A 121,896-nucleotide genomic window follows, 5' to 3' on the forward strand; every position below is an offset into this window, starting at 1 on the left:
GAAAAAAAAAAAAAAAAAAAGAACCTTGCATATCATGCATTGGGGGTAAATTTTCTGAGACTTTCCACATTTGAAAATGTCTGTAGGGAGTTCCTTTGTGGTGCAGCAGGTTAAGACTCTGGCGTTGCCACTTTGGCGGCTGGGGTCATCACTGCTGTGGCCCGGAATTCGATCCCCGGCCCCAGGGAACGAGCATGCTCCCACGCTGGAGTGAGCATGGTGGTTACGGCTTCTTGCTGACCAGTGTCCTTCCCCCTCCCTCTTTCTGCTAACAAACTCCATCTTGTGGCCGCACAGTGGCCCTGTGACCAGCCCGGACCAATTGTGGGACAGTTAATGTCCCTCCCAGGGATTGCTGGCACTGGATCGGGCAGAGCAGGAGCTCCAGCCCTCTCAGCAGGCATCCCTTGAGGAAGCTTCCAGATGTCCCTGGCTCCAGGAGTCATCTTGGAGACGGGAGAACACAGCCACCAGCAGAGGGCGGCAGAGCGTCCTGAGGGGAAGAAGGGAGGCCACCCGGCACCACCCTGGGGCCTGAAGCTCTTCCTTCAGCTGGAGCAGCACAGGAAGGTCCCACAAACACCTATTGTGTTCTGTGAGCCTCAGTTGGCTTCCTGTCACCTGCTTTTGTTTTGGTTTTTTTTTTGTTTTTTGTTTTTTTTTGGTCTTTTTGCCATTTTTTGGGTTGCTCCCGTGGCATATGGAGGTTCCCAGGCTAGGGATCGAATCGGAGCCACAGCCACTGGCCCAGGCCAGAGCCACAGCAACGCTGGATCCGAGCCGCGTCTGCAACCTACACCACAGCTCACAGCAACGCCAGATCCTTAACCCACTGAGCAAGGCCAGGGATCAAACCTGCAACCTCATGGTTCCTAGTCAGATTCGTTAATTACTGAGCCATGATGGGAATTCCCAGGAATGATTAGTTTAAAAAGCTGAAGCATAACCTGAAGAACTGATTTACGAAAGGGCTGTGCCAGTTACATGCCCACCAGTTGGCACATTTCCCCACAGCCTGGCTGGACAGCATCCACCAAGGCTGAGCCAGCGCCACACAGAAGAGCATCTCCTGGCTGTGGCTTTGATTTGCATGTCTTTAATTAGTGAGGCTGAACATTCCTCCTAAGTCTATTAACCAAATTGGTTTCCTCTTTCAAGACTGGTCTATGTGTAGCCTTTGCTCATTTCACCTTTAGGGGATCAGGGGTTTTCTCGTCAATTTCCTAAGCATTGCCAACAATAATGGTGCAGGCACTTTGCCGCATTTCCTGCAAATATTTATCCTATTGTTCGCCTTTGTACTTTGAAACCGATTATTTTTCTAGTGTATGGGCCATCTCCTTTGTGTTGCCTACTGTGACTATTTTTTGTTGTTCTTTGTTTGTTTTTGCCTTTTAGGGCCATTCTCTCTGCATGTGGAAGTTCCCAGGCTAGGGGTCAAATCAGAGCTACAGCTGCCAGCCTACGCCACAGCCACAAGCAACGCGGGATCTGAGCCATGTCTGCGACCTAAACCACAGCTCATGGCAATGCCAGATCCCTGACCCACTGAGTGAGGCCAGGGATCGAAACGGATTCCTCATGGATATTAGTTGGAGTCGTTTTCACTTCGCCACAACGGGAACTCCCTCTGCTGTGACTTCTAACATTAAAAAACCCTTCCCCTTCCAGAGGTGGTAAAAGCTCATTTCTGGCTTTGTTTTTTGGCTGCTCCAGGGCATATGGAGCTCCCGGGCAAGGGATCAGATTCCAGTCACAACCTTGAAGTAAACTGCAGCTGTGGCAACACCAGAAGGTCCTTAACCCACTGTGCCAGGCTGGGGACTGAACCCGCTCCCAAGACACTGCTGATCCCTTCGTGCCACAGTGGGAGCTCCCATTTGTGTTTTAGGAGGAAGTGACAAAACACACTTAGGGCTCTGAGTCCCTCTGGTCTCCAATCCACCCCTCTGTTTGGCAGGTGGAGTGAGGAAGGCACCTGGCTTCCAGCTCACCCTACACCCCCACCCAGCTCCCTGCACAGCGGGGGGTCTACAGCCTCAAGGGTGTCAGGAGTGACACGAGATGCTGTTTCTCTAGCCACCGGAGTCCCTGGTGTCCCCACTTTCTGATCACATCTTAACTTTTGTTACTTTCTTGATTTCAAGGCAGCACCTTCTTAGAAATGGCTTTGGGGGGGGGGGAAGGCAGAGGAAACCTAGAAAGACACCTGAGAGGAAGTATTTAGCCCCAAACAATCTTGAAGGCCTCTGAAATCCAGAGAACTGATCATCAGGTGCCTGGTGAAATGCGGTGACACAGACGTTTTGAAACACTTTCCAAAATTTCTGATTAGACATTTTCACCTCAATCCTCTCTCCTCCACTCGGCTCACCTCCAATTGCCCCATGCCTGGAACAGTGCTGGGTCTCAGTGGGCTCCAAGAATCCCTGGGAACGAGTCTGGAAGCCCTCTAGCCACGCGCTGCTCTCCCTCCCCGAGGGACTCCCGCTCACGCAGACAGGCCGCCCGGACTCCGGGACGCCGCGTGGAGGGGGCGCAGCGGAGGGACCCGGGAGGCAGGGGGGCGCAGGAGGAGGGCGCCAGCGCCCGGGCAGCCGTCCCCCGTCGAGGGTGGCGCCCCCTCTTCCCCCGAGGGCTGCGGGAGACGCGGAGACGGAGGGGAGGTCGGAGGGCAGGAGCGGAGGAGTGGAGGAGCAGGAAGGGCTGGGGCTGGGAGTTGTGCGAGGAAGACAGACAGCGCGGAGCCGAGCCTCCCGCCCCAGCGGCCCGGCGCTGCTGCCGGCGGCCCCTAGAGGGCAGTGGCGCGCTGACCGGGAGCGCCCGCCAAGGCCAAGGCCAAGGCCGGAGCGCGGAGATGGGGAGGGGGCGGAAAGTCGGCGACCTCGGCCGTCCCCGACTTCCGGGGCGCGCCGGCGCACCCCCAGGCCACGCACGCACCCACTGTGTGGGCGGGGAAACTGAGGCCGGGCTCTGCCGGTCATCCGGCGCTCCCCGCCCCAGCCCCCACCGGCTCTGCCCGACCTGGTCCTCGGCCGCCGGTCCCGGCCCGGCCTCGCCGCCGAGCCCCGGCTCCGGCTCTGACGTCAGCTCCGTGCCCCAAATAACTTCCTCCCAGAGCCGCTTCCGCGACGACTGCACGTCCTGGACCCGGCCAGCCGCTCCCAGGGCAGGGACACCTGGGGACGGTCCTCCTGGCACGGCCTTCCCAGAAGCAGCTTCCGCCCCGCCCACGCTGGCCTTCGCGTTCCGGGAACCCCACCCCCACCCCTGCGACGGCGGCGGGCAGGGGGCAGGGAGAGGCCGGTCAGGGTCACCCAGGGCCAGGCCTGGGACTGCTGGAACCCAGGTCTGGAGGGAGAGCCGGGGGGCGGGGAGGGGCGCTGGGGTCAGCGGCGGAGCCCGCCAGACGCTCCCGCTTAGGCTCAGGTGACCTGGCCCTTAGCCATCCTCCTTCCGGCAAAGCGCAAGCCCCAGTCCCGGACTGTTTGCGGCGCATGGCAGGTGCTCAGTAAATAAAAATAAATGAACGGATGAATGAAACAGAGAGGGTCGCGTGGTGGACCGCAGTCAGCTCAGGTGGGCCTGTGGTCAGCTGGAGAGTGTGGTCAGTCACCGTGGAGGCGGAACCCTTGCCACAAGCACTTAAATGGGGCACATGCGGAGTTCCCGTCGTGGCGCAGTGGTTAACGAATCCGACTAGGAACCATGAGGTTGCCAGTTCAATCCCTGGCCTTGCGCAGTGGGTTAAGGATCCGGCGTTGCCGTGAGCTGTGGTGTAAGCTGCAGATGCGGCTCGCATCCTGAGTTGCTGTGGCTGTAGTGTAGACCAGGGGCTACAGCTCCGATTGGACCCCTAGCCTGGGAACCTCCATATGCCGCGGGTGCGGCCCTAGAAAAGGTAAAATAAACAAACAAACAAATAAATAAATAAATGGGACACACGCACCCTGGCCCGCAAACCCTAAGGTGTTTTAGCATGAGAGGCCTGTCCCCTTGGGGTTCAGGGCCAGGCCATGGAGGAGTCGGGGTTCTGGGGTGCCTCCTTCCTGCCCAGAGGAACTGGGCGGGCCTGGCTGACAGGTCCAGCGGCATAGCCGAGCTGACACTCATCTCCAGCATAAAACCCCACTTCATGGAGCCCTACACATAGAGCTAGTGGTCACGGAGCTCCTGCCACAGCAGTCCCCTGCCCGGCAGGCACTCCAGCCAGGCTGAGACCATGGGGCAGGTGCCAGCTTTGGCCCTGCTCCTGCTGCTGCTGCTGCGGACTGGTGAGTCTTAGACATTGCAGGCATCTGTAAGGGCCTCTCTGTCCTACCCAAGCGGCAGCTAAGCCCCCACTCCCCGGCCAGGCCTCGGGCTGCAGCACCAGTCTCCCTTCCTGCCTCAGTGGGAAGATTCCGGAGGTTCCACAGGTGGAGTGAACTGGGGATGGGGGTGTGGGTGCAGGCGGGAGGACCAGGAGGCAGTGACACAGGCCGGATCCCATCCCTCCCCTTGCCTCAGGCAAATTACAGCCAAGCTGCTTCTGCCCCCTCTGGTCCTGGCCTCTCAAGATGAAAACGTGGTGCTGTAGGATCTGACCTCAAGACCGCTGGGCGCCAGCCAATCTCTGGGTCACTGACATCTGGGCCTGGGAAGGGTGGCTGGGTTGCCACCTGAGCCTGGTGAAGGCTCAGTGGGGGGCAGGGAGGACACACGGGGGTCCAGGTTCCTGCTCCGGCACAGAGGGAGGGAATTGGAGGAGCAGGCCCTGCACCTCCGGCCCTTCCCCCGCTCTCTTGGGTGAAGGTTGGCAAGGGCCAACAGGGGAGGTCGGGGGGGGGGGAATGCACCTGCCAGGCCCCTCCCAGCTGGGCGGGCTGCTCTCTGCCAGGGAAACTCTCCCGCATTCCTGGGCCAGCCTGGCCAGCCCAGCTGCCACCTTACTTCCCTGTCCTCAAGTCACCTCCCAGGGCCGGGCCAGGTCACCCCAGGCTGCAGCTTGGCCAGGGCTCCAGGCTTCCCACCAGGGAAGGAGGGTGCAGGCTTCCCACCAGGGAAGGAGGGTGCAGCCTCCCTGGGCTCCACCGGGCCTTGCCAGGCCTTGCTGCCCAGCTCCCTCCTCCCTCCCGGCCTCCTGGCACAGGGTCCTGTCCCACCCCTCCGGTCCCTTCACGTGGGCAGAGGTGCCCCGTCCAGCAGGGGTCCTGGGCTCCAGCTGCCAGCTGTATGAGAGGGGCTGCTCTGGGGAATCTGGGACGGAGCCAGGCTCTGCCCCCATCGCCCCCAGACTCAAGACAGAGCTGGAGACTTGCTCGGTCGGGAAGATAGTGTGAGAGGCCCTGGGCCTATGGCCAGCGGCCGGGGTGGAGAGTGGGAGACCCTGGCGCTCCAGAACCGGAGGCTGCGGTCCTGGGGGAGCTTCCAGACAAGGATGCGTGTGGGGTGAAGGGAAGGCCCTCGTGGGGCAAGGAGGAGCCATCCTGTCTCCAACAGGAGAGCCAGGCCATGACAGGGTGCCCTGGGTGGCCTCTCCTGCTGGTCCTCGGGAGACAGGCTGGAGGTGGAGCAGAGGCAGGGCTACACCAGGCAGATGCCAACCTCAGGGCCCACAAAGTTGGCTGATTACCTTCTTTGCTCACTTGCAGGGACTCAGGGGGCCGAAGCCTCAAGTGGTAAGCATCCAGGGCCCTTGCGGGGTAGACAGGAGTGGGCTTGTCTGAGAGCAGCAAGGCTGACCAGGAACGCACCCCCCCCCAACACCCACCCCAGGAGGCCAGGGTGAAACAGGCGGGGCACAGGGAATCCCGCAGGGCCAAAAGGAGCTGGAGCCCAGGTGGGTGGGCGGGCAGAAGGAGGGTCTGAGACGCGGTGCAGGTGGCACAAGAGGGCCATCGAGGCAAGAAGAACGGGGGAGGGTGGGAAGACGACAGGAAGGAAGTAAGGACAGACGCCGACACCATTCTGCTGTGACAATAACATACCCCCTCAGGGTCACCTACCCCATGTGGGATTGTCCCCTGTCTGTCAGGTCCTGGGACCAGATCTTTACCTGCGTCATCGTCATCCCAACATCCTCCCCCTACTCCCCACCGAGGTAGGTCTGATGTCACCATTTCACAGGTAAGGGGTGTGAGGCCCACGGGATGGGAGGCTTTCCCACAGCTGGGAAGGGTCTGCCCTGGTCCGAGGCGGACCTGACGCCGGGGCCTCTGACTTACCTAAGTTCTCCGAGCAGGTCGGGGGCAGGGAGGCTGGGAATAGAACCACCGAACAAGAAAGCCTGAGAGCGGGTCTGCGGGCGGGGGGTGGATCTGGCCCCCAGTGAGCAACACCCTGGCCGTGATCCCCTAGTGTGTGGGCGCCAGAGGACGCTGAACCGGTTGGTGGGCGGGCAGGATGCCTTGGAGGGCGAGTGGCCGTGGCAGGTCAGCATTCAGCGCAACGGAAGCCACTTCTGCGGGGGCAGCCTCATCACAGAGCAGTGGGTCCTCACCGCCGCGCACTGCTTCTCCAAGTGAGTTGGCTCAGCCCCCGGCTCCCCTCCCCACGTATTGCCAGCCTCGGAAACCCTCGCAGGCCCTGCTTCAGCACCAAGGACAGCGTCGGCCACAGGGAGGGGGTTGCTCAGGCGACCACCCACCCCAGGAGGGAAGCCGCTGGCCTCCGACCCCCTTCTCAGCCAGAGCTCCCTTTAGGACCAGCTTCCTGCAGCAATGGCTGCTCCCCAGGCCTTGCTCCCCTGGCCCAAGCGAGAGGGGTCCACTCCGCCACCGCTGGGCTGACCCGTTAGGAGCTTTGTTAGACCTGGGGACTGTCCCTACAAAGGCTGGCAGGCTCCTCCCCTGCCCTGGCCCCCTTCCCCCCCACCCCCAAATCCAGGACACTCCCTTCCTGGTGGGATTCTGGGCACAGGGGGACTGGAGCAGGATGTCCCTTCTTCCTCCTCACCCTAAGGTCATCTGTGCCATCCCTAAGCCAAGGCCAGGCCACCCAACACCTGCTACCATGCTATGACCCCCCCCTGGCTCCAGACCGTCAGGGTTTCTCATGCCCCTCGGCTCCTGCCCTCACAGCGAGCCTTTCAGGTGGGGACCGTTCCTGTCCCCAATTTACAGATGACAAAACTGAGTCACAGAGAACTTGCTGGGTGACTTGCCCAAGGTCGCGGGGATGGCCAGGGTGGAGCTTCAGGTCCCACACCCTGAACCACCTCATCTGTCCCCTGGATGTCACTTCTTTGAAGATAACGTGCAAAGAGGGGGGTGGTAAGGTGGGAGACAGTGCCTCCCACCAGCTCTCGGCTCTCCCACCAGCACCTCGCAAACATCCCTGTACCAAGTCCTGCTGGGGGCGCGGCAGCTGGTGAAGCCGGGGCCGCACGCCGTGTACGTGCAGGTGAAGCGGGTGGAGAGAAACCCCCTGTACCAGGGCATGGCCTCCAGTGCCGACGTGGCCCTGGTGGAGCTGGCGGCACCCGTGACCTTCACTGATTACATCCTCCCCGTGTGTGTGCCTGACCCTTCCGTCGCCTTTGAGACAGGCTTGCGCTGCTGGGTCACGGGCTGGGGCAGTCCCAGCGAACAAGGTAACGGGGCCAGGAGAAAACGGGGGAGGGGGCATGCCGGGGGAGGAAGCTTGGGGGCAACTCTGAACCAGCAGTCTTTTTCTGTTGGAAGGGGTGCACGAGCTCTCTACTCAAACGGGGGGGTGGGGGAGTGGGGGGGGTTACGGGTTACATAGGCAAAGGGCAGCCGACTCGGGAGGGGCCGTGTGGAGAGGGGAACAGAAAGTTCCCGAGACGGGGAGTGACAGAGCTGTGCTTCTCGAGAACCCGGGGCCCTGGGGTCCCCAGCCAGGCTGTCCACTGAGCTGCAGCCTGGGTGCCCCTCCCCAGAACGCCTGCCCAACCCCCGGGTCCTGCAGAAGCTCGCCGTGCCGGTCATCGACACGCCCATGTGCGACAGGCTCTACAGGACAGATGCCGAGGAGTCGGGCTTCCAGCCGAAAACCATCAAGGACGACATGCTGTGTGCCGGCTTCGCGGAGGGCAAGAAGGACGCCTGCAAGGTAGGCCCGGGTCGCGGGGTGGGGGTGGGGGCCCAGCTGGGTCAAGGGACAAGGCCCCAGGAGGTGGGCCCGCCGGGTCCAGACCCGGGCTGTGCATCCACCCAGGTGTGCACAGCAGACTCCTGGACCCCAGCAGGGAAGGGGTCAGTAGGTCTGTAGGGGGGCCCGGGAAACTGCACTGTCAGCAGTCTCCTCGGAGGTGAATGGGCTGGGTGGTCTGGGGATGCTAGAGAAATGGGCAGCCCAGTGAGGAAGGCCCGGCGGGGGTGGGGGTGGTCCCGCAGAGCCAGGTGGGGACCTGTGTGCCTGCAGGGGCTGGCTCTTGAGCCCTCGTGGGCTCTGATGATGCGTCCACTCCATCCGCAGGGAGACTCGGGCGGGCCCCTGGTGTGCCTTGTGGGCCAGTCCTGGCTGCAGGCCGGGGTGATCAGCTGGGGCGAGGGCTGCGCCCGCCGGAACCGCCCAGGTGTCTACATCCGGGTCACCTCCCACCACGACTGGATCCATCGGATCGTCCCGGAACTGCAGTTCCGGCAGGCGAGATCGGGTGGCCAAAAGCGGGGCCCCCGGGACCGGCAGATCGCGGGTCGAAACGCTGCGCCCTGCCTGGCAGCCCAGGCTGTCCTCCTGGTCCTCCCAGCCCTGCTCGCCTTCCTCTGAGCCTCAGGCTGGTGGGCAAGTGGAGCCCGGGGCCTACGGTGTACATTTGTAAATAATCCTCCTGCTCCCCCTCTCTCAGATGCCCACGTATTTTTATTTATGTTCATGCCAATAAAAACCCAACTTGCTCCGCTGCCTGGGCGTGGCCCCTCAGGGGAAGGAGCGGCGGGGGCGGGCCGTGGGGGAGGGGAGCTGCGCAGGCACCCCGGAGGCTGGCAGGCACCCTGGAGGCTGGATGTCGCTGAGTCCGGGGCCTCCTTGTCTCCTGAGACACCTGTCACCCGCCCCCCGTACAGGTGGCTTCCCTGCTCCCACTCTGGCCTCCATGTCTTTGCCCACGTGGTCCTCACCAGGCCTGTTGCCAAGGAAGCACTGGGGGCGGTGATGGGCGGAGCAGACCGCGGTGGTGGAAGGTTCCGGAGGAGGCGGGCTCCGCGGGTGGGGGGATCCCAGCCCCGCCCCCCACCGATGTCTGTTTTCCCCAAGGCTGCTTTGGGGATGTGCCCCGCCGCCAGGCTTTCCTGCCCCCGCTCCCCGGGAGGAGGTAGGGCTGCTCTGGGGCCCTTGAACCCTTGAATTCTTTTCCTCCACCCCCGTCCTTCAGCCTTGACTTCCCCACAGGTGAATCCATTGCTGCAGGGGGTGGGGAGGGGCTGGAGCTGGGGTCCCCTCTGAGCCTGTTTCTCCCTTGAAACCCAGGACAGTGTCCCCACCTGCCTCTCAGGGGTGACAGGGTGATGGTGAACTCATTGGAGGGTTCATCGGGCTCCTGTGTCTGCCCAGCTCCCTCGGTGCCACACCCACCTCCACGGCCAGGGACAGCTCCCCTGGGGCCCTGTGGACCCAACACCCCAACAGGCCGGACCCCCCCCCCAGACCTCAGGGTCACAAGGGCCAGCACACTGCAGTCACAGCTGTGGCAGCTGTTACACAGGGGAAGCAAGGCCCAGGCCGGCCCCCTGCCTTCCTCTTGCCACAATGTCCTGGGTTCAGGCCACACGTGCTGTGTCTTTAATGGTTTCTGGGGAGCCCTAGGGATTCAGAAACAAGCTAGAACCTGCACAGAGAGCCCGGGCTTGGTCTCTGCCCACAGCGCCCCCACCGCAGCTCGGCTGCCCCCTCTCGCCCCCTGTCCTGTCGTACCCTTCCTGGTTTCCCCACTGACAGCCTGAGGCCACGGGGAATCCACCAGGCACAGGTTGCCAGCCCAGGCCCCTGGCTCGACACGTACCTGCACGTACCGGCTGTGGTGGAGGCCGCCCAGATTCCCAGCCCGACCCCCACGCCGGTCTGAGAAGCCCCCTGCTCCCTGCTGCGCTGGGGCCAGGAATGGATGACACCCCTGGAAGGGCAGGGCCTGCACACCACACACCCACAGCCACGGGCTAGCACCCAACACGTGCACCCACGTGGACACAGGCCCCAATGCAAGCAGGCGTGTGCAGGCACACAGGTGCACACCCATGTAGGCGAGCGCACGCACAGGCCCGGCTGGCCTGGCAAATGCGGAAAGCAAGCAAGCCTGGGTATTTATGGAAAAAATCAGTAAGCACCCAGCGGGCACCTGCTAAGGCCCGGCCCCGAGAGGGGCGGGAGCGCGGGGAGCAAACACCACTCCCACCCGGCTGGAGGGAGGCCGGATGGCCCTCCGGGGACGGATCTGCCTGTGAGCTTCTTCCCCGGAGCAGACATGGACTCCGAGCTCCTGCGGGAGGTGGGGAGGCCTGTTGGGGGGACAGTCGGGCTGTGGGTGTCCTGAGGGTGACCCCAGGCACAAGCTCTGGGCCATCCCGGCTGGGAGCAGGGGATGGCCTGGGGCCTGCAGCCATCGGGAGAGGCCGCCCTGCTCCGGGAGCAGAAGAGCTCAGGTCCTGCCGTGGAGTGGGGGTTCGGGGCTCCTCTGCCACCTTGGGCTGAGGCCAGGATGGAGACAAGCTGAGGACCAGGCTCCCCTGAGGACCTGGCACCGCGTCTCTGCCCCTCTTGCCTGCGGTCCCAGCTTTCTTGGTGTCCTGAGTCCCCCATCACCCTAGCCACCCTCCTGTCTCTGCTAGGGGGCAGGGGTCTGGGCAGGATCCCAGGTGGGTCCCAGGCAGTGGCTGTGCAGCCTGCGACTCCAGGGCCCCCACCCTCAGCCCCACCCGGCCCCAGAGCAGACGCACGAATCCGGCTCTGGGAAAGGAAGGGAAACGTTCCCACAGAGACGGGACTTTAGGGGGAAGCGGGTTTATTCACAGCGCTTCCAGTTCACAGTGAGCCAAGGGTCGTGAAGGCTGAGAAGAACGCCCCCGGCTGTCACAGGTCCCCTCTCCCACCTGAGCGACACCACTTGCCACACTGCCACCAAGCAGTACCTCAGAGCCACCACCTGGTGGGTGGGTGGGTGAAGGCGCGGCCTGGCCAGATGCAGGGAGGACACTGCAGGACTCAGGCTGGCACAGACCTGGGGACTGTGTGCCAACCGGCGGGGGACAAGGGGAGAGGGCCTGGCCCAGGGTGGGCCCACCTTGGACAACCACGGCGGCCTACAGGTGCAGCAAGAGGGGGCCACACCAAGCCTGCAAGTCCACACGTGTGAACACACACCACCAACCACACGCGTTATGGGCTTAGGATCAGCCGACAGGAGCCCCAAGCAGGAAACCTGCCAGGCATCCTGGGCTCTGAGGTCACAGAACTGGTTCTGCACCCAGCCCCTGATGTGGCTACCCGAGCGCAAAGGCTCAGAGGGCCGGGCAGGCAGGCTGCAAATCCAAGCCTCCAAACCAGAGACACCCCCCGACCCAGGGTCGTGTGTGCATTGAGTGTGTCCAGATGTGAAGTGTCTGCGGGAAGCCGGCTCCAGTCAGAGGTGCCAGAGCAGTGCTGCCTGTGTTCGCGGGCACCGGCCATGCAGGCTCCGAGGGGCTCGGCGCACACGGCCCTGAGCGCACAGGCCGAGGGCGGGGAGCGACAGACACACGGCTGCACTCCAAGGTCAGCCCCTGCCTGCCTCGGCTGGCCTCAGTGATGCCAGGCGGCTGGGCACCAGCTAGCCACTGCCACCAGCCCTGGGGTGGGGGATGCCAGGCGCACGTGCTGGGTGGATACACCTAAATGCAAGGAGAGCGGGGCAGTGCCCACCCCAGAAGGTCCCGGGCATGTGCTCTGCCGGAGGCCCAGCAGCTGGGGACCCAGGCAGGGAGGCTGCACCCTCCAAGCACCCACCTCCCTCTTGTGTCCCGCCCACTGGCTTCCTGGAACCTCAGGGTCGGTGACACTGAGTGCTCTGCCCCTTGCCCCACCCTCCCCACCCCCCCCACCCCACCCCGTGTTCCTGGAGTGTGAGGTCCAAGGTGCAGGGCTCCCTCCCTGCCTGGAGGACCAGCATAAGGGCCCGACCGCAGGGCCAGACAGGAGACAAGCTCAGGGCCTCGGCTGGGACACCGGAGAGGCTCGGGGGCCTCTCTCAAGTACCTGCCTGCAGAGGGGCCTGGCAGATGCCTACAGGCTTTGCAGAGAGCAAACGCCTGGGAGCACCTGAGTACAGTGAGCACCCTAGAGTCCCCCGCTCCCCTGCCCCCGGGGCAGGTAATTCTCACCCTGCAGCCTGGAAACAGAAGGGACACTCCAAACGAAAAAGCTGCGAGTTTGGGTGGCAGGAGACTGTGGCATCTTGGGGTCAAAGACATCCTTCCTAGCCAACCGCAGGGAGCAGGGCGCTTCCCTCCGGGAACACGATAAAGCCGGGGAGTCCCGGCAGCTTTAGCGGAGCAGCCACCAGGGGGAGCCAGAGCGGCAGCACGGGGCGGGGGCGCCCGGGTTCGCCAGAGAAACTTGTCCGAGGCTGGTGCTCCAGCAGGGGCAAGAGACAAGGGAGGGGCACACGCTTAACTCCGCGAGGCATCAGTCCTTCCAAAAAGTCTCTTGGGGGTGATCTCCTCGGCCCCTGAGAGCGGAGGACAATACCAGCAAGAGGCAGGTAGGGTGGCCGGGGCTGGCCTGGCCGCAGGGGGCAGACGGCGTGTCCTGCTCTAACAGGCCCCAGCTGGACGGCCACACGCAGGCAGGTGGCCCGGGGCTGCTGCAAAAGCCAAGGCAGCGCTTCTGCGGCAGCAGCAGCGGCAGCGGCTCTTGCAAGTGTTTCAAGACACTAAGAGTTGACTGGCTCATTCATAAATACACAATTTTATTCGCTATTTTCAGGGGAAACTTAGGCATTAAACTGTAAGCTGATAAAATACGGATACCTAAAAAAGTACAAAAGTATAAATATCCCCTTAGAATAAATTTTAGTGAATTAAGTCTTAACATTTTTAAATTAAAAAAAAAACCCAAAAAACAAAAACACAAGCCTATCTATTAGGTCAAGGTCACAAATCAAACGACACTCGGTGGCCAGCAGCGCCCCACAGGTACACCCCGAGGCCGAGAAGTGGCCGCTGGGGAGGACGGGTCCCGGGCTATGTGCCCACAGAAAGGTGGCTACAAAGGGGTGGGAAGCCAAACGCTGAACAACGTATGACAGACCTCACAAGAACGAGGGTAAGTCCAGGCGCTGGAGAGCTGGGAACGTCAGGTGACATTGGCAAAGGAGAAGAGGGCACAGGCGCGCAGCCTCCAGAAGCGCCAGGAGCCAGACCTGCCGGTGGCCCTGCAGCGGGTGCAACAGGGCTCCCCTGGAAGCCGGATTCAGGACGTGGGGAGCCGCCCGTCCGGCCAGCCAGCCTCCCCCCCCCACCCCCCCAGAGAGTCCCCACACCCGGCGAGGAGGGTCTGCTCGCAAAGCGGACAGCGGTTTTCAAAGGAATCCCAGGCGCTCTGGCGTCGTGTCGGGGGCAGGGCTGTGCAGGCTGGGTCCCAGACGCCCCGAAACGTCAGAGAGAACTGCATAGTTATACAAGAGAACGAGAGCCGGCCAGAGGGAGACATCGCTGATACGCTGTAAACATCCGTTTCCAACACGACCCGGAGTTTCAGCTCCAGGAGCCGGAGGGCCAGGCCTCCCGCCCCGCCCTCCGTCCCAGGTGAGACCAGGGCAGTGCCAGGCACTGGCTGCCCCCGAGCCCACGGCTGGGTCGGACAAGGCACAACGTGCACCTCCCTTCGAATGACCTAACAGAGGAGCCCCAAAGGCAGCAGCACTTCCAGGCATCTCTACGAAGTGAAAGCACTGGGCGGTATCCACGCGGGGAAGAAAGGACGCAAAGGCCTCCAGCCTGGGAGTCGCGGATGGGGACGCGGGATGGGCCCAGGCTGCGTTGGGCCGGGGAGCCCAGCTCTGAGGAGGCCCGGGAAGGAGAACACGCAGAGGCGGGGGGAAACCACCACCTGGTCCCGCCCGGGTGGCAGAGCGGACCCCCGGCCCCAGGACCGGGGCCTGGTGTGCAGGGGGGTGGCCAGCAGGCCCTCAGGGCCCAGGGCCATGGCGCTGCAGCCGCTTCCCACCAGCGAGGCCCAGGCTCCGTTACAGACTGTTTATGTAGCACCAAGAACACTGTCCTTTAAATGGTCTCCGGTGAATAAAAGGGTCAGTCAGGAGCGCCCGCCTCGGGCCCGAGCGGCACCTGGGAAAACCTCGCGGAGGCCCCTGGGGGGGACGCCAGCCAGGCAGCAGGCCACCTCTGAGCAGAGACGCCCAGCCTCGGACAGCTGGTCCCGTCTCACACCACCCACCTCAGAGGCAAAAAAAGGATTCACACCCAGATCTCTAGAGAAATTGTCAAAAGCAGGTTTCTTCTCACGGCCAAGCTTCCTCGACACGGTGGATCACGGCATCTCGGGAAAAGGTAAAACGCTCTGTCTTCAGCTGTCAGCACTGTGTCTCTCACATCCTCGAACCCCGTTCTTGCAAGATCTGAAAATGCCAAATGCAGAAGGTGAGGACTCAGGCCGTGAATGGAAAGGGAGCGTGCAGCTGGGAACTCCCGAGGCCCTGAGGCCCGGTCCCTGGGCAGGGGGGTGGTGCCCGCCGAGAGCCAGGGTCCGGGAACAGAGGCCTCTCGGCGTAGGCCCAGCTGGCCCACCCCCAGCCCCATGTGCCTCCTGGCTCCCCGCCCTCCACAGCCTGGCACTGGCAGACACGGGAAGTAGAAACATAGGCTCCCTAAGTGCCAGCGCTCACCTGGGCCCTTTTGGTTGTTTTTTTAGGGCCACACCCACGGCATATGGAGGGTCCCAGGCTAGGGGTCTAATTGGAGCTGCAGCCACCGGCCTACCCCACAGCCACAGCCACGCCAGATCCGAGCCACATCTGCAACCTACACCACAGCTCAGGCAACACCAGATCCTTAACCCAATGAGTGAGGCCAGGGATCGAACCGGCATCCTTATGGATACGAGTTGAGTTCACTAACCGCTGAGCCACAATGGGAACTCCCCACCTGGGGTTTAACTGCCCACCTGATAGACACCGACTCTTAATTTTTCTCTCCAGCCCAGCTTGATCCCAGGCCCTAGATGCTTGGGTACAACCAGGGCCCCCCCCCCTCCCCGCCCCTCTCCTTTTTTCCCCCGCAAACCACGTCCCCTCCATGCTACACAGTCACAGAACCCAGAAGCCTGGGCCCTCGGGACTGCCCTGTCCCCCCACATACTGCCTGGCTGCGGTCACATCCTCTATAACCGGGTCGCCACCTCGAGGGTGCCAGCACCCTCCTTGCTATGGCCAGACGGGACTCTCGGGACTCCTGGTCCCGCTGGGGGACCCTGCCAGGCCGCCACACCAGACCCTCCCCGTCTGCCCTTGACAGCATCTCAGCCAGAGGAGCCCCGCCGCCCCCCGCCTTCCTCACTACTGGCATCTGTGTCTCCTCTCTTCGCCCCAGGCGGGCTGGGAGTGCCTCAGGGCCCAGAGCCCTGCCCTGAATGTCCCACATGGCTGCGGAGCACCAGGTAACCAGGCCTGACCAAACCCAGGCCGAGCCGGGTGACAGTCCTCCCCAGGATCCCCCTGGCGGCAGGCCTGGCCTCCTGGGGGCCTTTTCCACGTAATTTCCGCCCGAGAGACACGGCCCTGAGGGACGCTGTGTGTCGCTGAGCCCTGGACCTGAGCGCAATGTGGGGACATGCCCAGAAGGGGCCAGCCCTGCCCATGCCAGGCCAGGCCACACGGACGCTCGGGCAGAGGGAGGTTCAGCGCCTCCCAGCAAGGCCCTGTGGGCGGGCAGAGTCCTCAGGCTCATGGCAAGTGACCTCCTGCATGCCAACCAGGACAGCCGCCCGGAGCCCGCGGCCGGTCACTCGCGGTCCCCGAGGACTCGTTTTGCATGACTCAGGAGAAGCCCACGTTTTCCAGAGTTGCTCCAGCCCGTCCCCCAATGTCCCCCGACCTCTGCGGTCCCCAGGCCTGTCCCACTCCTGCCAGCTCCGGGGCTGCTCAGGCGGCACGTTTGGCAGGGCTCGCCAGCTCCCTGGGAAAGCCCGGGAGGCCCTGTCAGAGGGGCGGGGCTGAGGACGGGGCTGGAGTCTGGGTGCCCCTGAGGCCCGGAGCTGCTCACTCTGCGGGAGCCCAGCAGAGTGGCGGGAGCCCTGTGTTCACAGGACGAGAGGTGGGAACAGTGAGGCCCAGTGCGTAACCTGGGAGCGAGGTGACAACACGGGAGCGGCCGCTCCACCCCAACAACTGTCTCCCAAGGAGCAGGAGACCCCCTTCCCCCAGGACCTGTGACAGTCATGGCCCTGCCTGCCCCAGTAGGAGCTCTCGCCTGGGCCACTGCTTCCAAGGCCTGAGAGGGCGCAGGGGCACAGCAGGCGGCACTCCCGTGGCAGGCCTGGCGGCTGGTGCCACGTGCCACTTTGCCCTGTGGCGCCCAGGCCCCCAGGGCTGCCCTGTCATCAGCCCTTGCATGTCCCTCCCTGCCCAGACCCCCATGTTAGGGCCACCAAAGCAGCTCCTGCTGGCAGATGCCAAGTCTGTAAAGGGGTGGGGTAGGGGGGGCTGAAAGAAGCCCCTGCTCCCTCCTGGAGGCCGGTGCTTCAGTGCCCCCACACCGTGGCCCCCGGCTCCTATCACAGCAGGCAGGGCCACAGTCGAGCTGAGCCCCTAAAGTGCAGTCACTTCAAAGCAAGATGGGCCACAAACACCAGCCACACGCCTAATTTCAGAGACTTTTGAGAAGACACAAGCAAAAGACCTCGGTGATTTTTCAGGCTGAAGTGACAACATCGCGCGTGTGATGGGTCAGCAGGATGAGCATAAATCTCAGCGCTTTTTACTTTCTCAGCGAGGCTGTGAGCAGGTGTGAGGAGAGGCTCAGACCAGGTCCCTCCCTCGAACTGCTTCTTCAAGGGCCGGATAATAAATACTTGAGGATTTCTGGGTCAAGAGAGAAAACGTAATCACCCCAAACCACCACTAAAAACGTGGAAGCCCTTCTTGGTGTCCCTGGACTAGACCTTAGGGCTGGCTGCAGGCTGTTCCCGAGCTTCTCCGGGTGGGGGCTGAGGGTCCCCGCCTGCAGGCCTCGACGGGGAAGCCCCGGGTGACCCCGCGCCTGACCCTCTGAGCCGCCACGTCCCCGACGCCCCCTGGTGACATTCCTGGCTGGGCTCACAGGTCTCGGACAATGACAAGGACTGGGAGGGGTTCACAGGTCTCCAGGGCCGTGGAAAACAGGAGGCGCACAGACGCCTCTCCACCAGCACGGCTCACCTCCGGCGTGGGCAACAGGGGTGCCACGGGCTTTGGCGTCAGGCCCAGGGCTCATGGCCCTGAGCCTGTGGGTGGACTGGCGGCAGGATGGGGAGGCGGCTGGGCTGGGGGCTGCCTGTCCCCAGGAGGTGCAGGCCCGGGTCCTTGCAGCCGGCCTCCACGGCAAAGGCCCTGCCCAAGCCTGACACACACCGCGCTCAGGCACGCCAGCCCAGGTTCCAATCCACCCATGGGCACTCTCCAGGAGACAGACAGGCTCCACTGCAGATCTACGTGCTGGGCATCTAGCACAGAAAGCTCTCTGCCAACTACAGGCGTCAGAGGAGGGGCTGGGGTCAAGGAGGCTAAGATACGAGGTCAGTTTCGAGGGCGGCAGGCTCACCATGACGTTTACACTTAATCTGAGTCATTCCCATCGGGACCCGCGTCCTCGTTGTCACGCTGGCTCGGCACGCGGCACGTGGCACGCGGCAGGGAGGAGAAGAGAAGCTCCGTCAGGACGGGTGTGGCGGCACGGCGCTCAGGCCAGCCTCGTCCAGATGATGCCGCAGGGGGCACGGGCGCCGGCGTCTCCCGAGCCCCACCGCCGCTGGGCCCCGGCACTGCCCAAGTTCCAGAGTTGTCATTTCCTCCGTGTACTGAAGAATTGAACCTTGCCCCCAAAGAGGTTTGGCCTTTGCCCCCGGCTCCCAGGGTGGGGTCAGCCGGGCGGGAGGCTGGAGACGGCGATTGATCGATCGATCGGGCACACGGCGCTCAAGGGTCGCACATCATCGGTCAGTCAGGCCTCCCGGACTGAGCTAACAGGCCGTGGACGGGAGCTGCAGCATCCCTGGCGGGCAATGCCCCTCGCACGCGACACGCGTCCTGACTGCGTGGGGGGCACCTTCACGCCATGAGCTCCAGAGGCACGCGTCCCGGCCTCCGCCCGACCCTCTCCCGGGCAGGCCTGAGCTGCCCCCCAATCCCGCAACAGGCTGCATGGGGACCAGCGCAGCCTGGCGAGTCCTCCCAGCAGCTGGTGGAAGTCCTGAACTTGGGGCTGCGGCAGCAGCTCACAGGGACGGGTCCCCTCCCTACATCCACCTCGAGACAGGGTGGCTGGCCTGTGCCGTAGGCACCCCGGGAGCAGGTACCCAGGGGTGATACTCGCTGCGCTGCAGCACTGACACAGAACACGCAGCGCTGCTCCAAGCAGCCTGTGCACTCAGAGTGTCCCCAAATCACGGCCTCCAACAGGCCACCAGTCTTCCACGGCTTACGGGGCCCCAGCCCTGCCCGCCTCCTGGGGAGCTCCTGCCACCACCCATTCAGAAGCCACTGTGGCTGCCACTTCAGAGCCAGGTATTTTTGGAGAGAAACAAGGCCGCACTTCTAGGGGCAAAAGGATCCGGGGTCACGCCTGGAGCTCCCTCAACACAGACGCAGCCTCTGTAGCTGAAAAGCCACCTGAGGGAGAAGAGTTCAGGAGGCTGTCCTGGTGAGCTCGGCTGCGAGAATCTTCCGAGTCCAGAAATAAAAGCTTCTAAAAATAGACAACTTACAAAAAGAGCCCTGCAGACAGAGCTGTGGCTCCTCATGAGGCTGGGGGCTCTCGGGCGGGGGGGGCAGTGCCACCTCCCGCCCCGACTCAGCAAGAAGCATGTCCCCAGGTGCCATGCACCGGGACCCCTCTGCTCCCGGTGCCCCGCAGGGCCCCCCACACCCCCAGGACATCCTTCCCTGGCAGGGGCAAAACAGCTGGACCCCTGCCCCGCAGCTGCAGGCACCCACACAGGCCAAGGCTGGGGGCCGGGAAGGGGCGTCAGGACTCCGGAGGCCCCGGGCTGGACGGTCGCCTGGCTGTGTGGCAGTGAGAGCTGCCAAAAGCCCTGGTGGAAGACGGGGCCCTGAGGAGGATCGGCAGGCACCGTGACCCCCGTCCGCTCCAAGGCCACACCTCCAAGGACAACCCTGACCAGCTCACAGGGGCCGTTCCAGGCAGGGAGCGGCTGGGGCGACGCCCGGCTGAGAGGGCGAGGACGGCCCTGGGGCCCCTGCTTATCAGCTAAAACCTTCCTGGCTCCGGCCCTCCCCACCCTCGCTCTCAACTTCCTCCACAGCAGGCCCAAGCCCCTGCCCAGGCCGTCCAGGCCGATGCTGGAGCCTGGGGCACAGACACGTCCCTGACCTCAGGAAGGAGCCCGGAGGAGATGCCCCTAGCGCCTGTCGCCTCGGTCAAGGCCAGCAGCTGCTCCCTGCTGCGTGCCCATCACCCCGCCTGGACATGGGCTCTTCAGGAGACAGAAGGGCCAGATGCCTGGCAGGGAGGTGGACTGGGCTGGCCAGTGCCAGGCTGAGGCGGTGCCCCATGGAGTCCGAAAATCACACAATCTGTGGGATTTGCTCGGTTTTCAAACCAGGCCGACCCTCAAGCCCGGGCCAGACGTGTCAGGGGAAGGAGCGCTTGGAGGCCCCGCCCTGCGGCCTCCGTGTCCCCAGGCTCCACGAGAGCGGCCAGCAGCGGCACCACTGAAAAGCATACCCCCCACCCAGGGCTGCGAGATGTGAATGCTTCCAGGGCAGCCCTGAAGGTTAGAGAAGCGTGGGCAACCCTCGCCCCACTGCCCTCTGTGCCAGGCCCTGGCTTCGGATACGTCAGGCGAGAATTACGTGACAAGGACATGCAGCACGTGGTGGGCAAGCCGCCAGGAAGCCCCCCCGGGCTGGGAGAGCGAGAACAGTCGCAAAGGATGCGTCCGGGAGGGAGCCCAGGCCTGCAGAGGATGCTCCGGCCACAGCCGCGGCCTCACCCACCTTGGCCTTCTCGCTGGGCTCGCTGGCCGTGCCATACGGGGAGTTGTGCAGCTCCTTGGAGACCACGCAGAGGAACTCGGACTGGTCCTCGCTCCCGTAGTTGTAGGAGGAGCCGATGTTCACCAGCTGGGAGGAGAGAAGGCAGCGGGCTGTGGGCACAGGGCCGCGGCCCTGGCTCCAAACCAGCCCCCACCAGGAGGGAGACAGCGCGTGCGAACCCACGGCCATTCGGCCAGTGCTCGGGAGAGGAAGGCACAGGATTCGGCCAAGAGCTGTGTAGTTAACGCGTGGAAAATGAAGCCCCGGGACGGCCGTGCCCAGGCACCCGTGCGCCCACACCATGGGGTGTCCTGGGGTTAGGGACAGCCAGCGCTTCTCAGGGCTCCTGACTGGGCCCACAAGGGATGCCAGGGGGCCCCGGGAGGGAGCGCCACACTGGAGCAGGTGCAGAGGGACAGGTCACGGGCACACTGCCCAAAACCAGGCAGAGAGAGCAGGCAGAGAGCCGAGGCTGCCTCCCCGCACAGGCCCAGAGCACGCACGTGTGAGCACACACCCGTGCACGCGTGAGAGCGAGCTCCTTCCTGGGGCTGACTGAGAACAGCAGACACCGGTGAGGGAGGGGAGGCAGCAGAGGGCTCAGCCTGGGTCTCTGTGGCTCTGCTGTGACTGCCGGATATGCCCAAGGCCCTGCCTCTGGGTCAGCACCAGGCAGCCCAGGAGCAGATGGCCGGAGGGCCAGCCTGCCTGCTCCAGCCCATCCCAGAGCCGCCGAGGGTTCTTGGGTTTTAAAATGCAAACTCTGGAGCTCCTGTGGTAGCTCAGTAGTTAATGAATCTGACTAGGAACCATGAGGCTGCGGGTTCAATCCCTGGCCTCGCTTAGTGGGTTAAGGATCTGGCGTTGCTGTGGCTGTGGCATAGGCCGGCAGCAACAGCTCTGATTAGACCCCCTAACCCGGGAACCTCCATATGCCATGGGTGTGGCCCTGGAAAAGACAAAAAAATAAACAAACAAACAAAAATGTAAACTCTATCAGAGTTCCTGTCATGGCTCAGTGGTTAATGACCCTGACTAGTATCCATGAGGATGCGGGTTTGATCCCTGGCCTCGTTCAGTGGGTTAAGGATCCAGCGTTGCCGTGGCTGTGGTGTAGGCCAGTGGCTACAGCTCTGATGAGACCCCTAGCCTAGGAATCTCTATATGCTGCTAGTGTGGCCCTAAAAGACAAAAAGATAAAAAAAAAAAAAGAAGAAAATTCCATCAAAAGAAAAGCACCCAGGCTACTGTGGCATGACTGCCAAACCAGCGCCCAGAAGGGCCACAATCTCTAGCTTGCCTACTGGTGAATCTGCACATGGAAGAGGCCCTGGGGCGGGGCCAAGCTGATCAAGGGAAGGAGGGGACCCCTATCCTTCTAGCAGGAGAGCCGTGAGGGCGCAGGACCATGTCCCTGCCTCCCCGGGCCTCCCAAGGCAGCACACAGGACAAACCGAGGGGTGCTGAGAGGCCTGTTCCCACGAGTGCCCGGTGGGCTGTGACGGGGTCAGAGCGAGGGAGCTGCACCTGCAACCGCGGCCCTGCCTGGACGCCCTGTGCGAGGCCAGGGTGTCAGAGCAGCTCTGCAGCTGCGTCCCTGGGTGGGGGGGACACCAATGCCAACGGCACCTTTTGTGACATTTGAAGGGGACTCCGAAGATTCTACAGCATGATGCGTTATTTCAAAAGACCCCAAAAAGGGGCAGCCTTAATCAGGAGGGCTATCAGGTGGCCCCATGATTTCCCACCGTGGACAGAATCCTCCCCAGACGGAAGCCGGAACCAGGGGCCTCGCGACTGGGAGGGCGGCGACCTGGGCCATGAGCCTCACCCTCAGGGTCTCTGCCTAAGACATGGGAGCGGGGTTGGGGGGGGTGCCGCCCACTCGGAGGACACCCCCGCAGTGCTGAGGCCCACAGGTAATGGTCGCAATGCTGCAGGAGAGGCGCCAGGCCCCAGGCGCTGTGGCAGAGGGAGGGCGGGGGCTCACCGACAGCCCCCTCGGCCCCGGCAAGAGCGGGGCTGAGAAACGTTGGGGCACAGCTGGGCAGGGCCAGGGGCATCTTTCTAGTCAGGGGTGGGGGGCAGGGGCTGGGGGGCCACAGAGCAGTCCCACCGCAATGGCGTCTGAGCCAACGGCAGCATGAGCCGCCAGCTGTCTGGCCAGCATGGAAGGGGCTGGAAGGGGCCAGGGAGGCGGGGCCAGGCCAGGGAGTGCCCAGAATGTCCACCCGCCTTCCCCACGGACGCCAGAGAGAAGCAGAGAGAACAGTCTCCCTGACAAAGGAATGGGCGAGACAAGAACAGGAACAGCAGAGAGAAGACTGGGGAGGAGGGGCCCCAAGAATGATTCCCCTGCGCCGCCCGCCCCCGGCCCACGACCAACCCAGTCTGGGCTCCCACGGGCTGTGAGAGCTGCCGGGAGACCGTGGGGACGGCACCCACGCTTCCCAGAGCCGCCGGTGCCTCGTTCCTGTCCCGGGGGCCCCTCACCTGCTCGAACTTCCAGCCATCGGACATGGTGGAGACCATCTGCGTGAGCTCCTCCTCCTGACACTGCAGCACGCGGTACACGTGCTTCACCGGCACCTGTGGGGAGGCCGGTGGGGTGAGGAGGCCGTGCCGAGGCCAGCGGGCAGGGCCGCGAGGCCCACGGGAACCCCAGCGCCCCCACCAAAGCCAAACAAACCCGCCAGAGCAGCTGCCGTTTCCTGCTTCCCCACCCGCCTCCAAAAATATTTCTATGTCTCGATTCCAAAATAAAATGAGTCATGTTCTTGCAGTCCCAAGAGCACCTGTGGCTGTGTGCACAGAGGACGGCCACCCTGTGCCTCGGGGGGACCACGGGCAGCATCTGAACCAAGAGAGCGTAGCCATAGCCGCGCTCCTGGAGAAGGGCTCTCGGCCTCGCGCGGTGGCGGCTCAGCTGCGTCCTCTGACTTGCCTGCCACCTGCCCCTCGCTGAGCTGCGTTCCAAGCCGCAACACCTCGGGGAGCTGCCCGTCAAGAGGTCCACCATAATGCAGCTGCCACTCCAGCCAGACGCAGCAGCCGCGACCCACGATAGGTCAGCGACAGGGCCCTAGCTGCCAGTACAGAGCGGACACAGGCAGAGGGAGTCAAGGCTGGGGGTGGACAAAGGTGACTGGAGAGCTTGGGGCCCCGCCTCCGGTCCCCTCCCACTTTCCCGCAGGAGGAAAAGGGCCAGGGGCCATTGGTGGGCGGTCCAGCTCCCATGCCCTCACTGCAGTGTGCCAGGCCCAGCCCTGACCTCCGCCCCGAGCGGCCAGGCTGTCAGCGAGCCTCTTCAGCAGCGTGTGGCCTGCCAGGCGCCCAGCGGGAGCGCCCATGGGAGTGGGCGGCAGGAAAGGGTTTTCAGTGGACAGAGACACCCCTTGTGAGGCTAAGGGCAGCTCTGCAGGCACCTGCACCTCGCTGCTGCAGTCTCCTGGCCCAGGGAACTCGCTGGGCAAGGGTGTGGCACTCTGCTAGCAAGCGCAGAGCTGGCGTAGCAACAAGGACTAACACCTAGACCCTCCAGGGGCTCCCTTCACGTAAGGTGCTGGGCATGGCCCACTTGGAGCAGCAGCCCAGCGGGTGGCAGACTGGCTGCGCTGGTTCTGGCCCTGCTGACCAAGGCCAAGGGCAAACGGGTCCTGCTCCGGACTCTGCACCGTCGGGGACGTGGCCCGGCACGAGGAGCACTCGCTGAGCCCTTCTGCGCTGGTAAAAGCCAGTGCTCCTGGTGCCTACGCAGGCCCGCGGGACCCCCACCTCCACGCCAGCTCCCCCAAGCTCTCCCTCCAGCCACGCTGCCCCTGAATGGGTAGGCACCCCGCTGCCGCAGGCCCCTGCGCTCCCTGTGCCCTGCCCGCAATGCCTCCCTGAGACGGCCACATACCCAAGCCCCGCGGAGGCTTCCGGCTCTCCCTCTGCCCCTCCTCACCCTCCCTGGGCCTTCCTCCTCGGCAGCTGCTCATCCCCCTGCACTGGAGCGGGGTTCCCTGAAGAAGGCGCCCTGCGTGTCTGCCAGCACCACAGGAGGCGTCCAGAGGGCGGGCCCCGGGTGCCAGGGCAGCTCCAGCGGCACAGGGTCGCGAAGCAGAGGGAGTGAGCAGTGCCTTCACGCCAGGCCCTGGAAGCTTCCCGTGCATCAGTCCTGGGTCTCACCTGTGATGTTTTGCTGTCTCGTTCTCTAATTTTGTCCTTTACAAGTTTAATTAGTGAGGTGATATTGTAAAATTCCGCTTCCTCCAACACCCCTGGAAGAAAGAAAAACACACGCGCTCTCCACTGGGTCAAAGCGTACACACGGCGCCTCTGGCCACAGCAGCCCTGTGGCCTATGCTTGGCGCAGCCCCGTCCTAAAAGCCCACAAACTCTGCGGACACTGAGGGCTCGGGACCCCAGGACTGGGGCCAGTGGGCTCACAGGGCAAAGGGCATGGGTGACCCGCTGGGTGCAGAGCTCACGTGCCGCCTGGCTTGCGTGTGCTCTGAGCCCATGCTGGGCACGCCGACGTGCCCACGGCTGCCCGTCCTGGGCTGGCGGGACCCTGCCTCACTAGGTCAGGAGGTGCCGGTGGAAGGCTGCTCCCAGCGGAGACTCCTGCCGACTCAGGAGGCCTGTCCTCCCTAAGACTGCCTTCTGCAAGGCCCCTGCCCAGGGGCTCGCCCCCTCCAAGACACTCTGAACAGCCAGCGGGAGGGCCTCTGTTTTGGGGGATCCTCGTGGGTATTCTAGAAGGTTCAGCGCATGCCTCCTGCTGCCTGGGCCAGTCACCCTGACCAGGCCACAGTCCGCACAGTGGGGTCGCTGCACCAGCAGTACCAGGAGCTCAGAGCCCTGGACTCTGACCATCTGACCAGCTAGTGCAGCCTGACGAAGCCCCCAGGGACCCGGGGGAGGAGGGCGGAGGAGAAGGTGGCAGCAGCCGCCCAGGCAGCTGCCTTTCTTCAAGGCCCCAAAGGGAGGTATGCCTAGAATGTTCCTTCTCAGGATGACGCCTGACAATGTCCTATCAGCCCGTCCCTCTGAAGCCCCGGGTGGGGACTGCAGGGCTGCCGAGAAGCACCAGAAGCCTCAGGATAAGGGCTTGGGCCTGGAGGGCACAGCTTTCTCTTTCTGGACACCCCAGGCGCCACGCCCGAGGGCAGGCACAGAACGGCGCACGCCTGGCCCTTCTCCTGGTTGCTGGCCTGAGGCCCACGGGAGGCAGGTGAGCGGGGGCAGGGGCCTGGTCCGCGGTGAGGGAGCCCTTCTAAGCAATCACGGTGGGAAGAGTCCAGCCCAGAACCGCACAGCTGCATGCGGTTGGAGGCCCAGAGGGAAGTGGCATAAGACGGGCCGGCACGGCTCAATGCAGGCAGGGGTCCCAGGACTGGAGCCATGGAGAGCCAAGGAGCCCTGGGCTCTGACTGAGCCACTTGACACGAGCTGGCGTCCCCGCCCAACGTGACCAGAGGGCAACGTGGCGCAGCATCTGGGGACACAGGCAGAACTGGGACGGGGTGGCACAGGGCTGCCCTGGAAGGAGAGTAGACCTGGCGTGACTGAGACCCTGGGGACACCCCGGGCCGTGTGAGCCGAGGTCACCGAGGACACACCCGGAGGAGTGGCTTGCCCCGTCGGCCCTGGCTCCCTTCCCGGAGGAGGACGGGAAGCAGCAGTGCGGTGCAGCCCTGTCGCCTCGAGATCCGCGTCTGCTGCCTCACGGCACATGGGAGAGGGGCGACGTGGGCTCCCAGGGTGCCCGGGGGCGTCCCTCCCCATTCCCCACTCACCTTCCTCAGCAAGGTCTTTGTTAATGACCAGCTTTCCGTGTCTCAGGTAGTTCAGCACGGGCCCGAAATAGGTGGGGTCTCTGTCGATTAAATAGGCACCCGTTTCGTCCTACAAAGAACAACGCAGCAGTGTGAGGCCGGGAGAGCGCGGGGCCGCAGCCACAGGGGGTTTGGACCGGGTCAACCTCCCTAGGCGGCTGGCGAGGCGGCCTCTGGACCTGCAGCCATGATCCTGATCCGTCTCCACGGGAGGCGACGCGAAGTTTGAGCTCTGTGGGGTCAAGGCGACCTCCCTAGTTATCTCTGTGTGTTCAGCCTCCTTTCTCGCAGCTACAAACATTCACCCTTTCCTCATTTGGAAACTGTCCCCCTGGGATGCTCTGAAGGCAGGGCTGAGGCTGATGGACTGGAGTTCGAAGGACATCGTGACCCCGCCTCCCCTGCTCACTCAGGGACCACTGCCTGGGCCCCCGTGCAGGTCAGAGGCACGTCTTCCCCTGCAAGGGAACCCCAGAGCTCAGCCGTGACCGCTGACCCCCGGCCTCTGCCCACGGCGGCGGTTCCCGGAATCTGAGCTCTCTGCACAGGAGACTCTCACAAGGCTGGGTCTTCCGAGTCAGCTCAGTGGCCATCAGGGCAGTGGCCGGGGGAGGTGGACACGGTCCCCACATGATGCAATAGCCCGAGTGGAGCCCCAAGGAAGCCCGCAGAGGGCACGGGCGTGCCAGGGTCTGTGGTGAAGGACAGGACCACCTGGCCCAGCACGGGGACAGAGCCCTGGCGGCCACGGAAGGCTCCGGGCCCGCCTCTCCCAGGACACCATGCACATCGGCGGCATGTGTCACCTGGGTGAGAGTGCCATCTGGCCCAGGGCTGCCTCTGCGGGCAGCTGCCTCCACGACAGCGCACCTGCGCTCCGCAGGCAGATGCCTGTGCCCGGACTGATGGCCCGGAGGGTGGCGGGTGCTGGGGCCTCTGCTCCAAGACAAGAGGTGACTCCGTAAACCAATGAATAAACATGGCCTTCTTGTCCAGAGGGTGCCTCTCGGGCACGGGTGAGGTCCTGGGCAAGCGAGGGCCTCAGAGAACCAGGAGCAGCAGCTGACAGAGGCCCAGGACCACAGTGTCAGGCATCTTGGCAGGGAGGGGCTGTGGTGCAAACTCCTGCACCTCCTGGAGGCGGTGCCCACGGGCGCCAGAGTCCACACCCCAGGAAGCAAGACGCCATGGGAGGGCCCCATTTCTCATTGATAAGCATCAAATTCTGGAATTCTGTGTAGTGAAAACAAATGGTTTCAAGGGTTTCCTCCTGAGACCACAAGGCTGTAAACACCTGCTCTTCTTGGATCAAGTCTGGACATGGGGGCACTGGGAGCTGGTGCCTCGTTCCCCAGCAGGGAGGCCCTGGTGCTCAGCCCAGCCTCTGACCTCAGCAGGCGAGCGCCCGGCCCCCCAGGGACTTTCTGTCCCCCAGACCGTGTCCCATGCACACCCAGCCTCACCCTTGCACCCTCCCCATCGAAGGAACCACTGACCACTGTCGCGGGGGGCCCCTGACTCCTGGCCTGGCTCCCCAGACTCTGACTGTTCTCCAAGCAAGGCCAGAAGACCCCAGGGACCAGCTGCCAGAAGAATGGGGCTTCAGCAGCCCCACTGCTGCCACCATTTCCTGCCGAGGGGGGCCCGAGGTCTGGGAAGAAAGGGATGGAGCTGGGGCCACACGGAATCCAGGGGCTGGGCCGCCGCGTGTGTGGAAAGAGCCCAAGTGTGACATCTGCATGTCGCTCAGCTCAGGCATTATTCATCGGCTCATGGCTACCACGACAGACAGCTGGCAGAAGGTCACGGAGGAAAGATCAGATGGGGACGAGGCTCATCTCCGCCCTCGGACACCTCAGGCAGCCTCCCTGGTCGACGGGGCCGAGCCCAAGGCCAGGCCACCAACGAGTCAGGCATCTTGCTCAGCGCTGGGGCTGAGCAGGAGAGGAGAAGGAGGTGTGCCAGGCGCACGAGAGGCACCAAGGCTGCCCAGGCCTACAGAGCGTAGGGGAGGGCAAGTGAGCCCACAGCACTGGCGATGGCACGTGGGGGCTGCCGCCCAGAGGCACAGGGACAGTGGACAGGGCCCCAGAGAGCTGGTGCTGGGCCCCAGACACCAGGCTGACCAGGAGAGGGCAGGGGCCGGGAGGCGCGCAGGCAGCGGCTCTTTCACTAAGGCCGTCATCGGCGTCGTCGGCGGGCGAGAGGACTCCGGCCCTGGGAGGGCCTCTCAGCTCGGTGCACACGGGCAGAGGCGGGGCGCACCAGCCCGGTGCCCTTTCTCAGGGCACCTGAAGCGAGGGCCTGCTGGCGCTGAGGCCCTCCAAGCCAGGGGCCTGAGGACTCCCCAGGAGCACCCAGACTGGCAGGTGCAGAGGTGGCAGTGGGGGTCGGCATGCACCCACCAGCCTGCCTGACATGCTTCTGCTGGAGCCCCTGGCTCCTGCCTGTACCCCGTGCACCGAAGCTGCCTCACAGAGACTTCGAGAACAAGGCCAAAGAGCCCAAGGTATCTGCTGCTAACTGGGCCAGAGCCCAGGCCTGAGAGCAAGGAGGATCCCACGGCGTCTCAGGGTCTGGAAGCAGGCATGGCATCCACCACCAGATGCTCCTGGTGGCATGTGGGCCCTGGCCCAACCAGCAGCCCCATGGAGATGCCAGGAGCAGGACTTGAGAACAGGCAGGAGTGAGCTGGCACCGCAGAGAGGGGGTCACAGAGCCACAGCTTGGCGGGAGCACAGGGGTCCAGCCTCGACTGCTAAAAGGCATGTCCCCCCCACCCCAGGCCTCAGCTTCCCCATCTGCCAAGACACTGCAGGTCCTTCTGGCTCTAACAGTCTAGGTCCAGTCCAACACCTCAAGGCAACAGCTGGGGAGTCGGGGAAGCACAGAGCCAAAGCCCAGGAGTGAGGCACAGAGCCGGCCTGACCCTCGGAGGCCCGTGCCTCCCCCCAGCTGCCCGCCTCCCGGCACAAGAAGGGAGAGCAGTGCCTTGAATGACCCCTCGGCAGCTGAGACGGGTCTTACAAACCCCTGTGATTTGCACACTTGAACCCCTGCTCCGCCTTTTACACAAAAAGGTTTCCCCAGATACCCTAAGGCAGGGAGCCTGGACGCTCCGATACAGAGAGTGGGGGCTGAGCCCGCCGCAGAGAGAGAGGCTGTGGGCCTGGCACCTGCCCATCAGGGATGTTCCAGGTCCCATGGCCCGAGCCGGCCCCCATGAGGACCGGAGAAGCCACAGTGGCTCCAGATAGGCCCCTTGTCACACGGTGCTTCTCCTGTGTGGCCTCAGCCGCTGAGGGCAGTCGCTCGGTCCAGTGGCTGCCAGGCTGGCCTCGGCACACCTGCCCAGGAGGGGAGGCCCACCCACCTGGACCCGGAACTGCAGGCCCTCGGGGAGCCCCTGAGTTGCTAAAGGGCACAGGGCCTGGGGGGGGCATATCATGCCATCCCTACCAGTGACAAGCTTGCCGTCCACCCCCCACGGGCTACACAGAAACCGCTGACTCAGTTTCTTCTCAGGGATTCTTTTTTTTTTTAATGAGAGTTGCAGTATTTATTTTAGGTTCTCTCTTGTTTTGGCTTTTTTTCCTTTTTACCCACACAGGCAGTATGTGGAAGTTCCTAGGCTAGGGATCGATGCCACACAGCAGCAACCAGAGCCCCAGCAGTAAGAACACAGGAGCCTCAACCCACCGGGCCATCGGAGAACTCCCACAGGGATTTGTTTTGACTGGATGAGCTTCATTAAGAAATAAGGCCAAGGAGTTCCCGTCATGGTACAGTGGAAACGAATCCGACTAGGAACCACGAGGTTGCAGGTTCAATCCCTGGCCTCGCCCAGTGGGTTAAAGATCCAGCATCACTGTGAGCTGTGGTGTAGACCAGAAGCTGTAGCTCCAATTTGATCCCTAGCCTGGGAGCCTCCATATGCCATGGGTGTGGCCCTAAAAAAAATCAACAACCCCCCCCCCCAAAAAAAAAAGAAGAAGAAAGAAAAGAGAAGAAGAGAAATAACGCCAAGACTCAGGGTTAGGCCAGGCAGGCAGCGTGGGGGAGCAGTGCCCTCGGAAGGGAGACTTCAACGTCTGCCGGTGCCAGGGGCCACCAATGCCCCTGGGCTTTATCTGGGGCGACAGCCCAGAGCAGCACGGACTAACTCTCACTTAGGCGCACGCGGGCGAGAGCTCTGGAAAAAGCCCACCTCCCAGCAGCTGAGCACGAGCAGCGTCGGGAGCACTGGCCGGGGCTGGTGTGGACAGGCCTCTGCGGACACGGCCCCAGGGCAGAGCTGCCTGGGCTGCGACCATCGCAGGTGCCAGGGCCCTCAGCACCCCACGTGCCTGCATTCGTAACACAGCCTGGGGACCTCCAGTCTAAAGCAGAAGGAAAGAAAAATACCGAACACTAAAAAAGAGAAAACACCAAAAAGGCCCAGATTCAGAGGGCCCGGGCTGACGCAGGCCAAGGCACTGGGAGGTCGGTCTGTGAGAGCGCCACCAGCGGCGGGAGGGGCCCTGCGGTTTGGCCGCCGTCACTCTGGTCGCGGGCACGGAGGGGAGCCTGGGGACATGCACTGAGCACGGTCACTCACCACAGGCAGCGAGGCACGAGCATCTCTCTCCATCCACCCTCCCTGTCCTCACCTCCGTTTACGTAACGAGCCTGTGCCACATTTAAAGAGTGGCAGGGGGTGTTTTGTTTTGTTTTGGTAAAAGAGCCAGAATTAAGACCGCTTTCTCGACAAATCATTTTCATCCATTGACTTCCCCCACTCCACACTGAATTAGCGTTTGACCCACTTGTCAAGTGCTGGCTTTTAAAATATACATCTACCCTAAAGGCGTAAAAGAGAGAAATGCTGGACTTGGCTCTTGAATATTTAATGCAAGTCAGGCCATGTGCGGTTTGGTGGGAAGGCTCGCTGGTGCCCAGGTTGTCTGAATCCTACTCCAAGGGGGCACAGCCTCCAAGGCCGAGCTGCTGGCCTCCAGGGGAACGTGGAGCCTGGGCTGTGGGGCCTTTGGGTGTGAGCAGGGCAGCCACCAGGACCCAGAGCTGATGCCCTGCCCACAGTCATTTCTTAAGGAGAAGCCAGCAGGTAAAGTGGGGACGGAGGCTGCGCACAGGCTCTCCCAGGAGACCCCTGATCTGCGGTCCTGAAAGGGACAGAGGCAGGGGGACAATCTGGATGGGAAGCCCTGAGCAGGCCCCTACCTGAAGCCCGCATCCTCAGCCTGCCGTGCTCTGAGCACCACTCAACCAACGGCCCTGGGACCCAGGTTCTCCTGCCCGCTGCGCCCGGCCCAGCAAAGCATCACGGGTCAAGTGCGGGCCGCCTGCTCCAGCCGCTCCCTCGACAGAACTGAGCACATGGTCTTAGAAGCGGCCAGGAGGAACGAGTGGTGAGAAGGCCAGGCTCTCAAGCGAGGCTTAAACAGAAATTAACTCTGTTGTCACATCTCACCCCCGATCTATGAGTTCTTTTTTTAAAAAATTTCTGGCCGCACCCCCCGGCAGGCAGAAGTTCTCAGGCCAAGGATCAAGCCCACGCCACAGCAGTGACCAACGCCAGAGGCTTAACTGCTGGGCCACGAGGGAGCTCCTCCACGAGTTCCTTACAGAGCGTCTGCACGTGGCTCCTTGCAACCACCTTCCCAACCTCCATCAACACGCGAGGCAACGGAACACAGTCCCTATGCTGCGGCAAGAGACACGCACGGCCGCGGACACTTGGAATGACGAGGGCTGAGCGAGCGTCCTGAGCTCAACGGAGCATCGGTCTCCGCCAGGCGCGGGACATGTTCCAGCCAATTCCCCACCTAAAATCCAAACGCAAAAGCATGCAATTCCCTGTGCACTACATCTGCAATCGACCTCATGAGAAATACTCCTTTTTTTTTTGTTTTTTTTTGTCCTTTTAGGGCCGCACCCATGGCATATGGAGGTTCCCAGGCGAGGGGTTGAGTTGGAGCTGCAGCTGCTGGCCTCTACCACAGACACAGCCACGCCAAATCCGAGCCACATCTGTGACCTACACCACAGCTCATGGCAACACTGGATCTTCAGCCCACTGAGCGAGGCCAGGGATCGAACCTGCAACCTCACAGTTCCTAGTCGGATTCGTTCCCGTGCTGCCATGACGGGAACTCCGAGAAATACTCTTTGCTCCAAAATTATGCGTTTAGGTGACTCTGCTTCACTCAGAGCCTTCATCCCTGCCTCTCTTCTATTTTCTCCAGTTCGTCAAATCCTTGCTCTGGAAGTGGCCCGACATCACCAACTACAAACGGGGGAACGGAGGCAGAGACCAGAGGCCTGGCAGGCACTGGGTGCAGAACAGGCCCCGACCCCACGCAGGACCGTGTTTGGGGGGTGCTGGCTGCTTTGACCCAGCTTCCCCCACAGGCCCCCGCGCCACCCTGCGCCGCCACACGAGGGTGTGAAGGAGAAGCAGGGCTCTGGGTGGAGATGGGGGCCTGCGTCAGGGTTCCGGGGCTCATCCAGCACCCGGCTCTCAGGCCCTGACCCCCAGGGGCCTCCCCAGCCCCAGAATGTGACTTAGAAACGGGCTTAGGTTGACACCTGCAACTCACACGAGGCTCACCAAGAAGCAAACACAAGTGGGCGTGGGAAAGGAGCCCACGCCAGGCTAGCGGTTCTCCTCTTAGGACAAACGTGCTTCCAGTTCACCTGAGACAGGTCCCACCGAGCGCTGGGAACAAGCGGGGACGGCTCCCAGGGCCTGTTCGGCTGAGCAGGACCAGGGCCCACCTGCAGCAATGCGACATCCAAGTGCAGATGGCAAAGGCGCCAGGTCACCCCAGGGTGTGGGGCGGTCGGGGGCAGGATGCTGTGGGCGGACCTGCCAGCAGAGAGCCACCTGTCTAGGTCACAGACACTGCCTTTTATGTCACGAGGCAAGGGGACCTCCATCTGTCCAGGTTCCTCAGGTACCCACCCCCCCAGCCCCCAATTACAGCACGCCCGCGCATCAATCCCCTAGTGACGCCACAGCACTTAGCTCGGCAGCGCGTGTAACACAAAGCTGCTGGCATGAGAAAGTCAACTTGAGATGGAAAAAGGGAGAAGCCACGCGTGCCTGGCAGAGAAGATCCAGTGGGAAGCGCCTGGTCCTGGCGGCACACCCCCTACAGCGGCTCTGCCAGCCTGGAGGCGAGGCCCCCTCAGGCCCAGAGCCTCCAGTGCCCAGGCGCCAGCCCTGCAGTGCCCTCCCTGCCAGCAACACCCTGCCGCACTCCCCACCCTGCTGGCTCCAAGGGGCTGTTCTCTTCTGCGCTCAAGCCCGAAAGCAGCCCATGGCTCCTCTGCTCCTCACCCCATCCCCACCTCCCTACCTCATACCCGCGGCACATGGAGGTTCCCAGGCCAGGGGTCTGATCAGAGCTGTTGCTGCCGGCCTACCCCAGAGCCACAGCAACGCCAGATCCAAGCCACACCTGTGACCCACACCACAGGCCACAGCAACACCAGATCCCTAACCCCGTGAGCGAGGCCAGGAATCTAGCCCACAACCTCATGGTTCCTAGTCGGATTCATTAACCACTGAGCCACGACGGGAACTCCGGCCCACACCTGTTTTGAAAAGCCTACCTCGGCCTTCGGAGTGGCAGGGAGGGGCTGCCCCAGCTCCTCGTCTCCAGAATCAGCCCAATCGCCCAATCGAGCCAGACTTGCAAAACCAGGTCAAGCCCCTGGTAGCCCAGCTGCTGAGGAAACGAGAACCCAGAAGAAAGGGGAGAGATGCGGGGTACACAGCCCCACTCAGGCGCCCCCCGATGCCAGGAGCCCATCCCAGACACACACAGGGGGCTGGGACTTGAACCTGGGAGCTGTGTTCTCCAGGTTGGCTGCGCAGGGAGCCGGGCACAGGCTCCAGGGCCAAGAGTCAGGAACTCGTCCTCAGGGACCGTGCGGAGACCAGCATGAAGTGGCAGCCTGGCAGCAGGGGAGCCTGAGGGCCCAGCGCCCACACACCACCCCCCAGGCCGGCCCAGCGGCCAGAGCTCCCCGCCAGCACCATGAGGTTTGCAGTGACTGAGTGAGTACGTGGAAGCAACAAAGGGGAACAAAAACGAATTCTGAGAGGGAGGAAAAAAGCGTCTGTAGTACATTCTTCCTAAACACCAAGTACAAACATAAAATGAAGACTATTAAGGGCCAATTCTACGGCCTGCAACGACCCGGCACCAGGCACTGCACAGGGGAGGGTTACCTGCCTCATCCTCCCTAATTCGCACAGCTCCTCTGTGACTGTGGCTCAGAGAGGTGCATTAACTTACCCCAAGTCGCACAGCAGGTTGAGGTGTGGCAGAGTCAACGTCAGACCAGAGTCCAAAGTCTACCTCTGCCGCTAGGAAAAAGGCTCTGTATCCCCAACCCCCACCTCCCACCAACTCCGGACTGGAATGTGCTGGGCACTCTGCAGTCTGGGGAGAGCTGCCCAGTTAAGGCCTGCAAGTAGCCTGGCCAGGCAGACCCCGGGCCTCCCCGGACAGAGGCCAAGCTCACCCACTCCAGGGCAAAGCAGCCACAGACGACCCGCAGGGAGCAGGCATCTCTCTGTGCCCACAGAACTTGGTTTGGAAAACCAGGCAGATGGACCACAGTGTTCTGACCATTGCTCGAAACCGAGACCAGTCACTGTCCTGCTGGACAAGAGGCTGCCCATGAGGTTGGCAGAAGAGGAAGTGATTCTCAGCCGATGACTGCTTCCTCCTGGCCACCGCGGAGGGCTGACGGCGGGGCCACCTGATCCCGGAGCAGCCTTCTCGTGAAAGCCAAGTCGCAGGACACTCCTGCTGGGGTCCGAGGGGCCTTCCTACCAGGGCCTTGTGAAGAGGGGAAGGCAGCACCCACTGAGCCGGCACTACCCGCGCGGGTCCGAACAGGTGGTGACGGCCGAGAACCCAAGTGCAGGAGGAAAGGCGCCCACGTGCTGGGACCCCACCCCGGCCTCAGCCAGGACGCAGCCGACCGGCCTGACTTAGCCCCACAGAACATAAGCTGCCATTTCACTCTAAGTAATCCCCCACTTCTCCTGCCGAGCGGCTTAAAAGATAGTCCCCCGCCCCTTTCACTCTCACTAATCCTGAAACACGAGCCGACACCAAGCCGAGCAGACGCCAAGCACATGGGGCGAGCAGCGCAGAGGGCTGCAGGGGACAGGGATGGGACAGAAGCACCTTGATGGCCCCGCTGCTCAGAGACCCGCCTGGGGCCACAGCCTCTGGCCCCTGAATTCAGGACAACCGCCTGTCAAGAGGGTAAAAGCTCCTGGAAACGCAGCTTTCTCCAGGCCTGGCCGAGCCCCGGAGACCGCAGCCCCCGCCCCCTTTAACCTGAGGGGTTTCCAGCCCCCAAGCAGTAGTATTTCCTGTTTGCCCTTAATGTCCAAAGCCTCTCCACACTGAAGCAGGCACGGATTCAGCTCTGAACACACGCTGCCCTGTCTTCAGCAACGCCCGGGGCCAGGCGCTGCAGATACAAAGAGACAGACGTGGCCCAGGTGTTTACCGAGCACTTCCGGGAAGCAGCCCGACACCTGGCTTGCCCCCCCCGGGGGGGGGTGCTGGGAGAGAGGAGCAACCCAGGATGGCCGAGGAACAGATGCCAAAGTGAATAATGCAGACGCAGCCCTGCCGGGGGAAGCACCCGGGAAGAAGTGAGAATTCACACTCTTCACACTCGGACTAGCCCTAACGAGGGGGTCAGGGCAGCAACGGGCCCAGAGTCAGGACTTGAGACGAGAGGGCAAGGGTCGAGAGGCTTGGGGCTTGGCGGCCAGTGGGTCCCAGGTGCAGCCCAGCTCTGCACCTCCGCCCCCAGCAACCTGTCTGCGGGCTCTTCAAGGAAGCGCTCCTTCAGATAAATGTCCTGGGACCACCTCTCCTACACGGCTGCACGGCTGAGCTCCCCAGCAGACATTCTGCCCGGCAAGAGCAAGCTGCAGCCACACTCCCAGGGAACTCCCAACCCGGCAGGTTGCCGAGAGACTCCAGGGCTTCCGTTTCTTGGAACTCCTCCCCCTCAGATCCAACCCAACCCCTCACCCAAGCACTCGGCTGCAAGCCCAGGTGCTCAACCCTGAGTCAAAGGCCCAGCAGAAAATCTTCCACCAGGCCCTCCAGCCCCAGCATACCTGCCAGGTATGCGTTCATTAACCTTAACTACGAGGTCAGGGCCTGGACATTTTCCTCCGTGAATCAACATCCTGTTTCTCTTCCAGTCGCTTAATTACTAGTGTCCCACCCGTCCAAACACCCCTTCCCCTCCTCCACCCTCGTCCAGATTCCTCACTCAGGGTTTAATTATCGACAAGTGAATCTCTGGGACATTCTCTCATCAGAAACGAAGGGGGTAAAACCTAAGAAGGGGTCCCTTACACATTCGCTCATGGGTTGATGACCATGACTAATGGGAATTAGCCTTACGCCTTCCGGAAAATGCGCATCTGTGGCTAAAGCTAAAAACTTATCTTCCAGCAACTATTCTGAGACAGATGCTGTATCTGCTGCACTACCTTCACATTGTGAAGTGTGATTTCATAATGTGTAAATCAAATGTAGTTAAGTGGATGATGATGAAAGGGAGCAACTATAATATCGATATATTCTGAGATTAACTAATTACTTGCCCCAAAGGACTCCTATACAGTACATGATAATTGTTTTTAAATAGTCTCGAGACAGTAAAATAAAGAGATGAATTGCCTGAACTGTGCAAACTCTGAATCCGTCTAGTGCATTGACAGCCAGTGCCTCAAAACAACCCCGTGAACAAGAGCAATGTAAAATCGGACTCCATATGCACAACTGGAAAACGCTCAAGTAGAAATGCAAGGGAATGACCACTAAGACCCACTGTTTAAAAAGAAAAACAGAACAGTAAAACATACAGCCACGCTATAAAAGGAAAATCACAGCTAACAAAAGCCTGTTTCTATCCTGGAGATGCCTGTCATTTTCTGGGAGGCCAGTTCTCCGAGAGCGGAGCTTGGTCAAACGATCAGTGGACACAGCTGAGGCTTGGGGGAGGTGCGGGTGGGCGGCAGGAGCGCTGGCATCTCAACCCTAGTTCTACCCAGGACTGGTGGTTCTGTGGTCACTCGAGGTCTCATTTCCCGATCCTAAGGTCAGGCCACTCTGAGGATGATCTCGGTCGGGCTTCTGGATCTGGACAAGGGATCACACTCTTTCTGGGAAGCCTATGCCTGGCAAATGCTGGGCTGGCAAGGCACAAGGCCAAGGGCAATTACGTAGGCCCAAGCCAAAGGCAGGAAAGTTAGGATAAGGCCTGTGAACCGCCTAGGATACGTACAGGGAATAACTCTTCTTCCAGCACAGCCTTTTTTTGAGTTTCGATGCCATACAGCTGCCGAGACAATTCTTTAAGTAATAATCGAAACAGCTTCTATTATCACCTGCACAACAGTCTGATGAAACACAAGCAGCAAACCAACCTAGAAACTCCTATCCTTTTGAGAGAGCAGCAGGAAAACTAGGTTAATGAGAAAGTAGATTGAAAAAGATTTCCTATCTGGCCCTTCCTTGACACCCCTGAGCCACGCCTCAATATGAGCCACATTCCCTTCGAAAATCACTCTATGGACGGCACTTTTTGAGACTGTTGTGTGGGTGCGTGTTGTGGCTGAAAACGATGGAGCGCCAACTCCCTAAATGCAAGTCACTGAGAAAGGCAGGCCACTAGTATCAAACCCCACGCTAACGTTAAGTAAAACGTCTGGAATGTGAGAAAATGAGGGGAACATGGGGATTCGGGATTCCAGAGCCAGTCAGTACACCGGGACGGAGAAGAGAAGGTGCTCCCGGCGGGGGCAAAAGAACCTAGGAGAGAAAAGAAAGTAGATCCCAGCAGAGTCCGGGGTCTGGGAAACCTCCTCCGCGGAAGAGCAGAGGAGGGCGAGACAGACACCCCGAGGGGGAGTGGCTGGGGCTCTCGGAGGGCGGTGGGAGCCAGGGCGCCATCCTGTTCATCCTCGGCCCAGGACAGGGAGTCGGGGGCTCCGGTCGGGCTGGTGAGCAGGGGGCAGCGAGACCCGGAGCCGGGGCGGTTCTCTCAGAGTGGGTCAGGGGGTGTGTGTGGGGCCGCCGACGGGGGCGGCCCGAATCCTCCTGGCTGGCCCGCGCGGCCCTCACCTTGTCCGAGTCCAGGTCGGGGTCGGCCTGGCACAAACGGTACAGGAAGGATTTCGGATCCCGGCACAGCGTCTGCCGAGTGGTGAGGAAGTAGGTGCCGCCGACGTTGAGCCGGACCCATTTGGACACGTTGCCGGGGCGCTGGGCCAAGGTGCCGAGCCCCGCGCTGCAGCGGCGGCACAGGCTGCCCCCCAGCCCCGCCCCGAGGCCGCCCGGGGCCGGCGGCAGCAGCTCGCAGTGACTCTCCGCCATGATCCCAGCAAGCCCGGCCACAGCTCCCCTCTGCCGGAAGCGTCCGGCCTTTAATACAGTCCTCCGGGCTCTGTCCCGCCCACGGGTCCGCCCTCGTAAGGCGCCCACCCCGGCGTCACGCGGGAGGCGGAAGTTCCGGTCCGGAAAAGCGGCCGGCCGTGCCCCCTTCCGGCCAAGTCCGGCGCGGCGTGGTCCGGCATCGCCCTTGTGGGCAGGCGGCGGTGGAGCCCGGCGTCGCGCTTGAGAGGGGCTGGCCGGTCTTCGCCGGGCGCGCGCTGTGCCCGAACACCCTGTTCCTGGCCCCGAATTCAGGTCGCCCTGCGACGCCCGACCCGCGCCCCGGCCAAAGAAAGCTACATCAGTGAGCGTCTACATTCTACATGCTTTTTTATTACAAGGCTACCGAGCATACGTGGAAAATTCATCATCCGGTAACTACACCTAAAGCACAAATATTTGAAAAAAAAGAATAAACAGATTCATTAAATTATGATATGATTAAATCATCGACCAAATAGAAAATTTATATAATAAAGCCAGAAAAAAAGTTGTAAAATATAGTTTACAATAATTATTCACATTCAAGGCTGTACATCAATACATACAACAACGTGGCCCGAACATGAATTCAACCCAAATAATTCATATATTAGATTTTAAATAACACAGACTGAACTAGAGGCCAACAATAGCCAGCAAATAACCTTATATAAGAATAAAAATACAAAAGTGTATATCCTAATATCATTGCATTATTTGTTTCCGTAAGTTTTTTTTTTTTTTAATATTTGCTTTGCCTGTACATCACAGTTACAGCTACAGACCAGGTAGAGAATATTACACATGTTCTGACTGCCACCAACCTGAAAGACAGCTAGCATACTACTGATTCATCCTATTTTGTGTTGTTAATAGCTACAGCAGCTCTAAATATTGCGAAACTTTGATTTTGTCAGTGTCCAATCAAACGTAGGATCATGGCAGAGGCTTTTCACCAGCAAAATGGCCCCTACTTATAGTCAGGCAGCCAGAAGGGTTAGACGAGGGTGGACCCCACAGCTAAAAAAGGTGCGCCTTTTGTAAAAAGTTCTCTGTACATAAAGTTTGGTCGTTCTTCATACTGAAGAAATGAGTTCTGGGTAAATTCTGGTACACATGAGGCCTGTTTAGTTGCCCACCATGGCTGTCTGAACTACAGGTAAAACTGCCCTTTGCCGGAAGAGCTTCCTCCCCAGACCAGTTCTCCACAGGCAGCCTAATTTACAACCCTGCACTCTTGGGCCAGCAGCCTGCACCCTCAGAGGCTCTGGGAGTGACACCTGCCCTGATTTAAGGCACTTGCCATGGAGTCTGCCTAAGGGGCAAGGGCCACACCCACCTGAGTCACCATCAGTTCATGTTAAGTTTGGATATGAAAAGAAACAGTATGGCAAACCGCATATATACAGCACTATCTCCAAGAATAGTACCTGCACACACTCTCCATGCTCTCCCAGTGGCTGCTGCCTCTGCCTCAGTCTGTGGACTGTCCCCGGGAGAAGGGAATTTGGGGTGTCAGAGGAAGGTAGGAGACCTAATTCCACACAATCCAGCCGGCGTCTCTGGCATAGTCAAGTGGCACTAAGCGTGGCACCTCGAAAAATCTCATGCATGTTTCCCCTCAGAATTGACAGACCCCAAACTAAACAGGAGAAAGGAAGAAAACCCAATTTGGGGGGTCTGGACTTTAAAGACAACTAGACGACCTGCAACACTGGGGCCGGGGCCGGGGGCGGGGGGACAGGGGAGGAAAACCCTTAAGTCCTTCTCAGCCGGGTCCATCATGTTCTACCATGAAGAGGCCTGGCCAGGGTGCTCTGCTGAGCCGCTGGGCCTTGGACGCTCCGAGTCCTACGATGGGAAGAACAAGGGGGCAAACACTCTTCTGTAAAATCCAATTGTCTACATGGTTTCTTCTTCAAGTAGAGCCTTTGCTCTTTGATTCCAAATGGCCTGATGTACTGAGTCTATAAGCTTAATTACAAATCATCCACTAAGTATGTGGCAAGGTCAGTTCAACACTTTTTATCTCTGCTGACTGTGCAGATGCAAATTCAGTACCATTGTGGACACAAAGTACAAGATTCTGTAAATATCACCAAGCACTTGAAAGCTGTAGAAGCAGGGATGGGAAGTTAACATGCAAGCAAAACCAGGTTCTTTCAATGAAAATAAGGAATTGGCTTTTGGAAAAACATGTCACTAATGGCCAGCGGTAATGACATTACTTTAGCATTAAAAAAAAAAAAAAAAGCAGTCTTATTCAAACATTTTTGGGAACACACGGCTTGCCAGAAATTGATTTGTTCAGTATCTACAGGACACAACTAAGGAAGTTCTGTACGGGAACTCTGAGCATCTAGGCAACAGATCCTGACAGAGGAGGAGACTATACTGACTGTAAAATGAACAAACTCTTTAACCCAAAAATACCACTTCTAGGAATCTGAGGCGGGGGGGGGGAGATCAGAGTCAACAATCGAAAGATTTATAAGGATATTCATCACAGCATTATTTAAATAGTGAAAAACCAGAAATAATCTAAATGTGTTCTAGCAGTGAAATGGTCAGATAAATTATGATAAAAAATATTAACCATTAAACTCTAAAATCATTAGAAACAAGGTTTTTGAATCATTTTGTTCATGACATGACAGGAAGATAAATACCAAGTGAAAAAAAGCTGGATGCCAAACGGTGTATGTTTCATGTTCCCACTTCAGGTGCAGAAGCAAACACGTGTGCTGCGGGGAGGCGGGCGGCAGGCTACACTCGGTATGCTCACAGTGGTCTCTCCTGGGTGCTGAGCCTACAGTTGATTTTTTTTAGGAGACACATGTTTTCAGAAAGTACAAAGTCACCCAGAGCCCCCTGCGCTGGCACCCTGTCCTAAGGAGTCTGTGCCACAGGCTGTTCCCTGCAATTCCTGCAGGCCTGCACCACACATAGAAGAGAGGAGCCCCCAAGAGGGCTGGAGTAGGCGCAGTGCCCGTCCGCTTTGGCATGACCCCCAGAGCCATCTTTCTCAGAGCAAGCATGTGACCAGCCTCCCGAGTCAAGTTCAGAACGGCAGGCAGGCAGCGGTGCCACTCATGGGTGGGGCTTCATGGTCCCACAGGGCTGCCCACTGCCCTGGTCAGGTCACAGGAAAAGGTAAGGAAGCCACCCCATCCAAGTGCAGCTCCCCTGTGTTCCCAGAGGGCAAGGCACGGCGGCCGTCTAGCAGAGGGGGAGCAGGGGAGACCGCGGCCTTCCGGCTGCCCCTCCCCACCTCTGGGCCAAGAGAGGCCACGCGCTGTGGGACCGTCTCTGCTTGACAGGTGCTGTCTCTGGCACTTGCCCTCATCTCTGCCCTCTGAGACAAATGGCACAGAGAGAGGGCAGGGATGAGGGCACAGAAGGGTGTTTCCTTCTCACCCTGGACAGACCCGCACTCGTATGTTTCCAGGTGGGTCTGTGTGCGTGCAGACCGACCCCCAAATCCACGACTTAGAACGTAAGGCACCTGCCTGCCAGGGCAATGGCTCAACGGGTACGCTGGATAGAACCAAAGGCGACAAAAGCACAGGGGAAGAAAGGAGGACACAGGGGCTTAAAGAAGAAAAAAGACGGAGGAATCTGAGTGCCCCGAGAAAAGTGACCTACAGAGAAGGGCTCAGCTGTCACCGGCTCAGGCAAGGGCAGTCACTTCAGCTCTGCCGGGTGCAAGCTCAACCCTGAACCCTCCTTCTCTGCTTCTGGAGGTTAGGATGGAGCTTGTCGGTTAAGGCCAGGAGGTAGTGGCGCCATCCAGAGGGAAGCAGGCAACGAAGATTTGCCTTTCCCCAAGCAGCCCAGCTGAGCGCTCTTTTTAAAGCCACGCTTCAGCTCTGCTTGCTTCCCTGCAACCACACACCGGAAAGATGCTGTGCAGGAGCAGGCTGCCCCCACTGCCAGCTACACACGCGGGTGCGGCTGCTTGGACAAGGGCAGAGGGAACCGGGAGTCCCCTGAAATCGAGGTCCTGAAAGAAGGGGTCAAGAAAGACTCACTTTTTGAAAAGCAAGTGAACCCAGGCCAGCGAGGAGGAAGGGGGCTCAGTTCAGGAGCACGTGCCCAAGGCAGTGCCCTGTTCCCTGGACACCCCACGGGCAGGCACATCCCCAACACCTTGGCATCCTCCACATACACCCCCCTCCCTTCCTCCCTCTCTCTCTCTCTCGGAGGCCTGAGCAGAAACCACGGGCAAGCCTGGCTCCCGCCCACACCCCTCTCCCTGCCCAGGCCCAGCGGGACTCTCCACTTCTGCACTCCCCCTGGTTGAAGCATCCTTCCTCTCCTCTGGACCACTGGTCACACTGCGTGGTGGAGGGGGGATGGGACAGGGAAGTAGTCGGGAGACCCTTTCGTTGGTGCTTTTGTGAAGGACCAAAGGCAAGACTACAGGAGGACAGAGACGTGTCTGCGAGCAGCAGCCTGCGGGCAGCAGGGCCAGCTCCTCACCCTCCAGGACTGCCCGCCCGGGCACCCTGGGCAGGGCGAGAAACAGCCAGGCCCCACCAGGCTGACAGGAATTCTCTCTGTCCAGGGACCAGCAGCAAAGAAAATCAAAGGACTGGGAGGTCCTGGACCAGCCTCAGTACACAGCAGCGCGCTGCCTCTAGAAAGCGAGAGGAAGGGAGCCTGCAGCTGGAGGCAGGCAGGCCAGGTTCAAGGGGCGTTCCTGCCCCGTGCAAGGCGAGTAACACCTTCGCCCAGGCAAAGTCCACTTGAGGGGAACCAGATGACCTGGCAACATGACAAGGTTTTCAGGTTTTCACTGTGGGCATGGAGGAACGCTCTTAAGTTAGACTCTGCGAATGGTCACCCTTCGTAGGACAAGGGTGTGTGTGACACTGGGAGCCTGCCCTCCTCCGTGTGGCCAGGGTGTGACAGAGCCCTGACCAGTGTGCTGACAGCAGGCACCCTTGCCCGACCTAATCTGCACACGCTGCCTTTCACACCAACGCTCAGGGCGGGGGGCCCTCAGCTCTCACTCCGCCACGGGCCAGTCTGCCCGCCACCCTGGCCGCACATGGGGGCAGGGGGAGGGCAGCGCCCGCCTCCTGGAGCGCCTGGCACTCGGCGGGCCCACTGCTGACGGGGCTCCTTCCAGGGAGGTGCTCAGTTTCTGGCCCGGAGGCCAGGCTGCTCAGCGGGATGACACGGGAACGGGCGGCTGGCGCCCCCACCTTGGGCAGTGGCTCCATGGTCCAGCTGGACAACCTGTGCTATTCCTCCCGCCTGCAGTGGACCAGCCGTCACGACACACGGAGCACTCGCAGACAGACAGTGAGACCGCGGGAATCTTGCAGCCAGGGCTGCGTGGGGAGGCAAGCGCGGCCCGCGGGGCACGGGCCATAAACCAGGGCCGGACGCGAAGAAAGGAGCACACGAAGCCCAGGCCCCCCACCCCGCAGCGGCCGGCATAGCTCCCTGCGAAGCGGTGCGCCACGGCGACCCAGGCAGAGGGAGCCTGGGGACAGGCCCGGTGCCCTCAGCCTCAAAAGGACTGGCAGGCGATGGGCATGCAGTGGAGAGCTGGTGACACGACTCTGGCCACAGTCCAGGCGGGAGTCAGGTGGCCGTGCACAGCGCTGGGGTCCCAGGCGAGGAGAGGGCAGGGAGCTCCACGGAGCACAGAGAGCAAGCAAAGCGACCCTGAATTCCTTTTCGTGACTGGTTTTGTTCCTTGTGTGGGTGGGTATTTTTTTCTTCTTTTCTTTTAAATAAAAAAGCTGCAAGCTTCTGCCGTCTGTGTCCCCCTTGAGATGGCTGGCGGGTGGTCTGGAAGCGTCCGGATGGCTGCGAGCCATGCTGGGCACATGTCCTGCAGCAAGGGCAGTGGCCGCAGGCGTCACTGCACAGCGGCATCTGGGTGGCTCTGGTATCTGTGCCTCCACACCTCCTGGATCTTTTTGCACCATTTGTGAGCATTCCCGCTCGGGTCCATCAGGTAATACGTCCTATTCGGCTGCAGAGACAGAAACATTCACTCTTCTCCAGGGCGTCCTACGAGACCAGCCCCCACCCGTCCGTGAGAAACTGTAAAAAGCAATGGCCGCCCCATGGCAGCCACCCAAGAATCTTCTGGAAGCATGTGAGCAAGTGGACTTTCTCCTTCCACTTAGGTGCAGAGATGAAACATGCAGGGGATGACCTCAGCTCCCTTAGGTCACCCCCAAACTTTAAAAAGCAAGCACATCTCTCCCGGCCCAATACAGGACTGAGCCACAAACACTGGGGCCCCTGGAACAGGGGAAAGGGGGCGACCACTGCCCAATGCCACCCACACCCTCGGGCTACAGTATCTGGTTGCCCTGAATGGAGGCACAAAGGCCTCCAGGTGCCCTGGAACCCAGAGGGGCAAACTCACCGTGTGGACAAAGAAGGTTTTAAAATTCTTGGCCTCTGGTCGGAGTTCTTGTGACCACGGAATTTCACCTTTCAAGACTTTGTTGACAGGATCCACGTAATATAAGTGTGGCCCTTCCGTGAGCAGTAACTGTCGTCGCCGCGCAAACAAACCCTGATGCAAACGGAAACAGAGAGAAAGATGCGGCCTGCTGAGACTCAGATGTGGACGCTGAGCACACTTCCTGCTGTCTGGGAAGCAGGACCGTCAGAGGAGCTCCAGGCGGCGGACCCCCAAGGGCCACAGCCCGCTGCCATGGGACAGAGGGGCACACACCTCCCTGACCGGGACCTAGCCCCCAGGGTCAGAGAGAAGCAGGAAGCGCTCACCGCCTGGCTGGCCTGCCCTGGGTAAGCCCGATCCCACATGCCACCAAGGGGCAGCGGCGGCCCTGGCGGTGCCCCAGCACGGGTCCCCACCATGCCCGAGCACCCCCCTCTACCCCGAGGCACAGGGCTGCGTGAGCCGCGGTCACGCCACAGCCTGCCTTCACAGCGGGCCGCAGGGCTAAGGGGGCGCCGGGCTGCAAGGCTGCTCAGGGCCGGCAAAGGAGGCCGGGAGCCCCGACTCCTTGGCGTCTGCAGACAGCACTTGTGGAGTCTGACATTTTCTACACATCAATCCATTTAACTCATCCATATAACATAGTAAGTAAGATTTTCAAAAGCAACGCTAATGAAGTAATAAACCTGCGGGGATTCAAACAGAGCCTCCCCAACTGGGAAGAAACCCTGACCTCATGAGCCCAGCCTCGGGCAGAGATCAGAGCCCGGGCTCCCAGTCAGAAGGAAGAGGCCGCACTTGTTTGCTGAGGCCTCCCGGGTGCTCCCCACGGTCCCTGGGGGCTGCTGCCGTCCTCGGCCATCACACCCGGACACTGCCGCGTACGGGACCCACGACGAAGGTGCCGTGTGTGATGAGCGGCAGCCAGATGCAGGCGTGCAGCAGGGAGCGGCATGTAGCGGGCTTACCTTTCGCTTGTCTACTGGACCCATTTTCAGTATTAAATTATTTTCTACAAACTGGTGCCTACGAAAAAAAGCAAACAAGAACAAGACACTCAATGCTCCTCACTCCTCTCGCAAAGCAACTTTCCTGACAGCTCCGTGGGCTCCGCTCTCATCAGAGCTCTCCCTTCAGAAATCCCAACCTACTTCCCGGGGGAACTCTGGCGCAAGCCCTACTGCTTTAAGGTCTGCCACCTGTGTTCAGATCCTAGAAACACGACCCATCCCAGCGCTCGCGCAGTGGGGACAGGCAGGGGGAGGCGGTGGGGACACGCGGCCGCCTTTAGCAAAGCTGCGGGTGGAGGCCGCTGCGAGTGGAGGCCGCTGCGAGTCCAGCTCAGCACACAGACTGTCGCTCTCAAGTCACCCACCCCAACGATGGGACCCTGCCCTCAGTGCTCAGAGACCACTGAGCTGCTCAGAATCACAAATCCCTAAAAGAGCCAAGTTGGAAACCTGGTTTAAAAACATCTTTTCTGGTGTCTCTACTATAGTAATAAAGACACATGTATCTAAAATATGGTAGGCACTTGAAGGAAAAAGCTTCAAATATAGGATCTGACTTAATACACATCACTAATAAGTATAGTCTACTTTGATTTCTAGGAGTTTAAGAGAGATGATTTTAATGTCTGTAGGTTCTCTCTTCTCTCTTTTTCCCCTTTTTGGGCCTGTGCTCGAAGCAAGTGGAAATTCCCAGGCCAGTGACCTGAGCTGCAGCAGTAACGACACCGGATCCTTACCTGACTGAGGCACAAGGAGACTCCAATTGGTTCTCTCTTTTGAGTAAAGGTAACAGGTACTGCTTTATGTTCTGTCTGAATAAATGTTACTGAAATTCCTGATCTAAGACAACTGTCACCTCGGAATGTATCCGAGCATGTCCCGCCGCTTCCCTGGCTCTTCCTGGGACCCAGCGCACCTGCCAGAAGACCAGCCCAGCTGGTGGAGCCATGTTCTCCCACCAAGCGTAACTGCCCCCAGGTCTGCCCAGCCTAACAACCCACCCAGCTCGGATTTGATCCCTGGCCCAGAAACTTCCCATATGCTGTAGGCGTGGTCAAAAAAGAAAGAAAGAAAAAAAAAAAGGAAATCAAACAAGACCCAGAAAGGAGTTCCTATTGTGGCTCAGTGGTAACCAACCTGACTACTATCCTTGAGGGTTTGATCCCTGGCCCTGCTCAGTGGGTTAAGGATCTGACAGTTGCTATAAGCGATGGTGTAGGTGGCAGACTCAGCTCACATCCGGAGTTGCTGTGGCTGTAGTATCGGCTGGCAGCTACAGTTCCGATTCCATCCCTAGCCTGAGAACTTCCCTATGTTTCAGGTGCAGCCCTAAAAAGACAAACAAACAACAACAACAAAAAACAAGAACCAGACGAAAAATTTGAGAAAGGGATACTTGGCAAGCCTAATAATTGGGAGGAATTATTTTCCAAGCTGAAAACAAAACAAGTCACCAAAAACAGAGTAACAGACACGACTACATAGGAACAAAAGGAACATTTAACTACAAAAAGAACCAATTTTTTTTCCTTTTAAGGGCCACTCTTGTGGCATATGGAAGTTCCCAGGCTAGGGGTCAAATCAGAGGGGTGGCTGCCGGCCTACACCAGTCACAGCAACATCTAAATCTGAGCTGCATCTGCGACCTACACTGCAACTGAAGGCAACGGTGGATCTTTAGCCCACTGAGTGAGGCCAGGGATCGAACCCGCAACTTTGTGGATGCTATTTGGGTTCTTAACCCATCGAGCCACAACAGGAATTCGAAAACAATTAGCAAATTTATCAGAAAATAGGCTGGAGAAGATGTTCAGTGAACATGAGCTACAAAGAGTCAACACCTGTAGTGCACAGAGCATACGTAAAGCAACATAACCATGACAGAAAGCGGAACAACGGACACCTTCTGGAACGTTCCAAAAGGAATCGAACTGCAGAATTCCTGATGAGGCGCAGCGGAAACGAATCCGACTAGGAACCATGAGGTTGCCAGTTCGATCCCTGGCCTCGCTCAGTGGGTTAAGGATCCGGCGTTGCCGAGAGCTGAGGTGTAGGTCGTAGACTCGGCTCAAATCCCGAGTTGCCATGGCTGTGGTGTAGGCCAGCAGCTGCAGCTTCAATTCAACCCCTAGCCGGGGAATCTCCATATGCCGCAGGTGAGGCCCTAAAAAGCAAAAGCAAAGAAACCAACAAAAGGAACTGTACTGGGACGTAGCGTGCTCACTGGGCCTGGGCACCGGCACCCGAAGCCTCACTCAACACTGAGGTCCCCACACGCCCGGGAATTTATTCTAAAGAAAAGAAAACCGACGAGGGGAGCGTAAATGTTCACGCAGCACTGTTCACACGGGCGGGGGAGAGGACGCACAGCACAGGGAAGCAGCCCCGTCCAGCCCCTGCAGAGCAAGGCGCTGGCTGACAGGCACCGGCCCCTCTGCACAAGCACCCAGGCAGCGCCCGAGGAGGATGCCGTGACCCCAGGAGGCAGGACGCACAGCGGGCGGACAGAGTGGTCAGAAGCTCCATGACTAGCCCAGCGCCACCATCCAATCACTCAGGTAATTAACCAACTAGCCTAGGATAGGCTACTGATGAATCATCTACATTACTTGGTTTTATTTTATTTATTTTTGCCTTTTTTTTTTGTAGGGCCACACCCACAGCATATGGTGGTTCCCAGGCTAGGGGCTGAATTGGAGCTGTAGTCGCTGGCCTACACCACCGTTTACGGCAACGCCAGATCCTTAACCTACCGAGCGAGACCAGGGATCAAACCTGCGTCCTCATGGATGCTAGTCAGTCATTTCTGCTGAGCCACGACGGGAACTCCCTACTCACCTACTTTGTTTTTTAATTGTTTTTGTCTTTTTAGGGCCACACCCGTGGCATATGGAGGTTCCCAGGCTAGGGGTCCAGTCGGAGCTGTAGTTGCCGGCCTACACCACAGCCACAGCAATGTGGGACTCAAGCTGAGTCTTCGACCTACACCACAGCTCGTGGCAATGCCAGATCCTTAACCCACTGAGCGAGGCCAGGGATAGAACCTGCCTCCTCATGGATGCTAGTCAGATTCGTTTCCACTGAGCCATGAGAGGAACTCCCCTACCGGCCTACTTAAAATGACAGCTCCCACCCTCCTAAAGAAGCCCCGGGGCCCCACCCAGCACCAGGCACTCTTTCCTCTCTGCAGGTGGCCAAACCGACACAGGACCTGAGTCTAAGAGTCAGCGTGAAGCCAGCATGTGGCCAGGGCTTGCGCTCGGCCTTGCCTTCTCACACAGCCTCTGGCTCCCATCGTCTCTGTAGAGACGTCCTTGCAGGGCCGAGGGCCTCCCAACTTGCCCACAGCCTTTCCACTGCGGGTGACAATGTTAAGACCCCCCTTTTCCCGATTCCAAAGCCAGTTCTCTCCCATCCCACCCAGACCCCAAGAAGACCAACCTTAAGGATATAAGCCTGAGGCCACCAGCAAGCCTGGACACTCACGGCAGGGCAAGGCCACCCCCAGGAGAGCCAAGCGAGTCCGTCAGGACCTGACATGGCTGTCCTGACCACCTGTCCACACTTGCTTCTATGCAGGAGAGGGCAGAGCAAGGGGGCCACAGCCAGCAGGCTCGAAAGCGTCACCTCTCAAACCCTCAGGTCTCAAGATCTAACTCTTAAACTTTATAAGACCTTAAAAAGCTATCCTTTATGTGGGTTCCATCCATTGATATGCATGAGAAATCAGGAAACACTTTTGAGTATTTAATTTGTTAAAGATCAGTGATACGGAGTTGTGGCTCAGCGGGATAAAAACCTGACTGGTACCCATGAGGATTCCGATTCAATCCCCAGCCTCACTCAGTGGGTTAAGGATCCGGCATTGCCACAAGCTGTGGTAGGTCTCAAGCCGTAGGTCACAGATGAGGCTTAATTTCGTGTTACCGTGGCTGTGGTGTAGGGCAGCAGCTGCAGCTCCGATTCAACCACTAGCCTGGGAACTTCTATATGTCGCAGGTAGGGCCCTAAAAAGCAAAATAAACAAACAAATAAAATATTAATAATAAATCAATTCCATATTAATATAGATAATTTTTTAATTAAAAAATAATAATTTCTTGGAGTTCCCATTGTGGTACAGTGGAAATGAATCCAACTAGGAACTGTGAGGTTGTGGGTTTGATCCCTGGCCCCACTCAGTGGGTTAAGGATCCGGCATTGCCATGAGTGGCGGTGTAGGTCTCAGACTTGGCTCAGATCCCTCGTTGCTGTGGCTGTGGTGTACGCCGGCAGGTGCAGCTCCGATTCAACTCCTAGCCTGGGAATTTCCAAATGCCGCAAGTGCAGCCCCCCCCCCAAAAAAAACAAAACTCTGTTCGAAACAGATAATTAATGAGAAACATAACACTGCTGTACACTCTGTTATCTTGCTTCAAGAAGAGAGCTGGGGGAGTTCCCGTTGTGGCTCAGTGGTCGACGAATCCGACTAGGAACCATGAGGTTGCCGGTTTGATCCCTGGCCTTGCTCAGTGGGTTAAGGATCCGGCGTTGCCGTGAGCTGTGGTGCAGGTCACAGATGCGGCTCGGATCCCGAATTGCTGTGGCTCTGGCGGAGGCCAGCAGCTACAGCTCCGACTGGACCCCTAGCCTGGGAACTTTCATATGCTGTGGGAGCGGCCCAAGAAAAATGGCAAAAAGACCAAAAAAAACAAACAAAAAAAAGAAGACAGCTAGATTCTCATGACTGCCTCTGCCTCTCTGCCTTCACTCTACTGTGATTTGCTGAGCAGGCTGACATACATGAAGAAATCAGCCTCACCCAGATAAGCATTAGAAAAGGGAGGAGGTGGATTTGTTGTTTGGTTTTATTTCTGTTTTTTTGGCCGTGCCTGCAGCATGCAGAAATTCTTGGGCCAGAGACGGAACCCGCACTACAGTAGTGACAACAACGCCCGATCCTTAACCTGCTGAGCCACCAGGAAGCTCCAAGGAAGGTGTGTTTTAATAGCCTCTTCAGGTATCTGTGGTCATGCTTCTTGGATACTACACCAAAGCTCTGCAAGTGTACTTTCTTAAAGATTTAGCTGCCATGTGGAATCTGAATCCCAAGAATGAATTTTTCCTGCTCTGTGGTATTAGAATCCACCAAACTACCTTGCCCTGTGATAAAGCTTCTACCCTGACATGATTTTACAGCTGTTGGCTGGGTTGTAGAGATCTTCCAAACGTAGACAAACTCCACTCTGTAACACCAAGTCAACTCAGCAACACTGCCAGCCAACTCCTCAAAATGCCTTTTTAAGGGTGGGGAAGATGTCAAGCTCAGTGATGGAAAGTTTCCCCAAATTCTAGTTTTCACTTAAAGGCTCTGATTTTATTTTTTTATGGCCGCACCCACAGCATATGGACGTTCCCCGGCGAGGGGTCAAATTGGAGCTACAGCTTCCAGCCTACACCACAGCCCAGGGCAAGGCCAGATCCTTAACCCACTGAGAGGGGCCAGGGACCGAAACTGCATCCTCATGGATACTAATCAAGTTTTTAACCCACTTAGCTACAAAGGGAACTCCTGCAGTTAAGAGTCGTAAACCCCTTCACCACGGTGGGAACGCCAGGCTTTGACTTATCATCGGCAACAAAAGCCAGCAGTTGGTTTTCTTGAAGCGACAGGCTCATTCTGCTCATTTTCCCGAAAAATCAGTGGCCAAACAGCCATGTCTGAGTAACCAGCTTTGCACTTCCAGGGAAGATGGTCTTCCAAGAAGGGAGCAGCTGCTCAGCTCCCAGCGCACGCCCTCACATGGGCTTTTCTGGAGGTGGTAGAGTCGCTCTCGGACTGCCGCAGGAGTCCCGGCTGCACTCCTCCCACTTTGCTCCCCGCTGGGAAAATCAATACAGTCTCAGGATTGCGCCTAAGTGCGGCTGGCTTCTTTTCTTCTCTTTACCCCCGTGATGGTGCGGCTGCAAAGAACCCGGCTCTGTTAGCACCGCCAGTGCCACGGCCTGGATTTGTGATGCACCACTGGCGGTTTCACCCACCACTGCCCCTGCACCAACAGCACACATGTCAACACATTTGTTCCAGAACAAACCGTGAAATTCAAAAGGGGTGCTCAACAAAAACCGTTTTAGCACCGTTTGTACTTTCTGCCAAGCACTGAGATTAAAAAAAAAAAAAATCTTCGAGTTGGGATGAGGAAAAAACAAATACAAGCCAAGCAGGCATCTAGTCCCACCTGCAGGTGCAGCCGGTGGTCAGGCACAAGGGCGATGCAGAGGCAGAGACCCCAACTCTCTCTCCGAGTCCAGCCAGTGAGCTGCTACGCCGTGGACCTGGCGAGCGCTCGGCTCCTCTCAGTGGTTTTCCTCTAGCAGCTCCCAGCAGGGTCAGCGGCCCGAGGCTGCTCAGCCGCCCAGCTCTCCGGGACTCTGTCCACCGCCACCCCTGACTCCCCTCTGTCAGGGGCTTCAGGGGCTTTCAGGGGTCTGGCTGTGAAAGAGCTCATCGCATGCACGTTTCAAAAAAATGCTCTGTCCCCTTATCTTTAAAACTCTCATCAGTGGGTCTCTAAATGATGCTGCAAACTGAACGCAAAAAAAGTTCTGTTCGTACACACAACACAGCAAGGTATTCACAGCTATAGAGCCAGGGAAGGGTATCTTCTGTCCCACTTCTGTCTCATGTTTACAGTTCTGCCCAGTTCCTCTGGAGCAGATTCCTCCCTTTCCCGGAGCAGAGGACTCAGTGTCCTCTTTCTTCCCGGGACCTTCGGACTCCGGGGGCGTTACTGTGGGCGGGAAAGCACGTCTTCTCCCTTTTCAAGTCAGTGATCCACAATTACATATGAAAAATGTCTTATAAACGCTTTAATCCAGAACCTAGCATTAAGGAGTTCCTGTCCTGGCTCAGCAGACACCAATCTCACTAGTATCCATGAGGACGCAGGTTCGATCCCTGGCCTTGCTCCGTGGGTTAAGGATCCGGCATGGCTGTGAGCTATGGTGTAGTCGCAGATGCAGCTCAGACCCGGCGTTGCTGTGGCTGTGGCGCAGGCCGGCAGCTGCAGCTCCCATTGGACCCCTCGCCCAGGAACTTCCATATGCCACAGGTGCAGCCCTAAAAAACATATATAGCTCATTAAAATCTAAAATAAGTTTCAGATAGAAATGAGAAAAGTTTTCAAGAACTTTTAAAATAGTATTACATAATAAGTCAACAAAGTATACTTACTTCCTTACTGTGTTTCCATGTGGGCACAAGGGTTTAACTGAAAATAGCCAGTAAGAGCCCAGCAGAAACACTGAAAACATATCAATATCTAAAAATGCACATACCATAAACCTACTCCTTTTAAGATTCAAAAGAAAACAGTCCCTTAGCTGTTAGGGCAATAATGTCACCCTACAAGAGGCCCCGGCACCACTCGGCACCCGGACCTGCTCAGAGTGTGCTGCCCGCCAGGACCCCTCCCTCCCGCTTAGAACATACCAGCACCCCAGTAGTACCGTTTTAGGCAATACGGACCCCTGAAAAGGCAGCCTGTTTCAGCTGGCCAGCTGGTACACCGGCTTTGCTAGACACCATCAATTCTAAAGGTACAAGATGAGAGTTCCACCCACCAGTGCCTTCCGCCGCACCGCACCTGCCCCTGGCTCTTCCGTCACCCTCGACCGCCTCACGTCCCTAACCGTCCTTCCCCAAGTGAAAGGTGAAACCATAAAAACGCATGAAGAAAAAGTCCATCCAGGTGGATAAGCTCTTCTCAACAGGACCGAGATGGAAAGCAGAAAATAAACACACAAGCAGGTCTGACTCTTTGAGAATTTGCAACTTCCAGGAGTTCCCGTTGTGGTTCAGTGGTTAATATCCATGAGGACGTGGGTTCGATCCCTAGCCTCGCTCAGTGGGTTAAGGATCCGGAGTTGCCGTGAGCTGTGGTATAGGTCGCAGACATGGCTTGGATGCCACGTTGCTGTGGCTCTGGTGTCGGCCAGCAGCGACAGCTCCGATTTGACTCCTAGCCTGGAAACCTCCATATGCCGCAGGCACGGCCCTAAACACACACACACACACACACACACACACACACAATGCAAAACATACATGAAAAAGAGTCAAAGGACACACAAAAAGTACCTCAAAAAGTTAATACAAACGGCCCAGGACCACAAAGGATGTTTGCCTGGATAAAACACAATGGCCAATTCACACGAGGCCACTTCAGAGCATCCACGCGCCCATCCAGGCTGCGAGGTCAGGGATGGAGACTGTGGCGCTGGGGCACAGAGTGCTGCCTCCTTAACTGTGCTGAGCTGCGCACACCCACGCCACCTGCCCGCCGTAAAGAAACATCCAGACCAGTGAGAAAGGCCACAGGAAAACGACTAATTTCCCAGCGAAAACTCCAGCACACCCTCAACGTCCCACAACAAATCCATGACCAACACGGATGCTGGCTGCCTGGCCTGCGGAGCCCCAAGGGTCCCATACCCACTTGCCCCCCCAGCCCTCCAAACATCCCCTCTGAGGGTCCTCGGCTGTGGTAAGGCAGCTGCGGGCAGTGACAGAGGCTGGATGCCTGGCTCTGCAGGGACCACGTCTGCCTTCGTCCCCTGTGTGCCACACCGCACTGCGAAACGGAGCACCCCTTATGTAAGTTCTTACCAAGGGTTTCCGCTGGCCTGCTTCTCCAGCAACAACCTCTTCTCATCCTCAGAAAACTGTAAATCCAGTTCAAAAGAATTAGTGTCCAGGTCGTGGATATACTGCTCGATGTTGCTGCCCGCCCTCTGGGGCAGGCCCGCGTCCACGGCAGACAGGGACTGGGAAGAGGGCGACGAAGACACCTGCATGCAGCCGAACTGGCTCAGGAGGTTGTCGTACTGCACGGAGAAGAGGAAAGAGAACGGCGCCGTGACTCTCCCTGCAGCCCGAGGACCGAGGCCGCTCCAACCGATCTACGCCCAGCAAGTTGCAGCCCCAAGGGCCTGAGACCGCATGGGAGAGGAGCGGCCGACACGCAGCCCAGCGGTCTATCCTGGTAAGAGCGGGCGGCCCAGACCCCCTCCACACGGCCGCCAGCACACTCGAGGCCTGATCCCGCCTCCCCTGGGTCCCCGGGCCGGCCCCACACTGCCCTGAAGGATCAGGACTAAGGCGGTAACACGGCGAAGCCTGAGCCCTCAACTCGGCAAACGTGATGGAACAGCAGAGACACTCAAGAGTGCACACGGGCCCCGTGAGGCCAAGCTCCGTGGGCAATGAGACAAAGCAGGCGCAGGCGGCTCCCTCTGAGCTCGGCCAGGAGATCGGCGTGCCGCTTCCCAGGACCCCCGCTCAAGGCCCTGGAGACCCTGCCTCCTGCCAGCCACCAGCCACGACTAGGAATGACTTCAGGGCCCAAGGGCCCGGTGGGCAACGAGAGCTGGGGAGGGAGTCCTCTGCGGGTGGCGCGGGCAGAGGGCACTGCGCTGAGGATGCAGGTCAGGGGTGAGCACAGACGGCTCTCCACGTCTGGCTCGCTTCAAGGCTGGGCTTAAAGGACCTTTTAGGGCAAAACGGGGGGCAGGTATTGCTTATGACAGTAGGTGGGAGACACAGGGGACTCAGCCTCCAAGAGACGATACCAGTAGTAATTCTAACTCAGCTTTCAATGACTCTTAGATAAAACTCAAATTCCTCAGTCACCTAAAGTAGAACTCTACGTGTGGTAAGTGGTTAGACCAAGTCACAATGACAGAAATCAAATAAGAAAAAGGGATCATGGCTGCTAAGAGAAACACATGAAATCACGTGTAAATGCGGGGTCCTGGTGGAAGGCCATGGGGAGCACGAGGCTGCGACAGTCACACTGGAGCTCACCGCCGCCACCTCTGTGCCGTTCACATCTTCCACAAGCAAGGCAGAGACAACAAAGGAAACCCAAGACCCTGTGCCTGCGCGGCCCTCAGCCCCTGGGCTGCACCCCCGTCCTGCTGGTACCACGCCCTGAGGACGGACAGTGACCAGCGTCCACCCCCCACACCACGATCCCCGAAAGCTCAAAGCAGCAACAGCAGCACCCCGGAATTCTCTGGGAAATGCAAGAAGCACTCAGAATGTCTTTAGATACGGTTCTAAGACATCAGCTCCAGCCGGAAGACAGATGGCCAGCAGGAGGACAGGTGGGTGGCGCTGCTCCCCGACCCCACCCTCGGGCTGGCTCTTGTGTGACCAAACAAAACGGAGAAGGGACGGACCCCCGGGCCGGCAGCCTGCTCTCGGGGAGATGCACGCCTCTTGGGCCCACCTGGGCCACAACCCACACCAGCGCCCCCTCTCGCCCCTTGGCCCGTGAGCTGGGGTCCCAGGCGCCCATGCCCGCGGCGCCGTACGTTGCCGTAGCAGTCCTCGTCGTCCTCCGACATGGCCGGGAGGTAGGCCGTGAGCTTCGGGGGCGTCTGATGATGCAGGTTCTCCCACATGACCGACTCGAAGAACGCGTGAGCCTTCAGAGGGCTGTACCCTCCCATTTCTTCACAGCCTAATCGCTTGGTGGCATCTAGGACCTTACAGAAAAGTCCAGACAAGTCAGCATCAGGGTTAACAAGTAATTCTGACCAAAAACCCCCCTGAGCAGCTGTCTCCTCCCATCAGGATCTCCTGGAACCAGGAAGGGCATTGCAGGCAGTGCGCGCGACCCCACAGCGCGATGACAGGGTCACCCTCCGAGGCTCCTCCCACTTCTCCAGGGTCTCTGCCCCCACGCCCACCCCAGGGGGAAATGAACCACTACCTCACAGGCTGAAGAACAGCAGCAACTATGCCCTCCCCCCTGGCCACACCTGAGGCATATGGATGTTTCTGGCAGCGGCGGGGGCTCTAATCAGAGCTGCAGCGCCAGCCTGCGCCACAGCCACAGCCATGCCAGATCAGAGCCACATCTGGGACCTATGCTGTCGTCTGCAGCAGCAGCGCCAGATCCTCAACCCACTGAGTGAGGCCAGGGATCAAACCTGCATCCTCAAGGGCACTATGCTGGGTTCTCAACCTGCTGAGCCATAACAGGAACTCTGCAGCAAGTATCTTTTAAAACACAGTTAAGGAGTTCCCACCATGGCTCAGCAGTAATGAACCTGCTAGTACCCTCAGCGACGCGGGTTCGACCCCTGGCCTCACTCGGTGGGTAAGGATCCGGCGTTGCCATGAGCTGTGGTGCAAGTCACAGACAGCTCGGATCCCACACTGCTGTGGCTGTGGTGTAGGCCAGCGGCTACAGGTCCGATTCGACCCCTAAGAGAGAAAGACAGAAAGACAGAAAGACTGACTCACTGGCTTTAACAAAGGGAGCGAAGAGTCTCCGCAGGCAGGAAGCTGGCGGGGGGAGTAAAACGCCTGTGTCTCCCACTTGCACATGGTCTCAGAGGCCCCCAGAGCCAGCTCCTCTGGCATCCGACTGCGCCCTGAGGCCCACCGATAATTCAGCACCGCCCCGAGGGGAGAGACACAGGAAGGAGGGCTGGGAGAGGCTGACTGAACCCGACCTCCGAACTCAAGGGAAGGGGAGGTCTGGAGCCAAACAGAGGACGGGATGCTGCAGTTTCTAGAACATAAACAGACACTCCCTTCCTGGGTAAATCTGTTTACCTTTGCTACATAACCGGAGTAGATCTTTACAAGCTTTGTGTAACTGACTGAAACTGCTGTCTACGATGTCGCCAAGCAGGATTTACAGCCACCTGCACCTGCGACACACCCAGGTGCTCCAGCAACCAGTAACGTAAAGGGCTCCGTGCACTGACAGGCACGTGCGAAGCGAGACAGCCCCTTCCTACCATCCTAAGGTCAATGATCAGGCACTTGGAAATGGAAAAGGCCTTATGAGATCTACTGACAGTCACGACCAACCTTAAACCATCCCTTGGAGTTCCTGCTGTGACTCAGGGGGTTCAGAACCTGACTAGTATACGTGAGGACACAGGTTTGACCCCTGGCCTCGCTCAGTGGGTCAGGGATCTGGCGTGGCGGTGGCTGTGACGGAGGCTGGCAGCTACAGCTCCCATTGGACCCCTAGCCTGGGAACCTCCATATGCCACCGGCGTGGCCCTAAACAACCAACCAAAAAACCATGTCCTTTTATTCAACAAAGGTGCCTCCGCGGAAAGCCACTCTGACTACAAGTTCAGAGGGACCCACGGTGTGGCCACTGGATCTTCTTTACTAGAAGAAAATTTAAAATATTTACCAGAAGTTTTTCCACAAGATCTCTTGCTTTAGGAAAGAATTTTTCAGGAAAGTCATATTCCAACTTAATGATCTTCTGAAATATAAGATATTCATTTCTGTAAAATAAGAGAAACCGTGACTCTGGGCAGGGTCACACAAGTCTCTGCCCCACACAGCAGTCACCCCTGTGCCAGCAGGGCCTGCGTTCACCGAAGGCCTGCAGTCAGGTCAGCCCACCCTGGCCCAGCCCCTGGGACTGCCCCCTCCAGCCCCCGTCCGCTGCCCCGAAGGGCCTCTTACCCAGCTCGGAACGGGGGCAGTCCTGCCACAAGCTGGTATATTATGCATCCAAGAGCCCAAAGGTCTGAACTTTAAGGGAAGGGAAAACAAAGAAAAACGACATGTGTGAAATTCAGCAGCCCCTTGTCCATTCACACCACTTCAGCCTCTGAGCTGCTTCTCTCCTTTAAAACCAGGTCAGGGGGAGGGGAGAAACTTGCCCTGGGAGTTCCCATCATGGCTCAGTGGTTAACGAATCCGACTAGGAACCATGAGGTTGCAGGTTCAATCCCTGGCCTCGCTCAGTGGGTTAAGGATCCGGCGTTGCCGTGAGCAGTAGTGTAGGTTGCAGACGCGGCTCCGATCCTGCATTGCTGTGGCTGTGGCATAGGTTGGCAGCTGCAGCTCTGATTTGACCCCTAGCCTGGGAACCTCCATATGCCACAGGTGCAGTCCTAGGAAAGTCAAAAAACAAACAAACAAACAAACAAACAAAAAAAAACCTGCTCTGGGCCCTCTGTGAGGGGGGTTCCGGGCAGACATGGGACCAGACGATCCCGCACACAGGAGGCACTGCTGGGCCAGGCTGTGAGCCTCCCTCACAGCTTTGCCACCTTCCTCGGGGGCAACCAATGTTCTCAGAGGCCCAGTCTGGTCCTTAACAGGGAGCAGTCGTCACTCGGGACTGCAGTGAACACTGGCAGAAACGCACCTCCTCCCAGTGCCGGGGCAGGGGCACTGAGCGAGCCCCACACCACGACCCTGGCAGACGGGCACAGCTAAGAGCAGTCTCAGACTCTCCTAACTCACCATTCACCCTCGGGACCCAAAGGCAGGTTCACATACACCCAGGAGCCAAATCCCAGTGCCCAGGGTGTGCACGGAGCAGGCTTTCTCTCTCCCCTCTTGGATGCGCTGTGCCAAGGGCTGCCCCTCCACCACAAACACTTTCATTTCACATTTTAAGAGCAACAGACCGTGGTTCTGAATGTCCCCGAGGCCCTTCTAGAACAGCTGGCAGGGACACTGAAGGGGCTGCTCCCCTCACGGCCCTCCCGGCACCCCGCTTCATTCACCCTCTCCACTCAGCACCTCAGAGTTCACAGCTGCCATCTGCCTGCTCTGCATGCTTTATTTCCTCGGCACGGTCTGCATTCTCCTCCAGCTCAGCCCCACGAGAGCATGAAGCTGCACCTCGCCCCGCACGGCCAGCTGCCTCCCCAAGCCCAAGAGGTACGCAGGGCTCACAGGCTGCTGGATACGCTAAGTTTCTGGAAGAGGCTACAGCCTGGCATTCTGCAAGAGAACCGCTAGGACATGGGCAGAGACAACAGGCCAACTACAGCCCTGGGCCTCAGGGCAGGCTTTGTCCTCGTACCCAGATCTCAGGCCCGGAAAGACAGAGCATGTGATGTGCGTTAAAATGTCACAAATCAGAAACAGCGAGTCACAACACACACACACACACACGCACACGGGGAAAATGGCATGTGAAAACGGAACATACAGTCCAGTCAGTAACGACTACTTACGCTTCCCATTAGTGGAGTGAAAATGGGGGGCTCCTTGGGAAACCAGGGAAGGCAAAGCAGGGGCCTCCCAAGTGGAAGCAGCCTGAGGGCAGGGACAGGGCCGGGGGTGGGGCTGCCTCTGCTGCTTTCATGGGGTCAACTCTGAGGAGTGGGGCTGCCAGCAGAACCAGCTACAGGGCTTACTTTCAGCGGGTTTCTCATTACTTAAAACTCCCCCCCACTTTTTAGGGCCACACCTGCGGCATATGGAGGTTCCCAGGCTAGGGGTCAAACTGGAGCTGTGGCCGCCAGCCCACACCACGGCCACAGCAACGCCAGATTCTTAACCGACTAAGAGAGGCCAGGGATCGAAGCTGCATCCTCACAGATGCTAGTCAGATTCATTTCTGCTGAGCCATGACGGGAACTCCCCAAAACATTTTTTAATACAATGAAAACTAAAGGGGGAAGCCAACATAACATTTCTGGAAAGCAGAATGTACCAATGTTTTTCTGTTTGGTTTTTTTTTTTGGCTTTTGATTTTTTTTATTACTCAAAAAAAGCTTCATTTTTTTATTTAGCTTTCTGACTCTGTGCTGGTGCTTCCAACACTTTCACAACGATTTTCTGCTCCTCAATAAGGGAAGCACACTTGCTTGATCCTGTCACAGACACATTCAGCACACACGGAACCACCCCAGGCCCGGCTGACGTGTTTCTTCGATTTAGACAATCTCGGAAGAACTTTGGGCCCCGCAGCACGGACTCCTCGAAGCCGGCCTGGGCACACACCACGTGCACATCTTGGTGCCTTCCCGGCCTTCTTGGTATAAAGGTAAATGATTCTATCCCCAGGGGTTCGGGACAGCCTGGTTTTGTGAGAGGCTGTGTTGTAGGATCGCCTACGACGGAACATCAACCACTGGGCCATGGTGAATGCCTCTGGATACTTCCCCAGAAGCTGTACCAATGATTTTTTGTTTTTGTTTTTATTTTCTTTATTTTTTAATTTTTTTTTAAGTAGCCCATAGCAAAACTTTATTGAAAAACTAAAACCAAAATATGAGAGTGCTATTGTATTCCTTACAAAATTAAACACAGTGACATTATCTTGGTAGACTGACTAGATTTACTGCTGAATGGAGAAGGCTCTCTGCAACAGGATGAAATTCAAGAAGTTGTGTGCATCTGTAGAGTTGCTTTCTCCTAAACGAACATCCCCTGTGAGTCTGGCCTTGCCTCCTGTGCCTCCTGGCACTTAAACAAGACAGTGCTTTTTTTTGTCTTTCGTCTTTTTTTTTTTTAGGGCCGCACCTGCAGCATGTGGAGATTCCCAGGCTAGGGGTCTCATTGGAGCTATGGCCCCTGGCCTACACCAAAGCCACAGCAACAGCAGATCCGAGCTGCATCTGCAAACCACACCACAGCTCTCAGCAATGCCGGATCCTTAACCCACTGAGCGAGGCCAGGGATGGAACCAGCAACCTGACGGTTCCTAGTCGGATTCATTTCCACTGCGCCAGGACAGGAACTCCTGTATTAATGATTTTTTAAATGCTCAGTTAAACCAGGTCATTCTACTTCTTGAAATTCAAATAGAGGGACCTGGGGCAGCCCTGGCACTGCCAGTGGACTCGCCCACTGAACAGGCGGCAGTGGGGGGGAGGGCACCGACGGGACTCTGCCCCCCACAGCCCAGGACAGGAGGCGCACAGACTGCCCCAAATAAATGCCAACCACTTCCATGTTCAACAACAAGAGAAAGGTTCAATGAGCGACAATAAACTCATATGCTAGAAAACCACACGGGCGATTTCCGCCAACAGTGTTGGTGACCCAGGGAACTGTTCACTATATAATCACGAGGAACAGGATGATTTTCAATGCGGCTCAGCTGTATAAAAATTACATGTCAACACACATAAAATAGCTGGAAAGAAAGATATCAAATCATCATCTGTCACTGTAAGTGGGCTGGAGACTGAGTGTTCTCTGTTCCTTTATTCTCTGTATTACCCAGGAATTCTTTACAATGAATAGCTTATCATCTGCAGAATCAGAAAAAAATTCTTAACTATTTTTAATAAGTATCTTATGACTTTGAAATTAAAAGCATACAAAGATACACAGCCAGCTCTGGTTCCCGTCTATCTCTGTTTGGCAGGCAGGGACACGCGTGCTGGCAGCCACGCTGTGTCTCCCTTCTCTCACTGCAGCTTGGAGCTAAAGGGCTTCCTCGTCCTAAAAGAAAACCCCAAGGCGAGGAGAAGCTCGTTCCTAGGCAGCAGGGACATATACTTGGAGAATCCGGCCAAGAGCACCCATGGCCTGGAAGAGGGTTTCTCCACCTGGGCCCTGAGGACATGCCATGGGGCCATTTCTACCCTGCAGGATGGCTGCCACCTGCTCCCTCCATAGCCCCACCGCATTGTGACGGCAACACCATGTCTAGACAAGGCCAGATGCTCCTTTAGTGGGAGCGCTGTCCCAGCGGGGAAGCCCTGACCTTACAGCAGCCACTGGCCCACAGTAAGAGCTCAAAGTCTGTTGGCTCGATCAGCTTTAAAAACAAGAACCCAGGGACTGCTAAGATGCCCAAGTTGAGTTTTTCTGAGCGTCTGCCCATCCGTCATCATGCCTGTGCCCCGTGGCCACACACCCCAGGAAGTGTCTAAAAGCTGTCAGGCTCAGAGACACAGAGCTGCCGTGCCTCTGCTGCCTCGGGCAGTCTGGGCACAGACTGTGTGGCCCTCTGTCAACACCAGGGATGGTGCCAGTGGGTTGAGCAGAACATCTGCCCCAGGGCAGGCAGAATCCCAAGAAAAGCTTCAACCAGAGAACTCGTCACCCCCACCTCTGTCTTCCACCTGCTCCCCAGCCTTCTTCCAGCTCCTGGTCAGCAGCACCCTACCCTCTTTACCTCCACCACCCAGCTGTCCTGCCACCGACCCCTGTCCGCTCTCCAAACCTCTGCTCTTGTGAACAGAACACCACAGCCCCCTGCACTTCTAATTTTTACAACCGAGGCCTCCACCAAGGCCCTCACCAGGCCTGCCCCCTGCAGTGCTGGCCGGGCCCCTGGCCCAGGCCTACCCCCTCCCACACACACTGCCTTCTGGGTCCGTCCTGCACTGTGCAGAGCACACTACCCCAGCTGACCTGCAGCTGCCGCCACAGCCAGGCGACCTGAGCCAGACTCCGCACCAAGGAAGGCAGGGCTCTGGGACACAGCAGGAAGCCCTGTGTAAACACACACCTGCCAGCCACACTCCTCTGCAATAGTTAGTTGTTCTGAAAGGAACAAGGTCAAATCTCAAAGCATAAAGCAACGACCACCCCAAGGAGTGTAAGTCATAACAATAAAGTAACACACAGGTTATCAAAGGAAAGATACTGGTTAAAAGGCGAAAGGCTGACTTCTTCCTAAGCAGGCTTGGCTACAGAAAGGCCATGAAAGGCATTTCTCGGGACTATTAACTCCACTCAAAAAAAAGCACTGGCTACTTTAGAGAAAAGAGAAGTAATGAACGAGATGAAAACAGGTTACCTTTTACAGGCCGACTTCTCTGTGAGCAGCTCTGGAGAAACATACTGGGCTGTTCCTACAAACGAGTTGGCCCTGGCTGATGGGAAGAGGAAGAGGGAGAAGGTCATGCTGAGACACCGTGCTTCCAGCCAGGTCGCGACACAGTCAGCGCTCAGCTCCCAGGACGCGAGCCCACACGCTCCCGTCCAGGGCCCTCCCCTCGCACGCCCTTCCCCGAGGCCTGCAGCCTCCCCCCGCCCCAGGCCCGGCTCAAAGGTCCCCAGCTCAGTGCCACCCGCCCTGACTGCCAGGATCCCCCTCCTGGGCCCTCGGGGCCGCACATTCTCCGGCACGGCACGGCTCCCCTCACGCCTGAGCCGCACCCGCTCAGCGCTGTCCGCTAGGTGTGTTTTGAGGGGTCTCGTCTGTTTCTTCACTGCTGTTTAGGCTGCGGGGCCTAAAACAGCCCCAGACATGCACAGAATCTGGAAAGGACTGGATCTCCTGCAGGCTGCCTTGCAGGCGGGGATACCCTCCCTCACAACAAAGGATGGGCAACAGATGCGCCAAGTTCAACTGCAGATTTGCAGGGTCTGGCTGGTGGACCCACCCGTCACCGCAGAAAGGCGGCACTGCTGCCTACGGCCCTTTAGTGGCTCCTCAGCAGCTGGGCAGCCCGGACAGCAGCCCCACGGGCACAGGCAGCCTACCCACTGGTCAGCCCAGAGGCATCCCCCGTAGGCCTCCTCTGGCATCATGGCCACAGCAGGGGCTTTTGACCCTCTCCCTGACCAGAGGATACAGGCTCATGGACTCCACGGGAGAGCCACCCGCCATCTGAGGCCAAATTGCTTCTCGAAGCAACACGTGGAGCATCGCGCCACCTCCACCGATTCCCTGGTGATGCCCATGGTCCTGGCAGCAAACTGCCTCTCACAACCTTCCACGCCTGTGCTGCGTCCCCAGACTCTGTAACCCACTCTGAGTGGCCGCCAGCAAGGCTCTGGTCCTGCTCAGAGCCCCTCCCACCAACAGGTCCTGGAATAGCAACCCAGCGCGAGTGGACGGCCCAATGCCACAGTCCAACACCGTTCTGCTCCGGACACACACGGCCCTTTTACCCGGCCCACCTTCTACAGACCAAGCTGTCCCCTTTCTCCACACCTCTAATAACTGGCCTGGAAACTACGTGTCTCTGCGGACAAACTTCCCTGAAGCAACCTGGAAGGTGTACTGGGTAAAACATCACACAAACACACCCACCACTGCCGAGGGCCTCCAGCCCTTCTGGATCACCTCCCAAATCTGGCAGCGATCAAAGCAGTAACACAGAGTTCCCACTGTAGCTCGGTGGTAATGAACCCAACTAGTATCCATGAGGATGTGGGTTCGATCCCTGGCCTTGCTCAGTGGGTTAGAAATCCAGCGTTGCTGTGAGCTGTGGTGTAGGCTGGCAGCTGTAGCTCTGATGCGACCCCTAGTCTGGGAACTTCCATATGCCACAGGTGCGGCCCTAAAAAGACAAAAAACACCACCATGACCACCAAGTGACACCTGCTGGAAGGGTCTTGCTTGGTGGCCCCACCATTTCAGCTGTGGACAACTAGGCCCCTTGGCAACATGTCCAGCTGTCACAACAAGGGGTAGGCAGGGGCTGCTGTCCCCAAGTGGGTAGAAGCCAGAGATACCACCAAGTACCCTGAAGGCACGAGACAACCCCACAGCCAAGACTCTGCCAAGCCCAGATGCCCCCAGGGACCTGGCTGAGCACCCTCACTGGGACAGTGCCCGCCACCCCACCCCCAGCCTTAAGCCCCGCAGGGCAGCTCCTGTAGTTCAGGGATGTTCTAGAGGGGAGGGAGGGGAGGGAGGATGGCTCGCAGCTCCTTACCTCCCGTCTCCCCTCTCTAAGCTGAGCACCCTGATACGCGGCAGGCCAGTGCGGGGACGCACGCTCTCGCCTGCACTGACTGAGGGCTCTGTCTAGGGCACCTGGGCTTGGGTCGACTCAAAACTCACTTGACAAGACACAGCTACCTGCAGCAAGCCGCAACAGACCTGTGCTTTGTCTACGAAATCCTTCAGAGTATACAGCTATAAATAACGCAACACCAGAATGAAAGTACAAAGGAAATATAGGCTCATGGCCACATCCAGTTCAGCGACGGTCTGCGGGAGACAGGCTCTGGAGGCCAACAGCCTCCCACGTGCCAGCCCTGAGATGGGTAGGGAGGAGTGGGGTGGGCAGGTAGGGGTGGGAAGAGGTGGGGTGGGTAGGTAGGTGGGGTAGGCAGGGGTGGGGTGGGGTAGGGAGGCAGGGGTAGGGGTGGGCAGACTTCCTACCGCTACGCAGGAAGTACGGGGGCCTCCAGACACAGATGCCTCCACACAGCCAAAGCCAGAATGCTGCCTCTGCCCTCGTGTTCCCAGATGTGGTCCCTGTCCTTCTCTGTACCCTGGAGTCAGCAGGAAACCCCGGGGGGAGGCAGGAGAGAGGTGGGGGTGTGCTCCTCCTGGCCACCCGCACACTGCACTCACCCCCCTCAGATGCTGGTCCTCCCACCTGCCGTCCCAGGCTGAGGGGCTCATACTCCCACTCCAAGAATCCAGCTTCCTTGGGCCCTGCTGCCTCTAAGGGGTCACCTGGGTGAGCCTTCTCTTGTAAGGGCTTGTGGCCACACTGGCATCCTGCCAGGACCCTGAGAGGACCAAGAACACTGAGGGGATTCATGGGAGGAAAAAAAACAAACCAAGAGCCAAAATCAAATGAAACTATCCAACTCGAGCAACGAATCAAAGGAATGCCAATGAACACATGACAGCTCATCAAATCAGCAAAGATTAAAAAGAAGGAATACACACAGCATGGCAAGGGTCTGAGGAGCAAAAGCTCACCCTGCTGCTGGTGGCAAGGGGAGAGGGTGTGGCTTTGGGGGAGCAAATTTCCCATTGGCACCAAAAGCCACAGAGAACTAGAGACCCCCTCTCTGACCCAGCCATTCCGTTTCTGGCCCTTGACCCTCAGGACAGACCTAGTACCAACTGCAGGACAACACGGATCCCTCAGGGGCCAGGTCTGCACTGGGTACCCTACCTGTTCGGTGTTTCTGTTCCTCAGAAAAATTGTGCATTGTTTCTGAGATTTTTTTTTTTTTTTCTTTTTTGCCACATCCATGACATGTGAAAGTTCCAGGGCCAGGGATCAAACCCATGCTGTAGCTGTAACATTCACCAGAGTGGCGGCAGCGCCAGATCCTAAAGCTGCTGCACCACCCAGGAACTTCCAAAACATCTGTGATATCTGATGACACAGATGTTTGCTGCTACTTTCACAACTGAGGGAAACGCTCAATTTTACTGAAAGGTTAGTGAAAACAAGTAATTTTCTCCTCTTCATCTTCACAAATGTAACATCGGGGTGCATTAGAAAACCACGGAGAGGAAATCCCTGCTGGCTCAGGGGTTGATGATCCGGCACAGTCACTGCTGTGGTTCAGGTCCCCTCCCTGACCCTAGAACTCCACACGCCACCAGTGTGGCCAAAAGAAAGAAAGAAATGACAGAGGAACAGGAAGGAAGGAAGGGAAGGAGTGAGGGAAGGAAAGAAGGAAGGAAGAGGAGTTCCCATCATGGCGCAGTGGTTAACGAATCTGACTAGGAACCATGAGGTTGCAGGTTCAATCCCTGGCCTCAATCAATGGGTTAAGGATCTGGCGTTGCCGTGAGCTGTGGTGTAGGTTGCAGACGTGGCTCAGATCCCAAGTTGCTGTGGCTCTGGCGTAGACGGGCGGCTACAGCTCTGATTCCATCCCTAGCCTGGGAACCTCCATATGCCATAGGAGCGGCCCTAGAAAAAGGCAAAAAGACAGAAAAAAAAAAAAGGAAGGAAGAAAACCAGAGATAGGATTTTCCTCGTGGCCCAGTGGGTCAAAGACCTGGTACTGTCACCTGTCACCGAAGCGGCTTGGGTCACTGCTGTGGTGTGGATTCAATCCCTGGCCCAGGGAACTTCCATGTGCCGTGGGTACAGCCAAAAAAGAAAAAAGAAAAAACAGAAGAACAAATGCAGGACTACCATGAGGCACAGAAGCACTGAACAGAGATAATCTAGTTACCGTCCTGCACCCATCCCCTCCCGCAGACGCTCAGAGGTCGGTGGAAGGTCAGCCGTCTCAGGCCACTGGGAAGCCAGGCCCGTGACCCCCGTTGGCCAGTGCTGCCTCCTTCGTGCCCCTGAGCCACTTGACAGGAGGCTACAGGTCAAGGTGAAGGGGAAGAAGGGCCTCAGGCTGGGCTGTGGTCTCCACCTTTAAAGTGGTCCGAACAAACAAGCAGCAGCACCCTGGGGCCTAGCCACCACGGATCTGTAAGCTAGACTGCGGGGCCAGTGGGAAAGAGGGCCGAGTGTTCCTAAGGTCGGAAGACAACCCCGCTCGTTGCAAAGTTACAGGTGCAAAGGCTCTCGGACAGAAGCCAAGCAATCCAAACCCAGCAACGCATAAAAAGGAGTGTGCAGGAGTTCCCATGTGGCGCAGTGGTTAACGAATCCGACAAGGAGCCATGAGGTTGTGGGTTCGATCCCTGGCCTTGCTCAGTGGGTTAAGGATCCGGCGTTGCCGTGAGCTGTGGTGTAGGTCTCGGCTCGGATCCTGCGTTGCTGTGGCTCTGGCGTAGGCCGGTGGCTACAGCTCCAATTCGACCCCTAGCCTGGGAACCTCCGTATACCACGGGAGCAGCTCAAGAAAAGGCAGAAAGACAAAAAAAAAAAAAAAAAAAAAAAAAAAAAAAAAAAGGAGTGTGCAGAAAAAAGAAAAAAGGAGTCTGCACCACGACCAAGTGGGATTTACCTCAGGAATGCGAGGTGGTTCGGTGCATAAAACCAGTCATTATCTTACACACACCGTTAGAATAAAGGACAAAAAAAAAAAAAATGACCATTTCAATAGACGCAGAAAGAGCATCTAACAAAAATTCAACACTCTTTCATGATAAATTACAAAGCAAACTAGTGACAAAGGGGAACTTCCTCAACCTGATGAAGACAACTACGAAAACATCAGCGCTACCATCACCCTCAGGACCAAAGGCTGAAAGCTTGCCCCCAAGGTCAGGAACGAGACAGGGACGCCTGCTCCCGTCACTTCCATTCAACACTGTACAGGAGGTTCTGGCCACGGTCATCAGGCAAAGAAATGAAATAAAAGGCATCCAACGTGAAAAGTAAAATTATCTCTAATCATTGATGGCATGATTCTACATGTAAAAAGTCCCAAGGACTCCACTAAAAAACTATTACAACTGGAGTTCCCACTGTGGCACAGTGGGTTAAAGGACCCTGTGGTGCCACAGCTATGGGTCGCATTCAATCCCTGGCCCCGGAACTTCCATGTGCCACAGGAGCGACCATAAAGGCTGCAAGACCTAAGATCAAAAAGAAAGACCAAAAAGAAACACGCAAACAGCATTTCCATATAGTCACAATGAATAATCTGAAAATTAAACAATTTACAATAACCTCAAAAATGAAACACTTAGGAATTAATTTCACAAAAGAAGTGCAAAGCTTTTTTTTGTATGTGTGTGTGTGCAAAGCTTATACGCTGAAAACTACAAAAGAATTTTGAAAGAAATGGCAAAAGATCTAACAAACAGAAAGGCAATCCGCACTGAAGGATCGGAAGACTTCGCACTGTTAAGACGGCAAAACTCCCCCAACGGACCGGGACAATCAGCATAGTCGCCATCCAAATCCCAGCTGGCTTTCGCCCAGCAGGATGTTTCCATAAATGCTGCAGCCTGTACAGGAACCTCAGTCCTTATTAAGGCTAAATGATCTCCACCGTACAGACAGACCACATTCTGTTGGTCCATTCATCAGCTCAAGGAGGCTTGAGTTGCTTCCACTTCTAGGCTATTACAAATAAAGCTGCTGTGAACACTGGTGTGCAACTTTTTAAGTAAGCATTTGTTCTCAATTCTCTTAGATATATATCTAGAAGCTGAATTGAGGTAACTAAGGTGAATAAGGTAACTAAGCTCAAACTCTGGACGAATTGCCAGACTTTCCAAAGTGACTGCATCATTAGACATTCCTACCTGGAGAATGTGAGGGCTTCAATTTTTCCACACTCTTGATAATACTTGTCACTGTTTTTGTGTGCATGTGTGGTCTTTTTAGGGCCACATGTGCGGCATATGGAGGTTCTCAGGCTAAGGGTTGAATCAGAGCCATGGTCGATGGCCTACACCACAGCCACAGCAACGCAGGATCTGACCCTCGTCTGGGACCTACACCACAGCTCATGGCAACGCCAGGTCCTTAACCCACTGAGCAAGGCCAGGGATCGAACCTGCGTTCTCATGGATACTCATCGGATTCCTTTCTGCTGAGCCACCGCAGCAACTCTGCCGTCTTTCTTTTTGATCATTGCCAGTCCAGAGGGTTTAGAGTGGTATCTCACTGTGGCTTTGATTTGCATTTCTGTAATAATGTTCAGCACATGTTTATGAGCCATTTGTTTATCTTCTTTGAAGAAATGTCTATTCAGGGAGTTCCCAGTGTGGCTCAGTAGAAATGAACCCGACCAGTAGGGTTCAATCCTTGTCCTTGCTCAGTGGGTTAAGGATCCGGCGTTGCCATGAGCTGTGGTTGTAGGTCTCAGACAAGGCTTGGATATGGTGTTGCTGTGGCTGTGGCTGTGGTGTAGGCCGGCAGCTGCAGCTCTGATTCAACCCCTAGCCTGGGAACTTCCATATGCTGCAGGTGTGGCCAAAAAAAAAAAAATCTATTCAGATCTTTTGCCTGTTTAAAAAAAATTTGTTTCGTTACGAGTTTTCTAGATATTCTTGGATATAAGTCCATGAAACATATGATTTGAAAATCTTTTCCTATTCAACCCCATGAGCTGTCTTTTCACGTTCCTCATGGTATCCCGGCACAAGAGTTTTAAAACTTGTTTGGCTGATGGTGCTTTCGAGGTGTACCGAAGAAACCACTGCCTAAGCCGAGGTTATGAAGATGCACTCCTAAGCTTTCTTCCAAGAGTGTCATGGTTTCAGTTCCTACATTCAGACCTTTGATCTACCCAAGTTAACTTGTGGGTACGGTGTGAGGTGGGGTAATAATATTTTTGATAAATTGGTCATCACTGGCAAATGATTGTGAACCAATTCATGCTTTTCCAAAGCTGCAAACAAAGTGGAAAGAAGCAAGCCTTGACCCTGTTTTTCCTCCACAAGAAGAATTCCCGCTCGAGGCTGAAAGAACGGGACCATGCTCGCTCTGCCTTCCCTAGTGAACAGACGGCTGCACAGGGCTGCTGCCACCGCAGAGGGAGAGAAGGCTGGAGGCTGGATCCCTCCTGAGGAAGAGCACACCACACACACCAGCCCGTGGGGCCCGAGGACGGTCCCTGAACATGACCAAACAGGCACATCCAACTCTCGGTTCTCAAGACATTCAGAGGGGAGAGGGCCATGTTACAGGACTCCTCAGAGACGCAATCGAAAAATGCTGGGAGACTCTAAGACAAACGAGCTGGTTTCTTCAACGGACTGCAAGGGAACAAATAAAGATGCAGAAGAAACTATAGATTAGAAGAAATTTAAAAGACAAATTAGCTAAGCTCAATCTGAGAACTTTCTTTGAACCCTTATTCAAAGAAACAACCACCAAAAAACTATGATGTGAAATTATGATTGGAAATTTAACAGTGACTGAAATTTTTTTTTCTTCTCTTTTTAAGGGCCGTACCCTTGGCATACGGAAGTTCCCAGGCTAGGGGTTGAATTGGAGCTACAGCTGCCAGCCTACAAAACAGCCACAGCACCACCAGATCCGAGCCACACCTGCAACCTACACCACAGCTCATGGCAACGCTGGATCCTTAATCCACTGACCGAGGCCAGGAATTGAACCTGCGTCCTCACGGTTACTGACTGACTGACTGAATACTTTGAGATTAAGCAATTAGTATTAATTTTTTTATGTACAAGAATGGCATGGTGGAGTTCCCATTGTGGCTCAGTGGAAACGAACCTGACTAGGATCCATGAGGAGAAGGGTTTGATCAATGGCCCTGCTCAGTGAGTTAAGGATCCGGTGTTGCTGTGGCTGTGGTGTGGGTCACAGACGTGGCTCAGGTCCCAAGTTGTCGTGGCTGTGGTGTAGGCCAGCAGCTACAGCTCCGATTTGACCCCCAGCCTGGGAACCTCCATATGCCGAGGGTACAGCCTTAAAAAGCAAAAAAGAATGGCATGATCATATGGTCGTGTTTTTGTTTTTGTTTTTAAAGCAGCTTTACAATTTCTTTCTGTCTTTTGTCTTTTTAGGGCTGCACTCGCGGCCTATGGAGGTTCCCAGGCCAGGGGTCTAATCCGAGCTACAACTGCTGGCCTACACCGCTGCTGGCCTACACCGCAGCCACAGAAATGCCAGATCCAAGCCGCATCTGCAGCCTACACCACAGCTCACGGCAACACCGGATCCTTAACCCACTGAGCAAGGCCAGGGATCAAACCCACAACCTCATGGTTCCTAGTCAGATTCGTTTCCACTGTGCCACGACGGGAACTCCATAAAGTAGCTTTATAATTTCTTGATAAATACTAAAATATTTACAGGGAAAACAAATCAATGATGGTGGGAATCAGGTCACAAGTGTGGTTTGCATTTTTACAATACCAGGTCCTCTGAGTTTTGCTTTTGGTTTTGTTGTTTTGCTTTTTAGGCTCGCACCGACAGCAATGAAAGTCCCCAGGCTAGGGGTCCAGTCAGAGCTACAGCTGCCGGCCTACACCACAGCCACAGCAACGCTGGATCCTTAAACCACTGAGCAGGGCCAGGGATCACACCCGTATCCCCATGGATCCTAGTCGGGTTCATTAACCACTGAGCCACAAAGGGAGCTCCTATTCTGCATTTTAAAAGCAACAATACTCCACGCATCACAGCTATGACTAAATAACCACCACCATGGAAGAGACTGTTTCCTGGTGGTTGAGAGCTGTGCTTGGAGTGTAGATGGTGGCACGGCAGAGGCCGAGAGAGGGTCTCCAGTTCACAGCACACCAGGGTGGGGGGGGTCAACGCCAGTCTGAGGGTCTGGACCACGGCCATCCCCAGCGGGGCACTGCATGGGTGCGGCTGGAGGCATGGTGCTTCCGCCTCTGCAGCCGCCCTGCTCGGCCGCCTCTCCAGCAGCCCCTCCCACCTGCCGACCCTTCCTCCTACATGTCACGCAGAAAGGCCTGCCCAGCTCAAGACAGGTTTCCAGACACGAACCACAAGGCTGAACATCTGGGGCACCCTGAGCTCCCCAAGCTTCTCGCAAAGAGGACAGAGGCCAGGGACACAGCCCCAGATGAGGGGCTTAGTTCCTATGGTGAAGCTGCCCTCAGCAGCTGTCTGTGTGGAACCCCTGTGCAAGATGAGCAGTCATGAGTCCTCTATGCTGGAAGGTCCCTCCATGGCTGCCCTGCTAGCACCCACCTGGCCCTCCGCCCAACGAGGGGCAGTGAGGGGGATACAGGGCTTACCCCCTTCCAGGAGCCACCCACCGGGACAGGGGTCCGAGAAGACAACCTGCTTCTCACTAGGAGGCAAAACATGCTCGAAGCACAGCCAAGAAACCTGGGCCTTTCCTTCTGGAAGCTCTGAGGTATTCTGAGGAAACCATCTCTGCACAAAAGTTTAAAAAGCAGGAATAAACTCTAAGATTCTAAACCACTTCAAACGAAATGAGAGCAAGTCACCAAAATTATTCACTCACATAATTATACATGTTTTCCCCTTATCCTCTATGGAAAAAAAAGCCAACTCATTGGCATAGAGAAGTCATTCTCCCTGTTTTACTATGTTAAAGCTTCCAGAAAGATTTTTAAAAGCTCATTTACATTCTTCTCTCTCTCTCTTTTTTCAATGGCTACAGGGCAACAGGACTAGCCTGGGGCAAATATCAGATCTGCAGGAAATCCATGTGAAGAAAAAAGGACCAAGTAGATGCTGAGGTAGGCGACTCCCACGACTGACGGGCCTGGCAGACGCTGGGGTGTCTCCGCAGGAGGTCATACGAGATGCCCAGCAGCCTGACGGGAACTTTCAGGGACAGAGAGGTTCCTGCCTGGTTCACCTCCATCTTGGGCCACCTCAGATACGCCACGGCACACACACCAATGCACGGCTAGACCACGGCCACGGCCTACCGGCCAATACACTGTTGCGACCCAACAGAAGCGAATCCAGCAAGCAGGTCAAGGTCTGTGCATTCCCCATGTGCCAAGGGACTCTCCCGCAGCTTGGGAGGTGCGCCTCCAGGCAAGAGCCCCGCACGGGTGGGAAGGGTCACAAAAGCAGGCACGCGGGACCAGGCTCATGAAGAAATAAGAGCGCCTTCCTTGATCACAAGTTCTGCTTCAGCCCCTCAAGGGCAGGTGTTTCAAGATTCTCAAAAGAAGTGAGTTCTTATGGCTCAGCAGGTAAGAACCTGACTAGTATCCAAGAGGATGACTAGGATCCAGAGAGGACGCAGGTTCGATCCCTGGACTCGCTCAGTGGGTTAAGGATCTGGCGCTGCCATGACCGTGGTGTAGGGTGGCAGCTACAGCTCTGATTTGACCCCGAGCCTGGGAACCTCCATATGCCACAGGTGTGGACCCAAAAAGAAAAAGAAAAAAAAGATTTTCAGAGAAGGTCCCAAATCTAAGATACCATGACTCAATGAGTGTGTGTGCAGAGATTAAAGCACTAACTGACAGAACCTGGACAAGAACCCTCCGCCTGAAAACACAGGGCTGGAAAGGCCTGGAAAAGAAAGATCAGGCACCCTGCAGAAGGGAAGCCAGCGGGCACCTTCCAGCAGCACAGGACAATCTCTGCCCATCGTGGCTACAAGCAAAGCCCAGGTGCTGCCCAGCAGCTGCCCAACACGCTGTCGTTAAACAGGCCCCAGTTCAAGCCCAGGGCGGAGAAGGCCAGGCCGCCCGCGCTGGAGGCTCTCCCTGACGCTGCCCTGTGCTCACCGTGCCCCTTTTCCACACCAGGTAGCCAGCAGCCTCCCGGGTCAGGGGAGCGCCAAAAATCACCTGTGTCCCTGCACCCGAGGTTCGTTTTCAAGGTCACTTGTTCACTCACACAGTGGCCTTCAGATTCCCCCAAACCTCACCATAAAGGGCTTTATCTTCTCTCTACCCCAACACCTGAGAATTTTCAGGGGTTAAACTGCCATTCTTTCTACTCCCAGACTTTTGGATTTCCATCCAACAGACACCTGAAGGGCAACGAGATGCCCGAGGCTAAGACACCCAGGGCTCTCTTCTGACCCAAGTCAGCAACTCCTCCTCAGGAAATGGAGCCGGAGTTCCCGTCGTGGCGCAGTGGTTAACGAATCCGACTAGGAACCATGAGGTTGCGGGTTCGGTCCCTGCCCTTGCTCAGTGGGTTAACGATCCAGCGTTGCCGTGAGCTGTGGTGTAGGTTGCAGACGCGGCTCGGATCCTGCGTTGCTGTGGCTCTGGTGTAGGCCAGTGGCTACAGCTCCGATTCAACCTCTAGCCTGGGAACCTCCATATGCCGCGGGAGCGGCCCAAGAAATAGCAAAAAGACCAAAAAAAAAAAAAAAAAAAAAAAAAAAAAAAAAAAAAAAAAAAAAAGGAAATGGAGCTGGCGCAGCTCCTAAGCCATCTAGGAAACACCCCAGAGGAACAGGGGATGGGGGTCTGCCATTATAAACATGCCCTTGACCAGCAGGTAAAAACCAGCCCCATCATTCTGAAACCCAACAGAAACTCACTAAGATCGGCATGCCTGGGCCACCACAGTGAGTCTCTGTACGTCATTGGCCGCTGCGCACAGGAGACAGGCCGACGCCGGGCACTGGGACACAGGGCCAATGGTGTACAGCCCCGCCCCGCCTGGTAAAACCCTGAGGCCAACAGGAAGGGAGAGCTGGGAGCCGACCCCACTGCAGGACACCCCTGCATGGGACCCCAGGAACAACTGTGGGGCCCCCCCCCCACATCTTCTAGGAAGATGATAAGGGAGGCTGAGCCCCGGCAGGCAGCCAAGGGCCGGTGACAACATGCAGACAGCGCCTGGCAACCTAGCCCCAGCCTGGCCGAGAGGCCCAAACCCAGGAAGCCTAGGAAGCCCCCTCCCCTGCAGCAAGCAGACCAGGCACACACCCGCCACCCCGCTGCCCAGCTGCCAGGGCCCTCAGCAAGAGCTGCTGAAAGGCGGGGCCTCCCCTGTGAAAACGCCAGCATCCCTTTTACAAGAACAAAGGTAGGAGAAACAGCTGTCACTAGTGAGCAGCACGATGCGACCCAACAGTTCCTGGGAGGCTGTTTCTGAGCTTGAGCACCGACAGCCGCGAGCTGCTGAAATGAAGCGCTCACGCACCTTGCTTACTCTCTGGGGACAAGACTTTGGCTGTTCCAAAATCTGTGATCTGGATGTGCATGTCTTCATTTAGCAAGATGTTTTCTGGTTTCAGGTCCCTGGGAAAGGAGATGGGTTACATTTGAGACGATACATTTAAAACAGTAACATTATCACAGACTCTAAATTTGGCCAAAAACAAGACGATCGGATTAATACCTATGATCTTAACCAGAAGACCAGATTAATATCTATGATCTTAAGCCTAAAGTTAACACTGAACAAAAATCAATCACATATGACGAGGACATTGAAATTACATCACGTCATAACTACATCTATCCTTTTAATGAGCTTTTAATTGAAGTATAATCTATCATTTTTAACCTATAGACTTTAAACCTTTTGTGGTAATCATTTCACAAGAGGAGTGTCTGTCGTGGCTCAGTGGTTAACGAACCCAACTAGTACCCATGAGGACGCAGGTTCAATCCCTGGCCCAGCTCAGTGGGTTATGGATCCAGCGTTGCCGTGAGCTAGGGTGCAGGTCGCGGACTCAGCTCAGATCCTGAGTTACTGTGGCTGTGGTGTGGGCTGGCAGCTACAGCTCTGATTCGACCCCCAGACCGGGAACCTTCATAGGCTGAAAGTGTGGCCCTGAAGAGACAAGAAAAAAGACAAAAAAAAAAAATCATTTCAAATAAATATACATCGAACCATCATGCTTGAGTTCCCGTTGTGACGCAGCGGGAAATGAATCTGACTAGTATCCATGAGGACGTGGGTTCAATCCTTGGCCTTGCTTAGTGGGTTAAGGATTCGGCATTACCGTGAGCTGTGGTGTAGGTCGCAGACATGGCTTGGATCCCGCGTTGCTGGGGCTGTGGTGTAGGCTGGCAGCTGTAGCTCTGATTCGACCTCTAGCCTGGAAGCTTCCATATGCCGCGGGTGCGGCCCTAAAAAAGAGAAAAAAAGAAAAATCAGGGAAAATGAGACCTGAAATAAGTACATGTAGAACCTACAAGTACACCGTCAAGACGGAGAAGAGAATCATGAGATTGGCAACAACATCTGACCAACGTCCTCTGCTGTTTACAGGTCCACACGCCTCCGTCAGGGTGATGGGGTCTCCGTCTGCTTAGTTTCTACAACGAGATATCCCGCCCTCCACGAGAGCGACCTGAGCTGACGCCTGGCCTGGGGACAGAGCCTGCAGCCCGGCTGGTACCTGTGGATGATGCCCTTGCCATGCAAGTACTCCAGGGCAGACACCATCTCCGCCGTGTAAAATCGGGTGCAGGTCTCATCAAACGAACCGATTTTGCGAATGTATTTAAGCAGTTCTCCATTTTTGGCATAACTAAGGCCAAAATCTAAATACTATAGTTAAGGGAAAGAGCAAAAGTCATTCTTTTAAACGAACCCTAACAGCCCAGGAGCAATCTTTTTAATTAATGAAAAGGGAACGTACATGGAGCCTGAGTTAACTGCCCTGCCGTGGGCAGCCCGAGGCTACGGGTTCTGCTGGGACTTCTGGCCTGGCTCCAGGACAGGGTCTGAGCGTGGCCTTCTCACCAAAAATACAAAAGCACATGCCTCCCAGGCCAACTGCCCCTCTGGACCCTGCCATCCCCAGAAGACATCTGTGGGCTCCGTGGAAGGGAAGCCACTAAATGATGGTCACGGCCTGTGGCCCAAATACTTTTGTCATTAACAGCCCCCAAAGCTGCACCGACAGACTCCACCTGCTGCGCCAACAGTCAATTCACATACAGGTTTCTCAGAGTTCCCGCTGTGGCTCACCGGGATAAGAACTCAACTAGTATCCATGAGGATGCAGGTTTGATTTCCAGCCTCGCTCAGCATGTTAAGGATCCAGTGTTGCTGTGATCTGCAGGGCAGGTTGCAGAGGCAGCTCAGATGCTACATTTCTGTGGCTGTGGCGTAAGCTGGTGGCTGCAGCTCCGATTCAACCCCTAGCCTGAGAACTTCCATATGCCATCTGCGTAGCCCTAAAAAGACCAAAAAGGGGGTGGGGGGTTCTCAAATGAACGCTCCCTTCCGAGCACAAAGCGACAAGTTTAGTAAGAGAAATACCATCTGATTAACTTCTGGATTCAATCTATTTATGGGACCCCACTGGGGAGAGACTGAGGAAACCAGCCAGCTTTCGCCCAGGCTCCACTGCAGTGTGGCCGGTTTTACTCTAGTCTCCCTTTTCCAAAGAGGACTATCTGTTAGAACAACAAGTGGATCCCACACAACTGTTTCCTCCTGGACGTTCTGAACATCTGCGCCTCTTAACGGAAGTCTACCGCTGCTTCCCAGGGACAGGGGGCCCAAGTCCTCACCCACCCTAAGCAGCGGCTCCCGGGGGGGAGGGCTGACCCGTGCTCAGTGTCCCGCCCTTCTTCTGTTTGCCAAGGCACCCCACCTCCAGCCAAGAAAGGAGCCTGCAGCTGCAGCACCGTGAAGACCAGGAAACCTGCCTCTGATCCGGCCCCACCCGTGGCCACCCAAGCCCCCCCAACCAGATCAACAAATTTTACAGGAACCTGAAGCAAAACACCAACTTTGCTCGTAGGGCTGGCAGGGGGTCCCTGCCAGGGCCCCTTCCCTCTCCACCCTGCTCTGACCCCTCCTCGGGGGAGGCTGCTGTCCATGGCCTCCTCGCCAGTGGCCCGCAGACTCTGGCCCACCCAACCCCAGGCCGGAGCCCCGCCTGGACCTGGACCTGGACCTGGACCAGGCGCAGAGCCTCACCACTTAGGAGGGCAGTCTCCCAGAAACCCGCAGCCCCCGTGAGAGGCTCGGCCACAGCTGTGGCCACAGGGCCTCTTCCAGCTCCACAGGTTTTGCCCCTTATCTGACCACACCCCCGAGTTCCTGCTTCCTGTGTGAGGGACACTTCTAGTTCCCTGCTGGGCTGTGAAGCTAAATGACCCACAGGTTTTAAAAACGACAGATGCTAAGGATCTTGGCGTCAAGCCGGTGTTCTCTCTGACCATACGCATTCCTCCTCCCCTAGAAACACTCCTGCAGACCCGCCTGGTCCATTTCACAGCCTGGAACCCATCCCTCCAGGGCAGCGAGAGGAGCTGCTCTCTGCGGAGCAGGTAAATTCCCCTGGCCTGCAGCGGAGCCTGAGAGCCTGATGCGTCCAACGCCCACACTCTGAGCGCTAAAGAGGAACCCAGCCCAGAGAGGTTAGGCAATTGACTCAAGGTCACAAAGCCAAGGAGGGACAGGACTGGCGCCCGGCCTCCTGCGGTCTAGTGCACTGCTCTTGTCCCCACCCTGCGAGAGAGGACACACGAGGGTAAGCGGGTGGGAGGTGGAGGAGGAACACAGAGTGGCTGAGCAGGAGCCACCGAAACCCTCAGCTTCATCGCTGCGGAGGGCGAGGCGACCCGGCCGGCTGGCTCCGGTCAGCCTGGCACCGCACCTGAGCAGGGGCAGGGGCTTGCGCCAGAGCTTCTCTGAGCTCAGTGCCTCTCCTGCAAACAGGCACTGAGGCCGGTCAAGATGAAGCTGCTGAGAGAAAAGAGGCTGCCAGCGCCCAGAAGGCCCCTCCCAGATCTGCATGCCTGTTGCCAGGGTGTGCAGGGGGTCGCCAGGCTCTGCCTCCCCCGTCCTGCTGTGGGTTATCCCCCAGTCGCTCCCGGGCTCCGAGGTGGGTGAGTGCGGCTAAAGGGAGGGTGGTGTGCACCCCGGGCTTTGCCTCCAACAGGGTTTCCTTTATCTTTCCGCACAATGCACGGCACTACGGCTTTCCAGGGGGGCAGAAGCCCTGGGTCTCACTTCTGTCAGAGCTGAGTGAGCCCTTCAACCTTCGCAGGCTTTCCAATTTGTCTTAAGAGATCAAAAGCAACAGATACCGTTGGGGAAAGACCTAGAATGCTCTCCACCTGCGTTATTCGGGCCAAACCCATCAGCAACTAGACAGCAGGCTCACTCATCCAGCCTCTGAGTGTCTGATGCTACCGCACAGGACGCTGGGAGAAGAGGAATGCAACTATGCCACCTGCCGGAGCCTCCCCACGCACAAGACCCTCGGGCCCTGCAGGAAGACCAGGCCCCGCACTCCAGGAAACCAGGCAGAGACAGCCCACAGGCTCAGAGAGCAGCAGCCACATGGGTCCCAGGGAGCAGGAGGACGAGACATGGAGATGGCCTCGGAGGTGAGATACAGATGTCCTGAGGAGGTCCCGATGGCTGCTCGGTGAGCAGTGACAGCAGACAGGGCTCAGTGGAGAGGCGCACGTTCCGGAACACCACAAGCACACGAGGAACACAGCTCCCCGCCCCATAGGCCCCTGGCTACTAGACCACTTTACCGCCTCCCTCTCAGGGCAAACGCTGGGAAACACCCGCTGCGGCGCCTCCTCTGCACACCCGCAAACTGCCATGTTGACGGCTCCTTGCATGGGAGCCAATCCATGGGCCGGGACCGCTCGGCGCTCTCTGGCCGGGTCTCCGCCCCCCGCCCCTGATCCCTGATCCGCTTGCCGACTTGACTGCTCTCTCCTCTGCAGGCCCCACCCAGCAGCCCATCCTTTGGAGGGCAGTAAGGACAAGCAAGGCGTCAATTACAGGACCGCTGTGCACTCAGGCTCTGAGCCGCTTGGCCTCTGTGCTCCCAGCTCACCCACGAGAGCCTTCCCCACGGCAGCCCGAGGGCAACAAACGGCTGTCCTGCTGGAGACCCTCTTGTGCTTCCCACCACACTTAGAAGAAAATCCTAAATTTTTGCTGGGACACCAGGGCCCAAGAAGCTGGCCTCTGCCCAGCCCCCTCGCCCACCTCCGTGTAAGCTCACCCACCCCGCTGGGGCCAGGTCTCTGGCTGACGACCCCCGAGTTAAACAGCGGCTCCGACACGCCCACCTCCCAGCCCCTACCTGGCACTACCACTCTGGCTCCCTCAGGGCCTGTTACACAGGCCTCAACCAGCTCCTAAATCCAGCTCCTCCAGGGAAACGCGGGGCTGGTAAGGCAGAACCTTCCCTTCGTCACCAGCACCTTCCCATCACCCAGCACTCAAAAAGCACTGCCAGGAAACAGAAGAACGCCTTCAGCGGGCAGAGGAGCCGGTGTTAAAAGGCGAGAAGAACGGAGCGCCGTTTTAACCCAGGAGGACTATGTGTGGAGCGAAGGGAAGGGGTGACGATCAGGCCCCATCCACAGGGGGCTGGGGAAGCCACACTTTGCAGGGGGTGGGATGAGAGGAAGGGGCCCTGCAGAACTAAGGGCAGGAGGAAAAGAAGAGATGCAGAGGCCGAGGGCCAGATGCTCTGGGCCCCATTCAGCAGCTCGAGCCCCATCGTCAAGCAGGAGCACCTGCTGGGCCTGCAGGCGGACTCTCCAGGCCAACGCAGGCTGAGGGTCTCGGGCTGGGAGAGCAACTGCAGCACAGGGGCTGGGGAGACGCGGCCGGCCTGGCTGCACGCAGAACGGCCCAGAGACAAGGGGTACATACAGCTACGGCCCGCGCTGACTGCCACAGCGCCCCTGGGTCTCCTGGAACCCTGAGCCAAAAAGAGAAAGATGACGGTGCTCCAGGGATCAAAGGAGAAGCCAGGGAGCCCAAGATGTCTCCGAGTAAAGCAGAGGCTCCTCAGGGTGTGATGTGCCTGCTGGAGAAGCAGTCTGCTCAGCCCCGCAGAGCCAGATAGCCACGGGGAGGGCGGAGGGAGGCCGGAGCACAGGCAGAGGCCTGCCTGCTGTGGGCAACTCCCTGGACTTCTCACCTGGCAGCCGAGCCAGTAGAATGTCCCTTCCAGTCAAACCCCACACCCCTGGGCCAAAGAGGTGCCGCCTCCCAGGAGCCCCAGAGGCCCAGTTCATTCTTGCTCTCTCCTTCCCTGCTCCGCATTCAACACCTGACAGACACCACGGGGACGCTGGTTAAAGGAGTGAGGGGATGCCTGTAACTAATCAGCAACAGCAGTGTTAGAACAGAAATCTCTCAAATACAATGCCTTCCAACCAGAAGATCTCAAAAATGACGACGAGGCCTCCTGAAGAAAGCGCCACTCCAGGGATGGATGTCAACAGTCCCAGGGGTTCCCCAACGAAGTGTGTGAATTCATTCGTATTCAGAATATGCTCCCCTTCTCCCTCCCAGGGAAGGGGCTACTTGAGAAAAGAGAAGTGGAGGCACAGTTCCCAAACACTAAAGGGTCCCTGGCGTGATATCAGAAGGCTCTAACTGCTCAAAGGATACAAAGCTTTTCGTCGTCCTGAAATGTGAAGTAAAGTTTAACAAAGAAGGGGTGATCCAGGCGTGACATCACGTCTCTTTCTCGGGTGACATATGGGACTTTGTTCTCTTTGATAATGTGACGTTTCTCTAGAATTTTAACTTAAAAGAGAAGCAGGTTACTACAAATGGAAATGGTTGAGAAAAATACTGAAGACACAATTCAGAAAAGTAACAGAGGCAAATTAAAGTTTTTCACAAAACACACCCACCAGCTTTGGGACCTCTAAGGCCCACGGGGTCCTGTCCCCTGAAATCAGCACAGAACCTTCAGGGACGGGGCAGCCAGGTGGCTGCATACCCGCAGGTGCACGCTTCCTGCCTCCTAGACACGGCAGCATCCCAGCTCCCCGGAGGTAGTACTTACTAGCATATTCCCTTGAGGTTGCCAGTTCTCGGGCCAGAACAACCTGGTTTGGGAAGAAAAGGGGAAAGAGAAGAAAAAAACACCCAATGTAACCAGGGCATCGCGTCTGACAAGCCAGCCTGCAACCAACCTCAGAGGCTATCCCGCCCCCGCCTTGAAACTACATTTAAGTACTTTTGTTTTGTTTTGTCTTTTTGCCTTTTCTAGGCCTGCTCCCACAGCACATGGAGGTTCCCAGGCTGGGGGTCTAATCAGAGCTGCAGCCACCGGCCTACGCCAGAGCCACAGCAACTCGGGATCCGAGCCACATCTGCGGCCTACATCACAGCTCACGGCAAGGCCGGATCCTTAACCCACTGAGCAAGGCCAGGGATCGAACCCGCAACCTCATGGTTCCTAGTCGGATTTGTTAACCACTGAGCCACAACGGGAACTCCACATTTAAGTACTTTTGGTCCTGTGCTAACAAATGCAGCTGAACATCAATGACCAAGTTAATAAGTTCTAACAGTTAAAGTAAACACATGCATCTCTCAACTCTTTCCAGAAGATTCCTAATCAGCTGCCAAGAGTCCCCCTGATGCAGTGAAGTATATATTCAGGAACATCTTAAGACTAGTGTAACCCTCACCAAACCGCAGGAAGCAGCAGCAAATAATACCTCCACATGGTGTGTACTGGGAAATTTCTTTAAAAAGTAACTTTAAGGACATGTCCCCAGTGTGTATTAATTGCGAAAGGCCACCATGAATTTACAATAACTGTTAGCATACGTTTCACTTGATGCCACTCTCGGATGCTGTCAATACTACCCCCGCCATGGAGGAAGGGCACAGGAGACGACCTCACACGGGGCCCCCAAAGGATACAACCACTCTCTGTGCTGTGCCCTCTCCAGAGCACCGATTCTTCAGTTCCCCTTGGGGGCAGCGCACCAACAGAGCACCACACAACACAGCAAAGACCTGTCTCCAGAGCAGCTCTGGGCACAACCCGATGCCAGCTTCCAAAGGCCTGAGAGCTCAGTTTGGCAGTGAGCTGGGGTGGCCCCCACCACTGGCAGGTGGGGCAAAGGCCTTCCCTGAGACACCACGGGGGACAGCTGAGGACCAGAGAGCAGATGAAAACCTGTGGACTCCCGGGAAGGGCTCAGGAGGCCCGGGCCAGGTTCACCTGGCCCCTAGTTGTGCGATATAATCCGTTCCAGAATTCTTCCCCAGGCTCATGAGAAAAGCCCTGTGTCAAACACCCTGCAGTTACTAAGAATGAGTTCGGACTGTGTGTACTCGAGTGGAAAGACCTCAGAGCCCTTTGTGGAAGACGGGACCTGTGTGAACCGCCCGCGGGCGCTGAGGAGGGAAGGGGAGCAGGCTGGGAAAGGCCTTGCCTTCTCTGGGTTATACATTCATGCAAGGCCAAGCTTCTCCCCGGGAGCACGCACTCGTCACATAAGTGGGAAAAAGGAAGAAAAAACTGTGAGAGTACCAGTATTTAATGGAATCCTATCTGAAAGAGATATTTCTGCCACCTTTCTCTTGTGTGACTTCTGCAGATCTCCTCACGGCCCCCTTCCCCAGTGAGTAAGGTAGGATGTGTCGTCCACTTTGCCTGAGTCCTCATCCTCAGGGGGCCGGGCGGCAGCAGGCCAGGCTTCCCCACCTCCGGCACCAGGCTCTTCCACGTGAAGATCCTGCCCTGGGATCCAGCCTAGGAACTGCCTCTTGGCCTCCATCCCTCCCCTGGAAACCTAATTTTAAGTGGTCTCTATTTCAGGAGTCAGGTGTGCCCTTATGGTACAGCAGGTTAAGGATCTGGCATTGTTACTGCAGCAGCTTGGGCCGCTGCTGTGGCGTGGGTTTGATCTCTGGACCAGGAATTTCCACATGCTGCAGACACAGCCCCCAGCCCACCCCCAACCCCCCAAAAAGGATTTCAGGAATGATAAGAAAGACCTGAGAGGAGCAGATGCAATTTGAGACCAAAGGCTGCAGGATTCCCAACAGTGCCAGAAAGGAGCCTCCAGGCTCACAGTGCTTTCCCGGGCATTTCCCTGGCGCAAGGATGACACAAATTTCAGCCAAGGCTTTTCAACATCAGGAATACGTCATCCAGAACAAGAGTTCCTGCTGTGGCTCAGCAGTAACAAACCTGAAAGTATCCATGAGGATGTGGGTTCGACCCCTGGCCTCACTCAGTGGGTTAAGGATCCGGCGTGGCTGTGGCTGTGGTGTAGGCCAGCAGCTGTAGCTCCAATGTGACCCCTAGTCTGGGACCCTCCAAATGCCAGAGTGCAGCCCTAAAAAGGAAAAAAAAAAACAAAACTGAAAGGAGCAAAACTTAACATTCATTAAGATGATGCTGGGAACATGAGTGAGCTATAACATGGCATTTCTTATTTGTATTTTGACATACTTCCTAAATGGAAAAAAGAAAAGGAAACAAATTTCACACGCGGTTTCCTGACAAAGTCCAGGCAAGAAAGACTCATTACTCTGGAGCCCTGCCGGCGTGAGGAGCTGCAGCACACCCTGGGCTCAGCTCAGAGACGACAGAAGCAGATCTGTCCCTTCCAAAGGCACGGACTACTAGAGTTCCCATCGTGGCTCAGCGGTTAGAGAACCCAAATAGTATCCTAGAGGATGCAGGCTCAATCCCTGGCCTCTCAGTGGGTTAAGGGTCCAGCGTTGCCATGAGCTGTGGTGTAGGCCACAGATGCAACTTGGATCCCACATTGCTGTGGCTGTGGTGCAGGCCGGCGGCTATAGCTCTGATTGGACTCCTAGCCTGGGAACCTCCACAAGCCATGGGTGTGGCCCTAAAAAAGAAAGACAAAAAGAAATAAATAACGAAAGAAAGAAAGGCACAGACTATGACTGTGCCCTCCTGGGAGACGGGTGCTCAGGCCTTCCTGAGCCTGCAGCAAGCCCCTGGCCTGGCCACAGCCACATGGGGCCTCCAACTCAGCAGAGGGCGGCTTTGAACATGCATCTCTTTGCTTGAGAAGGAAAAATACCACAAGACAGGCAGAACTCTCTCAGATAACAGAGAGCTACCTGAGTGTGATTCAAGAGTGCTGATGATATTCCTGTTCATGAAACGAAGAACACAAAAATCTGGAGGTGGGCAGGTCTTGGGCTACGACTCTGGAAAATGTCTGTTTTATATGCTTTTTTAAAAATAACTGAGACACCCAGATGGATGTTAACTCTAATCCCCTGTGACTCAGTTTACGGGACGAAAAGGACAAAGAAACTATGAGACTTAGAGGACACTTCCCCCTCCAGGACCCTACTGGATAAGGACTGATACCGGTAACTGAATAAGGCCAACGGGAGACCACATCTCGCTGGACCTCACATTGGCACCCACCCCCAACTTTAAGGAATAAAAATCCCTACAGGACAATAGAGACAGGGGGCTCTTCTCCCCTCTCCCAGTAACCCTGGGAGCTATCTGCTTTCCTTTAATAAAAACTTTGCTTGCTTACTGAAAATAAATAAATAAATAAAAATAAAAACAACTGAGAAATAATAAAGATTGTTAAATGTTCCCCCCAAACTATGAAGAGATACTGACACCAATACTAACCTGCAATCTCAGTAACAAAAAACCTTCCCAGGGTCTGCTAAGGGGTCATGAGGACATGAAATATAACTTGCTGGCGCCTGGTTACAACAAAATTTAACTGCTTTTTTAAAAAATTAAAAATAGGGAGTTCCTGTTGTGGCACAGCAGTAACGAACCCAACTAATATCCATGAGGCTGCAGGTTTGATTCTTGGCCTTGCTCAGTGGTTTAAGGATCTGGTGTTGCTGTGAGCTGCAGTGTAGGTCACAGACACGGCTCAGATCCGACATTACTTTGGCTGCGGTGTAGGCCGGCAGCAGTAGCTCTGATTAGACCCCTAGCATGACCCCCTTCCACATGCCTTGGGTGTGGTCGTAAAAAGATAGATTGATAGATAGACAGACAGACAGATTGACTAAATAAGGAGTTCCCACTGTGATGCAATAAGATCAATGGCAGCTCTGCAGCACCAATACACAGGTTCGATCCCGGACCCTGGCACATTGGGTTAAAGGATCCAGGGCTGCCAAAGCTGCAACACCGGTCAAAACTGCAGCTTAGATCTGATCCCTGGCCCAGGAACTCCACATGCTGTGGGGAGGCCAAAAAATGAAAGAAGAAAGATCAAGAAATGCCTTTTAGGAGTTCCCATCATGGCTCAGTGGTTAACGAATCCGACTAGGAACCATGAGGTTGTGGGTTTGATCCCTGGCCTCGCTCAGCAGGTTAAGGATCCGGCGTTGCCATGAGCTGTGGTGTAGCTCACAGGTGAGGCTCAGATCCCGGGTTGCTGTGGCTGTGGTGTAGGCTGGTGGCTACAGCTCTGATTGGACCCCAAGCCTGGGAACCTCCATATGCCTTGGGAAGTGGCCCTAGAAAAGGCAAAAAGACCAAAAAAAAAAAAAAAGGAGAAGAAAGAAAAAAAAAGAAAGAAAGAAATAATGCCTTTTAAAGCTTTCACCTACAAAACTACGGCGTAGATATTTTAAGCACGTGATCTGCCTGGTAACAGCCAACCCCAAGCCACCTTCACAACGGGAGAGGAACCCTGAGGCGCCTGAGCCCCTCGTCTGGGGAAGACCACCACCGAACCGAGTCTCCCAGCTCTGCGTCTGGAGAAAGGCCCGTGTTCCCAAGGAAAACCCCCTCATTCAACCAACAGCAGCAGCAGGTACTCACTGTTGAAAAAGAGCCTTCGCCAAGGATCTTCCCAAATTTAAAGTCTTCCGGCCGTTTCTTCCGAGGCTGCGGCGGCGGCTGTGCGGCGTGCTGCAGCGAGCGTGTGTTTGGCCGGGCTTCGGCCGCGGTGCTGTCCATGGTGGGACCCTGCCTGCTACCACCGCTGGGAACGCCAGGGGCCGCGCTGGACTCCGTCTGGGTCCTCACCATTGATGGGGACGGGCAGGAACACAACACCACGCTGGACTGAACCGGAGCGGCGTCATACTGGGGACACAGAGAAGGAGAGGGAGACGGCGCGTGGCTCACTCGCGCTAAACTTCGTGAACAAAGCACTGGCGCCGAGGACACACCGCCGATACTGGGCAGGCCGTCGCCACTCCGCCGCGCAGTCGGGGCGGCTGCCCTCCTCTCCAAGTCCCTGCCCTGCTCAGCTCCCACCTGCCGGGTCCTGGGCGCCCATGGACCCTGCCCCGCTGCACCCATCTGCCCTCGCCCCCGTCCTCCACCTCCAACACGACTCCCAGCCCGGCCACGGCCAGCTGGCCTTCCCATCTCACGGCCTGGCCTAGACATCCTCTGGGACCAAGCCCTGTCCACAGAGAAAGCTGGTCCAAACATGGTGACCTCGGGGTCTCCCACTGCAGAACCCCTCACCCCGCTCCCTCCCCCACACCAGATACAGGTAGGACACACAGAAGGTACTCAGGGTTTGAGCCGAGTGGCTTAAGACCGATCCACAACTAGACGGAAGCTTAACCTAGAGGTCCTGGAACACAGAAGTCTAACCACATGGGAAGGAGCGTCCAAAATCTGTCGGCTACACACAAAAGTTAATAGTTGATAAAGAAAAAAAAAAAAGTTGCTCAAAAAGGACAGTAGTGGATAACTGCTTAACAATGTGAAAAACAACTCATTTAGAGCCAAACTGCTCACTACACACTAAGGTTACCTCCAAATCAGGTTCTTTGTTTTTTTGGTCTTTTGTCTTTTTAGGGCCACAACCACGACATATGGAGGTTCCCAGGTTAGGGGTCGAATCAGAGCTGTAGCTGTTGGCCTATGCCACAGCCACAGCAACGCCAGATCCTTGACCCAGGCCAGGGATCAAACCGGCAACCTCATGGATACTAAGATTCATTAACAACTGAGCCACGACAAGAACTCCCAAAATCAACTTTTTTAATTACATGTTTTTTAGTTATTTAAACAAATTCAAAAATCTAACTAATTTTAAAAAATTTTCAATGCAACCCCTATTAAAAGAAGCTGGCTTCCTTGCAGAAATGGACAAAATGATCCTAAAATTCACATGGAAACTCAAGGAACCCAGAAGAGCCAAAAAAATCTCAAAAAAGAAGCAAACTGAAGAACTCTCACTACTTGATTTCCAAATTTATCACAAAGCTACAGTGATCAAGACAGTGTTGGAGTTCCCATCGTGGCGCAGCGGAAACAAACCCGACTAGGAACCATGAGGTTGCGGGTTCAATCCCTGGCCTTGCTCAGTGGATTAAGGATCCAGCATTGCCATGAGCTGTGGGGTAGGTCGCAGACGTGGCTTAGATCTGGTGTTGCTGTGTCGTGGTGTCGGCCAGCAGCAACAGCTCTGATTGGACCCCTAGCATGGGAACCTCCATATGCCTCAGCTGCGGCCCTAAAAAGGACAAAAGACCAAAAAAAAAAAAAAAAAAAAAGGCGCCAGAGTTCCCTGGTGACTCAGCGCATTACTAAGGATCTGGCATTGCCACTGCTGTGGCTCCAGCTCCATCTGTGGCCCAGTACTTCCACATGCCGCAGGCACAGCCGAGAAAAAACCCAGAGTGGTACTGGTATCAGGACAGACACATGGATGAATGGAGCAGAGTCCAGAAACAAACACGTATGTCCATGGCCAATTTACTTTTGACAAGGGTGCCAAGGCCCTTCAATGTCAAAAGGTGGTCTTTTCAACAAATGCTAGAGCTCCCATTGAGGCTCAGTGGGTTAAGAACCTGACTAGTATCCATGAGAATGCAGGTTAGATCCCTGGCCTCGCTCGGTGGGTTAAGGATCCAGCGTTGCCGTGAGCTGTGGGGTAGGTCGCAGACGCAGCTTAGATCTGGTGTTGCTGTGGCTGTGGTGTCGGCTGGCAGCTCCAGCTCCGATTTAACCCCTAGCCTGGGAACTACCATAGGCTGAACTTGGGGCCCTTAAAAAAATTTTTTTTAAATTGGTGCTGGGACAACTGGATGTCTACATGCAGAAGAATGAAGGCGGATGCCTTTCCGGCATCAAAATTTAACTCCAATGGAGCAAAGAGCTCTACAAGTAAGGACTAAAACTATAAAACCATTAGAAGATGAGTTCCCATCATGGCGCAGCAGTTAACAAACCCGACTAGAATCCATGAGGACGTGGGTTTGATCCCTGGCCTCACTGAGTGGGTTAAGGATCCAGCGTTGCTGTGAGCTGGGGTGTAGGCCGGCAGCTGCAGCTCCAATTGGACCCCTAGCCTGGGAACCTCCATATGTTGTGTGTGGCCCTAAAAAGACAAAGCAAACAAACGGGGGGAAAAACAAAAAAACAAAAAAAACCTTGGAAGAAAACATAGTAAATTTTTATGCTCTTGGCCAATGGTTTCTTTCTTTTTTTTTTTTTTTTTGTCTTTTTTTTTTGCCATTTCTCGGGCCGCTCCCACGGCATATGGAGGTTCCCAGGCTAGGGGTTGAATCGGAGCTGTAGCCACTGGCCTACACCAGGGCCACAGCAACGTGGGATCCGAGCCGCGTCTGCAACCTACACCACAGCTCACGGCAACACCGGATCCTTAACCCACTGAGCAAGGCCAGGGATGGAACCCGAAACCTCATGGTTCCTAGTCGGATTCATTAACCACTGCGCCACGACAGGAACTCCGGCCAATGGTTTCTTGACATGAAACCAAAAGCACGGGAACAACAACAACAGACCAAAGGGACTTCATCAAATTTAAACTTTCATGCTTCAAAGACAACACCAGGAAAGTGAAAGGACAACCCAAAGAAGGGGAGAGAATATCTGCCAATCATGTATCGGATAAGGCGCTGGATCAAGACTACATCAAACATTCTTACAGCTCAATCTAGAAAAAACAACAATTAAGAAACGGGCAACAGATCTGAATAAACATTTCTCCAAAAAAGACTTGCAAATGGCCAGTAAGCACATAAAAAAATGTTCAACATCAATGGTTACCATGGAAATGCAAATCAAAGCTACAGGAAGGTTCTATTTCACACACGCTAGGATGGCTAAAATTAGAAATACAGATACGTACTGATGGAGCCGTAGAGGAACTGGAACCCTCTGCACTGCTGGCAGGAGGAATGCCAAGCAGTGCAACCCCTTTGGAAAACATGATAGTTCCTCAAAAGGAAACAGCTTCCATGCAACACAGCAAAATTTCACTCCTAGACACATCCCCAAGAGAACTGAAAACATGCGTCCCCACAAATCTTGTAGAAGAACGTTCCCAATGGCACTGTTCACAGCAGCCAAAAGGTGGAAACAACGCAAATGACCATCAGTGGATAAATAAACGAAGCGCGGTCTCGCTGTGAAACTGAATACTCAGCCATAAAAAGGAAGTACTGACACATTTTACAAAACAGACAAACATGGAAACAAAAGCCACATAGTGTATGATTCCACTTATATGAAATGCCCAGAATGGGCAAATCCATAGAGAAAGAGGGATGCGTGGTTGTCAGAGGCTGGAGGGAGAGAATGAGGGAGGCGACGGCTAATGGGTTGGGGTTTCTTTTTGGAATGATGAGGACGCCCTGGATTGGATGGTGGGGATGCATAACCTTGTGAATACACTAAAAACCACGCAAACTCCTGAATCGCACGCTTTACTTAGATGATTTGCGTGGTATATGAATGACATCTCAGTGAGATGGTATAAAAATAGCTGTATCACATGACTCCATTAATTTTTTTTTTTTTTTTTTTTGCTATTTCTTGGACCACTCCCGCTGCATATGGAGGTTCCCAGGCTAGGGGTTGAATCGGAGCTGTAGCCACTGGCCTACACCAGAGCCACAGCAACGCGGGATCCGAGCCGCGTCTGCAATCTACACCACAGCTCATGGTAATGCCGGATCGTTAACCCACTGAGCAAGGGCAGGGACCGAACCCGCAACCTCATGGTTCCTAGTTGGATTCGCTAACCACTGTGCCACGACGGGAACTCCTCCATTAATTTATATATAAAATCTCATTCAAAAAAATAAATTAAGACTTTTTTTTAACAAAAAAAAAAATGGAGGCGTTCCCGTCGTGGCGCAGTGGTTAATGAATCCGACTAGGAACCATGAGGTTGCGGGTTCGATCCCTGCCCTTGCTCAGTGGGTTAATGATCCGGCATTACCATGAGCTGTGGTGTAGGCTGCAGACGCGGCTCGGATCCTGCGTTGCTGTGGCTCTGGCGTAGGCCGGCGGCTACAGCTCCGATTCGACCCCTAGCCTGGGAACCTCCATATGCTGTGGGAGCGGCCCAAGAAATGGCAAAAAGACCCCCCCAAAAAAAAAAAAAAAGGACAAAGGATAGGTACCAAAAAAAGTGAAGTAGGGAGTTCCCACCATGGCTCAGCCGTAACAATCTGACCAGTATCCATGAAGATGAGGATTCGAGCCCTGGCCTTGCTCAGTGGGTTAAGGATCCTGTGTTGCCGTGAGCTGTGGTGTAGGTCACAGACAAGGTTCAGATCCAACGTTGCTGTGGTGTAGGCTGGCAGCTACAGCTCTGGTTTGACCCTTAGCCTGGGAACTTCCGTACGCAGCCCTAAAAAAAAAAAAAAAAACAAACTCAGGTAACTAAGAGATGTTAACGTTTGTAGTATTCAAAGCCAAGTTAAAGCATCAGATACAGCTGCACATTTGAAAGATGTGGGAAGGCTGGGGATGAATAGGTAAAAATATTAATTATGTTTACAATATGCAGAGACACCAAATGCTGGCCAAACTATGATCAAACAAGTATACCCATACAACTGCGGCTGGCACCATAAACCTGTGTTGCTGTTAAAATGTTCTCGGAGAGCGATTTGGTAATTTGTCAACAAAGTGATGATAAAATAGTTGTCAGTGAGATACATGAAAGTACCAAAGAGAGGCAGGCAGAAATACAGTTAAAAATTTAGGAGTTGCCTCATGGCTCAGGGGGTTAGGTTTCTAGTCTTGTCCACTGCTGTGGCTCGGGTTTGATCCACGGCCCAGAAACTTCCACATGCCTCGGACATGCCAAAAAATATTTCAGATGGGCATTAAGAAAGGGTCTTTAGGCGTTGCCATGGTGGCTCAGCAGTTAACAAACCTGACTTGATTCATGAGGATGCAGGTTCAACCCCTGGCCTCACTCAGTGGGTTAAGGATCTGGCGTTGCCGTGAGCTGTGGTCTAGACTGCAGAAGCAGCTTGGATCTGGCGTTGCTGTGGCTGTGGTGTAGGCCAGCAGCTGTAGCTCCAACTGGACCCCTAGCCTGGGAACCTCCATATGCCTCGGGTGTGGCCCTAAAAAGCAAAAAAAAAAAAAGAAAGAAAGAAAGAAAGGCCCTTCAGATACTATCCAAGTTAAACCAGAAACACATAAAAGTTGTGCCCATAACAAAAAAAAAAAAAAAGACCTCTTTTCTAATCTGAGCCTCGAGTGTTTCCACAGTGACATCATGAGCCTATTCATCACCAGACGTTGTAGACTAACATGAAAGGAACTTGAAGCACCCAGATGTCTCTTTTTTTCTTTTTCTTTTTTTCTTTTTAGGGCTGTACCCACAAGTGTGGCTGGCATATGAAGTTCCCATTTTATCAAATCGGAGCTGCAGCTGCAGGCCTATGTCACAGCCACAGCAACATAGGATACGAGCCACATCTGCAACCTACACCACAGCTTGCAGCAATGCCAGATCCGTCACCACTGAGCCAAGGTCAGGGATTGAATCGTCATCCTCATGGATACTAGTCAGGTTCTTATCCACTGAGCCACAATGGGAACTTCCAGATCTGCTTCTAATACTACTCGCCATTAAAAGAGCCGAGGAGAGCACCTGATTCCACATCTTGGAACGGGAAAAAGACGTGGGCCTGAATTTCCTGGCTACACTTTTTGTTTTTGCTTTTTAGGGCCACACCCTTGGCATAAGGAGGTTCCCAGGTTAGGGGTTGAAATGGAGCTACAGCTGCCGGCCTATACCACAGCCACAGCCACATCAGATCTAGCCGTGTCTGCAACCTACATCATGGCTCACAGCAACGCCAGCTCCCTAACCCACTGGGTGAGGCCAGGGATCAAACTCGCAACCTCATGGTTCCCAGTCGGATTTGTTTCCACTGTGCCACAAGGGGAACTCCCTTGCTATACCTTCTGTGTGTCTTTTTAGGGCTGAACCCACCAAAGCATATGGAGGTTCCCAGGCTAGGGGTCGAATCAGACCCATAGCTGCTGGCCTACACCATAGCCACAGCAATACAGGATCTGAGCCACACTGGCGGCCTACACCACACCTCACAACACCGGATCCTTAACCCACTGAGCCAAGACAGAGATGGAACCCTCATGGATCCTAGTCGGCTTCATTAATGCTGAGCCACAAGGGGAACTCTCCTTGCTACGCTTTTGACAGAGGCCATCACGACTGTCTGTGCCAGAAGTAAAAGGCAGTGAAGCTGGCCTGTGAAACTTAAGTACAGCAATTAGAATAAGCTGAAACTGAGAAAAAATCACGAGTCTGCAACAACACACACAAGTGATAAAAAAAAAAAAAAAAAGTATATTAATATGGTAACACAAAAGCAGATTAAAGACAAGTGAACTCTTAATTTTATTTATTTATTTAATTTTTGTCTTTTGTCCTTTTAGGGCCGCAATCACAGCATATGGAGATTCCCAGACTAGGGGTCAAATTAGAGCTACCGGCCTACACCACAGCCACAGCAACGTGGGATCCAAGCCACTTCTTCGACCTACACCAGAGCTCACGGCAACCCCATCCTTAAGCCACTGAGCAAGGCCAGGGATCGAACCCCCAGCTTCATGGATGCTGGTCAGGCTCGTTAACCACTGAGCCATGACAGACACTCCTGAACTCTTCGTTTGATAAATTTATATCTTATACTGCACATACATTTGTTCATAAGACAGACGTAGAGCTTCTCTCTCCATTAAAATATGGAAGGGAAGCAGAGAACCACAAAGAAGCCAGCGTCGTATAGAAAGTGCACTGAGAAAAGAGGCAAGACTGTTGGTACAGACGAGCACACAGTAACCAGTGGTCTACAGGCACAAGAGAAAAGCTGACAGAGTCAGAGATGCTCATCTTGAGATGCACCAAACAAGTGAAAAACAGATCTAGACAGAACATCCTGTGACCCAAACATGATGAGCAGGAAGGTGGAGAAGTGAGGCAGCAGATGGCAAGAAGAGACAGGAGAAAGTTCTCCTGCGGCGCAGCGGGTTAAGGATTCGGTGTTGCTGCAGCTGGGGCACAGGTCACAACTGTGGCTTGGCTTTGATTCCTGGCCCAGAAACTTGCACATGCCGAGGGTGTGGCCAAAATAAAGTAGGAATTAAAGAACAGACAGGATCTGGGACAGTCCCCCAAAATTCTGCATACACCTCGGCTCCACATGGCAGGCCAGCTCAGGGAAGGGTTACTCCAGAAGCCACACTGCATGCCAGCTCCCAACCAAGGAGCCACCACCGAGTGCAGGGCTGCACAGCTTGGGGGAGGCAGGCTTCTTGTACTTATGGGTCTGCCAAGATCATTATCACTTCAGGCAAGGCACACAAATAGGAAGGAATTAATCAAAAGTACAGTATAAAGGAAATACTAGGAGAATATGACTAACTGGCTTTGGAAAAAATATCTAAGAGAATCTGTTTTTAAATGTGACCGGCAGTACAGGCTCTCTAGCTGGAATGGGAGCCTCCGGAGCACCCTTTTTAAACTGAAAACTGCTTGTTTGCTCGAAGCTCTACGGCTGGGCAATAAGTCAAGTGCGCCCGAGGCATTTCATAGACACTCCATCTCACGCGAGGCACCAAGGGTTGGACTAAGCTCTGGGGTTCAGTCAGTCAGTACCCTAATGATGTGTCCCTATAAACAAAGCATACAATCTCAACAGAATTAGACTCAAATTCAGTAACTTCCCTCAGGAATGAGCAGGAATTTCCATCCCCTTGAGGACAGTGGTAAGTGATAAGGACACAGTCACAGGCTAAGGTCCATCAAGAACTGAGATAAGGGAGTTCCCGTTGTGGCTCAGCAGTTAACGAACCCGACTGGTACCCACGAGGATGCAGGTTCCATCCCTGGCCTCACTCAGTGGGTCAGGGATCTGGCGTTGCTGTGAGCTATGGCGTAAGTCGCAGACGCGGCTCAGATCCCAAGTTGCTGTGGCTGTGGCTGAGGAACCTCCATATGCCATGGGTGTGGCCCTAAAAAATAAAAAACAAACAAACAAACAAACACCCACCAAAAAAAAAAGAACCGAGCTAAGGGGAGTTCCTTGGAGGCTCAGCAAGTTAAGGATCCGGCATTGTCACTGCTGTGGTTCTGTTGGCTGCTATGGCATGGGTTCAATCTCTGGCCAGGGAACTTCTGTGTCCTGAGGGCACAGCCAAAAAAGAAGCCAGATAGGCCTGGACTGTCGATACCAGGCAGGCCCGCTGCGCTATGACAGAGGGAGCACACAGGGTTCCCGGACACACCAAAGGGTTGTCGCCGCTTGTGCCTCCAGGATCATCCCGCGGGCAGACCTGCAGCCTCAGGCCTGTGAAGTGGTAGGACTGCGACCTAAAGGAACACACATGAGAGACAGGAGGCAGGAAGAGCCAGCACTTCACACGGCGTGGTCCCAGGCACTGGAGCAAACCGGCCTGGTCACAAGCCCATCACGGCCCAATGGGCTCTGTCTCTGTGATGCCCCACTCCCGCCGTACCTGTCCCAGCACGTATGTAAATCACATCGGGTGTGGGCCGGTTTACAGGCCTCATCTGAGCTCACCTCTGTGCCCAGCCACCTGCCAAGCAAGGTTCAAGGAAGCGATGGAAAAGGTGCTCAGGACAGTGGCAAATGTTGTCATTCCCCGCCCCCCGCCCCGCCCGCCGGCCACCCCAAGGTATGTGGGCTTCCCAGGCCAAGGAGAGTGGACTCCACTGCAGATGCAGCAACACGAGATCGTTTAACCCACTGCGCTGGGCCAGGGATCAAGCCTGCAATCCCACTGCACCACAGACGGAACTCCAGTGGCAAATGCTGCTTTTAATTCAAAACTTACAAGTGAACTAATGAGTAAAATCTCAAACATGACATTTTTAAATAACGAACTATAGCAAGACGATCCATGGATCTGGAAAAACGTAACTGCACATAGACTTGCTTCTGGACCCACTGACAGTTCCAGCAAAGGCACCAACCTATCTGTCACACGGAGGTTTCTGGGAGGCGAGGGACAGCCCACTCCTCTTCACAGAGGACAGAAGCTCAGCTCTAGGAGGGGACGCGCCGTAAGTGATTTCCAAGGGCAGTGGGGACCAGCTGTGATGGCCGAGGAGGCAGGCACTGCAGGCAGCAGCTGTCCGCATCCACAGGAAGCAGGGCGGTGCTGAAGACGTCCGTGTGCCAAGAGCCATCAAAGTGGCGACTCCAGAGACGGGTGACCCTGACACAGACACCCTGGGAAGGCCTGATACGCGAGGATGCTTACACTGGCTTTAGGACCATTTCCCGGGGAGAGCTGTCCTCAGCTCAAACTTCCTGAATGCAGTTAACTGAACAAGTGTCCGGCCCATGAAGAGTGGCCCCAAAGACGACGACAGGTAAATCCAATAAAAGTGATTTCTACAAGCACGTTTCTGAGCGCTTTCTTTCCTTTTCATCAAGGCAGTTTCAATGGTTCGAACAAAAAAGACCTTCGAACAGGTCCTCAAAGGAGGACACTGCCTCTCAGAAAACAGGGCTTTGTTCTTGACCGCGACTGGGCTGACCCTACACACAGGCACCAAACAGGGGACGGCCCTCTGCACACCTCTGCCCACTTCCGAGCTCGGCAATGGACACCTGGAACTCCACCACGAGGCCCGCTGAAAACCAGCAGGCTGTCTCCACAGAGCTGGACCTGACCCCAGATCCATGACCCCGAGCCCGGCGCTGCCAAGGGAGGAGATGGAGCACGGTTCATATCCCCCCTGCCATCGCCCACGGTGGCGCCACGGAAGATGCTCAGGCCACCTGTATACTTCGCAGAGCCAGTCACAGGGTAAAGGTCTGAGCCCAGGATTTCCCACCTGTAAACACTAAATGTTCCTGAAGGCACTCTGACCTTTACAAGATGCCTGGCAAGTGCCCACAACCCCAAAGAGAGGGCTGCAGGCCGGTGCTGATAAGCCTCTCCTTTAAAGGACAAGCTGCTTCAGGATAAATCGACATAAACTAGGGAGTCGTCCTTCTTGCTGTAGCTGGCTGAGACATGTCAGCATGCTCCGGACCAGAGCAGACGTTCTGGAGCCTGAGCTAAACCGTGCCTGCTTCAGTCCGGCGGGCACGGAAGTAGACGGCTTGGCACAGCCAGAGGAGGGAAAGTGGGCGAGCTCTGAGACGTGGAGGGTGGGAAGCTGACCCTGGGGCCAGGCTGAGACGGGGCAGGGAGGCTGCGTGTGTCACACACTCACTCACACACACACACACACACGGCTGCTGGCCTCACCCGGAGTCCCACCGCCATCCCTGCACCTTACGGCTCCCCAGGAACCTCAACCGCCCGCACTGCAGGCACGTTTCTGCTGTTTGCCACAGCTTACAGCACATCCTGCAACTCAGGGCACAGAGTCCTGGGGGGTCAGGGGGAGTTCTGAGTCCTTTCATTCACCCCACACAGACAACTCAGAGGTGGAGTGACCTCTGTAAAGTCACATCCCAGTCTCCAAAGCCACGCTTTTCTGTTATTTCATAGAAGTACGTGGACTCATTTTGGTATCAGTGTTTTTTTTGGTTTTTTTTGTTTTTTTGTCTTTTCCAGGGCTGCTCCCGTGGCACATGAAGTTACCAGGCTAGGGGTCAAATCGGAGCTGCAGCCACTGGCCTACGCCACAGCCACAGCCACGCAGGATCCGAGCCACATCTGCGACCTACACCACAGCTCACAGCAACGCGGGATCCTCAACCCACTGAGCAAGGCCAGGGATCAAACCCACAACCTCATGGTTCCTAGTTGGATTTGTTAACCACTGCGCCACGACGGGAACTCCGCATAAATGTTTCTTAAAGGAGGTCAATTAACTACATTATTAACCCAGTTACTCAGCAAACATGGCCACTGTGCTAGTGCAGGTGCGGGGACTTGGGTGTAAGGCAGACATGGTCCCTACATCCTAATGGGGTGACAGGTCCAACATCACTTACAGAACTGCCTGATTAAAGCTGTGAGGGAGGCGTTCCCATCGTGGCTCAGTGGTAATGAATCCAACTAGTATCCATGAGGACGGACCCTGGCCCCACTCAGTGGGTTAAGGATCGGTGTTGCTGTGAGCTGTGGTGTAGGTCACAGATGCAGTTTGGATCTGGTGTTGCTGTGGCTGCAGTGTAGGCCAATTCGACCCCGAGCCTGGGAACTTTCACATGCTGCGGAAAGGAAAGGAAAGGAAAGGAAAGGAAAGGAAAGGAAAGGAAAGGAAAGGAAAGGAAAGGAAAGGAATGGAAAGGAAAGGAAAGGAAAAAGGCTGTGGGGTAGCGCGGGCAGAGACGGATGAGTGCTGCGGTACAGGGCAGACCCCAGACTGCAGCGGGCCGGAGCCAGTGGTCCCAGGAGGGGCTGGGTGGTCAGGAGGCGGCAGCAAGTCCAAGGGAGGGTGCTGGCGGCTCGGATGCCCTTCGATGGAGGGAGGGAGAGAGGGAGGGAAAGAGTCACAGAAAGTGAAAGGTAATCATAGCGAATCAGGCACCCCGCATTTTAAAGTTTCACTTTCCCCTAACGTTTCAGATTCGAAATTCAGCTTCGGCAGTCTGTATGAGTCAGAAAGCAAAATCAGTCATTCTGAAATCAACATCCAAGTACACTGTACAAAGAACTCTGGATTTCTGAACCGGCACTAACAGATGAGGTAACACACAGACACACACACAGAGCTGCTTTTCCACCACATGCTTTAGGAGACATGGCAGAGCCACGAGCACGTCACAGCAGCTTCAGGGATTCAAGGTAAAGGCAGGGCCCTCAGGACCATACTGCTTTACCCACTCCATCAGTAAGTACTCACTGAGCACCTACAATGTGCCACACACTTTCTTAGCACTGGAGATACAGCAAAGAACAAAACTGAGCCCATGCCCTGGAGAAGCCCACATCTTAGTGGGGGCCGAGAGACCCCAAAGACAAAAACCAGGTAAAATTCAGTGTGTCAAATGGTGACAAATTACTGTGAGAAAAATGCGAGAGCAAAGGAAGACAGGAGCATGTGGATGGGGCGGTGCCCACTTAAAACATCTCAGAGAGGCCCTGCTGAGAAGGTGACAACCGAGGAGGTGGGGAAAGCCGTAAAAACTTGGGAAAGCCTTCCCAGGAGAGGACTGGGCAGTGCCAGGCCTGGAGGCAGGAGCAGCTCTCAACTCACAATAGTCCAGCTTGGCCCTCAGGAGGGGCTACTTCTCAACAGAACCTCTGGATGCCAGGCAGGACCTCAGGGTCCCAGAATACTCCACCTAGGGTCACTTCCAGCACCCTCCGGGCACCTCAAACCCCAAGGGTGGGAGCCTGAGAAATCGGGCTTCCAAAAGAGTCGAGGTGCCTCCTGAACCAGAGCTGTACTGTCCCACATCAGACATCAGACATGGGCTGGAAGATGCTGGCCACCAGACCACTGCTGCTCTGCAAGGGTCCCTCAGCATCCTCTCCGCTCCAGCGTTATGGGCAGGATGACACAGCAGTGCAGGATCCGAGCCACGTCTGCGACCTACACCACAGCTCACACCAACGCCAGATTCTTAACCCACTGAGCAAGGCCAGGGATGGAACCTGCAACCTCATGGTTCCTAGTCGGATTCGTTTCCTCTATGACACGACGGGAACTCCCCCTTTAAAGCATTTTTAAAGCATCAATTGTAAAATGAACAGCCTAAGAGAAAAAGCCCTCTTCCAGTGTATAAATACCAAAAGTTTATTTGTATTATAGCACTTAATCTAAAGGACTAATTTTTTTTTCAACAATTTGATGTGGTCATTAAGCTGCCTGATCAGCACTCGGAGAGGGTGGAAGTGATCTGGAGGACACTCAGTGCCTGGTGGCCCTGGGGCAGGGGGCAGACAGGCTCCCAAGGAGCTCCTTCCACCCCTTGGCCCTGCCGAGGCAAGCACCCTGAGTGCCCAGGCAACCCAAGGCCTTCGAGTGAGTCACTCTCTCCCAGCAGAGCCCAATCAGCTTGCCACCCACGGAGTGTCCCAAAATGCTGGTAAGTAAATACTTGTGGTTACTGAACAGCTTCTGAAATTTAAATCTCTGAAAAAATTTAAAGCAACAATACCCTAGGAATACGTGTCCCCCATCCTTGTCCTAATAAAGTGGAGCTGGTCACACGTTCTCAAGAACATGGCTCTCTGCCCAGTCCTGCAGGCCCCGTGTCACCACAATCACAACTGCTGGCCTTTCCTACACACATCTGGGGGCCCCCCCAAATCCAAGTACCCCACACTTAAGGAAAGCCGGGAGCTGCAGCCTGCCTCGCCGGGAGCTTCACCCCCATGGCCGCAGCCCACACTGGCCAGGCCGGGCCCCTTCGGTGCTCCTCTCTCCTACCTGCTGTGCGGCTGTCTGAACAAGCTCTGTAATGACAGCAAGCGGGAGATGTGCCCGGGGCAGGGCTCTGCTGAGAACCGGGAAGGACGGCTGTTCTCAAGGACCGCAGCTGGGAGTGGCGGCGCCATCAACGTCCAGCGCCTGTGATGTCTCTGGACCAGGGCCGCACACGCCCTCAAAGCCCCCCAACAGCAATCTCCTTCAACCTGTCACCGTGTCATGGTGAATGCGAGAGCAGGAGTGCCACCTGTGTGGCACCCCACCTCTTCAGAGCAGGCACAGGGAGCTTCACTAAGGACCACAACACTTTCTGCAAGAGCATCTCTGACCAAGTTTTCCACAGCTGACTTCCATATGAACTTCCAAAACTACTGTCCATAAACTGAGCATTTTCGATAGACTTCAACAGGTTTCACGCCAGTATGTACGCAAGACCTTAAGATTTTCGACTTCTTTGACTTCTGGCGTACAGGAGCTCAGCAGTCTCCTCTCAGAAGGAGAAACTCTCAAGGGAAAATTAGTTTGAGACTGAATTGTATTTTCAAATCCACCAAAAACACACCAAGGTTCAATTTAACTGTGTGGTACATTCTTCAACCACTAAGGGAGTTCAGGAAAATATCAGCATCAAAATAGCCAGTGTCCAACATTCAGAACTGCTAAATTTAACACATACCTGATTGACAAATAAATTAAAAATGCAAATGAACGGGGGGGGGGGGACACAAATGACCCACTTGATGGGATCCCATCAAGTCTCCCACACAGACACTGCACCCCTTCCAAAGTTGCAGGTGACAGCTTCACTAATCCTTTGGGGACTTAACTGCCAGGTAAATGGAAGCTTGTTTTTTTTTTAATTTTTAAAGATTTTTGGGAGTTCCCGTTGTGGTGCAGTGGTTAACGAATCCGACTAGGAATCATGAGGTTGCAGGTTTGATCCCTGGCCTTGCTCAGTGGGTTGAGGATCCGGCGTCGCCGTGAGCTGTGGTGTAGGTCACAGACGCGGCTCGGATCTGGCGTTGCTGTGGCTCTGGTGTAGGCCAGTGGCTACAGCTCCAATTAGACCCCTAGCCTGGGAACCTCCATATGCTGTGGGAAGTAGCCCTAGAAAAGGCAAAAAGACCAAAAAAAAAAAATTTTTATTTTTTCTGTTAATAGCTGATTTACAACGGAAGCTTATGTTTTAAAAGCAGAGTCATATATGTTATGTTTAAAGCAAACTTCACAGTTCTTTTTTTTTTTGTCTTATTGCTATTTCTTGGGCCGCTCCAGCGGCATATGGAGGTTCCCAGGCTAGGGGTCTAATCGGAGCCAGAACCACAGCAACGCAGAATCTGAGCTGCGTCTGCAACCTACACCACAGCTCACGGCAACGCCAGATCCTTAACCCATTGGGCAAGGGCAGGGACCGAACCTGCAACCTCATGGTTCCTAGTCAGATTTGTTAACCACTGCGCCACAACAGGAACTCCATTTCACAGTTCTTAATTACCTGGTGGCAAGACCTCACCGAGCTGGGAAGATGAGGAGGGGAGGGGAGGCCACCCCGCAGGCTTCAGGAGGCACCGCACGCTTGTGGGGAGAGGCCGCAGCCACTGGCCTGAGCGGCTTCCCAGGGCTCCTGCATCTACGCAGGTGATGGTGTGCAACTGAAGAGAAGCTTTCTTCTCCAAAATGGTTCAGAGGGATTGTGTTAGGATGGGAAATTCATGATTCCTCCTCCTCTGTTTTCAAATGTAGTTTATTTCTTTATTTATCGTTTGTTATCTTTTTAGGGCCCTACCTGTGCCGTACGGAGGTTCCCAGGCTAGGGACTGAATTGGATCTGTAGCCGCCGGCCTACACAACAGCTCACTGCAACACCAGATCCTTAACTCACTGAGAGAGGCCAGGGATCAAACCTGCATCCTCATGGATGCTAGTCAGATTTGTTTCCACTGAGCCACGACGGGAACTCCTAAAATGTAGTTTAAGACACTTTACAAAGGGAGTTCCCGCTGTGGTACAACGGGATCAGCAGCGTCTTGCGGGTGCTGGGACACAGGTTCGATCCCAGCCCTGGCATGGTAGGTTAAGGATGTGGCGTTGCCGCAGCTTTGGCTTGGGCCATAACTGCAGTTTGGATCTGGTCCCTGGCCAGGGAACTTACGCAGTGGGTTGGCCAAAAATTTTTAAAAATTAAATAAAACACTTTACAATGAAAAGTGATTTCTCCCTTCTTTCTGCTAACACATAATCATTTAGCACCTACCAAGAACCCAACCCCACCAGAGGCCTAGAAGGAACAAAAGAAAACTGTAAACAGCACCTAAGTCGGTGCCAGGACACGGATGAGCTGACTTTAGGGGAAAAGACTTGATCGATGGTCCTCAGATCCCTCTGGATCTTTATCTGACTCTTCATCTTTATCTAAGAAGAGGGTAAAATGCAAATTAAGCAAGGATTTTATAAGAACAATGATCTTGCAGTTTGAAGCGAGATTCAGAGTTCGTGTAATGAGAAACAATTTTTGATCCTGAAAGGAGAGCCTGCTGCTCTGTGTCAGGGCCAAGGATTCAAACCTAGGCGGCTACATATCCTATTTGTGAGCAATTGCAACTACGTGCTTTAAACATGTTCTTGGCTCTTAAGAGTTTAACATTCCTACAAACCTACTGAGGAAGAATCTAACAACATGATGTCACAAAAATAAACAGTTCCAGGAGTTCCTGCAGTTGCAGCCTGGGTCACTGCAGACAGAGGCGCAGGTTCAATCCCCAGCCTGGCACAGTGAGTTAAAGGACCCAGCGTTGCCGCAGATGTGGTGTGGGTCATAGCTATGGCTCAAATCCAACCCTAGCCCGGGAACTTCCATATGGTGCAGTGTGGCCATAAAAATTAAAAAAAGAAAAAAAAAGTTCCAAAACCTTCATCTTTAGTTACTAAACCACCCAAACCTTCTGTATATGAATAGTCGCGGCCTCAAGTAGAAGTACAAGCAGAGAAGTTCCCTCCAAAATGTCACAACGTGCACTCTGCCAGGCTGGGATCCCAGCTCCGGTCCTCGCTAACCATCTGACCTTGAACAAGTTACGTCACCTCTCTGTGCTCGGAGTCTTCGCGTAACAGTCAGGGGTGAAGAGAAATCGGACGCGCCAGACTTGCTGTGAGGGTTTAATGAGTTAATCTATGCAAAGCCCTCAAGCTCACTCAGATGGTGCACAGTACAAACAGTTTTAGGGTAAAATAACCCAGAAGACACACATACAGAATTTTCCTAACCCAGGGTCATCAGATCATCAATTAAGCCCATCCCCTTTGCAAATGTTGTTTACCTGTGAGTAACACTGAATTAAATGCGTACTGACTTAGGAGGCCCAATTCTGACTGTGAGGCAGACCGGAAGCTATAGGAGGGCTGAGGCCCTAACACACGGAGAGGAATCAAGATCAAAATCAGAGCCTTCTACAGTCAAGTTGCTGTCACACAGCTTAAGGCTCGGGCCAGCAAAGAAAGGATCCCAAACTCAAAAAGCTAAGTTGCTTTGAACAGCCGCCTTCGCAGTGTGTGCTCCGAAGCACTGAGAGGCCCTCAGCTGGTACAGCCAACACACCACACAGAGGCAACGCCTCCCTGCAGGCCCTTGCATAAAGAGGGTTGGTAGACTGCCACCAAATGCAACTGGCTCATCGCCAAAGGGACACTGCCCTCAGGTCAGCTGTGCTCACTGGTAAAAAGCATTCTGATAAGAACCTCTTCTCAGAGTTCCCACTGTGGCTCAGTGGAAACGAATCCGACTAGCATCCACGAGGACACAGGTTCAATCCCTGGCCTCACTCGTTGGGCTAAGGACCCAGAGTTGCTGTGAGCTGTGGTGTAGGTCGCAGACACAGCTTGGATCCCGCATTGCTGTGGCAATGGTGCAGGCCGGCAGCTGCAGCTCTGATTTGACCCCTAGCCTGGGAACCTCCATATGCCAAGGGTGCAGCCCGGAAAATACACAAAGAGAAAAAAAAAGAATGTCTTCTCACCCCAGTGAATTCCACAAAGCCAGGCCAGCACTGAAACCCTGGCAGAGGCAGGGAGAGCAACCACTGCCACCTTCCCCAAAGCTCAGACCTCTACCAGGAAGAACTACAGGGAGGGAGCAAAATCGAGGACCCGAGCTAACTGAGCTGAAACCAGGGTAACCCCAGGTAAGACACCCTGAGTCCTAGCTCGCTCCTCTGTAAAATGAGACTGACAACACGGACCCACCCCTTGAGGGCTGCTGGGCGCCCTCAACAGACAGAAGCTTGGAGGCACTTTGGGAAGGACACCTGTCCTGGGTTCACAGGACAGACCAGGCACGGCTACTGCCTGAGGTGGCGGGGGACCTGTGGGGCCTGAGCGCCTGTCCACAAGTGCTCCTAACGCAGACCATGCCACAGGCCCTGCCCACACTAGCCTTCAACTGCAGGCATCTGGGGAGCTGGCCCACACGACACAGAGACGGTCCCGGTCACCCACGCCGCCGAGCAAAACACAACCAGTCCTGACAACATTTAAGGCGCACGAAGACCCAAGTGAAACCTTCTGCTTGTTCCACACAGCAAGGTGGAGAAAGGGCAAGAGAGGCAGGGAGAAGCGTTTAGTGGGTGATCCCCAAGGGCGGCCACTTCATGGGTCCTCACACTCTCTTCTCCAGCTGCTCGGAGCAGAAACAGGAAGAGGGATACCGGGTCACAGCTGCCTGAGGTCTAGTCCTCAGGCCTAAGAGACCACCAGACTCGGCACATTTGGGGAGTCTTGCTAAACCTGTACCTTCAGTACGAACTTTATACATACCACACACTACGAGACACTGAAAAATACAGGATTTCTCTGCGGGACACTGAAGCGCTCCTTACTTCCTTCTGCTTGTGGGTTCGATCCCTGGCCTCACTCAGTGGGTTAAGGATCTGGCGTTGGTGTGGCTGTGGTGTAGGCTGGCAGCTACAGCTCCGATTAGACCCCTAGCCCCAGAACCTCCATATGCTTCGGGGTGGCCTAAAATGACAAAAAAGACAAAAAGAAAAAGAAAGAAAGAAAAGAAAAGATTCACAATGTATAAAAAGCATTTGCTAATGAGTAGATGAATAAATTAATATCTTTTAAATAAAGATCCTATGTTTGGGGAAGAAATCATTAATTACTAGTAGGAGTCCAGCATGAAAATCCTATTTCTGCTTTTAAAGCCCATCATCCTAGGGCTGTATGAGAAAAACAGCAGGGAGTTCCTGTCATGGCGAAGCAGTTAACGAATCTGACTAGGAACCACAAGGTTGCGGGTTCGATCCCTGCCCTTGCTCAGCAGGTTAAGGATCCGGTGTTGCCGTGAGCTGTGGTGTAGGTCGAAGATGCAGCTGGGATCCCGCGTTGCTGTGGCGCAGGCCGGCGGCTACAGCTCTGACTCGACCCCTAGCCTGGGAACCTCGACATGCCGCGGGAGCAGCCCAAGAAATGGCAAAAAAAAGACCAAAAAAAAAAAAAAAAGAGAGAGAGAAAAACAGCAGCACTTCAAAGATAATTAATCCAACCCATATACTTAAGATTCCATTTCACAGCCAAAAAAACTCGGATAAAAGAATATGCATTAAAAGATTTACTCAGTAAAATCTATTACTAGAAAACAATAGCAACGACGAGCTCCTCTGTTTTGCTAAAATTAATCATTTAACATATTAAAGTTGACAACTAAGAAAAACTGAGTTTCTAAGCTCAAGTCACATTAATTTTAGGCCACTTAAATATGACTCTTCCCTGGGGAATTAAATTCATTCAGCAAATGTTTTCCCCCACAATCTAGACTGGGAATCTGAGTGACAGCTAACTTGATCCTACATGAGCTATCCTGGAGGTTAAGCGCAGTGAGGCCAGCAGATCCTGAGCTGTCCCCCCTTCTACCTGAAGGCCTCCGCTTGGCCACTCTCCAGCTTCCAACCCCACTCCTCAAAGGAAACCTCCCTCAGCCTCCCAGACTAAAAAGTCAAAAGCTCAAATAAAATCTAGAGCACACAGGCACTGCCAATGAAATGAGAAGATTTCTCCAGAGTCCGGGCCTCCCACTCGCGGTCCTCTCTTCCCCGATACTGGGCTGGGGATCCTCTGCACTTCCCACCCCGCTAATTGCTGCAGCAGGCCCAACACCTTCCCGTCACCAACACTGACTCCACACTAGCCATGCCCACTGCTCCCATGTCCTGCAGCCTCAGAGGGGACTGCACTGCAATCTATCCTTGCTGGCTCATGGCTTGTGTACTTCCAGACCAAAAGCATCTGCCCCAACAAGGTGCACAGTCCTTGAGAGCAGGAAAGAACCTGTGGAACTTCCCACAGTTCCCTAAAATGCTCTGGATTTTGTTTATCCTCCATCACACATCAACATATAACCACAGCGACATGATTAACTATAACTAATAACCCTAACAGATTTTCCTGTTTAAAAACAAAAAAGCGAGATTAATGTGGTCAGACTTTTGTTTTCTAATCCTCAGGAGCGTCTCTCTCCTTGAGATAGGAAAAACACAAAAAACCAGCCCCCAGAATGCCACTGGCCATATATATAAACACCACCTGGCAGGAACACCCTTGCAGCAGTGTAAACTGACATGGTTCGCAATGGAAGAAGAGCGAAGCAGCTTACTTCTCACTGAGAATGCCTGACACCTGAAAAGGCTCCATAAACAGATGCTTTTCTTTCCTGGACTCTTTATCTGCAGATTTTGAATAAAGAGTTTCTTAGTGGGAACAATAATAACCAACTGAGACAGAGAGAGACTTTGTCCCAATGGTAACAGCTAACTCCCACAGTAGAGCATCGCGACATCCTCAGTGCGCAGAGAAAGATCGATTCTGTTTAGCTTGACATTCGTCCACACCTCCACTGATTCCCAATTCCGAGTTCAGTTACTGGAAACGGAGGAGGAGGGAGGAAAGGAGGACAGGCAGGCAGGCTCGTCTGTTTCACCTTCTCTGAGCACCCAAACAAGCTTCTAGACTGGCTAGAAGCAACTCCAAGCGCTGCTCTAGGTTCCACCTAAAAGCCTCAAAGTGTTGTGTCCTTGTGCTTCAGCGGGTTGGGGTTCCAGTAACGTCACTGCTGTTGCTCTGGTCCAGGAACTTCTGTATATGATGCAGGTGCAGCCAAAAATATGTGTGTGTGTGTGTGTAATGTATATTAAATATCATATATTGTAAATATTATGATTACATACACATTATATACATAGTAAAGCCTCAAAGTGGCAGCAGACAGGTTAGTCTGAGACTCAAGATCTTTAGACAGTAAACAACACTATAGCTTCACCTGAAAGAAAAAAAGGAAGAGAACGTACCGAAGCAGACCAGCTACTTTCACAAAGGCCAAGTGACACAGATCTATCCTCCTCCCTGCAAAGAAAGCAAAAGAGACCCAGCACACAGGACCTGAGCAGGTCACAGCGATTGCTAATTAGATCATAAATAGCAGCCTCCAAATACTCCAGAGAGACACGGGTCTTCCTGGGATGAGAAACCATTTCCATTAGGGAGTGCAGGTCCACTCTGCACCTGGGGACATCTCTGTCCCTGTACAGGGTCCTGGGAGCAACCATACCTGGAGAAAATGGCCAGAGCAAGCAGGCACCTGGACCCCTGACCTGGTACACAAGTCAGAAGCCCTCCAAGTCGTAAGTGATCTTCGTCTGGAAAACAGAAGGACCCAAATGGGAAAGCATGAAGGGCCCTCCCAAAATGAAAATGCTGTGGTCATTCCATGACACATCAAAGCACGTTTCAGAGAGCAGAGCAGAACCACAGGCCTAATGCCAATCAACTGGAACTAATCTTGTTTCACCTCGCCAGTCCTAAGTCTCAGGACAGGATGTCCTCGGAGCACCCACCTCCACAGGACTCTTCCTGAGCCCCAAACCTGTTTCATCAACAAAAGACATCAGACAAACCCAAACTGAAAGACAGTCTATGAACTATCTCAACAGTACTCTTTAAAAGCATCAGGTCCATAAAAATCAAAGGATTGAGACTGTCACTCTATACAGATGACATGATACTATACACAGAAAACCCTAAAGGCTCCACACAAAAACTACTCAAACTGACAAACTCAGCAAAGTAGCAGGATACTTTCAGAAATCAGTTGCATTTCTGCATATTAACATATACAGAAATGTTTATGTGTAATAGAAAAGGAATATATTATTTTATTTTTTGTCTTTTTGCCATTTATTGGGCCACTCTTGCGGCATATGGAGGTTCCCAGGCTAGGGGAACTGTAGCCACCGGCCTACACCATAGCCACAGCAATGCGGAATCCAAGCCGAGGTCTGCAATCTGCACCACAGCTCTCGGCAGCACGGGATCCTTAACCCACTGAGCAAGGCCAGGGATCGAACCCGCAACCTCATGGTTCCTAGTCAGATTCATCAACCACTGAGCCATGACGGGAACTCCAAAAAAGGAATATTTTTAAAAAACAATACTTTTTAAAATCATACCAGAAAAAATTAAATACCTGACCAAGGAGGTGAAAGACTGATATTCTGAGAACTGTAAGACATTAATAAAGGAAATTAAAAGGGATTCAAAGAAATGGAAAGATACCCCATGCTCCTGGATTGGAAGAATGAATATTGTTAAAATGGCCATACTACCCAAAGCAATCTACAGATTTAATGTAATCCCCATCAAATTACCAATGACAGTTTTCACAGAACTAGAACAAAAAACCCCAAAATTTATACGGAACCATAAAAGTCACAGAACTCCCAAAGCAATCCTGATGGTTGGGGTGGGGGAACAGGAGCCATAACTCTCCAGACTTCACACAATATTACAAAGCCATAGTAATCGAGACAGTGTGGTACTGGTTCAAAAACAGACATGTAGATCAATGGATCAGAACAGAGAGCCCAGAAATAAACCCACACACCTACGGTCAATTAATGTTCAACAAAGGGAGGCAAAAAATATAAAATGGGAAGTCTCTTCAGCAGGTGGTGCCAGGAAAAGTGGACAGCTGCATACAAATCAATGAAACTAGAACACACCCTCACAGCATGCACGATACTCAAAATGGCTTACAGACTTAAAAATATAACACTGGGAAGTATAGGAGTTCCCGTCGTGGCTCAGTGGTTAATGAATCTGACTAGGAACCATGAGGTTGTGGGTTTGATCCCTGGCCTCGCTCAGTGGATTAAAGATCCGGCGTTGCCGTGAGCTGTGATGCAGATTGCAGACGCGGCTCAGATCCCGCACTGCTGTGGCTCTGGCGTAGGCCGGCAGCTACAGCTCCAATTAGACCCCTAGCCTGGGAACCTCCATATGCCACGTGAGCAGCCCTAGAAAAGGCAAAAAGACCAAAAAAAAAAAAAAAAAAAAAAAGATAAATGGACTGATATGTTCACTGCAGCAATATCTGCAATAGCCAAGACATGAAAACAACCTAAACGTCCACCAAAAGATAAATGGATTAAGATGTGGAACATATATGCAGTGGAATACTACTCAGCCATAAAAAAGAACAAAATGATGCCATTTGCAGCAACATGGATGCAACTAGAGAGTCTCCTACTAAGTGAACTAAGCCAGAAAGAGAAAGACAAATACCAAGTGACATCACTTCTATGTGGAATCTAAAGTGTGGCACAAATGAACCCATCTACAGAATAGAAACAGACGCAGAGACATCAAAAACAGACTTGTGGAAGCTATGGGGGAGAGGGAGGGAGCAGGATGGACTGGGACTTTGGGGTTAGTAGATGTAAACTATTCTATTTGGAAAGGATGAACAATGGGGTCCTACTGTATAACACAGGGAACAGTATCCAATCTCCTGGGGGAGAATATGACGCAGGATGATAAGAGAAAAAAATGCATGTGTATGTATGACTGGGTCACGTTGCGGTACAGCATAAATTGGCACAACAATGTATACTTTAATGTCATAATTTTTTTCCAAGGGTCACACTTGAGGCATATGGTGGTTCCCAGGCTAGGGGTTAAATCAGAGCTGGAGCTGCTGGCCTACCCCACAGCCATGGGAACACCAGATCAAAGCCATATCTGTGACCTACACTGCAGCTCGCGGCAATGCTGGATCCTTAACCCACTGAGTGGGGTCAGGGATCAAACCCACATCCTCCTGGATACTAGTTGGGTTTGTAATCTGCTGAGCCACAATGGGAACGCCCTATACTTTTATTTTTAAAAGGGGTGGGAGGGGAAGAAAAGGAAGAAAGGAAGGACTGAGAAACTGTCACAGAGCAGAGGAGATCATGGAGACATGACAACTAAATGCAAGGTATTACCCTGAATGGGATCTGGGACAGAAAGAGGACACGGGGTGGGGGGCAAATGATGAGCTCTCAGAAGGTCTGCAGCCTAGCAAACAGCGTGGTAGCAATGTTACCGCCTTAGCTTTGCGAGCTGTGGCAGGGCTGTGTGGATTCAACATCGGGGAAGTGGAACGATGGGTATCATGGGAACTCTGTGTTGTCCTTGCAACTTTTCTATGTAACTGGAGGTTCTTCCAAAATTGAGTTTATTTAAAAAATGGGCTTGTTTGCAGTTCCCTGGGGGCCTAGTGGTTAAGGGTCCAGCATGGTCACTGCTAAGCTGTAGGTTTAATCCCTGGCCCAGGAACTTCTGCATGCCAAAGGTACAGCGAAAAAATAAAAAACAATGAATTAAAAAAATAAATAAGGGGTGAGTTCCCATCGTGGCGAAGTGGTTAACAAATCCGACTAGAAACCATGAAGTTGCGGGTTCGATCCCTGGCCTTGCTCAGTGGGTTAAGGATCCGGCATTGCTGTGAGCAGTGGTGTAGGTCACAGATGCGGCTCAGATCCCTCATTGCTGTGGTGTAGGCCGGCGGCTACAGCTCCGATTCGATCCCTAGCCTGGGAACCTCCATATGCCACGGGAGTGGCCCAGAAAATGGCAAAAAGACAAATAAATAAATTAATAAATAAATAAATATGAAAGTTCCTGTTGTGGCACAGTGAAAACAAATCTGACTAGTATCCATGAGGATTTGGGTTCAATCCCTGGCCTTGCTCAGTGGGTTAAGGACAAAGTACTGCTGTGAGCTGTGTGTGGTGTAGGTCGCAAACGTGGATCCCACTGTGGTATAGGCTGACAGCTATAGATCCAATTCTTTTCTTTTTCTTTTTTTGGTCTTTTTGCCTTTTCTAGGGCCACTCCCGCAGCATGTGGAGGTTCCCAGGCTAGGGGTTGAATCAGAGCTGTAGCTGCCAGCTTACGCCAGAGCCACAAAAATGTGGGATCCAAGCCGCGTCTGCGACCTACACCACAGCTCAGGGTAACACCGGATCCTTAACCCACTGAGGGAGGCCAGGGATCGAACCTTGCAACTTCATGGTTCCTAGTCAGATTCGTTAACCACTGCGCCATGACGGGAACTCCCTATAGCTCCAATTCTACCCACAGTCTGGGAACTTCCATGTGCTTCGGGTGCCCCCCTAAAAAAAAGCAAAAAATAAATAAAGGGAGTTCCCATTGTGGCTCATCGGAAATGAACCCAACCAGTACCCATGAGGATTCGGGTTCAACCCTGGCTCCACTCAGTGGGTAAGGATCTGGCGTTGCCGTGAGCTGTGGTATAGGTCACAGACAGCTCGGATCTGGCATGGCTGTGGCTGTGGCACGTAGGCTGGCAGCCGCAGCTCCACATGGACCCCTAGCCTGGGTACTTCCATATGACACAGGTGCAGCCCTAAAAAGCCTATAAAATAAAATTAAAAGAAAGAAAGAAGTCCCCTGGTGGCTTAAGGATCCAGAGTTGTCACTGATGTGGCAGAGGTTTGATCCCTAGCCCCAGAACTTCCACATGCTGTGTGCATGGCCAAAAATAAATAAATAAATAAAGGTTTGTTTGGAGGCTCTTTTGATAGCTTCAAGCAAACTTAAAGGATCCGAAAACATCCTATGTCATTAAAAACTTGACTCGGGGAGTTCCTGTCATGGCGCAGCAGAAACAAATCTGACTAGGAACCATGAGGTTGCAGGTTCGATCCCTGGCCTCACTCAGTGGGTTAAGGATCCAGCATTGCCGTGAGCTGTGGTGGAGGTCGCAGACATGGCTGGGATCTAGCGTTGCTGTGGCTCTGTTGTAGGCCAGCAGCTGTGGCTCCAATTGGACCCCTAGCCTGGGAACCTCCATGTGCCACAGGTGCGGCCCTAAAAAAGCAAAAAAAAAAAAAACCCCAGAAAACAAAAAAACAAAAACTTGACTCGGGAGTTCCCGCTGTGGATCAATGGGAGGCAGGTTCGCTCCCCGGCCTCATTCAGTGGGTTATAGATCCGGCACAGGCCGAAGACATGGCTCAGATCTGGCGTTTCTGTGGCACAGGCCAGCAGCTGCAGCTCCAGTTCAACCCCTAGCCTAGGAACTTTTGTATGCCGCATGTGTTGCCATAAACAAGTAGGGAAAAAAGGAGTTCCCATTGTGGCTCAGCAGTAACGAACTCAACTAGTATCCATGAGGATTCGGGTTTGATCTCTGGCCTTGCTCAGTGGGTTAAGGATCCAGTGTTGCCGTGAGCTGTGGTGTAGGTCGCAGACTTGGCTCAGATCCGGTGTTACTGTGGTTGTGGTGTAGACAGCAGCTGCAGCTCCGATTTGACCCCTACCCTGGGAACCTCCATATGCCGCAGGTATGGCCCTTAAAAAAAAAAAAAGGCTACTAAAGGAAAATAATACACTTGAAAGGGGAAAAAAAACCCAAAAACTTAACATTGAATAACTTTAGTATAAGTTTGCTAATGCCACCACACCAGCTCCCTCAGCTCGCACTGGCCAAAAGACAAGCGTGTGAGGAAGCAGAGCCGGCCTCTGGCCTCTCTGAGAATCTTCGAGGCGGACCGGACGCAGCCCACCTGGTGCTCCTGGCATGCACAGCGGCACTCCCTCCTGGAACTTCCTCTACACCTGCCACTCCCTGCTCCCCTGCCTCCAGGCTGGCCCTGCCAGCGGAAAGCCCTTGCAGGAAAGCCCAGGCTCGGTGCCCCCTGGGGCCAGGTTCTTCTGCGTTCCTCACTGAAGCAGCCCCACAAAGACCAGCCACTCCCTCCTGGCAGGGCACTGCCCTCCCCTTCGGGCGACATCTGGAATAGCCATGCTGCTGACATTTCCCTTTAGCCCCTGAAGCAGGGCCGGGGTTAGTGGGGCTCACAGAGGGGTGGGAGCCCACACAAGCTGCCCCCTCGCCAAGCTACAGAGGCAGTCTTCTTCACCCAAGGACTCCTTCAGGCCCTGAGCATGGAGCCCTGATCTGTTGCTGTCTCTTCTGATCCATCATCAGCCATCCTTAGCCCCTTCTTCCCCAGATTCACAAAGCGCAGTGCCTGCAGCTTCGGGGCAAGAGTTTTCTAAGATTATTTAAAAAAAAAAAAAAAAAAAAAAAAAGGCATTTAGATTATATGAGTTTTGTTTTTTTAGGAATGAGAATAAATGCATTCACAAATAAAATCTATATTTAGATGCACATTGAAAAAACTGTATATCTCATAATAACCAGCTATGTACATACAGCCAGTAGACTATAATTTTGACCAATGAAAGAAACCCATGAAAGAAAAATGCCAAACTGCAGGAATTAAAAATGAGTTAACAATAGAAAGAGGGCAGTACATGTTGAGCTTCTGAGACTGTGCACTGAGGGAACAGTTTATTCTCTCAGCCTCCAGTTCAGGCTAAGGCACAAACCACTCTGAGAGAAAAATACGGAGTGGCTCACCCTCAAGGAAGGAAGCCTGTTAAGAAAGACTGAACCTGGAAGTGAGCAGTTACCAAGCTTCTTAGCTTGCTAACTTACCTTCCTCCCCAGGACCTAACTGCTATGGATCAGACCTTCCTAGGAACATGCCAGAGCTAAGCCACTGTTCAGGCAATTTTCCCAAAGACTGACTGGGCTGCTCCCATCTTTTCCCAAAGGAGAAGCACTGCTCAATGGCCAATGTTGGCACACATTTGGGTCTCAAGTTCCCATCCAGTCCTGCCCTCCTCCTAGGTTGGTGGCTCTCATTCACACTCATTCACTGCATATCTGCGCACAGGTGCATGGCAGGAAAACCCAAAATAAGGTGGACTCCTCAGACACTGAGTACAGGATCCCCAGGACCACCAGGTGCACGACCATACCAGGAGGGTGGAGCCTCACACACCCAGAGACAGAGCTGTGGCCACTGTACGTGGCTGCACCCACCCACAGAGCACATACTCCTTAGGACAGAACACTCTCAGAAATTAGAGCAGGAGTTCCCTCTGTGGCACAATGGGTTAAGAATCTGACTGCAGGGGCTTGGGTTCCATCCCTGGCCCAGTGCAATGGGTTAAAGGGTCTGGCATTGCTGCAGCTGCAGCTCAGATTCAACCCCTGGCCCAAGAACTTCCATATGCCAAGGGTGCAACCATTAAAAAAAAAAAAAAAAAAAAAAGGCATGTTACCATTATGGCTCAGTGGGTTAAGGACCCAAGATTATGTGAGGATTCAGGTCCCATCCCTGGCCTCGCTCAGGGGGTTAAGGATCTGGTGTTACTGTGGCTATGGGACAAGCCGCAACTGGAGCTCGGATTCAAACCCTGGCCTGAGAACGTCCATGTGCCACAGGTGTGACTGTTTCAAAACAAAACAAAACAAAACAAAAAGACTCCAAGTTTAGAGAGAGAAGTACATGACCAAGTACAGAACCTGTCTGAGAAACAGAACATGGAACATCTAACACAAACTGATGTGGACCAAGGTGGGGTGGGAGGGCACGAAGAAGCCGATGGACCAGAACCGGCTTCACAGCCACAGGGGTGGGGGGGTGGAAGAGTAGGGGTGGGTGTCCACCCAGGCAAAGAGGAAGGGTCTAAAGAGAAGAACCTGGCGGCCAAGAACGTCCTAGACACTAGCCTAGGCTCCGCAGGCGGAGAAGGGAGGCCGCATGGCAGGGACATCTGAGGGACCCTCACGGAGGAGGAGCTAAGCGACAGGCCAGCAGAGGCGGGTACGTCACCAGGAGTGCGGAACCTGGGAACCCCACCAGCAAGTCCTCGTCTCCTCAGCAGGAGAGGGAGAAGCAGGAGGAAAGTGTGTCGCGGTCTTCAGCCCCAGCAGGCGAGGGTGTGCGACGAGGCTGCAGGGACACGCCTGCTCCTTCCCTCACAGGCCTGCCCATCGCCATGCCACCAGCAAGCACCAGCCCTGCACTTCAGGCTCCATTCAGGAGAAGGCTCCGGGGGGAAGGGTTCCCAGGGCCGCCACCGCAGGCCCTGTCCTCCCAATCGCCCAGAAACGGCGGCGACGGCGGGATGGAAAAACACCTCCAAGCCGGCTTTCCCACAGATTCCCACTGCAGCGTAAAGCACTGAAGGAGAACTTCCCTGAGGCCTTCAGCATCCCTGCGAATCTTATCACCTTTCTCCGACAGCATCCAACACTGAGCTGTCACTCTGAGATACAATTCCTGCTGCAGAAAAATTAACTCCCAAAAAGAAAAACAGGTCAAAGAATGAGATTTTTAACAATGAATTCACTGTTAAAAGCCAAGCTTTTAGTTGGATGAAAGCAGACTGCAACCCTGTTGAGAGACACACACACACGCATCAGCCCTCTCCAACGCAGGCAGACCCACCACCGGCTCCACACGCAGCCAGAAGACATGGACCTCGGGTGTACCTTCAAACCACACCGTTAAGTATTTTAAAAACCTGCAGGTGCAAGGGGCTGGTACGGGGGCACACAATCCTATCTGCAGGAGAGAAGACACTGGACTACCAGGAACTACGGGCCCACCTTCCTCAGGCCCTGAACACACTCCGGATGGAAATCACACTAGTTTGCTCTTCGGCGAGCCACGCGCCCAGTCACGAGCTGCTGATGTCGGATCAGCCCCTCTTTTCACACACGGAGTTTGCGGCACTATTAGTTCTGACTTCTGTGAGCCAACATGTGATCCACCTGCTTGAACAGAACCCTGAATCAGTTGCTCTGATAAGGGATCTGAAGGCCACAAAAAATGGAAATCCTTTACAACAAACGATCTCTATCAACAAATTCAAAATGACCTGGAATGTCTTGGAATAGAAATTTCTGTTTAAAACAGGAAAAACTTCTAGATCAAGACGATTGAAGCAGACTTTGTGGAACTATATAAATGCAACCAAGGTCAAGCACAGAAAACAGACCCCAAAGACCCATCATGAACCCAACAGGCCTTTCTCTTCTAGGATAGCATCTGCTATCAAATCACATTCCCTACAACTCTGGAGAAAATGCACTCTGCCTACTGATTCACCTAGCTAGAGACTGGACACACGCTGGTTCTCAATCTTCAAATTCTTTTTAAACGGGAGACTTCCCAACATGGTGCAGCAGAAACGAATCCGACTTCGAACCATGAGGTTTCGAGTTCAATCCCTGGCCTCGCTCCACGAGTCAAGGATCCAGCGTCACCATGAGCTGTGGTATAGGACACAGCTCAGATCTGGAGTTGCTGTGGCTGTGGTGTAGGCTGGCAGCTACAGCTCCAATTCAACCCCTAGCCTGGGAACCTCCACATGCCGCGGGTGCGGCCCTAGAAAAGGCAAAAAGACAACAACAACAACAACAACATTTTTTTTAAGTGGTCTGCCATCACAGTGAACAAGAATGCAATCCAGTTACAGAAGAATGCACTACTAAAAAGGCCTTAATGACACACGTCCAAAACTTAACAGTTTCCACAACAGCACTTCCTCCCTGGTGACATGCCCTTTGAACCTGCCTTCAAAACAACTGTGCTCTGCACGCCTATGGCCAGCTGTCATCACAAGGGCAGGCGCAGAGCCCGCACACTGGAGCCAGCCTCACACCTGCTGAGAGGGTCGTCTCTGCATCAAGTGTTCCTCAGCAGTGGCTCGGGCTCTCGCCACACAAGTGAAGAATCACGCGGGATTCCATCCAAGTCCAATTCCACAGAAGACACGCCTCAGGAAGGGGCAAAGTGTAGGGCCAGAGAAGGCTCCCCTCACACAATCAGCGCAGAAGGGACGAACCTGTGGGCCCCCTCATTTCTGCAGCTTCCCAGTTCATTACACACTTGGCCTCCATGCACCAGGCCCTGTAGGAGGCAGCTCAGCAGACGAGAGCATCAACTGAAAAGGCAGACTCACCCAGGAGCCGCCTCTTCCTCCTGCCCAAAACCATGCGAAGGGCAGCCCAGAGGCCAGATCCTGCTTTGAAGAGTTGCCCAAGGCCTCTTTCGGGGCCCTGTTCTACAAGCTGCTGCTGTGATCCTTCTTAGAAAACACATGGCAGACAAGTAGGACAAATCTACACTTCCACTTTTTATTAGCATGGGGACCTCGGCTTGACAGCTCTGGACGCAGCGCAGTAACTGCTCTGGCGTCCCTGTGCCGCCCCTACAGCAGACTGCACGAGGCCACAGGAGGAGCTACCACCCAGAAGGGCATGTGAAACCAGATCCCACTTCTTTCCACGTCCTCTACCTTCCCACCACCTCCCACGCAGATGCAGCCGCCCTTGCACAACCCTGGAGTGTGCAGGGAGTCACTCTGCCTAATCAACAATTTTAACAAAATCCTTGCACAGTTCTTTTTTCACGAAGAGAGGATTCTAAGCCTCATCCATTCAGATATCAGCCTTCAAATATGGAGCGACCAGAGTCTCTTTCCAAACAGCTGCTTTCTGACAGCGTGAGGCCGAAACCGGCTCCAGGGGTCAAAGAGCTCAGCCATCTGCCCAAAGAAATAAGTGCACTGTCCTTCCATGAAAGGATGAGCCTCCCACCTCCAGTGCATCAGTTAGAGGACACATACAACCCCCGGGAAGACGTCCCGGGCAGTGGCACTGAGGACCTCCTTAGGACTCTCTCTCAGGGTGCTCTTTGCATGAAGGGCAGGGTGGCACCCAGGTTTCTGCCATAGCTCAGACATAGGTTCAAACTGCATTCTACTGAATCAGGCAGGTACTTCATCTCTCTGCACTTCAGTTTACACACCTGTAAAATGGGAACAGCACTTACCCCACAGCAATGTCCACACAAGTCAAGCCACACGGCGTGTGAGCTATCCTACAAAGGCCCTGCCTCAAATAAGTGCTCAATAAATGGTTCTTACAGCCTCTGGCCACCTTAGTTTCAAACTGGGATAGGCCATTTCCAGACTTCCCAACTCATATGACTCCAGTGTTGGCTGCACACACTTAAAAAAGTGGGAAAATAATTGGGATGAGGGTGTCTCATTAAGTGCCACCTTAAAAATCCAGGTGCAGGAGTTCCCACTGTGGCACAGTGGGTAAGAATCCGGTGCTGCCGCAGCTGTGACATAAGTCAGCTGCTGCTCAGATTCCATCCCCAGCCCAGGAACATCCATATGCCCTGGGTGTGGCCATTAAAAAAAAAAAAAAAAATCCAGGTGCAAACTCACTTAATAGCCCTCAAGCAAGAAATTCAACACTGGGGCATCTCCGCCATTAGTGATGGGAAATACACCACATTCCCGCATACATGTGGGGAAATCTAGCTGATGAAGACATAAAAGCTTAGTTCCTCTCACTTCCATCCTTTATTCTTTTTTTTTTTTTTTTCTTCTTCTTAGGGCTGCACCTGTGGCATACGGAAGTTCCCAGGCCAGGGATCAAATCAGAGCTGTAGTCACCGGACTACGCCACAGCCACAACAACGCCAGATCTGAACCACATCTTCGACCTACACCACAGCTCATGGCGACACCGGATGCTTAACCCCCTGAGCGAGACCAGGGATGGCACCTGGGTCCTCATGGATACTAGTCAGATTCGTTTCTGCTGAGCCACAAGGGGAATTCCCATCATCCATTCTTCAATTCATTTTTTCTTACTGGATTCCAGTGTTTTTGTACTAAAAAGCTGCCTTCTGCAAAGAAAACTCCAAACCTCAAGTGTCGATCACGTGGAACTACTCAAACTATGAAAAAATATGCTTTTGTCTTCTCATGGACGCCGTCAGGGTACACACCTTGCATTGCAACAGCATCAACGTGTGAAAGTTCATTCTACAAACTTCCATGATGACTGTCGGCCTCAGCCTCCACCGAGATCAGCCAAGAAGCCTGATTCGTGTTTTTGCGTGTTAGCCCAGGCACCCCAGGGTACAGCCGCACATGTCGCAACAAAGACATCCCTTCGCCCTCCACTATATCCTCAACTGAACCGGTCCTCCTCTCAGACTTCGGATTACCACCTAGCTCTACAGAGCAAAGTTCTCCACCTCAAGTCCACGGACCAGCCGCAGAAGATTCCTTAGCCTTCTCAAGGACGCACAAAATGCTGTGCGTCTGGCTCAGATGTGGACCCAGGTCTTCTGTCAGACGCTCCAAGGGGCTCCTGACCCCTCAAAACGATTAAGAAACTCTAGCACAGAAAACAAGGAAATAAGAGTTGATACAAATTTCTGGAGTCTTCCATCACTTAAGGGACTTGCCTTTTGAACCAAGTTTTGCACGTCATCTAGACATTCGTCCATCACCCCCCTCACATTCGCACTCAAGGTACACATCCTTAAACCATCTTCCCTAAGGCTCCAGAAGTCAGCAGAGGGCAAACATGAAAACACCAGGGATACTTTTAGCAACCGAGAGAAAACAGCAACACTAGCGATACTTTACGCAAAACGTTTAACCCAGCGAAGGCTTTTTCTTTTTCCTCCCCCTGAAATCTCTCCGCCCGGTCACGCTCACTTGCCGGCGGTGCTGGGTTCCAGCTCGGCCTCCCAGGGGCTTCCCAAGACACCGACGCCGGTGCCGGAGCCGAGCCTCAAGGCAGGAAAAGCACCCAAACGCCGCTCGCCGGGCCGGGAGCGGAGCGTATCGGAGTGCGTCAGGCGCCGTCCCCGCTGAGAATTTGGAGGGGCCCGAGCATCAGGTGCTCCGAGCGAGAACTCGCACATCCTGCTTTCGCTGCGAGCAGAGGCACAGGGACGCTATCCCAGGTGAAGGCCCAGGGCAGTTCCTCCGCAGAAAGAACGAGAGATAACCCCGGAGGCTCGGCTCCAGGCCGCGCCGAAAACAAACTTTCCAAGCACTTCCACCGCGACGGGCCGGTGACACCTCCCCGGCCACCCCCGCCCTCCGCGCGCCTGTCAGCGCCCCCGGCGGCCCGGAACCTGCCTCACACGGGCCCCGGCTTCCCCCGGCGGCCAAGCGGCGCCCCAGGGCGCCCATGGACCCCGGCCCGGCCGCCCGGCCGCAGGTGAGGCGCCGCCCGGCCCCCGAGACCGCGGGCCGCCCCGCCTCACCGGGCCCCGGCGGCCGCCGCGCTCGGCGGGATGTCGGGCCGGCGCGCCCCGGCGGCCGCTGCGGACTCACCAGCTGGCTAGTGGTCCTGGCCATGGGCCCCGCGTCGGCGCGGGCGCCTCCCCCGCAGCGCTGCGCGGCTCGGCGCCTCCTCAGCGTCCTCCTCCCCGCGGCGGAGCCCCAGCAATGGCTGCCCTCATCCTGCGCCCGCCCCGCCGCCCGCCACCCCCAGCGCCGCCCCGCCCCCGCGCGACGCCGGGCGGGACTTCCTCCTCACCGCCTCCACTGCCCGCGCCCATTGGCTGCAGCTGCCGTCGCTCGGCCGCGGCTTAGGCCAGCCCCCACCGGCGCCCCCGAGCCGCATTTCCGGGTTGGGGCCGGCCGGGCAGGAGCGGCCCTGCCCCGCCTCGAGGGGGGGAAGGACACCGCACGAGCCAATCCCGGGCCTGCGGGGCGGGGCCGGGCGCGGGACGGGGCAAACTGTCATCCCGCGGCGCAGACCGAAAAACTGAGGTTCGGGAGTTCCCGTCGTGGCGCAGTGGTTAACGAATCCGACTAGGAACCGTGAGGTTGCGGGTTCGGTCCCTGCCCCTGCTCAGTGGGTTAACGATCCGGCGTTGCCGTGAGCT

General features: G+C 55.4%; 3 protein-coding genes and 1 pseudogene across 5 annotated transcripts; 1 reads left to right on the forward strand and 3 right to left on the reverse strand.

Annotated features, from left to right (window-relative positions):
- Window positions 3,893–8,850, forward strand: PRSS27 (protease, serine 27). Of its 3 annotated transcripts, none has more exons than XM_021086750.1 (7): window positions 3,893–4,274; window positions 5,634–5,660; window positions 5,978–6,082; window positions 6,340–6,502; window positions 7,529–7,573; window positions 7,883–8,055; window positions 8,422–8,850. In XM_021086750.1, the coding sequence occupies exons 1-7, from the start codon at window positions 4,223–4,225 to the stop codon at window positions 8,769–8,771; spliced, it is 915 nt and encodes a 304-aa protein (XP_020942409.1). In that variant the 5' UTR covers window positions 3,893–4,222; the 3' UTR covers window positions 8,772–8,850. The 3 variants fall into 3 exon arrangements, with proteins under 3 accessions (XP_020942409.1, XP_020942407.1, XP_020942408.1); XM_021086748.1 differs by having other exon boundaries at window positions 3,901–4,274; window positions 7,302–7,573; XM_021086749.1 differs by having other exon boundaries at window positions 3,917–4,274; window positions 6,017–6,082; window positions 7,302–7,573.
- KCTD5 (potassium channel tetramerization domain containing 5) lies at window positions 12,864–38,487 on the reverse strand. Its single transcript, XM_013987853.2, has 6 exons — window positions 38,187–38,487; window positions 25,966–26,074; window positions 24,353–24,444; window positions 22,676–22,771; window positions 20,144–20,269; window positions 12,864–14,551 (listed from the first exon to the last, which is right to left on the reverse strand). Exons 1-6 carry the CDS (start codon window positions 38,436–38,438, stop codon window positions 14,522–14,524), a joined length of 705 nt encoding a protein of 234 aa, XP_013843307.1. The 5' UTR covers window positions 38,439–38,487; the 3' UTR covers window positions 12,864–14,521.
- On the reverse strand, window positions 38,807–121,502 carry PDPK1 (3-phosphoinositide dependent protein kinase 1). The gene is made up of 14 exons (XM_021086751.1): window positions 121,340–121,502; window positions 87,178–87,444; window positions 82,432–82,474; window positions 82,029–82,166; window positions 77,032–77,176; window positions 75,825–75,922; window positions 63,449–63,524; window positions 58,411–58,479; window positions 58,130–58,226; window positions 56,280–56,453; window positions 54,571–54,788; window positions 45,882–45,939; window positions 44,872–45,024; window positions 38,807–44,469 (listed from the first exon to the last, which is right to left on the reverse strand). Exons 1-14 carry the CDS (start codon window positions 121,361–121,363, stop codon window positions 44,353–44,355), a joined length of 1,677 nt encoding a protein of 558 aa, XP_020942410.1. The 5' UTR covers window positions 121,364–121,502; the 3' UTR covers window positions 38,807–44,352.
- LOC102160979 lies at window positions 60,422–63,442 on the reverse strand (annotated as a pseudogene).

The sequence above is a fragment of the Sus scrofa genome, chromosome 3 (assembly GCF_000003025.6).
Source record: "Sus scrofa isolate TJ Tabasco breed Duroc chromosome 3, Sscrofa11.1, whole genome shotgun sequence".
Classification (NCBI taxonomy): domain Eukaryota; kingdom Metazoa; phylum Chordata; class Mammalia; order Artiodactyla; family Suidae; genus Sus; species Sus scrofa.

Excerpts from the sequence above, each read along its gene's own strand:
- PRSS27 (XM_021086748.1), top strand. The coding sequence starts at position 4,223 with ATGGGGCAGGTGCCAGCTTTGGCCCTGCTCCTGCTGCTGCTGCTGCGG. Across the intron at positions 6,503-7,301 it reads GCCGCGCACTGCTTCTCCAA|CACCTCGCAAACATCCCTGT; the intron begins GTGAGTTGGCTC and ends CTCTCCCACCAG. Across the intron at positions 7,574-7,882 it reads GGGCAGTCCCAGCGAACAAG|AACGCCTGCCCAACCCCCGG; the intron begins GTAACGGGGCCA and ends GCCCCTCCCCAG.
- KCTD5 (XM_013987853.2), bottom strand. The coding sequence starts at position 38,438 with ATGGCGGAGAGTCACTGCGAGCTGCTGCCGCCGGCCCCGGGCGGCCTC. Across the intron at positions 24,445-25,965 it reads CAAAGACCTTGCTGAGGAAG|GGGTGTTGGAGGAAGCGGAA; the intron begins GTGAGTGGGGAA and ends TCTTTCTTCCAG. Across the intron at positions 20,270-22,675 it reads ATGGCTGGAAGTTCGAGCAG|CTGGTGAACATCGGCTCCTC; the intron begins GTGAGGGGCCCC and ends CTCTCCTCCCAG.
- PDPK1 (XM_021086751.1), bottom strand. The coding sequence starts at position 121,363 with ATGGCCAGGACCACTAGCCAGCTG. Across the intron at positions 63,525-75,824 it reads GTCCCCAGAGAGTAAGCAAG|CCAGGGCCAACTCGTTTGTA; the intron begins GTGCGTGAGCGC and ends TCTTCCCATCAG. Across the intron at positions 45,025-45,881 it reads GTCCAGTAGACAAGCGAAAG|GGTTTGTTTGCGCGGCGACG; the intron begins GTAAGCCCGCTA and ends CGTTTGCATCAG.